The following is a 144,179-nucleotide window of genomic DNA, read 5'->3' on the forward strand; positions in this document are numbered from 1 at the left end:
GGCTGTATGTCCGCAATTATCAGCCTGGTGACAGATACATGACATCATCTCAATGATGTAATAATTCTCTCAGCATGCTGATGAAAATAAGCTTCTAGTAAGGGTGTGTCATGAATATGCAGATGTATTTCCAGAAAGGGGGATTATTTATATTTGCTGGGATTTGTTATTGGGTCTGTCTGTAAATCACAGGTGTCGCGAGGGCTGGGCTGACATTTATGGCTGTAGTGGTTACACAAAGGATTAATTCTCAAATCTTGAGGGTTTTTTGGTAACCTGATTGTTAACACAGCCTATATTTGTTCAGAAATGTATTTTAGATTTTTAAAGTTTGCCTTTTCAAATTATAGCTGCATTTTTTAAAGAAAGATGCATTCATGCACAGTGAAAGTTCTTCTTGAAGTACATCATACGCTCACATTACATCTCTCCGCAGGTCACTTCGGCGTCCTGCTGTTCTCCTACTGTGCTGCCGTAATCCTATTAGAACCAACACGCAACCAGGCATACTGGAATGTGCCATGACGGAGTGAGCAGGTGCTTGAGTTCTGCTTTGTTTTAACAAATGATGTTTAAGCAAACAACCTTTACGTAATCCATAAATGTGATGCCTAAGGGAGTCAGCTGGTGTGTTTATATCAGAGACTGAAGACAGACTGACTGTGTGTTTGTGTGTAAACTGACCTTCTGCTGTCCATCATGTGTTAGCTATGCTTTCATATGGCGACTGAAAGCAGATGTGGGTGTGTTTAATTCACTGAGGCCAGATGATGCACATCACCTTTGACACCTGGTCATAACACGAGTCTTCTGTGGCCAGTTGTGTTCAGATGTAGATTTCATTGCTGCATGAATGCAGTACATCAGAACACATTGTTGACATGTTAATAAATCGCAAATCAATTCGATAACTTTAGATATTTCACATGATCTGATGTGTCTGCATGTTGATATCAGACTTGCTGCAAAAGTCCTGTACATAAGGAGGAGGACAATGTTAAAACATCAGACCCCATTACACCTGTGTTAAACAGTGTATGCTTGGGATTGTGCACCTTAGTAGGTGTGAACGGGGACTTCATTTTACATCTCTTCATTTTATCCATTTTATTTTAATGACTAATTTACGTGCTATATTGTGCACCAATAAATCATTAACATTAACACTTGTATGCTGACTGGAATATATTGTAATTCAATTACACATAAACCAATAAATGTCACTTTAATTTTTATAGCACTATTAAAAACAACCACGCGCTGAAAAACGTCATGCACAATAAAAACCTTTCAATAAGAAAACAGTACAAAACTATTTCTTAACTATAAAAAAGGTGCTTCTTACGCTTATGACATTCTATTCAATTGGATATCAGAAAAATCTGCTTCAATAACACGTTGGCATAGAGTTAATCTTAAATATGCTTCTTAAGACTACTTATTTAGGAAGGTATCATTTTGTAACCCATACAAAGATTGTTTGTATCAAAAAATTTCTTTTTCTTTTCTGATTTAATTAAGTGTTTTTTTCTACGTAATTTGAATTTCTTTATTTTATTTGTATTTATTTACTTGTATTTATTTTTCATGTTCGCTTGATGAGTCGTTGCGTTTGAAAAGTTTGAAAATCAATAAACAAATTCTTAGAAAAACACTAAATTATGGTCAGTTTGGATTTCATTTCGCCTTGATGCCCGATGACTCCTGAGATAGGCGCAGGCTCCCCGTGACCCGAGGTTGTTCGGATAAGCGGTAGAAAATGGATGGATGGATGGATGGATTTCATTTCGACTTTGTTTTCTTGTGAATTATTTTCTAACATATCCGCTTGAGCTGACACACATATAACTGGTCTGCTCGGTTGTTGTCTGGATAACCTGCTGTGGTCACATGCGAAATGTGTTGATTAGTGAGGAAAGAAGAACGCCAGAAATACACACGTACTGTGACACACACACACACACTTGCTGGTTTGCACACTTGCACTTTTATCATGAAAACCTCCATTGAGTTCATTTTGATGTAATCAGGGCTGGACTGGGAAGAAAAATCGGCCCAGGCATTTTATGGCCCACAATGTCCCTCCACCATTTCTGTCGACGGGGCGGGGGGTTGTGCGCATGGTTGGGTCTTTCGACCGGAGGGGGTGCATGGTTACATCTGTCGATGGGGGGGGGTTGTGGCACGCACACGTATCTTTTGCATTCGCGTTGCGTGTATGCGCATTTATAATGTGATTGTCTGTGCGGCCACGACCGTTACGGCCCCAAACGAAAGAGGACCATCGGGAAAACGCCTGGAACGCCCAGATGCCCAATCCGCCCCTGGTTGTAATACCTTTTTAGATTTAATTTTGGAATTTAACATATGTGTTTCTTTCTTTTGATTTAGGGGTGAGAACTTTTGAGAGACTCATTCAAATACATTTGCCAGCTGCCTCTGTTTGGTCGAAAACTTCCATAGTCAGTTTAGCACTGAAATAGACTCTCAGTGAAGCGAGCTGTAATCCTCTTACTCTGTCAGGTACTAAATAATGTGTGTCAGTACACATGTTGCTCATTCCGACTTTCAATCTATTTCCATCTTGGAATTTCGTTTATTTCGTCTGTGAACATTATTAATATGACTATCATAATCTCTCTCTCCTCCTATCTGTTGACTGGAACGAAATTCCTAGGAGTAAATTGACCTTTGACCTTCAAAGAAAATCCACATTTCACATGTGAGAAGGTCCTGTGGGAGGAAGACGTCCCCTGCTTGAAAGTGGAAGATTTTTTTCACCTTTGGGTCACATAGAGTACAGATGTACTAGTCAGGTAAGTTGAAGTCTCAGCCTCAAATGACACGCTTGCGGATCAGATGCATATTCAACACAAAAATGGCAAATGGCATGCTCCTGTCCTCCGACATACAGCATAAACACAGTTCCGATGACCTTAGTTCAATTCCCACCTCGAGATCCTTTGCAAATCCCATTCCCCTTTCTCCATCTTGTACTTTTCTCTTCCCTTCATATACAGTATACTCTCCTATCCAATTAAAGCACAAGAACAGCCCCAAAATAACTTAAAATGGCTCTTATATAAATTGCTTTGTGATTTCCGGAAGTCATGTTTTTATCAGCTCACAGGGAAAAAAATGACCCTAAAGTGATGTTGGGGACTGATTTGAGCATAATAATTTTGTTTTCTTAAATAACTTATTTTCTCTCAATCTGATCGGTACAAAACTGGGCTGCTTTAACTAAATTTGCCACTTAAACATACCCAATAAAAGTGGGACTTCATTCAACAATGTTAAATTGGTGAAAATAATTTTTTGCACCCATAGGAAATGAATGGGAAATGACAAAAAAATAAAAATAATAAACATAAAAAAATCCAACACAATGCAGATCATACATACACATAAATTAAGGGGTGAGCCTATACAAAATCTTCGATGTGACCAACATTCACACACATCCACAAACAAAGAACTGAAAGAGCCTATAACAGAGTGCTTTTTTATTACTTTGTCATATAAAAACAGCTACTCATACATACATAAACAATAACTGAGTAATAAAAAAATGCCAATCAGCCACTGTGCAGAACACAAACACACACACTTCAAAGAGAGATCAAAGTCCCACTGCAAGATTTATTGATGATGAAATTAAAAGTTTAAAGTAAAAGATAACATTAAAAATGCTTATTTTGTATTTACATAGATAATTCATGTAATTGCTACTTTAAGTCCATCAAGTTGTCACAAAAACAGAACTGTCATTTATTTTAAAGGGTTTTTAATGAAAATCATGTTTTCGGGTGAATCTCGGGTGAAAAACATAAAAACTGCTTATTTTAGTAATTGAGGTAGAAAAAACATAAAAATCATGAAATAAACTTGAAAGATTTTACGTTTATTAAAAAGAAAATATTATTTTATGACGTTTATGTAAAACACAAATAGAATCACAAAGTGCCCGAATTTTTTTCCACTTGCAGATTAGTGCTTTTTGGTATTAACACCACTTGAGGGTTAAGGAAGACCTCAGTTCTGGATTTGCCAAAATTTGCAATGTTCATAAAGCATCCAGGTTTTTTTCCTTCAGATTTACAAACCAAAGCACCGAACCAATAGCAAACTGGCAGATGTCCTCTTTCTCTCAAGATCCGTGTTTCGGATAATAAACTCACGACAATGTGAACCAGACTTGATGACGACAGGCGAAAGAGTCTGTTTATGAAGAAGTTGAGAAAAGGTTTACAAATTGCTCAGCCTTGTTAGATGTTTTACAAACACATGTCCGCATCACCACATAATCAATATTGTCGAACACAAACAACTGGTTTTCTTCTACAAGTATGTACACAGAAAGTTAAAAAGAGTCGGCAGAGTGATGTAGCCCATCAATTTCCTCTCTAATCCCTTCGTAATTCCCTCAGAGTAATAAAATATCAGTCGAGACAGCTTTTCCTCCTCCATCCCGCCTCTTCTGGAAAAAATTCCCCACTGATTTCCGTGAGAGAGGGATTTTGGAAGATTAAGGAGTAGTATGTAAATGACATGCAAGGGAAGGATTTAGGAAGAAGGACCGTTCGGCTTGTCACATTCCAGAGGCAGACTGAGATAGAGGCGGGAGGAATAGATCCAGGGAATTTCCCTCTGTATTTTTCAGATAAAGTGCATGTTTCTGCCATCAGCACAGTTCTCGTCCCATGGAAATATGGGCTCAAAACAGTTTGAGTAAAGGAAGCGAGAGAGTGTTGATGACTGTGAGATGTGTGTGAGAAGTGTGGATGCAGGGAAGATGTTTAGCACCAAATCTAACAGATTATTGACTCAGTATTACACAAACCAGCTGTTGGTCAAGCAGTTTAGAGGACCGTGATCAATGTTTAATGTATATATGTGTATGTGTGCTTATTATACACAGCGTTCATATATATAAATAGAGACATGACAGTTTGATACACACATGCTTAATCTTAAAAATAAACATAAATCACAGCATTACATTAAAGCCTGGGGTAGGCAGTGTTTTTCATAAATATTTTTTGTTCGACCGATTGAAAGTCTCTTCACATCCTGATGTCAATCAATAAGTAAAGTGGTCTGAATATTAACAAATATTGATGTGGAAGTCTCAGGACTATAGACGGTTTCATCGGACGCACGCACTTGACTCGAAGTTAACTAGGCTAGTGGCTAATAATATATTTAATTTAATGTATATTAATAATAATTTATATTCATGTTTTATTGATTTATAATTGTATTTAATGAACAGTTAGTTGAATAGGTTGTGTAACTTTCTCTCATTTAAGTTAGCATTTTCTTTGAATGTCAGACCGAATGTCCTGCTTGCGTGTCGATCTTTGTATTTGCTTATTACACGTCTAGTTTGAATGCTTGATTCTGATTGGCCAGTCACGACATTCCAAGAGTTGTTATTTTCAAAGAACAACCGCTCAAAACTAATAACGCACTGTAACCCGGATGCTGCAAATCATTTTGAGAAGGGCAGTTTAATATCACACAAAAAATAATTATTAATATGTCTTTTAATAACATGTATATTATATTTACAAATAATTAAACCAATTTGCCTGTTCGTGTTGTTTGAACATCATTTCCTACTTTAAAACCGAAACTAAACAGCTTTTCCTCATGGAAGGTCTGCATTCGGTAAAATGAGCTAATCAAATAATTCAAGTTCACTTTTCATGTCGAGTTTTTTCTCATGTGGCAAGTAGTGTAATAAGAGGGATAATCGTGAAATTTGCCCCTTCAATGTGATACAAGCTGTGCACACTGTCGGGCTTATTTCTGCGATAACAACCGGCTGCCTGTGTATTATCCCTCACATAAAACAGTGTACCCTATTTCATGCATAAAAGTGTATTTACATAGCCACTGTTGGTTTTACACTAACCATAAACACGTTTTTTACATTGACACAAGGAGGTGTGGATTTTGGAGAGAGCCGTGGGATCTTTCGTATTTTTTCAAAGCCATCTTGCTATCGCTAGTCTCCAAAACTGCCTATCCTTTAGCTTTAGGTCCGCACTAAGAATAATTTCAAGTTTTTGCACTTTTGTCATGAAATACTGTCACAGTGCCAATAATGTCAAAATCTTATGGTCGTCACAATAAGCTTCATCGACTTGGCAAAATGTAATTTCAAGTTTTTACTTGTAATTTTTGGAGCGAAATGTGACCTATTGAAGCTCTCTCTCGCCTCTTTCTTCTCCTCATCTCTCTCTCTCTTCTTCTGTCGTCTCCCAATTTCTTTCTTTCTTCACGGTATAGAGTTTTAATCAGGCCCAGCTGTGCGATATTGCACGGCCAATTAACCAACGCCGTTTGGCCGGGTCTCAAATGAGATGTCCACATGTACCCCTCGTTCTCTCTCATGCGCGCACGCAAATCTCGACTGGGGATTTAAGAGGTAACGTGCTTTATCACTTTCTATATGTGATGTACTGTCTAACAAGCATAACTGACATGTTCTCCATTGCAGACACGAAGAAATCGAACTGAGCGGAGAAAGAACACGAGATACAAGCTCATGAAATGTCTATGTCACTCGCACATTATTATCTTCCTCACAGCAGTTGAACGTGTCTGAATAACACCAGCGTGCTCCAGACACGCCAATCCTACGGTTTGATGAAAGGTGCAATTTAGGTGGCAAGACCTTCACGGTTTCCTGTTGATAGTGGATCACAGCTGGAGGTCAAAGGTCATCTGTATGTGTGTCACCTAATGCTCTGACAAAGCGTTTGTCATTTTTCATTCTGTCCTGTGCTCCTGATTATACTCCAAACAGACCTTTTTTTTACAGAAGTGGTGGAGAGAGAACGAGGCTTATCGTTTTACAATTAAACTTGAAGGGAAAATCCAATCAAATGTCATCATTTATTCACCCTCATGCAAAACCTTTGAGTTTTGAGAAATGTTTCGGTGGTCTTGTGTCCATACAATGGAAGTCAATGGGGTTCAATGTTGTTTGGCTTGGATTCTATAAAATATCTTCTTTTGTGTTCTGCAGAAGAATGAAAGTCATACAGGTTTGAGGTGAATAAACGATGAAAGAATTGTTATTTTTGGCCAATCGATTCCTTTAAACTATGTAATATGTTGCATGTCCACTTGACTCACTTGTCAAAGTCGGTTTTTATTCGCGTCTGGAGAGTGCCAAATTTATATCCTGTGTTACCAGTATTTGAGTATCACGGGAACGTCTGTCCAAACCGTTTCCAACTTACTTTCTTTTATTCACTGAAATCCTCACTACATCCAAAGCCTGTAAAATGACTTCAGATACATAGCACATTCTTTTTAAACTTCTGCCAAAAAATCAGCAGGTTCGTACTGTTTGTCTTTTCCAGTGGTCCACCAAACGGAGGTGAGACTGCGTGATTGTTTTATGGCATCGCACAACCTTTGGAGAACCAAAATGCATGATGACAGCTTGAGAGGGTTGTAGATGTTCGACGCGGAGGTGAGTGAGGTCATGAGGAGTTCTCACGTGACTCGAGTCTGCTCGTTTTAATGAAGTTCAGTCCCACGTACGCACATTACAGCCTGGATCGCATTGGACACGCATAACGTAAAGAAAGAAACGTGAATGAGTAAGATCAAAGAGAGAAGGAGGAAGGAATGGAAGAGAGTCTTCTCCTTCATGTTTGTGTTAGATGTACTGGTTCAAAATGATCATTTTGTTTGACGAATCCGTATTAGTTAATGCTCTCTCACCGTTTTCCAGTAAGAGCTTCATGATGTTTAATGAACAGCACGTTATGCAGATCTCTGAAAGGTCCGGTGCGGTTCGATGTGGTTTTCAGTGTTTACTCAAAGCGCCGAGCTGTTTCAGTGCGTCAGCGCCCAAACGCCAAAACCACATGATCTCATTCATCTTTACGACCCAACGACATCAGCGGCAATAACGCTGGAAACTATTAAACCTTCACCACAACAAAATGCTTTATACGTGAAAACATATTAATAACAGGCAATGTTTTTCCAGCAAGCAGGAAGGACGAGTCAAGAGTGTGGTTTCTTTTGGAGGGAGGACATCCTCTGAGAAGTGATGGTTCAAGAGTCTGCGATTCAGGTTTTTTTTATAAACACCATAAACCTTGCCAAGAGAATAAAACAGAAAAAGAGAATATAAAACTAATGACCAATTTGACAGTGCTGATTTTATATCATCTGCAGCCAATTTAGTCAAGGGGGGCCACTGTAAGTCAATGTTTTTCTGGAGACAGTAAAGTGTCATCTGTTGTTTTATTCAGCTTTATGTCTGGCTTATGTTTTCCTGGACGCGGGCTCATCCGAAAACCTTCCAGTTCTTTTAATGCTACATTTGTCATGTTTTGGGAACATCAACGATGAGTTTGTTACGATCACATGTTGTGAATATTTTCAGTCACTATGTCAAAAAACTCAAACACACACACATCAGCAGGAGACAAAGCTGCCGTTGTTTTATCAGGAAGTGAGTTCTGTGGAAATGTAGTTCTGTGGCATGACTTTAAGAAAGGACACAGTTATGCGGGTTTGTGTGCAGCGGCTCCAAATGAACCATAAAACTGAAAAACTGTTGTGCCATGTTGACTCTTGAACCATCAACAGCTCATTACTCAAGAAAACGCACATGTACTGCATGAATTTATACAAATCTATAATAGTAATGTTTAGAAAATGCCAACACCAAGAGAAATCATTGTGTATTTTGACATTTCTAAAATGCATGTCTTACAGCAAAGAAAATTATTTTACGTTGTGACTAGTTTTGGATAATTCGTATGAATTTGTACAATATCATTCGTACATTTTTGTGCAAGTGACATTAGGGGTGGGGCTTTAGTATTGCCATGTTCTATTAATCGTACGTTTTTTGTACGATTCCCAACGTACGAATTCATACGAATAAGCAACCTGGTAAAATAGTTACGAATTTCCATGAAGTTATTTTGTTGCCCCCCCATATACAGAATCAACTGTACTGTATAACCCCCAACTGTGCTGTCTTCAACTAAAATAAAAATGTATTTTAATTTTTGTCTTATTCGTATGAATCTTCACAATATCATCCGTACTTTTTTGTAGGATTTGCTTTCGCGCCAGTGACATAAGGGTTAGAGGCGGGGCTTTAGTATTGTTATTTTTATAGTAAACAGACGTTTTTTAGTACGATTCCCAACATACGAATTCATACGAATAAACAATCTGGTCAAATAGTTATGAATTTCCGTGAGGTTATTTTGTTCCCTCCATACACAGTAAAAAAATGTATTTGGATTTTTGCCTAATTCGTATGAATTCGTATATTATGATTCGTAATTTTTTGTACGATTTGCTTTCGCGTCAGTGACATTAGGGGTGGGGCTTTAGTATTGTTATTTTTTCTAGTAAACAGGCGTTTTTTGTACGATTCCCAACATACGAATTCATACGAATAAGCAATCTGGTCAAATAGTTACGAATTTCCGTGAGGTTATTTTGTTCCCTCCCTCCATACACAGTAAAAAAAATGTATTTGGATTTTTGCCTAATTCGTATGAATTCGTATATTATGATTCGTAATTTTTTGTACGATTTGCTTTCGAGTCAGTGACATTAGGGGTGGGGCTTTAGTATTGTTATTTTTATAGTAAACAGACGTTTTTTAGTACGATTCCCAACATACGAATTCATACGAATAAACAATCTGGTCAAATAGTTACGAATTTCCGTGAGGTTATTTTGTTCCCTCCCTCCATATACGGCATTAACTGTACTGTATAACCCCCAACTGTGTTGTCGTCTTCAACAGAAAAAAAAATGTATTCGGATGCACTAAAGAAACAGAAAATGTTTGGATATTTAGATGTCTGCAGTTCATGCAAATTTAAGTCCAAAGTCTAAAATATGACACAAAAACACTACTCTTTCCACTGGCATTTAGTGATTAGGACAGACATTGTACACGTTTATACTTGTATGCTGGTGTTGGAAACAAAATACAAAAAATCCAATCTTATGGTTGCCACTACATGTACAACACTGTAAATTGCATGATTTGTGAGACACTTTTCTCACATATGTGTGCCGACGATCTCAGCAATAATGATTCAAACAAACACGTTATTCTGTTCAATAAAACACGTAGGAAGATAAATAAGGGTGACACACATTTCTCTGAGAGGCTTTTAAGATTGTGGATGTGTTTTCTGTCACGTTCCCCTGACTTATACAGCTCTAGCAGTGAGATACGGAGGTACTAAAACGACCCACAAATGCACAAAAGTCGGTAATGGTCAAAGATACTTTTCAAAGGCTTTAACCTCTTTTAAACACTGGCAGTGAAATGAACGTCTGCTGAATGTCTTTCAACGTGTCTGAAAAAAGCTTGAATTGCATATTTCCCTGGATGAGGTCTTTAAAATCGAGGCACACAAAGATGACAGCTCATCTAAAGAATTATTGACATCTTTTTCTCATATTACTGTTGGCTAAGTTCTATAGTAAAATGTTTTATATAGGTCGGTGTGTGAACCCCGCACCCTTTCCTAAAATTTAACCCACAACTAAGAATCAATACAGAGCCTTAATGCAATTCCCACGCTTAATTCATCCTTAAAATTACTCCGAGGACACGGAAGTAACATGGCGAATTAATTAGACATTCTTCTCTCAAGGGAACCCAACGGTCGTGTTTTCTTTGAAGACAATTAAGACGCAAGAACTCGTAATTGGAATTAAACTGACAGCTTTTATAATTGCATCCCTGATCCTGAATCGCTCGTTCTCTTGGTTAATTTAGTCGTGAATGTGCGGTTTGTCTGTTAAAATACTCAAACTCCAATATTCTGAAGTATTTTCAGTGTCTGATGTGTGTGTTTTAAAGAAACCACATTGTGTGAGGAATGTGTGCTTTGTGAAGTGGTTGTTTGTGAGACGGCATTCCCAGCGCATGTGACGTGTGTGTTAGTGTCTGAAGAACGTGTTTTACATTATGTGTTTTATTTGTTAAAATGTGTTTAGTTAAATTCATGTTTTATTCTTAATTTGTCTGGAGTCTGAAGTATTGACGCAATTTGAAAATCATATTTTTGACAGATAATGCTCCACATTAAATTGAAATCTGTCACGTTATAAGACTCAGTAGTGCTATAATGTATACTATAATCGTACAAATATATGCAGACACGTAAAAAAAAGAGACAATTCAAAACTTTCGTTTAATCTGCATAATCACAGTCAATTGTCTGTTAAATTTCAACAAATTCAAACTTCAGTGACGTAAAGTCATCCAGCATGAAAACTGCACCGTAAAACCTTGCTGTAGTTTTTGCAGCATGTTTGCCAGTAACTTACCGTAGATTTAATTACTACTTAATATACTTTCCCATTTTGTACTGTTTTTAATTACTTAAATCAAAATTGAAACACATTGACATTTAAGATTCAAAATGAGCAAGAAGAGCCTGCCGTTAGCACAGCAACCCTAAGCGTTTTTCTCTTATTTTCTGTAAAAATATAAAAACGTCTTAAATTACGATACATTTACATAACAAGAAAAGTGACCTTAGATATTAAGTCTTGTTTAGTGAAAGAAAAATATATACAATGTAAGTTTATGCTTAAAACAAAATTGTACATGAAATCTACAGTAAATTACTGGCAACCTGCTGCGATATTACCGCAAAGTTTTACTGTGTTATAAAAATCCAGGTTATCACATAAAAAACTTTTTTGAACTTTTCCTAAATACATGCAGAAATATCTCTGTTGTATTGCATAAAAGTGAATCTGAACTTGTTTTCTTTTCAGTATTTGAGGTATGAAAAACACAGAGCATATTTTCTGTTATTTTCTGTGAATAAATGCAAATAGGGGAGCGTACAACGTAATTATTGTAAACAGTTAAAAGAATAAAACCATAAAAGAATATACATATAATTTTACCTGTATATGACTCTTTCTTTGAAGATATTTCGAGAAACGTCTCAGTGGTTTTGTGTCCGTACAATGGAAGTCAATGGAGGCTGATGTTCTCCAGCGTTCTTTAGTGTTCTGCAGAAGAAAGAAATTCATACTGGTTCGGAAACGAGATGAGGATGAACATATGATAGGCCTATAATAGCTGAAGTATTTTCATTATCCCTTTAACAGCCATCAAATAAAGACATTATTTAAAAATGTATAAGGTTAAACAAAGAAATGCTTTTATGAGCCAGTCCACATTTCTTTTTAAAGCTTTCCCATACCGTTTTAAGTCTGACATGGCAGAGTTTGCCGATCATTCACAGTATTTACACACAGAACGAGAGAGATTTGTCTTTTCACATTATATCACATGTTATATATTTTCTGTATGCAGTTTTAAATACACGTTGAGTGCAACATTTACTGTATACAAGTTATGCACATATACATTTAACTCACTCTGATGTGACTTGACACACAAGCGTTTTCCTAACCTTTTTCCCAGACCTTTTATTAATAGATACAAATGTAAAGAGTCAATCACTCGCACCGTTTGTTTGAGTGTTTGTGGGTCCCGGGTGGTTCTGTTAGTGATTGTGTTATTGTATGTTGTCACGTGTGTGGATTTGATCTGCCCTGGGGGTTCTGTATCAGTTTGGCTCAGACCCGTTCCACCCATCTGGTTCTTGAGGACAAAACTGAGAGAATCACACCAAGCAAGCATTTTTTTATTCACTCACACGATATAGTATCAGTCTGAAGATCAAAATACAAGTCACTTGAATTCACTAAATTGTTTAGAAATGCTTCTTTGTTTTCTTTCTCTCCTCTTCTAATGAACCTATAATAATTGAATTATGAGTTGCCAACCCGAACGATTCTGAACCAACTATTCGAGAGACAAAACGAAATACATGAGGAGTTGATCACTGTTTTCCATCATTTTTATGGTCGTGCGGGAATGTGTTCCTCCGCAGGAGGTGAGCTGGTACGACCTGGAACTCAGTGTGTTATTAAGGAACAGGTGGAGGTGGGAGGAACCAAAGACTGAGACAGGAGTGTTTGGACTCCACCATCTCACACATGTCACTTTGGTCAAAGAAAAGAGACTAAATGGTAAATGCTCTCAATTAAAAGTCGCTTTGGATAAAATAATTTTGCACCTTTTTATATATAAAGATCAGTTTTCCACTAGTCTCTTGTGAAACAGAATGCTTTCTTTATGGAACCACGCAGCCAAAAATAGCTCTTCCATTTGACATTAGTGTATAAACCTAAAAGCGTCACAAATGCACGTGTTTGTTTTCTCATCTTCTCTGTTCTAAATGTTTAATCACTCCGTGCGTTCTGGTCGGTAAAAAGGCGAGGAGGTGTAACACACGTGTGGGTCTAAGCTGATGACCTGACTGTGGCATGTGGAGGTCTGTGTTTCTGAAACACCTCATGATCACTCAGCACCAGGGTTCACTCTCTCCATCACACTTCATTCTTTCCTTCTCTCAATCACTCGCTGACACACACACACACACACACACACACAGAGAGTGATGGAAAATCTCAGAGTAAATGAATGTCCCTTAGCTTTCCGCAGCCGGTAAGTGTGTGTGCGCGCGTGTGCAGACGCATTAGGCTTGTAGGATGTGTTTTTGTGAGAGAAAACATTGTGAGGGAGAAGAATGTTATGGCAGAGCAGTGAGTGAAACATCACAGATGTGACCACACACATACACACAGCGTTAAAAAAGCTTTTTTAACGGGACGGTCCCGTTCAGGGTAAGTGTGCCACTTCAGGGTTGACTTTAGATGTCAGGGTTGGAAAAACGTTAGTACGTACATGTTGACGTAAAGTCAAATCTCAAATTTTGGCACCTAGTATTTTTAATTTACGGGTTTGTTAAGCCAATGAGATGAATTGTTGGGCGGGATTATCCACACTATTAAAAATGAAGGAACCAACAAGGTTCGCTGTGATGTCATAGAAGAAAGATTTTTGCTCGGACCCTTTTATCCATGTTTCGACTTCTTTTTCAAAGCTGCTAGCCTCTGTTTTACATAATAATCCAATGGAGTAAACTGTGTTTTCAAAAAACGTCCCGAGCGCTTTTTTAAACGCCAGCACCGGCGTCTTTTTCTGCAGCTCGGGGCGTCTTTTATGTTAAAAAAAGTTCAACTTTTCCGAAAAAAAATGCTCTACGTCAAGCTCCTTTCCACAGCTAACCAATGACAAGCGAGTAGTGTGTCGTTTCCATAACAACATGGAAGGGAGGTGATCTTTTTTTTTAAAGATAAAATAAAATGGCGGCCGAAACGCCGGTTGGAGTATAGTTTTGTATACGTATAAATTGAACTTTCCCTTTCAATAACTTCTGACAGTATTTCTATCGAGAAATTTCTATTATAGTTTTTAATAGTTTTTGCAAAGACGCTCTCTGTTTGTAATTCAAAAAGACTTCCGTTACGCTGCTTCTGTTTCTCTGGGATGCGTTCGTGCACAGATGATGATGACAAAGTCATGGCGTTCGGCTGCTGTTTGTTACCAAACGCTGCTGGCATTTTAACTAAAAGAACACGCTTTTGTCGACTTTTTCTTGTCAAAAGAGACAAGTGTGTTCATGTGTTGAAGGTACATCGCATTGTACTATACATTTGTTTCTATTTGCAATCCCCTGGAACCGAACCCACGACCTTGGCGTTGCTAGCACCACTGAGCCACAGGAAAGCAAATAATCTTGCAAGCAATTTTTTCTTTCCTTTCATAGCTTGAAGGACAATTATTTCCCTATAAAGAACCTTTAATGCCAACAGAAGTTTCTGTGGACCATACACCCCAACAAAGAACCTTTTAAGAACCTTTTTAAGAGTGCAACATGATGAAATGAAGTGACCGACTAAAGGTTTCTCACGGTTCGAGCTAAAATACATATGATTTGTCTCTTGTTGTTTTATTGCTGTAATTGAACATTAAAGGGACAGATCGCCCAAAAATTAAAAATCTGTCATGAATTACTCAACCTCAAGCTGTTGAACAGTTTAGTATTATGTTGGCAACTTTTCTGGGGCACCATTGACCACCATTAAATGTTTGTTTTCAACAGAACAAAACAAAAAGACAGTGATTCTCGCTACTATGGTAGATAATGGCGCAGAAATGTATACAGGTTTGGAACAACTTTAGGATGATAGTATTGACCGAACTTTATTTTTTGGGTGGACTATCCCTTTAAGTTGTACCATATTCAACACATTGTGAAAGATTTCTCAAAAGGGTCTTTCTTTGCATTTGTCAGCAAAGAAAATCTTCACATTCACACAGACACACAACACCATCGAAAGACGCATACAGTTGAGTTGAGATCTATTTCTCTGTCCAGCTCACTTAATGAAGGATCTTTTCTTTGGCAAGAAAGACAACAGCTTATTTAAATCATCTCATGAAGTCACAAGGTCTCAGGTGCCTTTACCTTCATCCCTCTATACACTCATGGGGAAATATTGGAGATTACCTTGTGGCAGATTTTTGGCTATTATGATGAATTTATTTGACAGGCTAAGCTAGAAAACCCAGCCAAACTCAGCAGTGTGATTTGTGATCTCACACTTCACAGAAATGACTCAACCAATGAGGCACTCTACAACTCTTTATATACTGCTGACCAATGAGCTGATTTATACTGTGCCGACTGAACTCAAGTCTTACCATTGAGGTCTTGAGTGATACCACAAATGCAACTCTTCTGCCACCTTGTGGCCATCATGTGAAATACAATATCAGAGTAAGAGCCTCACATCCAACAGCAAACCTGAAAATCTCATTTAAGCAATTTCTGGAGGTCAGAGTGAACATGTTTTTTTAACAGATCACATCATGTCAACGTGAGCAGTTTGGGTGCAGAATAATAGCTGGAATTCAAAATTATTTCATCTGTTTGTATTGTATAATCTGTTGTTATTATATTATTTTTATTTAATTTACTTTCTTTCTTTCTTTGTTTATGTTATGTTTTGCTTTATGTTTATTTGTAATAGTTATTTTGTCTGGGAATAATATGGATCTACTGTGTTGAGCCTTCCATACCAGATTAGTTTCCTTTGTACAGTGTTGCCTTTTTGTTGTATTAAAAATGTTTACTCAATAAAAATGAAGAATAATAGCTGTCATTCAGACAAAACTATACCATTTACTGGTCCAGAAGCACTTCCTTTTCAAACCAGTAGTGCCACAGAGATGACGTCTATTTGCATGCGAGTTAGCATTTTAAGAAAACAAAGGGAATTTTGCAGACAAAACAAGTGATGTTTTATTGAAAAACTGGCTTTGAAGTTTGTAATGTGGCAGAAAATAAAATTATTATTACATAATTCCTCTTTACAGAAACAGACATGCTGTCACTGCTTTCCCTAAAGATAAAAGGGAAAGCCAAAACGAAACGCTCTAACTAGATGATTGAGTGAACACAAATGTCAAAGAAAACATATCAACTTAATTCTTCCAAATACTTTTCAAGTGAGAACTTAACACAGTCATCGGGAGATCCACGAAATAAATCTTATTCCGATCGTACAGGAATTCTGCTATAAAGTGGCTGAGTGCCCTACAGTTCTTCCTATCATTAAGGAAATCTGGTCTAAACGTGCCAAACACAACACAAACAGATTGTTCTCTCTTTAGTGAAAGCACTAGGATTGTCTTCATGACTGACTCACAATAAAGGCAACAGGTGCTTGAGCATGCAAATGTGTCGGTCTGAGTGCCGGATTTATGCAGTTTTGTGTCCTCATTTTAAATAATACAAATATATCCAGATGTACAATCAATCGACGGATAAATCTCATCTACACACAATGACTGTTATAAACAAAATCTGACTTTGTCAGTTGATTGTAGGTTTAACAAACTATTTGTGCAAGTACAATTGTTTGGTCCACTGATTTTAAACACAAAGAAACCGTTCGACCTGAAGAAATGATTATTTGTTGTCACCGAATGTCAATCCTATAGAAAAGTTGTTTTACAATCCTTTATGAAAGCACCTGGTCACTGTATACAGCTGTGCAAACAGCAAAAGTTCTTGTGTTTTACAAAATACACTTTATGGTTTGAATTTGTGAGGATGTGTGAACGACAGAGTCTTGATTTTTAGGTGAACCCTTCGTTCTTGTGTCTTTTTTTTCTCTTTCAGTCTCTAAAGTACAGTTTGATGGCATGCCCGCTGGTAACTTGTAGCATTGACAATATTAAACATATCCCTTCGAACGAAAGACAGGAATTTCCCTAAAGGGCACAGAGGCTGAGCGCTGCTGCGACTGTGATCCCGGCAGAAGGCTGTGTCAAAGGTCAAGTCTTCGCCGTTATAGAGAACACGAATGAACATATTGTCCGACCCATTTCCTCTTTTCTTTCTCTCATTCGCCCCATTGTCCTTCACGTCTGGGCTGTTCCACAGCTCAAACACCAGCCGGGCGGCGAACCTCGGAAATCCCGCTCCTTCCAGGCCCAGTGCGCTTAGCAACGGCGCCATGGTTACATCATGAGCGGATGCTAAAGCAAAGACCGCCTCCTCTCTTCCTCTGTCCGTCTGGCTGCCTTTCGCAATCCTCTCCATGCGTGCCGCGGTGCGGTTGAGGTACGGATGCGCGGCCAGCACTGCGTAGCGACGGTAAATCCCCGCCTTCCGACGCTCCAGTTCGTCTTCCTTCTGTTGCCGACGAATCACGGCGAAGTGCTGTAGCGTAAGACACGCCCCCTCAGGATGAGTGTTGGTTGTGTTGGGTGTGCTGGAGCAGGGGAAGGGAAGACGGTGACAGAAGTGACATAAGAGAGCATCCACCGGATTGGCTGCCCTGAGAGTTTTCGTCGCCACAACCAAAGTCTTTGCCATGGCAACGTATGTGCGCTCGAGTTCTGCGTCTGCAATCCTTTGCCGGTACTGCCTGCGTTGCTCCTGGTCCAAATATCGGTTTCGTGCGGGACAGTCGCACGAGGAACCACAGAACAAAGTACTCCACTGCTGTCTCACCGTCAGCCGTGACCAATCAAAACGCGGCAGGAAGCCGAAGAGGAAAGCCAATCCGCTCTGCAGGGTCCGGCTTTTACCGGTGGTCTCCACCCACAGCTGCCTTGGAGACCAATCATCCGTGAGCAGATTGTGACGCTTGATGTAGGCCTGACGAAGGTGATCGCCGTTTTTCAAGTGCTGTACAACACCTTAAGGAGACACGTTGTACGTTATATTTGGAAACACAAATTGTGTTGGAACGCAGAAATTTGTTACACTGATTGGCTACCTGTCTGTGTGAGCTCGCCCATCTCACAGCTGCTGTGATTGGGTAATCGGGGCAGAGATCCCAATGATGCGTCCCAGTGACCACGCCCTCCCACAGCCATGTGATTAACAAAGGAGGCCAGGAGGGGATGAGAGGGCTTTCTGCAAAAATACAACCACAAAAACAGAAAGAAAGACATATTTAAGACGGACATTTTTGTGATTTATAAAACTCGAACACCATTAAAGAAACAGTTCACCCACGAATGAAAATGCTGTCATCATTTACTCACTCTTGAGTTGTTCCAAATCTGTTTACATTTCTTTTTTTCTGTTGAACACAGAGAAAGATATTTGGAAGAATGCTTATAACCATAATGTTGACGTTGACTCCCATAGTAGGGAAAATTATTTTATAAATGTCTTTTTCTGATGAACACAAAAATAAGATATTTTGAAGAATGTTGGAAAGCAAACAGTTCTGTATGTGTGTCAATGGTGGCCAAGAACTGTTTGGTTACAAGCTTTCTTCCAAATATCTTTCTTTGTGTTCATCAGAAAAAAACATTTATAGAGATTTGCAACAACTCAAGGGTGTATAAATGATCACAGAATTTTAATTTTTGGGTTAACACGTTTCTTTAATAGCCATGTGGAATGTGCAACTGCAAAATTCATCCACAAGAGGGCGATATGGAAACACTTAAGTTAGCTAGCTCTATCAAATAAAAAGTTACTGCTGTCCTGACAAAAGCATTACTTTTATAATTCTTCTTTTAGTACCAGGGTAATAAACGACATACGTCCGTGGGCGTTAACACAAACAGTAACTTCATTTCTTTAAGTCAAAGACTGGCTACATTGAAAATCCTGTCATCATTTACTCATCCTCTTGTCCTTTTAAACCTGCATGACCTATTCGGTTACTTTCTTCAAAATATGTTCTTAATTTCGAGTGAACTCTCCTTTTAAGGTAGACCGACAAGACACAAACGTTAAGGTTTTGTGGACAATTTTCATGCAAAATGTTTGGTTTGCATGGACTCTAGGATTTGTCTGGTCATGAAACTTAGGAATAGTTAACACAAATATGACAATTCTCTCATACTTTGCCTATCCTCATCCTATTACAGATGTAGTCATAGATCTTTTTTTCTGCACATGTTCAAACAAGCCATTTGATATCATGATGCCATCATGTCCTCTTCTCAAATGGGAGTGAACATGGCAATGCTTTAAAAAGCATGAGTCGGAATACTATGATGAAACCATGGAAACCTTTAATGTTATATTAGGTAACGATACATTGACTATTAACTGCACAGAAACGCAGCTCAGGGAGGACAAAACATGATAAGAGGAATGAAATATTAATCTGATATTGATACAGATATCATACAATACCAAACACACACACACACACTGACACACACACACATGTATGTTGGCAGTCGGTTCTAAGTCCAAAAACAATCTTCTGAAGTAAGTCAGATTTGATTGCTTTTAGATAAAGACATAAAGTACAAATTAAAATGACAGCTGTCTGACATTTAGAATAATGCGCTGTATGATTTGTTTTGATGTTAGACGGATGCTAATGCGTGACGTGTGTACCTCTTGTCTGACAGCGTGCAGTCTATAGCAGGTCTCTTAGTTTTGGGGATGGAGTACAGAGGATACCGGTCTCCATGACGAATCATCATCTGGACCGACAGCAGTCTGTAGTCAGCCAGACTGTGACCTACACACACAAATACGTTCACACGAGTCTGTGAGAATCTTTTAACAAGTGTGAAGGGGTGTGTTTCTCACCCTCCCAGCCATGTTCAGAGATGTTGGGGTAGTTGCAGTACTGATGGGTGTCTCTGATGGGGTCTGGGCTGGGCGGCTCCGTGTGTAGAACCGGATTCACTCGCTTCCTGTTTTTACCATGTGACCTCTGCTCTGCCACCGGATTGGTTGGAATCAGGTGCACTGTGCAGAGAAAGATTAAAAGATGGCTTTGAGAGCCAGTCGCAAGCACACTCACACGCTTTTTCCAGCTTCCTCAGAAGTGACCTCACTGAGTAAACACTGAGGTAGCACAGTGCTGTCGCTTGTTACATTTGGGACATAACCAAGGTGATGTGGGCATAGGGAGGAATGTGAGGAGTCGCCGTAGTGACGAATGTTGAGCTTTCGACCCAGAAAAACCAATCATAGACAGTCAGTAGGACGCCACATTCCCTGTGCAGAAACACCCTAACATCTGTTTACTTAACTTAATATTTAAGCATATTTAAAAACGAAATAAGTACGCAAACTCAAATTAAAATCACTAAAGAGGTTAATTCTGAGAGTCTAAAAAATTCTTACGAAAAAACTAACAATGTATTTATATTGCATGGCCCCTTTAATACTACGAAATATTTTATGCGGTTCAGATGAAATGTATTTTTCTCAATTTTGCATAGTTACAAAGCAGTTTTACATATGATGAGATATTAGAAACAAAACTCTATTTAGCAACAGAAACCAGCATCATACTCCTCTCAAAGAATTTTGTCGGACAAAAAATCTCTCGCGTTAAATCTCTATTTATGTTACATCTCATTTTCAAGAAGGTCCTATAAATATTAAAACAAAAGTTTCAACATGGGCACAAAATACATACAAACATGTACGACACGATATACAACACAAAAACACGCTCAAACACAGCTTACTTAAAGAATCGATCAACAATAACATAAACTTAAAAAACTAAAAAGAATAAATAAATAAAAAACATATACAAGTTATTTTAAGAAAAGAAAATAAGGCTAGCCTAAACCAATAAAGAGTTATTTCAACAAAACTGTTCAACTTAAGCACCCCAAATAACATATTCCTATGCAGAGCAATTTGATCAGTTCATACCAGAAATGTTTACAGGATAAAAACATTAAAATATAACCATTACCTATATTGTTCCAATCTATTAATAAACGAAAACAGACTAAAAACTAAATCTTTATTAGAAATGATTCACACATTTCTAACCACTGATGTAACAAACTAAGAGTTGAACTCACCAGACAGAAGAATAACAGTTAGCTGATTCATACGAGTAGCAGCAGACATTCTGTAGGATGTGTGAGAGAGATCATGTGTGCACTGCAGGTGTGTGTGTGTGTTCACATTATGTATGTCTCTATACAGCATTGAACCCCCTCTCCTTCTCGTCAAATCTGCATGACCAATAGAATGTAAGGAATGAGTTCCTAGCCAATCACAGCACAGCTTTGTGAAGGGACTGACCACACAAAGAGCTCTTTGAGAGTGTCCCATAAGTGAACATGAGTGAACAAGAAATATCACACATGCACACACTTTCTCTCTCAAATATAATAGATGCATTACATTAAACAGAATTGAACAGAAGAGGGTTCATACCGCTCATTACGCTGACACTGTGTGTGTGTGTCTACAGTTTTGACGGTATTAGCGAGAGCCAAACATGCAAAAATCCACTCAAAATATGATAAATGGTCTCAAAGCTTCACCCAAAAATGATTATTCTTTCATCACTTATTCACCCTCATGTCCTTCAAAACAATCATTCAAATCCAATTCATTCTAACATCATTCATTTACGCTTGTTGTTGAAAACCTGTATATGACTCTTAATTCTTTGTAACAGAAAAAAGATATTTTGAGAAATGTCTTCTTGTGTGTTCTGCAGAAGAAAGAAAGCAATGCAGGTCCAATCTAACTTTAATCTTTCTCTCGCTCTCTCTCTCGATGTATGGGCCTCACTCTCTGTCTCTACAGACTTAAAGACTCCTTCTTTAAAATCAAGAAGTCACGGTTGAGTGAACCTGTCCTACATTTAGGCCGCTTTCAACAAACCACAAAAGCACTGAATGAATTAGTAATGATATCACACAGGGTGTAGCAAGAGGCATCATCGCGAGGATGGACGATGAAAAGACAGACCTGAGTAAGATCATCAGAAAACTGTTTATAATAAACAAAGGCTTTATATAAGTCTCCAAAATGTATTTAAAGGAGTATTTCACTTTCAAAATACATTTTCATGATGATTTACTCACCCCCATGTCATCCAAGATGTTTATGTTTGAGAGTTAAATGAAGGTTTTTAATGAAAACATTCCAGGATTTTTCTTCATATAGTGGACATCAATGAAGGTTAAAATAAAAGGACTTTAAACAATACCAGACGATTGGTCATTTTCTAATTGTTTTTTTTTTTAAATATGCTTTATAAACAAAAATGCTCGGCCTGCTCTGTTCATGACTACGGCTACGTCAAAATACTTCCACCTACATGACTTTATCTACGTAATTACTAGTGGTGGGCATAGATTATTTTTTTTTAATCTAGATTAATCTAGATTAATCTTGGAATTAATCTAGATTAATCTAGATTAAAATGGCTCATTTGAAGGCATTCAGAATATGTGTGCTACCCAAATAATGACTAAAAGTAAGTCTTTTAGACCAGGGTTAGACCAGGGGCTCATCTCCTGTTTCCAAAATGCATCACAAACTGCTTGAGAAAGCTGTTCTACTATGATAATTGGTGATGAAAATTAAATGATGTTCAATAAAATGAACTTGTGTTTACTTCCGCATTAGCTAAGGGATGATTTGCGTTTAGGTGGTACTTGAGACTGGAAGATCTCCTAAAGTACATTTACATTTAGTCATTTATCAGACGCTTTTATCCAAAGCGACTTACAAAGAGTTAGGGAGCAACAAGCGATATGTCATACAGGAGCCATAATACATTAGATCTCAATACAAAGTTACTGGTTTCAACTAAAGCTAGACCACTACCTGTTGAGAGAAAGTGTTTTTTTAAACCAATTCCGCATTGCACAAGGTGCTAACAACGTTAGTCTTGTTGATGTTTCTATTGGGAAGCTTCTTAAAAATTAATATTCCCTGAAGCAAACCCGGTGGCTTCATAGCTGCATCCATGTTAGCACGTCACGTTTGATGCGGTAATTTCACAGTAACGTTATGTTGTGTTCAGACCAAACGCGAATGGCGCGTCAAGTGCGAGTGATTTATATGTTAATGCAAAGAGCCAATAGACCTACTTGCGGCGCGAATCGCGTGAATGAAGCCCTGGTTATGAGATGATGAGGCGGCGCTAAGGACGCGAATGAAGCCCTGGTTATGAGATGATGAGGCGGCTTCTGCTTCCGCGAATGACGCGAATCACGCGAGTTAAAAAATCTTGTTCTCGCCCCGTACAGTGCAGTTAAGCTGGTATACATCTGCGCTAAAATATCAAGGTGAAAGTCATCATAGCTTGCGTAGTATAGACCCAGCTCCCAACCCAACTTTGAGAATAGATTAACGGCGACATTTTTTTTATCGCGCGATAAGAGTCTCACTGCGTTAACGGCGGCCCACCACTAGTAATTACGTATTAGGTGAAGTCATGAACGTGCATCACAGAACAGAGTAAGGCAAGCATTTCTGAATATAAAGCATACACACCCTTTTTTTTTTAATGACCGATAATTTAGCTGAATAAGACCTTTATTCATCGTCTGGTATGGTTTAAAGCCCTTTGAAGCTGCACTGAAACTGTCATTTTGATCTTCAACCATTTGGAGTCCATTGAAGTTCACTATATAGAGCCAATTCCTGGAATGTTTTCATCAAAAACCTTCATTTCTTTTCGACAAAAGAAACAATACATAAACATCTTGGATGACATGGGGGTGAGTAAATCATCATGAAAATGTATTTTGAAAGTGAACAACTCCTGAAAGTACAAAATTATAGCTTTGCTATGTCTATTAGATACTTAAAGAAGACATGTTTTTAAAGAAAAATTAGTAAATAAAGATGCATTTAAAAGACAATGATGTTAAGTATTATGAAGCAGTGCAGCAGTATGAATAGTGCAAGTGTAAAAAAATATCATTATCTTGGTATCTTAGTATATGAACCAGAAAGTGTCCACAAAAATATGTTCGGTCTTAATTTTAATGTATGATTAGTAAACTTACTTTTTTTATTGAAATTTGCTTACAGTTTTATTGTATTATCTTTAAACATGTCACTTGTTATTATGCAATCTAATGTAATACATGTTTAAGACCAGACTAGGCCTAAAACATATAAAGATGAATAGAGTGCATTTTGAGACAAAATCATGACACTGGTATATTTTAAGATATGTCAGTACAGTTTAGACAAGTCTAACATTTATTTTGTCTATTTATATGTGAATTATGTGCCCAAATATATTTAAGGAATAGTACTTACTTGATAAAACTCAACATGGTTTAGCTACAAATAAAAAAGATAAACCATAGTTCATCCTGCCAAGAAAACATGGTCACTAGACTTTTACTATAATTAAACCAAGCTTTATTTAAATTGCAAAAGGTCAATGTTTTACTAAGCAAACACGCTTACAGGTCGCACAACACACACAAAAAGGCAAAGCTGTGCCCACTTATTCCCTGGGATATACACACAACATCAGTCTATATTAACATGTCTTACAAACACTTACAGGAAATGTGTTCTTGATCATTCATTTTAGCGACTACTTCCTGTCATCAACACGGTGTCTACCATATCTGAAGTATTTTGTTTGACAGCTGTTTTTTGTTTCATTTGGTTTGATTTAGATTTGATTCGCTGGCCAGAGGTACCCTTTTGCTCAAACTGAACTGTGATTGGCTGTGTGATGCACAGGGCGGGCGTTAAAGGGACCTGTCAAAAAACATGCCCATGTTTGGCTACATCTGAGGTGTTTTTCCACACTCTCACATCCGTGTGTAATATTATTCAATCTGCTGATATTTCTGAGTGTATTTTTAGCAGATGCAGAATGACTGCGGTTCTCAGATGAAGAGGATTCTCAATCTGGTACAGAGTCTAATCTGAGAATAATCTGTCCTAGCAGCCAATCGAATAAACCCTTTCAATAATGAATAAATAAAACATCTCTCTTTCCAATGTTTTGATTGTTTGATTTGCACGATATAAGCACAATCGAAATGTAGTTTTTTTGATCTCAGACTCTCTAAAGCGCCAGGTATTCTTGACTTTCTGCATCCATCTCGTGCAAAAACTAGTCCGGACAGCTTTTTGAACATAGTCAATCACAGATATAAAGCTTATGTTATAGTCGTGCGTCATAGGTTACGTGTCGGTTTTCATTTACACTTCGGCCTCGTTGTCCGGCGTCAGTCCCCACACATGTGTTGCTTGTGTAACCAACGCAAGAGCCGAAGAAGAAGCTCGCTTGAGAAGCATTAGCAGTGATAGCGGCAAGTAAACAGTCACTTTTGTTGCAGATTTAAGATGTTGAATACAGAAGCACAAATATTGTACATAGATAATAATTTAGTCTAGTCATGAGTTTTTTTACCTGAGGGAGGGCCGACCAATCCCAGCGCTTGCGGTCCGCATAGTGTACGGGGTAGGGTATGCATAGGGTGCGCTGCTCTGCGTAAGCGTCCTACACACGATTATAATTTACGTCAAGAATTGTCCATGTGTTGGCTTAGTTGTCTACTCAGAGTTAGCAAGGCAGTGTAAGTGTTTACATTTAGAGAGTTTGTACTTTTCACCGTATTATGACATATTTCTGAGCTGTTCATCAAATAGAAAGTATCAGACTGTCTGCTGAGGTTATTTCATTGCCCTGTCAGCAGAAGCCACTGTAACAATATACAAGAAAAATCTAAATGATTTAATCAAAATATAACCATAATAATCATTAAATCACTCGCTGAACTGTATAAAGGCCATACACAGTATGTCAAGATACTATCACTCAGTACTGTTTTGTAGGGATACAGAGACTGCAACACCATCATTTTATTTTGCACTGTTTATACTTTATAAATCTGTGATCTGCTGAGGCAGTCTGTTATATATAGCACGTCTGCCAGGGAAATGCCTTTGTTTGAATGGTGAATGTTTTCTTATTGAGACCGTATTCCCACTGGAACTCCAAAACACACACCAAGAAAATACAATCCCGCCGCGGTTGTATTCACACCTGACATGCTAAACCTATACATTAACAAACAAAGCACCCCACGGGAATTCCCCACATGAATAGCCGTGATTTAATACGGAGTAAAAAGAGAGGAAGAGCAAGTATACATTGTGCTGTATACAAAAACACACACTTACAATACTGCAGACTGAAACTCAGCACTGCCAGCAGCACCCCCACCACCAGCACTATGATGAAACGGTTCCTTGCCAGCATTGTCCTGTGATTGCTCGACGCGCCTCTCCGTCAGCCATCCATGCAAAGCCCTTATGATGTCACCTAGACATTCAAGAGAGAAGCGTAATGTTATTACACATCAAACTTTATTTTACATCTCTTTTGCATCAAGTCAAGTTATAAGCCGTAACAAAACTAACACACACACAGAGAGACTAATAAAACCCCCACAGTGTTGACTTCCTTTATGCATGTTCTAAAGGGGCCATATGGTGCGAACACGTGTTTTTCGGTGTATTGGTGTGTTATAAGTTGCCCATGCATGTATAAGAAATGTAAAATTGCACATATAAAAGTGTCGGAACAAAAGATGCATTCTATCTAAAACCGAACCAAAAATCTACGTCAGTTTAAAGGTGGGTGTACCTGTCAGTACAATTGCATTGGAACCTGATGTTACAAATATGGTAAGAGGCGATACATTTCCGTCACACGCTTACAGAATCCCACCAATCACTACGCACTGGTTAACTGGCCAATCATAGAACACCTGAAAAAATGAGGAGATATAAACATGCACGGTATGTGGAAAATACAGTGATTTTACAGCTAAAAACAAACCTTACGTACTTTGATTATATATAAAACAAACGATTATATTTGTTTTCGCCGTGTCATATGACTCCTTTAATGCAAAAAACATTAAGGGCAGACACACAAACACCACAACATCACACACAGCACTCACATGCATCATGTCATTAAACTCACTCACACACCAGCGGAAACTATTATTATCTTGAAATAGCTGTGCTTTTGAACTCATTCCTACCCAAGGACTTTCTGACCTAATGTAAACACACACACACACAGGTTTGCATGTTCTGTGGGATCTTTCTCATAACTCTCACCCCTAACTCTCATTTCATTAATCTCCCTCATATGTCATGTGCTAGACAAACAGGAGCACACAGAAACACACTAAAAGCAAGCAGATGTTTAAACGAGCAGTCTGGAGCCACATCGTGAGCGCAATAAACCACAATCTGGCAACACCCATCAGTTCCTTTGCTACAAAACTCACACATTTGTGTTTGCATTTCTTCTTGTCCTATGATAAGTCACGCTGCAACTTCTGCCTAAAACCACAAACTATTATCGAGCAGATAAAGTTTTGTATCGTTATTGTAGATGACACGACATAATTTTACAACAAAATACACAATGTATTTATTCTTTATAAACTGCAGGTAGAGCAGTTGACTGTCTAGATGGCTAGTAGCTGCTAGTTGGCATATGGAAAGCCTGCAAATGACACTCCGGCCATTAAGAGCTAAATATCTTTGCTCAATCATTAACAGCTTAATATGCAAAATAAATGTCGGCTAATCCGAAAGTCAAAAACTCCAACTAAACTGGAGCTATTATCATACATTTACAACAGCCTCTGTCGTGTCATGAGAATAAATATGATCGTGATCTTAGAAGCGCAACATGAATGCCTTGTAACGACAACCTATAAAGAAGATCATCAAAAACGCGCATGGCGTGAGGAGAGCGCAACAATGTAACAGATCAGACAATCAGACACACGAGAGAGAGAGAGAGAGAGAGAGAGAGAGAGAGCTGTCTTTACCTCCCGGTGGTAACCGAGCTCAGATATTTCGCTCACAGATCTCGAGCCCGCGCTGATCTCCATCGCGAGGAAGCATAATCCATCTGACCGCGAGGAATGCAGGACAGATCAGATACTGCCTGCCCACAGTGAACCTCTCTACCCTCCTCCTCTCTGCCCTCCTCCTCTCTGCCCTCCTCCTACACAACACTGACTGAACGCGTTTGAGTGTGTGTGTGTGTTTGATAGAGATTCATTACTCCTCCTGCTGGTCAAAATGCGCAATTACCACTTGTTATAGCAAACGAAAAACGGTACATGTTTGTCTATAAATTAACTCTATCTTCTTTACTCTGTTTAAATTATACATACATATACAATATCACAATTACAATATATATATATATATATATATAATATATCCATCTATCCATCCATCCATCATCATCTATCCATCCATCCATCCATCATCCATCATCCATCCATCCATCCATCCATCCATCCATCTATCTATCTATCTATCTATCTATCTATCTATCTATCTATCTATCTATCTATCTATCTATCTATCTATCTATCTATCTATCTATCTATCTATCCATGCATCCATCAATCGATCTTTCTATCCATCTATCCATCCATCAATCATCTATCCATCTATGTATATTTGTCTGTCTGTCTGTCCGTCCATCCGTCTGTCCATCCGTCCATCATCCATCCATCCATCCATCCATCTATCATCTATCCATGCATCCATCAATCGATCTTTCTATCCATCTATCCATCCATCAATCATCTATCCATCCATCCATCCATCTATGTATCTATCTATTTGTCTGTCTGTCTGTCCGTCCATCCGTCTGTCCATCCGTCCATCATCCATCCATCCATCCATCCATCTATCATCTATCCATGCATCCATCAATCGATCTTTCTATCCATCTATCCATCCATCAATCATCCATCCATCCATCCATCCATCCATCCATCTATGTATCTATCTATTTGTCTGTCTGTCTGTCCGTCCATCCGTCTGTCCATCCGTCCATCCTCCATCCATCCATCCATCCATCCATCATCTATCCATCCATCCATCCAACCATCCATCCATCCATCCATCCATCATCAATGAAATCTATCTATCTATCTATCCATCCATCCATCCATCCATCAAGGGGCGCCGTATAGGGGGGAAAGTAAGGACAGTTCCAACGCCCACAACTGACAGGGGCCCCAAAAAGGTAAAAACTAGTATAAAAGTATTAAACCATCATCATTCAGTATATATATTTATATTATAATAAAATTAAAGATCTCTTTGTTCTTTCTTTTGTTCTAAAAAAATCTACGGTTTTCATTGTTATGAGAGGATGATGTTAATTTATTTTTATTAAAAAGTTAACATATATTTAAGTTTGTTCGTTTTTCATTCTTTAAATATTTCATGAATAATTATAATAATTAATAATCATTTTCTTAAGAGAATTTTCTATTTTGTCAAATTTTACAATAAAAATACATTGAGACTGTAAAAGACAGCCTTCATTACATTTTTTATGGTTGCTTTTAATCTTGCATCAAATAGTGAACTTCATACTAGACTTGCATGCATGTACAAATCACCAGCAGTAAATATTGTGCTAGTAATAGTATTGAACTACAAGAAGCAAGACATTTGCAAGCCTTTCATTAGAGTTATGTAAAGCATTTGATGGGACAGTTAGGTCCTAGATATGTGGTGAAACCCACTGCGCAGAGGGGGCCCAATTAGTTTTTTTTGTCATGGGGCCCAAACTTCCTGGCGGCTCCTATCTATCTATCTATCTATCCATCCATCCATACATCCATCCATCCATCCACCCATCTATCTATCTAGAGTATATATCTTGAAATTCTATCTGCAGTTTTGAGATAAAAAAGTCCCAAAATGTACATAATATAAACACGTTGTCACATAATGGCTAGGTTTCAAAGACAAGGCTTAGCTTAAGCCAAGACTAGGCCTTAGATAAATTAGTATATTTAAGTCGCTTTTACAAAAAAAGCATTCGAAAAAACATTACTGGTGTTCATAGAGACGAAACAATGGCACTGACATATCTTAAGATATTTCAGTGCATGTTATTTTCATTTCAGACAGCTCAAACATTCATTTTAGTCAGTGACTACCCTTAAGCCTTTTCTGTGAAACCAGGCCACTATGTGAAGAACCTTATTTTGACAAAAATGTCAGATAAAAACGTATAGTTGCAAGGTTACGATATCTGTGAAGAAAGAAATGAAATCATAAGCATCCGGCCTGTTCTGTGATGTTCTTACAGACATTAGACTACAGCTGCATCTTCTAGTGTTATAAGTGTATGTGTGATATTACACAATGATCAGTCATATGTTTCAAACACATCCATTTTCAACCTGTCCTCTGTTCTAGGATTGTAGGATTTTGTGTGTGTGTGTGTGCATTTGTTCCATGAGAGCGTGGCAGCACTAAAAAGGATAATAAAAGCATTTTAATCACACCATACACGTGCACTTCATTATCTGCTTTCTCAAAATAACCGATCTGTTGTCATTTTCAATATATCTTTATACTGTTCAACACAGATTTCTATCTGCTTTTCAATATTTTAGAAAATAGGACGATCTATAATTGCTGACACAGTTCAACATTAACCCTGAAATGAGTTCAAAAGAGAAATATCCAGAGCATGGACACAAATAAACACACAGAGATATTATTAGCTACAGTCTGGCAGATCGAAATGCTTAACTGAAGAGGACAGCGCTTGTGAAAGGTTAATAATTAGACTTTCCAAATAGCAGTTCAAGGTTATTTTACAATTCAGTCTTAGAAGGAGATTTTTGGCTGCTTTCTGTAGCAAGCAAACACGACAGATCATTGATAGTCTGCAGGTCAAAGTACACAAACTCAGAGGAGATTAAATCACTTTAAACATGGATCTCTCTATTTACACACACACTCACACAGATAGAAACACACAGTTGAATTAAAGTGTCAATGTGACTAAAAGTACCTATTATAGGGACATACAAAATGCTCAGTTTTTTACAGTTTTTTTGATGATTTAATCCTTACAAAATGTAAACCGCCAAAGTTATGCCACAATTTTTTTTAAATAATGTCAGTGTCTGTTGATATAGCATGCAATTATTTACATATTAAATATGAGGATGCCTATATGCATATTCTTTGAAATAGTTGTGGAAATGTTTATTGTTGGTATTTGTACTTCAACTAAATGTAATATTTTTTTAATACATTTATTTTTTAATTAAGCATGGAAAAATGCTTCTAGACAGTGAAAAACATTAACTCAGTGAGAAAGAAAATAAGTCGACAATAGGTGGCGACACTATACAACCAACGATAATTTAGAGAACTAAAGAAATGTGTCTCTGCTATTAACTAAAGACTCATGCAAGGAATTTAAACTTTACTATCGATGAAAACTTCTGGTGAACTAATGTTTTTTTACTGTGCATTCCGATTAATATCAATCAAACTGCAGTTGGTCTGTTTTTATTTTAGCCATATTAACTAACAATTACAGCTAACTAAGACAATAAAAACATGATAACATAATATAAAACATGATATTTGAATGATCTCATTTTGGAACCAAACTCTTCACACACACACAAAAAAAAATATATATATATATATATATATATATATATATACAAATGAAGAGTTTAGTTCCAAAAATAGAGATTTTTTCTTAAATTAACATGTTTTTTTTATTGTGCATTCCCATTAATATCAATCAAACTGCAGTTGGTTTGTTTTTATTTAAGCCATAATAACTAACACAATAAAAACATGATAACATAATATAAAACATGATATTTGAATGATCTCATTTGGAACCAAACTCTTCACACACACACACACAAATATATATATATATATATACATAAATGAAGAGTTTATTTTCAAAAATGGGTTTTTTTCTAAAATGAACATGTTTTTTTATTGTGCATTCCCATGAATATCAATCAAACTGCAGTTGGTTTGTTTTTATTTAAGCCATAATAACTAACACTATAAATACATGATAACATAATAAAACATGATTTTTGAATGATCTCATTCTGGAACCAAACTCTTCACACGCATACACACACACACACACACACACACACACAAACAGCCGCACACATGTTTGCACAGCTATCTTTATAATGACATACATTGACCCAATGCAATCTCTAGCCCCTTACCCTAACCATCAGAACTGAGTCCCTGACCATAACCCTCACCCTAAACCTAACCTAAACCTAACTATAACCTAAACCCTAAAACAAGGTCTTGACCCTCAAACAGCCCTTTAAAGGGGTCTCAGAAAGTGAGGACCGGCCAAAATGTCCTCACTTTACTCTCTTACTCCTCACACGGCTGGTCGGAATCTCATACTGGTCCTCATGTACAAGTACACACACACACACACACATATATATTTATAAATTATAATCCACCAAAAGTAAATAATAATCTACGCATTTAGATTATTTAAAAGACATGTCAATAAAAAATGTATTTGTGTGTTGTATTTATTTTATGTTCTCAGAATTGCAACCTCAAAACAAGACTTTTGAAGTCTCACAGAAAACCTTGCCAAGACAATTCTTTATCTTACACTTTATAACTTGCAATTGTCAAAGAAATGAAATAACTACTTATTTTGTGAAACAATATATATATTAAATCTGATTTGAATGCGACAAAACATTCACGGGTAACAAAATACGTGATATAACGCGTTTGCATTTAAAAAAATAAAACGAACAAGTTCTTGAAAAACGGATTACTCTTCTCTCCCCAGTCTCCAGTAAAAAAGTTAAAAAATAAATTAAAATTAAAAACACAATATTTACAACGATTGCAAATGCCACACGCGCTCACCCCCTGTATTCAAGCGCTGATCATGTGAAAGAGACGTGAAGAGTATTCGGCTTCTGATTGGTCCGCAGACTGAGTGAACTTTGCTCGCGTTCACGTCGCACAACTGCGTGCCTGTGTGTACATGAAGGTGAACTGTTGCGCTCGTGTTTCGTGTTTTCTTTTCCATTTTTAACCCTCCGATAATCTCCTATCTGGATATCGACCCGCATCCGTGATATTTGAGGAGATTTTGACCCCAGAATCACTTCAGCTCAACGGTCGAGGAAGAAACTATACGCGGGGGACAGTCGGAAGTGGAGCGGCGCTAAAACGCGCTGAGGTCGAATAGACTACCCAGGAGAGATCGCGAAACTTACACCCACCCGCATGAGATCCACACGGGCACGTACATTGACACATCAGCCCAGTCCGGTGGATCCCGGAGAGCATGAGCCGAGATGAGCCAGAGAGACACACTGGTGCATCTGTTTGCTGGAGGGTAAGGAGGTCATTTTACATATACATGCGTTACAGTTTACACAATCAGCTCAAGTACTTGAGTGAAAAGTTGTTTTGAGGTCAATTTTCATGGATTTTAGAGGAATTGAGATATTTTCTTTAATGACGTCACTATACAATTATCATCACAATGACATTGTATCTTTACACAACTTACTGTACACGCACAAAGAATATAGTCATGTAACGAGCGCGCGTGCACGCACGCACGCACTCAGACATGTCTGGTTTATTATCTCCGTGGGCACAGTCCATAGGCATGATGAGTTGTATACTGTACAAACTGTATATTTTATCCCCTAACTCAACCCCTAAACCTAAAGATCGTAGAAAACTTTTTGCTTTTTTAATCTATGCAATTTATAAGCTTTTTTTGCCCATGGGGTCCTCATTTTTGGTCCCCACCGTGACACGTGAGTTAGTGTGTATATTCGGGGTTTAGGTCCCCACTGGGATATAAAAACATGTCCACACAGACTCAAAAAACACACAGTTATACACAATAACCATAATACAAAGAAAATACGTTCCTTTTACACACATACAAAATACAGCTATACTACATACTATAGCAATAACACACACAAGACACCCACCCAAAACATAGCCGTAAAACAATACACACAAAAAGTTATACCCACAACATTGACATTCACAGACCACATTTACATCACAAACTTTTTTCCAAAGCAACTGACTTTACATTTCAACCATACTTAACATTTCATCAATATGTTTTTTTCTGAAAATCGAACCCGTGACACAATTCTTTGCCAATTGAGTAACAGGAACACGCTGTTAATCACAGGACATGACAACAATTTAACACAATCTTCGATTCACTATGTAATTCATCATTTGTATGACACCAGACACGGGCTGCTCATTTCTTATTCACTTGCATATACGGTAATTTGGTTTCCTCTTTGAGTAAATATACACCAGCGTTCTCAAAGATGTCACAATCGGCCACACGGAATATATGTTTAACAAAGAATATTCACGTATACATGGGTTTTAGGATAACATTAAGGGTGTCGGGTGTTCGTCGCGTCGAGCTGGTGCCGTGTCTAGCACTGGGTCAGCTCCAGTGATTGTTGTCTATGCTTGAAATATCTGCCCTCCGTGCAGTGGTCATAGAGATTAAAATAGAAACATATGCTTTCATACTCAACAGCTCTAGATTTTTATGAAGGGGAAACTACACATGTAAGCGAAAATAGGTGTTTACAATATGTATTTTCATGGTTAATATTATTAAAATATTTAAATTAGTAGCACTCGTTTAAAAGTCACATTATTGTGTTTTTTTTTTTATTTTGTTACTTAACGTCAAATTATTGTTGCATTAAACTTACATGTGTTACTACTTTGTTGTTGTTTAAGATGTCGTGTTTTATTCAGAAATATGTTTTTATTCTGTGCCTTGTAGTTTTAGGTCAGGTTTTTTCCTTCAGATCCATGACATCGGGTCATTCTCGGCACGTGAGGGATGGATTGAGTTCACCGTGTTCGTTAACACAGAACTGCAATCCTAACAACAATTCACCTTTCACATTAGACTTGAAACCCTGTCGACCTCATTTACTCTGAATCGGTGTTTGCTCTGAATCTGTGTTTGCTGTGCGAGTCTCGTGGCGTTCAGATAAGCGTACCTGATATAAATCAGGGGTCATGATGTGAGTGAATCAAAAGCTCTAAGAAAAACATGATTGGAAAGGTCCATGAACTTACATGTACTGTAATACACATCTAATAATCATATTTACAAACAAACCAATAATAAAATTCTCTGTTTTTTTTCAGATGTGGCGGCACGGTGGGTGCGATCCTGACGTGTCCGTTAGAGGTGGTGAAGACGAGGCTTCAATCTTCGTCCGTGACCTTCTGTATCTCTCAGGTTCATTTGAGTACAGTTAATGGAGCCAGCGTGGCCCGTGTGGCCCCCCCGGGACCCGTCCATTGCCTCAGGTACTTACAACATCATGTGTGTTATGCCCGTCACGTACGAATTTGATCTGTCTCTAATTTGGCGAACGCAAACCACCGCCTTTGAGTAAACAGACACTGGGCTCCTGTTCTGTACGTGTTTATGAATTTCAGTGAAGACCGTAATATTTACTCGGGCGTCTTAGTTTGACCGTGTTGCTTTTAAATATTTTAAGTCCAAAACCCAGAATTGGAGTCGGGCAGCTAGATTTAGTGAATGTTATGTCTGTGTTGTGTGAGTGTTGGCTGTGTGTTAGTTTTAGCTCGGTGTTTTGTAAACATTTGATGGTTTGTGGTCCTGTAACGTAGGGCTCGTCTTCGCTGCTCTTACGTTTGTTTTTCAGAACATTATGTGCTGTCTTCACCACACCAGTAAAACGAGATGTAGTTAGAGGGCAAATGATGACTGTTGGTTTGTTCCATAACAGCCTGTTCGTATTATAGATGGCTTATGTAAAAGAATACCAGTAGGTATTGCACAATATCTGTGCTTTCTCTCTTTCTTTCCTCTCTTTCGTTGAGTTTTCTTTGTAAAGAATCTCGTCTCTATCGTTTCGACTCCCACTCGCCCGACCAATCGCTACCTTCACGCTGAAACGTTGAGTTCTGGAGCTTGGCATCAAACTGAAATCTGTGTTTAGCTGGTTTGTCTGACTCGGTGGTTTTAGTATCTCGGGTTATACCGTATATTTCAAGCATTGTTTGTGTTCGACATAAGACAAATGTGTCTTACTTTACAATGAGGTATTTGTTAACCTTTACTATATTTGGTAACTTAATCGACCAATCACAACAGCGTTTCCATGCATCTCCCATAGACATGGGTCAATTACCGGTAAACATTCAGCGTTGTCAAAACCACAAAAATTTCCTGTTATACCGTAGCTGCGGTAGTCACAGTTTTTTACTCGTCCTCAAATACGGAAGTGCAGGAATCCAGCAGGTTGTGTCCAGCGAAGAGCGTAACGAGCCACGTGGCCCCTCCCTCTCCGGTTGGTGCAAGCAGTTGGTATGTAAGAGTCACCTGTGTGGAGGATTTCCCAGTCGAAAAAGACGCAGGTGAAAAAACGCCATGACTGTAGAGACTGTGTCTGTGCACGAAGAAAGAGATAGGCAGCTTAACGGAATTCTGTTTGAATTATAAACAGAGAGCGTCTTTGTATAACTAAGCTCAACTAATTAAATCTACACTACTAATTTTGCGCTAGAAATGCATTTAAAAGTTGTTGAAAGTGAAAATTAAACTTATGTATAGAAAACTATGCTCCAACAGGCATTTCGACCACCATTTTTTTTTTCTCGAGCTTGGGCCTTCTCGACCAATCACGTTCCTCGCATGTTGTTATGGAAACGACAGGTCTCTGTCATTGGTTAGCTGTGAAAAGGGGCATTTTTATTCCCAGAAAAGTTTAACTTTTTTTCAACTTCAACTGACGTTTCAAACTGCAGAAAAGATGTCGACAGTGACGTTTAAAAAAGTGCTCTGAACGTTTACTCCATAGGATTATAATGTTAAACAGATGCTAGCAGCTTCAAAAATGAAGTCAAGTCGGAATAAATAATATTGGCATAATAGCTAGGCAAAATATAAGGCTAATCAACTAGCCCAACATGATCCAGTTTGAATTAGGTACACATGCTTACATTTGAAAAATGTGTAGAAAGTAAACATGTCTCCTAAAACATTGTTCAGCTGCAGGTTCGATGACTGCTTTTTTACAGGAATTGTTTTAATTGTTGAGCTACAGGTTAAGGCTCACCTGAGTGACTGTATTTATTTAAATTTAATCAAGAAGAACTAACATATTTATTTGAATGATTTAACCTGACGTGTTTACTGTTCCAGAATGTTGTATATGTTTTTTTAATATAACATATTGTTTTCATTGAAAAAACTTTTTTATTTATAAATAACACATTGTAGATATGTGATAGTAAAACCGTGACACCGTGGTAGGTTTGCGCAAGGTTATCACACCGTCAGAATCTCATACCGGCCCATCCCTACTCTCCCAGTCTATCAATAGAAATCAGTGTACGTCGCAAATATTGACATCATGTTATGTGACCAATCAGGAGTTTCCTGGGGTGTTCAAACTACAGCGTAATTCCGGAATTTGTGAAACGTGGATCTGTGCTCATAACCACTCCCAAAAATACGTAAATATCATCGAAACATTATATGGTCGAATAGTTCAATGTTGAAAAAGATGTTATTTGCGTAGGATTTCTAGAAACAGGTGAACATTGTTGCTGAAAAATGTTGTATTATATTTTTAAATATTAAAATGTTTTGGGGACAAAATGACCATAGACCGGCGAGGATCCATTTAAAGTAACTTAATTTACTTTATTTTCAACATATAAATGATTTTTTTTCTTTTAACAAAAGTTCAAAAGTCTTTGGATTACCTCCAATAAAACTCCAGGGTTGAAATTTTGCATTTCTTAGCATTTCAATGAGGTGCCTATAAAGGGTTGACAAACATTTTTAAATGTATTAGTTAACGTGAACGAACAATGCTCAACAGTAGTTTTTCACCATTTATTAATCTTTACAGTTGTTCATGTGTTGTGTATTAACTGATGTTAACAGATACAACTTCCAATTATGAAAAGGTATTATTCTAAACGGTGAAATTAACATGAACTACGATGAATGAATGTTGTAGATGTATCATTTATTGTTTATGTAGCTGATTCGTTACTGTAAGGATGTATTTGTTAACATGTTACTTTTACGGAAAAATTAGACACAACGAAACCTGGTCCTGGTTTCGGTAAAAAAAAAAAAAAAAGCTTTTTTCATTTGATCAAGTCAACATTTCTCTCTTTTAGCAACTTTAATATCTGTATCTGTCTTTGATTGACAGTTAAATCGCACACCTTTAAAAATCACAAGGTGTTCTTAAGCTTTACCCTCTTTTAAGAATGTCTCAGAGGAATTTGGACGTCCTTCTTCGAACAAGTCTTTCTGAGGTGTGTCCTGTGAGGTGGGAAACAGGGGAAAGAGTTTTAAATTATATACACGTAACATATATTTATCACCTCTCCGACCTTAAACACACAGGACGCCTAAAGTTTGTGTTTACCGCATTCATGAGTCAACGCACAGTATACAACACACGAAAAGTATTTGGAAGTTGAGTTGAACGTTAAACATTTTTTAACGACAAACATACTACTCAGGCAAAATGTTTGATGAGAAAAGTACATCATGTCATAAAGCTGTACAAACTTGTCGTAATGAAGGCAGAAAGCATTGACACGTTTTGTCTGTGATTCATTCACATCGGCTGATTCACACTGACTGGTGTTGATGTGTTCATCTCTTTTTGTCTCAGGTTCATTCTGGAGAAGGAGGGAGCCCGCTCTTTGTTCAGAGGTCTGGGGCCCAATCTAATCGGAGTGGCTCCATCACGGTGAGTGTGCACATACTGACACAACATCTGACTGTATCTAAACAAGTGTGGAGTGAAACCGATTCAGAGAATAGTGTGACTGATGAAATCCCTGCTTAACTGGAAAAGCTACAAATGTAGAGGGTTTGCCATAAACACACACAGACTGTGCTGTGCTGATACTTTTATTTGTTTACTTTCTGTATCGACTGTATTGAACGTACGGTTTACGCCCGATTTACATTACATTTACATTTATTAATTTGCCATACGCTTTTATCCAAGTAGGAGAGCATATAAACATTTTGTCAACATGCTAAACACTACCATTAGTTCACAAGGCTATGCTACAAGGAGGATTAAAGGTAGAGCAATTGAACGACAATTTTTTTTTAACAGACAAACATTCTGTTATTGGTTAGTCTAATATATGCAATTCACACATCCGTGTCTGCTGTGTGATTCAGTCAACAATGGGTAACAATGGGTATTTGCGATATATGATTTATCGAAACCTACGTTTTTAAAAAGAAAAATAACACTGAAATAAAATTATAAAGGACTAAACGCAATAGCTGAAAAGAACGTACAATTTAAATGATATTTTATCTATAGTTTTTATGTAAGGATGGTACTTCAAATTACTTGATGCTTACATAATAAAAGATGCCTTGGAATGGATAAAGGCGTCTGCTAAGTGACTCAATGTAAGTTTGTATTGACATCATGAAGAAATACAAACAGTAACGTGTCCCAGAGCTCTTATATTACTGTACATTAGCACTTTTTAGAACATCTCTTGTCCAATGTGACCAGAGGAACAATATTAACTATTTATAAATCATGAATATTTTCTAAATATATGTGTGCTTTTTAGTTAATATTGGCAATCAATCATCAATAGATTACAAAACCCTTATACAGTAAATGCATCCCACATTCTGAAAGACGACCTGGTGTAATTCAGTGTGAAAGATCACTGTGTAATGTGTGGATTTGTTTTCCAGGCCATTAAAGATGTTCAGATTATTTAACGCCCGTGATTAAACCAGGCCCTGCAATTTTACGCCACACCAGCATATTTGAGGTTTTCCGCAACAATAAACTCAAAACAAATTAGACACAAACTCTCCGAAGAATATTACATCCTGTACAATGAAATAAAAACAATTGTTTACTCCTTGTTAGAGAAGTTTAAACATAAGCGTCTATGTAAACGGATGTTTAACGCAGACGTTTATACGATAAAGTGTTTCATGAGGCGTGAATGATAAATCAGTGCTTGTTGAACTCCACGCTGGGATTGAAAGGACGGTTTATGTAAACTTGTGTGGTAACAAGATGAGACGTGGAAACCGTAATCAGTTGCTGAGAGTATCTAGGGTGTTTTTCTCATGGTCACCATCTGTGGTTACCAATGCTTTTAGTTCAAGTGATGGTTCAGTAAGACATAATGTACAGGCAGCCGGTTGTTATTGCAGAAATAAGCCCCGACAGGCGGAGGGTCTTGTATCACACTGAAGGTGTTTATTTCGCGATAACAGCTAGCTGCTTGTACAGTACACTATCCCGTTTATTACACGGCTGCTTGCCACATGAGAAAGAACTCATTTTTACCGAATGCAGACCTTCCGCAAAGAAAAGACTTTAACGTTCGATTTTAAGGTAGGAAAGGATGTTCAAATAGCACGAAAAGGCAATTTGGTTTAAATATATTGAAATTGCAACATTTATTCGTATTAGACGATCTTTAGGTGGCCTAGATTAGTTTAATGTCACGTGTGGACCTTTTCATGTGTTCAAGTGTGTTACTAACTAGGCACGTAATACACAATAGTTGTTCATTTAGTTTCACCAATGTTCTGTATGCCTTTCATTTACTCATTGAATTGCATTTGTGTTATATCGGCAGTCAATCGGCCACAAGATTTTCTTAATATCGGTATCAGCATAAAGAAACCCATTTCGGTCGACCACTAATAATGTCATATATGTGATTAAAAAAAATTATTTACTTCGTCCAAAAAACTGTCAAAATGATTTGCAGCATCCGGGTCACCCTGTCTTATTAGTTTTGAGAGGTTGTTATCTGGGAATACTGAACCTGCAAATGTCCCGAATGGCCAATCAGAATTTAGCATTCCAACGAGCCGTGTAGTAACGCAAAATAACAACTATGTTGTACTCATCAGCGTTATTTATTTTTTGTCTCCTGTTATGTTTACAGAGCTATTTACTTCGCTGCATATTCCACCTCAAAGGAGAGACTGAATGGTGTGTTTAAGGCTGACTCCACACAGCTGCACATGGCATCAGCTGGGATCGCAGGTAATTCTTCAAATATTTAATCCAGCTAACTACATCATGCTTTCTGGGTTCAAATGGGCTCGAATAGATGATGCATAATATGGGAACCCCTACAACTCATATGATTTGCATATTTAAAGAGAAGGTCCTCCTGTATATTTACAGCACACTTACTGTGTACTTGCCAAACAAAAACCTGACCGGCTATATGTAATTACAGAGATACACAGTGAATACAATGTATGTAAATGTGGAACAGTAAAATAAAGTACTACACCTCTTTCACTTTGTGTACAATTCTCTGCCAGTAAATGTCACAGAGTTCAGAAACCAGGAAGAATTGTGTGCGTATGTGTGTTCTGTTAATAATGGTTGGGTGTTACCTATCATCTGATCTTTTGCCTGAAGAGAGGATTAATTGTAATGCGCTATAGTAACACGCGTGTGTGTGCCTGTGATAAGTTTCCATAACACGCACACAAGCACCTCTTAGTAATTCTTAAGAATTATGGAATTCTACAAGGGCGAATTCTCACAATCTCTGTGGACAGACACTTGTCAGATGTTTATTGTTCAGCTTTTTATTTACATCTCCTTCCTTTTAATGGATAATTCAACCCCAAAAATGAAAGTCTTTCATCATTTACTGATCTTCTTGTCATATCAATCCTGTATGGCTTTCTTTCTTTTGCAAAACACAAAATAAGATATTTTGAAGAATGTTGGTAAACAAAAATAACATTGGTCCCCATTCACTTCTACTGCATGGACACAAAACCAATGCAAGTTAAAAGGGAGCAATGTTTTTTTCTTTCCGACATTCTTCAAATCTTCAAATCTTTTGTGTTTTGCAGAAGAAAGAAAGTCAAACAGGTTTGAAATGACAAGCAGGTGAGTAAATGATGAAGGAATGTTCATTTTGGGTGAACTATCCCTTTAAAGTCCCAATGTGAGCACTGCCATCTAGTGGACATTTTTCTCTCATAATGTTATTTCTCTGTCTTCTTCTCCTCCAATCAGGATTTACAGCCATCACAGCAACCAATCCAATTTGGGTGATTAAGACACGGCTACAACTGGATGCCAGGTAAATGCCAACACGCATTCAAAGAAACATTGTTTAGCTGTGTCCCGTAAATGCCCCCATGTGCTGTATGTGGTTTAAGCAAAGACCTAGTTCTACAAATTGTCTTCTGCATCTGTTTTAAAAGTTATACTGATTAACGTTTAGCCCTGAGTGTTTTCTTTGTTTTGGGTACTGTGGTTTGAAGAACAGGTTTAATTTAGTCACTTTTGTGAATGTACTTAATGCGTGTTGTTTTTCGCAGGAAACGCGGGGAGCGTCGCATGAGCACATTTGAATGCATACGACGCGTGTATCAAACCGATGGCCTGCGCGGCTTTTACCGTGGTATGTCGGCGTCCTACGCAGGAATCTCAGAGACGGTGATACACTTTGTGGTGTATGAAGCTCTCAAACGACGTTTGGTAAAGACCAAAACAGCAACACACATGGACGGAGAGCAGGACTCAAAAGATGCGTCAGACTTTCTGGGAATGATGCTGGCAGCTGCCACGTCTAAGACGTGCGCCACCTCTATAGCCTATCCCCACGGTGAGACGTCATGACAATAATATATACAGTACAATCGATTGAATTTTGATTTAAAAGATGTGTTTGAGCATTTTACGTGTTTTTCTGCAGAAGTAATCCGTACCCGGCTAAGAGAAGAGGGCAACAAGTACCGCTCGTTTTTCCAGAGTGTCAGTCTGGTGTTTCGAGAGGAAGGTTATCGCGCCCTTTACAGAGGACTCACAACGCACCTGATCAGACAGATCCCAAACACAGCCATCATGATGAGCACATATGAACTTGTCGTGTACTTGCTCGATGGCTGAACTTCCCTCACCCGTGACCTGGGAACCCGTGACCTGGGAAGTCAGGTGCTGTGTGAAAGACAAAACAAGACTGCAGACAGAGAGCGATGCCAAAACCTGGTGTGGTCTGAGGTTTCTCATGAGAAAACACACCGATATTAAATGTTTATTCATTTTCTTGCTTTCTCCCTCCCTCCCTTACTCTCTCTCTGTCTCTTCTCCATTTATTGTTTAATATTATGCTGCTTCTAAAATGCAATGCCTTAATGTGTACCGTTTAAACCCAGATAGCTCAAGCTGTTCATATGTTGACTAAGCGTTGAGAGTTTTTACGGTGATCAAGGCTTCAAGTTCTGAGCTGGAATGGAATTGGTGGGGTCCAAATGGAGGCTCACTTCCTGTTTTGGCAACCAGCCTATCAGAATGCACTTGCCAGGTCATGCAATATCCTGAATCCTACATATATCTGCTTCTGTAGATGTTGTACAGTATGTTTTAAAGGTATTTGAACACTGTGTGCAGACACGTACTTGAAGAAAAGATGTTTGTAAAACACTGTAAAAGTGAGGTGGAGTTCCTATCGGTGTGTCATAATTGTACGTTTATATATTCTCGGCCTCGATATGTGTGTGTGTCTACTGGACAGCCAAACACATTTGTTAGCATAAAAAATGTAATTGTTTTTTCCAGGAGCAGAATTCTACTGAGAAAATGGTAATAATTAAAATATTCAAAAAAATTGTACAGATGCATTATGCTGGAAAGTTGTTGCACATAGTAAATTTGGATTTTGGAGGACATGTTGTGTTCCCTTCACAAGCACACGCGGCACATGTGTTTTATTCAGTTCACACAGTGACAGGGTCTTATCTAAGTCTGATGAATCATGTTGTTTGTTTGTTTGGTTGGTTTTGGGTGCATTTAGTGTTACGCTCTCACTCTTTAAGGCATTTATGATTTTTCAACAACCCAGTGTTTTTTTGTTTACAGTCAGTTTGTCACTTTCCATATCATGTTATCAATTGTTTATCAATTGTGTGTCTGGAAAGAATAAACTAATATAAAAGCAAAAAGGACAATTAAGCTTTTTTTATGTTACACATCTTTGCCCGGTTTTAGTGCAGAGTTGAAATGCTGCAATTGTTTTAATATGACCAAATAACCCGTGTAACGAGTTATCCCAATATATTATTAAATACAACAATGAAGATATAAAGCTAATAAATGTACTTGTCCAATACTGATAGCATTTGGCTATTTTTAGGGCTGTGTTTGTTATCATTAATTAATGCTGTGAACTGCTTAAATTGCATATATATCCTATGTTAATTTTAACATTTATTCAAACATTTTCAAAATCCAAAAATGTGGTTGTTTCATCTTAAGCTAATCTATTTACTGATGTTAACAAATACAACTTTATGAAAGAGAGAATGTACAGACAGCCGGTCGTCGGGTCCTGATCACACTCTCAGGGCTTATTTCACAATAACAGCCGCCTGCTTGTGCATTATCCCGCTTAATACACGGCTACTTGCCATATGAGAAAAAAACTGGACGTGAAATGTGAATTTGAAATATTTTATTAGCCCATTTTTACTGAATGCAGAACTCCTGTGACCTTTCGGTTTAAGGTAAGAAACAACGCTCAAATGTCATGAACATTCAATTTGGTTTAATCATTTGTAAAAAATAATGTCATATGTTATTAAAAGACATATTTAACTTGTCAAAAAACCTGTCAAAATTATTTGGTGCATCAGGGTTACTGTGTGTTATTAGTTTTGAGAAGTTGTTATCTGGGTATAACGAACCTGCATACTCGCGACAGGCCAATCAGAATCAAGCATTCCAATGAGCCGAGTAATAAGTAAGGGATAATGTACAGGCACCCGTTTGTTATCGCAGAAATAAGAAACGATCAGTGTAATCAGACTGAAGGGGCTTATTTCGCGATAACAGCTGGATGATTGTGCATTATACCTCCTTACACGGCTACCTGCCACATGAGGAAAAAACTGGATATGAAATGTGAATTTGAAATATTTTATGAGCTCATTTTTACCGAATGCAGACCTTCCTTCCGCGTTTAGTTTCGGTTCTAAAATAAGAAACGACATTCAAACGTCACGCACAGGCAAATGTGTTTAATCATTTGTAAATAAAATGTCATATATATTATTAAAAGACATATTTATATTGATTTTCTTCTTCACTTAAAAATAAAAATTAACATATTTATATGAAACAGTATTGATGTTCGGTAGACATTTTTTTTATCTTTATATTTCTCTAAAGTTTTCTCTTAGAACATTCTGGAGGGCCCCGGATCACAATTTGAAAATCCCTGTATTAAATAACAGTAATAGAAAAAAAGGTAGGATAATAATTTAATTTTAATAATGATAAAAATATTAAATAAAAACAAGTAAAGGACGGTAAATAAATCCATAGACAACGACATACTTTGAAACACTTCCCCTGAAGTAACTTTCATTGTATTAAGTTTGTATTCATACAATTTATATTAATAAATAAATATAGAGTTTATATTACAATCGGTTTGAACGCACCGAATTAAGAACAACAATGTTTTTAACCTCAGTTCCTGGTTTCAACGTCATTTCCTTGTAACCAATGGGATGTGTTGAGGGCGGAGCAGCTCCTCCCCCATGTGCACATCAGCCAGGTATACTTGAGAGGAAGTGAATGAAAAAGAAACTTTTCTCTACTAACACAAACTCTTGCTGACGTGATTTCCGACGAAACGTCGTTAGAGGTAAGACATTTTTACAAACCGTAAACGAAAAAGTTTCAGAATACTGAAATAAAATAGATGCTTGGAAATGGGTACATTTACATTACATTTAGTCATTTAGCAGACGCTTTTATCCAAAGTGACTTACAGAGAGTTCAGTGAGCAATAAGCGATAGTTCATACAGGAGCAATAATACAAAAGGTGCGAATACCAAGATACTAGTTTCAGCAAAAGCCAGAACAATACCTGTTGAGAGAAAGAGAGATAGTTAGTTTTTTTAAATAATTTGTCTGTCAAATGTTCACAGAAGAGAGGTATTTTGAATGTTGTGAGAGGTGTGGTTGGGACTGAGTTAGGAAGAATGTTCCACCAGGATGAAGTTGTGAATGAGAAAAGCATAAGCGTTGTACTTTTATATAATCACACACAAAAAGTATACAAACTACTTTTAAATATAACAATGTAAATATAGCCAAAACTGATAAGAGGCATCTGTAACAGTAATGTTTTTAACATTATTATAACAGAAATGTCAGACAGTGAACATCACGAGCAGTTCTTGTGTTCGATCTGTTTGGATCCTCTGAAGGAGCCCGTGACTATTCCATGTGGACACAGTTATTGTCTGATGTGTATTAATGACTGCTGGGATCAGAAGGATCAGAGACCGCCGTACAGCTGTCCTCAATGCAGAGAGAGCTTCAATGAGAGACCTCTGCTGAAGAAAAACACTCTTTTATCTGAGATGATGGAGAAGCTGGAGAAGACGTCTGTGCACACGGCTTCATGCTCTCAGGAGAACTCCGGTGTGGAGTGTGACGTTTGCACGACGGAGAAGAACAGCGCTGTCATGTCCTGTCTGACGTGTTTGGCCTCTTTCTGTGAATCTCACCTGCAGCCTCACTATCAGTCTCCTGTCTTCATGAAGCACAAACTGGTCAAAGCCACCACGCAAGTTCAAGAGAACGTGTGTGAACGTCACGGAAAACTAATGGAGATTTACTGTCAGGATGACAATCAATGCATTTGCTGCTCGTGTGTTGATAATCATAAAGGCCACAGTGTGGTATCTGTGGAATCTGAATGGACGAAGAAAAAGGTAAAACCCAGGAGCACGGTTTGTCCAAACCGGTTGAGAATCACAGTGTCGCCTACTAATATCAAACTCGTATTCACTTTATTTGTAATTTTCATTATTTTTATATTGTCTTTGTATGTTTACGTTCTCAAGGAAGTATTACAACAGACAAAAGTGACATGCACAAAGATGATCGATGATCGAGAGAGAGGTCAGCAGGAACTCTGCAAGGCTGTGAAGTCTTCTAAAGTGAGTGTTAGAATGTAAACTTCTTATGTCCCCTTGTCTAAACAATATTCTACGGTTGAAGAATCTAGTCCACGGAACACAGAGTTTCAGGATCCTGGGAACCAAGCATGACACAGACACATATAAGTGCAGTTCAATCAGAGTCCAAAGTTTATTTTATTAAGGACCAATATTTATAAGCTTGAAACAGGAGGTAGCATTTGTCATGGAAAATCACCAGAGTGGAAAATCACCAGACATTCTTATTCCTCCTGCGAAAAATCAGATATGATATCACAAAGCACGTATTCAATATACATACTTAATATTACAGTATCAAAACAATTGTCCCTTGACATCATTAGGAACCTTGAGATGGAGTCCAACAGATACTCATATCAGCATAAGAAAGCATAAGATACGATTACAACTCTCAACGAAGTTAAACAACAGTACATTAAGGCACATATTATAAGAATAGAAGCTAATACTAATATGAATGAATCATATGATATATGAATTTTGTATTGAACACAGATGCAATATTTGTAGAGGACAGGACGAAAAATCCAGATTCTCACAATGGCCACTTTCAGACCAACGGTCTTACAACCAGTCCTGTGTCCATTTAAGGGAACAAGGTGTTAATACAAAATCTTTAATAAAAGGATAGTTGCATTCGCGTATTTTGTGTGGTTTTTCCTTCTTGAATATTCAGTGAAAACAGATGGAATCCGCAATACTGTAAATTAAGCTGTTTTGAGACCAACATCGGTTATCATAGAATAATATCTGTTTAGGTTTTGATATGGTTTATGTTGCTCTGATCGTGGTTCTCTTTCTCTAACAGATTTCAGCTCAAGAAGCTGTAGAAGACTGTAAGAAGGTCTTCACTGAGCTCATCTGCTCTCTTGAGGAAAAATGCTCAGAGATAAACGATCTGATCGTCGCTCAGGAGAAAGCAGAGACCGATCGAGCAGAAGATCTTCACAGACAGATGGATCAGGAGCTGACAGATCTCAGACAAAAAAAGACGGAGATTGAGGAACTTCTAATGACAGAAAACCAAGTCCATTTTCTTGAGGTAATAAAACTTCATTTGTTTATTTGAGGAGAACGTCTCTTGTACTTGACAGATAATGTGTTAATAATTCATCTTATTGCAGGGTTTTCAGTCTGTGTGTGTTTTACCCACTTGTGAAGACATTCCCAGCATCACTCAGCGCTCTCATGTGTCATGTAAAAGCGTTTCAATTTCAGGATTCAAAGAGGCTTTGGAAAAGATCTGTCAGAAGGAAACAGACAAAATATCTCATAAGGGTTTGTTGTGCTGTGTTTTCATTCATGTAGAATTACACTTACAAATCAACAATAGAGGCTCATTTCTGATTGTCTTTTAGTGTCACATGTCCATTTAGCAGAACCTCCAGAACCAAAGACTCGACTGGATTTTTTGCAGTGTAAGTTGATCTGTTGATTCTTTAACACAAACATCTCAATTGAGAAATATTAGTGCATGTGATCTACAATCTTGTGGAAAAAAAACACTACAGCAGTTCATTCAATATTAGTTTGAGTTCATTTTCCTCCGCAGATTTTTGTCAACTTCAAGTGGATCCAAACACTGCACACAAACGTCTCTTCCTGTCAGATTTGAATAGAAGGATATCATGCACAGGTGAAGACCAACTCCGTAGTTATCACTCCTTTAGTTATCTCTCAGAGCGATTCGATTCCTTGAGTTCCATCATGTGTAAAGAGGCATTGTGTGGTCGCTGTTACTGGGAAGTTGAGTGCAGTGGTAGTAAGTGGGCTGTTGGACTTTGCTATAAGGGAATTGATCGTAAAGGACTGATAGCTCCAGACTCGGCTTTAACAAAATATCCTGGAGATTTGGCTATTATCAGAAGCAGTTTGGTTTTATTCATGATAAAGTAAGAACACCTCTCACTGCGGCCTCTAAAATCGGAGTGTATCTGGATCATAATGCAGGAACTCTGTCATTCTATAACATCACTACAACAATGACCCTCATGTTCAAATTCGAGACGTCATTTACTGAGGCGCTGTACCCTGTGTTTCATATTCTTCAAGGTTCATCTGTTACAATCATAGAGTGGGAGAGAGTGCAGAGAGAATACTTGAATTAAATAATAAAAAATGAGTTTGTCATGCCATTTTGCTCTGTACTGTGCTTTAATGCCAAATCGCTATATTTTCTTGTTTTTAAATGTACTAGTAGATGCAGTTCCTTTCCAAAAGCTCTGACCCTGTTTTTAGCCTAAATGCGATATGTCCTCTCGACCAATCAGAATTCGCTCGTTAGTGGTATTTGTATGTGTTATTTTTTAATTATATGTTTTATGTGGTGGACAATATTGAAACATGAAATTGAAAATATTTATTTAATTTACCATTTATTTGTTACTATTTATTTTATTTGGCTTTTATTTATTTCATGCATTTGCATTTATTTGATTATATTCCCTGATGTCATATGTTGCATGTTCTCTTGTTTGTTTCGAAAACAACTTTTAATTTATAATCAACAATATTGTTGTTTCATTTAACAATCATTCTTCAATATGTTCAGACTGAGCCAATAGACCATTTTAACAGGATCAATTTAATATTAACAAAATTTATGGGTCTATGTAAACAAAAAAATTCATGAAAACTATTTAAATGGATTTGTAGCGTTTTGGAAAAGAGCTCTTCACTTGTAAACACATAATGTATCACAAAATTATCATGCACAAATTGTTTTATGTATTTATAAACCAGTGATTTATTTTGATCATTTTCATGATGACACAAGATGTATGGTGTATCTTGGGTGCGTACTGTCTGTAAGGCTTTTCTTTGTAATTATGATATAATAAATAAGAATACGAATTTATGTTCAATTCAAGTCTGTGGTTGTGTAGTACAGAGCTGCAATTGCTGAACGTAAACAACAGCTCAACTACAGAAAACATTACTAACATTCTTTCAAAAACAAACAATTCATAGTGATTGGAACTTTTTTGCTTTTTCAGTCGTTAAAACATCCAACATTTATTAATAAGGAAAATAGCAGCAAGGTGATTTAAAGTAAATGTAAAAAATTAATCACGTCTAGTCTGTCATTTAATCTCTTATCTTGGCTGTGATAAAACTAAGGTTTGGGGTTTGGAGAGGGGTTAGACCTGTTTTATATGGAGGTAGCAAAAAGGGTCACTTTAATCACTGTTGTTAGAATCTGGTCACAGATATCACACAAACATCTTTCAAACATCTATTAGATGTCTGCATTTACATCTGCAAGACATAGTTTACTCATCTGCAATCTCAGAGACGTCAAATAGACATCTAGATGATGTTTATTATTTTGAGAATAGGTTTAAATTGCTCTTTCTCATCTGTTTAGTAGATGTTTTAACTCAGCAGATCTTTAGCAGACATATAACAGACGCACGTGTGCTAGCTTTTACTTTTTTATTATCGTTGTCTGTGTATGAATTACACAAGTTTAATTGCAATACCAAGTCCATTAAAAGATTACCAGTCATATGAAAGTCCATCACTGTGATTACAGGAGTCACACAGGAACAGAATACAGACAGTTTTCAGCTGTGAGCTGCTGTGTGAACAGAACGTTCGAAGACTCACATCTGTAAAGACAATCTTAATGTGCAATCCTAGTGGCATTGTGTAAGTCTTGCTTATGAGCGCTCCTCTGTGTGAATTCTCATGTGGACATTAAGATACCTTTGGGTTGTGAAACTCTTTTCACACTGCGGACATGCGTGCCGCACTCCAGTATGAGTTGTCAAGTGGTTTTCAAGACTTTGTTTTCTCGTGAAGCTCTTGTCACACCGAAGACAGGCGTGTGGTTTTTCTCCAGAGTGTATCTTCGCGTGGTCATTCAGATGACTTTTGGTTGTGTAACTCTTTCCACACTGAGGACATACGTACGGCCGCTCTCCAGAATGAGCCGTCATGTGGTTTTTAAAATTATTTTTCCTCACGAAACTCTTTCCACACTGAGGACAGGTGTATGGAAGCTCTCTAGTGTGAATTCTTATGTGTTCCTCAAGATCACTTTTACGTCTGAAACTCTTTTCACACTGAGGACAAACGTACAGACGTTCTCCAATGTGCATTTCAATGTGTAAAGTAAGTCTTCCTTTACTTGGAAAACCCTTTTCACACTGAGGACATGTGTATGGCATTTGTCCAGTGTGAGATATCATGTGATTTTTAAGACTGTGTTTGTGTGTGAAACTCTTTCCACACTGAGGACATGTGTATGGCCGCTCTCCGGTGTGATGTCTCATGTGGACATCACGATTACTTTTGGTGGTGAAACGCTTTCCACACTGTGGACACGTGTGTGGCGGATCTCTGTTGTGATTTCTCCTGTGGATGTAAAAAGAATTTTTGTTGGTGAAACTCTTTCCACATTGAAGACATGTGTATGGGCGTTCTCCAGTGTGAATTCTCATGTGATCAGTATTTTTTGCAGGCAAGCTACCAGAAGACATTTCTGATATTGATATTTCTTCCACTTCCATTACATCTAAAATGAAACAAAAGTACATGTTTAGAACACAAAACTTTAACAAAACTGTTGTGATTGTTTCTTGCGATCATTAATAATGAATCTAGTATGAACACAAACCTCTTTGTTCTGCAGTATCTTCATATTTTATTCTGCATGGATCTGTGTTACTCATGTCTGCACTCTTCTCCTGTGTAAATCTTGTGGTTCAGAGAAACAGACCTGTCAAAATCAAAAGGTTAATCTGTCTTTCTGAATCACACACACATCACAAAAACAGCATTTCATTTCGTCAAACAAATAAATCTATTTAATAAACATTATAGCTTACGGTTTAATTTAGAGATTTTTAATGGGGCCTCACAACATTCCCAGTTTATTTACCAACAAAAATGCCAACACATGTAAGAAATGACAGCAATAATTTATATATACATGTTATTTATATAACATGTATACATTATATAAACATATATATATATATATATATATATATATATATATATATATATATATATATAAGCTTTGCAATGTAAATCAACACTGTATCAGTGTTTAAATAGCTATAATATAAAAAAAGAAAATATACAAATGTATTGATGTGTATTTAGTGAAGTGCGTTCGTGTGCATTAAAAAGTAAACTCACATGTTTACTCACTCGTTGAATAAACGCGGTTGTTGGAGTAGTCTGAAACCCCTGTTGTCGTTTATTGAATCGGTATGAATTAACGTTAGATTTTAAACAGGAAATAAACAAAACTAATCGCGCACGCGGACAGAATGGAAAGTAGAAATACGGGTCGTACTAATAAAATGCCATTTACATGTTTACAATGCACTAACCTTCTTTAAGAAAGCATTGATGTCCAGTAGTATCCCTGGTTTCAGTCTCTTCTTCTTCTTCTTCTTCTTTTGATTTTTATGGCGTTTGGCAAACAAACGTTTAGTGGATTTCCACCATAGATATGTGCTGTGTCCGAAATAGTCCTCTAAACCCTAATGTAGTGCACTATTTGAGGGGACATCCGTTTTTAGAGGTGTCCGAATTCATAGTGGACATTATTGAGTGCACTCATTCAATCCCATGATGCATCATATTATCATAATAACGACGGTACAACCGATGCACACTCACGGTTAGCCATCTATCGTGAAGCCGCGAGCTGAATGAATTCCCGCGTCTCGGCACAAGATGGCGCCCGCGGCGTTTCCAGTGCACCGAGTGTCCGAATTTACTGACTCGTTTTCAGACGCTCCTAAAAGTAGGTATGATGACATGGCAACCACTCGCGGCGAACATTCTGTCTCAAAAATATCTTCTCCTGGCCGCCTGGTGGGAGTATGTGTTTCCTGAATACGATGGTAACTACATCGAGTGCAAGCCCCTGAAGCGTTGGACACTTTCATGTTTTCACCGCGGCTCTCAGAAAGTTTGCGTTGCGTTCAACCGGTCGGTGGGCTTCATTTAAGCTTTGAACACTACTGAAAGGTAGATGGACCTAAATACATAGGTCTTATCTTGTAACTGACGAAATTCCATCGAAATCCATGGTGGAGAAGAATTTAACTAAATCGCGGAAATTGTGTAGTCACATTTGTGGCGGGTAGATTAGCGAATGTACTGCAGGCGTCGTTCTAAGGAAAAAAACATCGTCTGTATTCATCTCACTCTGACGGTGTTTTTCTTGAAATTATTACTGATGCTATGTAGTTTGATACGTATATCATGGTTTTTCTGACATGCTTGTCAAAATTGTGACATAGTTTACATCACTTCGAGTTAGATTACTGAGGACTAGCCTATAACTCTGTCTAAATGAATAGGCTAAGAACACTTGATATGACAGTAGGCCTGGGCAAGTGCAATGTGGATATGACAAAGTGAACAAGCATAATATTATTTAGTTCTTTTGTGCACTTTTTCATGTAACCTCTGGCTGAATCTGTGCACAAAATTTAAAAGTGGCATTGGATCTCTGATTGTGATCATAAAGTTATGCTTGCTTGTTGTCTGCTAATTTAGTTTTTCTCTTTTATCCAAAGTATCCTGCAACACATAATCCATGTTGATTAGAACATTTTATGCCAATTTTCTTTAATCATGTAGATTATATAGATTTACAAACATTTAAGATGATTCTCCATGTTTATTGGGCTTCTGGTGGTGCTGCTTATGTTAAAAAAATCCAGTGTTAATAAATGTATGTACAGTTGAGGGGCTTTGGTAGCCTTATAATTTATGTTATGTCTTAACAGCTAATTATGAAAAGGAGAAAGATGCCCAACACACAGCCAGGTCTAGCCAGACAGCACCTCCTGGAGAAGTACTGCGATGTACCATCTCCTCATTTTATACAAATTGGACATATTCTCTATCTTTACATCACAGCTGGAAATTCCAGCAGAACTGCAACTGCAAGAGAAATTATTAGATACATACCGGAAATGACAGAAGATCAGGCGAAAACTAAAGTGAAGTTGCTTTTTGAAAAAACTTTGACAAAATACAGAAAGCTAACTAATGAGCGAGAATTTCATCAATTTGAAGAAGTATGTAGCCGAAAATTTTGTGGAATCTTTACTACCATCACAGTTCCCCGTGCAAAGTCTCCTTCTGCTGAACAAGTTCCGAAACATAGTCCTTTGAAGACAAGGCAGGTTTCTAGGACCAATTGTCCTTCTTGTACCAGATATAAGGAGTCTCTAAAAAACATGAGGCAGAAACATCTGCTGATGCAGAGAACCAAGTACCTGACAATTAAGACACTCATAGCACGGCAGAAAAATAAGGGAACAATAAGGATACTTAATCAGAAAGTGAAAAGAAGAGAAAAGCAAATATCCGACTTGAAAAATCTGTTGAAATCACATGAAGCTGAAACCATTGCTAAATAAAAAAGCAATACAAAGTGAAAGCAAGAACTCATATGCGCCTGAAGAAATCCCTTACACACATGAGGCGAGAGGACAAATCAAAAGCTGGTGATGATGTGGAAGAAAAATGCTGCGAATTAGAAGAAAGAATTAATTCAAAGGACAGTGAGATTCATGATCTTCAGGTCGAAAACCTTCTTTTGGGAGAACAATTCCAGGATTTGGAAAGTGAAAAATGCTAACAAAAGCAGATGCAAAGTCATACTCAAATGAAATGCGATTGATTGTGTTTGATGCGATATCCAATCAGGTGCCCACTGCCAACATCCACAATTTGATTAAAAAGTTTGGGGTGCGCTTCAAAATTAGTTTAAGTGATGTGCCAAAAAGGGCTACTGTGGAAGCCATGACCAGAGAACTAGGGGCAATAAGTGACCTACAGACTGCCGAAGCACTTTTAGTGAACTCGCACTGTACCCTGGGTTTTGATGCATCCACACAGGAGGGAATCCACTTAAACAGCATACATTTCACCACCAAAGAGAACTGTTATGTTGTTGCTGTAGATGAACTTCCAGGAGGCACTGCTGAGGATTACCAGATCATATTTGTGACTCCATCATTAACCTTGCAAATGTTTACTGTCATTTTTTTGAGGCAGACTACGAAATCATTCTTCAAAAAATTATAGAGAATATATCAAACACGCTCACTGACCGCTGTGCTGCCAATCATGCGGCCATTCGTTTAGTCTGTGCATCTTGGAACAAGGCCTTGAAAGAGCTGGATTGCAACCTTCATCCTCTAAAAACAATCGTTTCAAAAACAAAGAGTGCTCTGAAGGAGATCGAGAAATCCATGGGGATTACTGGGAAAATCTAGGGGAAAGACTGCATTTGGGCCAACATTGTGGTTCAGAAGAATAAAATGAGGTACATAGATGGCAAGGGTGACCCTCGTGGCTTTAAGACCTCTCGGGCTCATACCATGCTACAAAGGTAATCGACTGCACATTGTTTTCCATATATGTGGGATATTCTCAAGTCATCATACTGCACCAAAGTCATATCTCAGTGGAGGAAAATCCTGTGGAAGCCTGCGTAAGAGCATACTGTATATGTGTAATGACAATAAAGTTGAATCTAATCTAATCTAATACTGGAAGACTTCAACTCTACAGCTGGACAGGTTGAAATGCAAGTTCTGGGTTTGCTTGGGAAGTTTCTGACTGGGCCCTGGATGACCAAATTCTATACTGGTGCAGATGACCAAACTGACTACATTGAGAGTATTGAAATTATCAAAGAGACCGTGCAGAAACTTAAAATAACATTACACTCGCCTGCTGAATTCCTCACTCGCACAACAGACCTCTTTGGAAATCAGCTGAATGCTTCAGACAAAATCCTTGAGTAGTTGCAACAACCATCAAAAGACACAGTCATTTTCACTCAAATGATGGAAAGCTGTCTGAGAGCGGTCATTTTAGTCCTTAAAAGGCAGTATCAACAATACTTTGCTGTGACGGAGAAACTAAAACAAGAGACAACCTCAGCGAGATCACACAACATGGATGCTGAAGAGCTGATGGGGATGTTTAGTGCGTTGAAGAAGAACGCTCCAAAGTCCACCATCTGCTACTTGTCCTGTAAAATGCAAGCACTGAAAAACTACACTGTGGACTACTTGGACAGTTTAGACAAGGAAGAACAAGAGCTGGTAATCTGGAAGGGAGTGAGGCTGGGTGTAATACAAAGAAGAAAGAGGCGGAAGAACCAAGGAGAGCTGCAGGAGGAATTGCACAAACGTCAAGCCACAAAAGAAAGAAAAAGAGAAGCAAACAAAAACGGAAAGTGATAGGGAAAAAGATTGAAGAATTAGGTGCAGACATGATCAAGGAAGCATTTCCAGAACTTTCAGAAGAAAAAATGAGCTTGATCAAGGAGTTGTTGGGTGGCAGAGGGGTGGAGGCATTTGTATGTCATGCATGGGACTTGGGTGGCACAGGGTCATTTTCAATGGGAAAATTGAAAGTTTCCATGCTAAAAATAAGAAATTCACTCTTGGCTACTGGGCCATGAGTGGGGAGGGGTATGAATTTGATGCCCATGACAATGATGTGTCCATCTATGCGATGGCAGCAGATGTCATCTTGGATGACTTGGTTGTACAGTAGCCGCAGTGTACAAGATCCTTTTGTGAATGACAATGAATGTGTGTTGTATTAATATGAATTAACAATTAATTTTCATGTGTATTGTTTTTTTCTCTTGTATTCTCAAAATAAATGTTTATGAATATGAATGAACGCTTATTAATTTTATTTGTTTTCAGTGAGGTACCATGGGTCTGATGCCCATTCCAGCTAAAACAGTATATTTTCATGATTTCATTTGAAAGAACTAACAAAATTCTACCTTCTATTCAAATTTCATGCAAATATCTGATAAAATAAGGAAGTTACAACCATAAATTTGACTATATTCCTCGGTATTATAAATATCATAACTTTCGCAATCCTCAACTGATTTTCACAATGCAGGTTTGGTCGTAAAGGGAATCTTCAGCTCTGTCTAGTCATGTGATCCATTTTGAGCTTAGGGGTGTTTGGAAATGTTGTCATCATACCTACTTAAAGTTTGACGGCGGCTCCCATTCATAACTCGAGCATTAGCGCCATGTACCGTAGGTTGTGGATCAGAGATAAATGATTGTTCAAGAGTCAGAGCTCTGTTAATCTGAGAAGGGTCACTCTCAACATTATTTAATATGACGTTGAAGTCTATAAAATATAGGGATGTAACGATTAACTCAGCTCACGATCCGATTTATTTACGATTTTTTTATTATTATTTCTTAAATGCTTCACGTTTCTTTGTGTAATAAATTATGTTTTATTTCAAACAAAAACTTTGTTCTCAAAGATTATAAGTGTCCAGAGTATCTGACCCCAATTTGAGACACGTTGTAGATATTGATGTGGAAAGGTTGTTCTTAAGCCAAAACTTGGGTATATGTATGTTTTTATATGTTTGTATGTAAATAATGATATGAATATAAATACATTTAGAGATAGATATGGAGAGAGTAAATATTCAGATTATTTATATATTCAATAACCTTGTGCATACAGTACATAAGCTTGTACAGCCTTATATTTCTACACAGCAATTATTATTTTCGTATTTGTTTTTTTGCATTTGTTGACAGGGGCATTGCACAAAAGATAACACCCGTAAAATTGACTGAAAAAAACGGCCTTGATTTGCAGGTTGGCTATCTATCCATCCATATATCCGTCTGTCTATTCAAATCTATCTATCTAAATCGTATCGTATTGTCCATTTATCTATCCCAATCATCCATCTCTTTTAGTCATATGTATCTATCTTTCTATTAAATTTTGCTTATTCCCTCCTTTCATTATATTTATGGGTCCTCAGTACAATCATATGGCAACGACTGTGGTGTGTTTATGTTGATGATAAGATGTACATTATGTTTGTAATTAATATTATATTATTTTGCCATAATACTGACCTCTCTTTCATTTATAGTCTGCGTTGTACATTGTGCTGGATGCCCCATTTGACTATATAATTGTAAGTATTAGTACAGTTTTCAATAACTTTGAGACTTTTTTTGAGACAAAGGGCATTGACTTTTATGTTTTGAGCAGCAGGACATGGTAGAGCTGAGGAAATGGTGGTGCATAATGTTAATGGTGAACTTTAGTCTGGACCGGTATGGAATTATTTTTATTTTGAATATTTAAAACTTTTATGAGAAAGGAATTATCTAACATTCAATATTCAATCACTTTTGTCCAGGCATGGAAAAATGTTTGCCCACTATACAGAGGAGTCTAAAGTCTTCATAAGAGGTGATCAGCAGCCTGTATTTAGGTTGCAAAAAAGGAAGTTGGACGAAATCTCTCAGGTAAAAGCATATACTAATCATAAGGTTAAAATGGCATGTTGTCATGACTAACTTGGTAAACTTGTGCTGTATTTTCTCAACTAACAGGAAGAGCCTTTTTGACGGACAGGTAACTTCTCAGGTAACTCCTCAGGAAAAGTACCAGTAACCCTTAAAAAGTTAGTCCTAAAGGTAACTAAAATTTATATTTGCTTTTTAGGGTAGATGAAACCAATCTTTTCATCTGTGAGTTTGCATCGGAGAAGCAGGTGGTTCAGTCTCCATCATCTTGGTTCATCATCTTCTGCATTGTTGTTTCTTAAGAGCGTGTCATGACGGATCTTACAAACTGCCAGTCAGTGGTGCTTGGAGAACTCTGGGGATCTTCTTGGCTCAGTTCAGCTTCCACTTATAATGTGCATGGAGGATGGAGCATTGTTTGACAATGCCATGATATGTAATGCCACATATGCATTGAAAACTATACGGAAGCAATTTCGCAAAAACAGACGCGACTGTCCTGCTCTTATATATTTATATATATATATATATATAATGTATGTCTACATAATAAAACTTTATCATTAAACCATTGATTATCAAGGACCTGTTTATTGTAGAATGAGTCATTTATGTATATATGTATGTTTGTTTATATTTTTAATCCGGAAGAATATGTGTACAAGAAAAGGTTTTATTTAGTAATGTATTTTCCCAATATTTCCCAAAATAATCGGACATTATTAGTGTAGATGTTCATTAATGTATTTCAGCTATAATTATAATAAATACCTGGCCTTGACCCACCAGTCTTCATGGTACTCTTAAAAAGAAGTAACCTTCACGTTTTATTAATAGAATCTTACAGTTCACCTCGTGAAATACGTTTTTATTTTTATACGGTTGTAACAGGAAGTTCTTTTTAAGTCGTTTACACAGAATTTTTGACCTACATGTGCGCGGCTGGGAGTGCATGTGACGAGTGCGCATGCGCGGCTGAGAGTGCATGTGACGAGAGAGCATGCGGAGCTGAGAGTGCATGTGTCGGACAGTGCATCTCGTCTGCAAAGTGCAAACAGATGCTATTGAGTATCGGCATTCTCCATTGTGAATTATCATGTGAGTAGCAAGTTTTCCTTTGTTTCTAAAACTTTTTTTCACACTGAGGGCAGGTGAAAGCCTTTTCTTCAGTGTGAGTTCTTTTGTGCCTCACAAGCTGCTTTTTACTTCTTTTTGGACATGAAGTATTTTTAGTCTGCAAGCAACCAGAAGATATTTCTGATACTGATGTTTCTTCCACTTCCATTACATCTACAGTGAAAGAAAATAAGTATATTTTATGTGAAATATAAATCTGTCTGACATTTTCATGTTAAGACCACAAAATCATAACAAGATTGTCGTCATTTTTCGTTCTAACATTTTTCTATGTAGAAATAAGATAATATAGATGCTAATAAAAATACCAGCAAGGTAATTTAAAGTAAATGTATGAAATTATGTAACCACAACACGTGGTTTTCAATGTATCTGTTATTTAATCAGGTAAAGTCTCTTAATCTTTATCGTGGCTGTGATAAAACTAAGGTTTAGGGTTAGGAGAGGGGTTATTTTGTACTGTTTTTTATGGAGGTAGCAAAAAGGTTCACTTCAAGCACTGTTGTTAGAATCTGGTCACTGATATCACACAAACGTCTATTTGATGTCTTCATTTACATCTGCAAGACATAGTTTACTCATCTGCATGTATGATTTCTGTAAGTGTAGAAGTAAGATGTTTATGATGTAGAGAATAGGTGTAAAACTGCTGATGTTTGTACACAGCAGATCTTTACCAGAACTTTAGCAGACACATGTGCTGAATTACACAAGTGTATATGCAAAAAAAATGCAAAAAAAGTCAATAAAGGAAGAATATCAGCCGTCTTCAAGTAGACCCAAACACTGCACACCAACGTCTCTTCCTATCAGATTAGAATTGATGGATAAACGCAGATAAGAACCAACATTATCACACGAGGCTGAATCCAGCTTCTTATTGACGCTATCCGTTCCACCTTAAAAACGTGAAGCATCCGCTTTTCCAGTTTCTTATTCACGCTTAGCTTAGGGACCATCTCGCGTTTCTCTTCTTTTACGTTTAAAAAAAACGTTTTGTGTGTGAGTGTCTGTGTGTTTGTTTGTGCGTGCACGCGTGTGTTTGTGTGTGTGTGCGTGCGTGCACGCGTGTGTGTGTGTGTGTCTGTTTGTGCGTGCGTGCACGCGAGTGTGTGTGTGTGTAGGTGTGTGTGTGTGTGTGTGTAGAGAGGATGGGCTGCTGCTTGCTGTCTAAGTCATGACATGCTGAATGCCCCTTGAGATGACCGTGAACTTCACGTGGAACCTTTTTACTGTAGCATTTTTAAGTTATGGACCCCTGAAATTGGCATATCTCATAGTATCTACTTCATGGCTAGGTGATAGTCAAGCATACTGGGAATAACCCCTATGTGTAAATTTCAACGCACCCTTAAAAGTTTTCGAGATGTAGCACCTCAAAATGTCCCATTAGTGCAAGGGTCCATTGAAGAGTATTGTGAGATATGCCAACTTCAGGGGTCCATAACTTCAAAATGCTACAGTAAAAATGTCTGCTTTTGGCAAGATGATAGTCAGGAATACTGGGTATAACTCCAAAGAAAGTTGAGATATGGCACCCCAAAATGTCCCAAAAGTTTATTGGCCATCGTACTGTTTTGTGACATATGCCGATTCAAAAAATGTTACAGTAAATCTGTCTGTTTTCGTGCAAGACGGTAGACATCAAGACAAGGTATAACCTAGCTGTGGAACTTTTAACGCACCATCAAAGACATACTTGTACAAAACACAGTTCTGACATTATACATTTTCTGTACATAAAACAAGTGACAAAGTTTACATAAATATATATACATGTAATAGATATAGTAATATAATGTGTGTATAACGCACTGGCTAAGACCAAAAAGAGTATAATCAATTGTATAAGAGCAATTGATCAGAAGAAAATTCGAATAAGCTTTATTTTCCAATTGTGCACACAAAGACAAGCAACGTGTTGTGGTTTCACGAGCTCAGAATGAAAAAATACAGTATAGACAAACACAGGAAATGGAAAAAATAAATATATAGAATAAAAATAAAATGCATCAATGAAAAAAATAATTAATTTACATAAGAGGTAAGAGGGACAGTTAAATATATATATGCAAAGTATAACAAAACTGTGTATACTACGCTTTTTACAAATATACACGTAATTTACTTAGTTATGCATAAACCGTATTGCATGCTCTGCACTAGAATATTGCACATTCAAACATGTAGGTACTTTTGGATGTGATTAATATTCATGGTGGAGATAGGCTGCCTTAAAACGGTTCTATCAAAGTAATATTGAGAATGGTAGGGGGAGTGGGTGATGGAGGTCTCACGTGAAGTCAACAGTCATCTCAAGGGGCATTCAGCATGTCATGACTCAGCAAGCAGCAGCCCATCCTCTGTACACACACACACACACATGTGCACGCACGCACAAACAGACACACACACGCATGCACGCACAAACACGCACGCACATACAGACACACACACACACGCGCGCACGCACAAACAGACACGCATGCACGCACAAACACACACACACACGCACGCACAAACAGACACACACACGCGTGCACGCACAAACACACACACACACCAACACACACAGCCCCTAACACACAAAAGTTTTTTTTTAAACGTAAAAGAAGAGAAACGCGAGATGGTCCCTAAGCTACGCGTCAATAAAAAAAAACTGCGAATAAGAAGCTGGATTCAGCCTCGTCATTATCAACCATGTGTGCATTGTGGTTGCCATGCTTAACATAGGTTTATGTTGTAAATAAGTGTTATGTTATATTATTATTAATAAAGTTAAAGACGGTATGAAGTGCCTTGAAAAGTCTATTTCACTTAAAGTAAGAAAAAATATTTATTCTGTGCCACTTTCCACCCAGAAATATTTTAATTTGTAATGAAATGGTCTTGTTGATACAATTTATTTTGTTGATTTTGACGTAGGCCTATATGTATAAAAAGTATATATATATATATAAAGTGCCGCAAAGTGCGACGTCTTCTTTAAGGGGTTGTGACTAGAAGGGATGACGCTACCTCCACTGGGCGTGAGCACTTCAATAACGCGTCATTTTGGTTACGCTAACAGTTTATCAATTTTTTTATTATTGTAAGGTAAGCTTTAGAGTTGGTGTGGTTTAAGGCGTTAGCTAAAGTAATTGTAATTGTAAGGCGATATTTTTCGGCATAACACCTGTCGCAGCTGTCTCGCTTTACAACGACACGTTGGCTTCGAAAGTGAAAGTAAATGTTTGACTTTGTTTACCTTCCGCTATTTTTAACGTTCATAATCGTATTATCTGCGCGAAATAGCAACGTCATTAGACGCACGTGTCATAACATAAATAGTTGTTTACATGTATTTAGGTGATGTAAGAGCTGGAGTATTTTGAGAATGTGAATCTAACGTTAGTCAGATTGTGATGATGTTCAGACAAAGACTGTGTTAAATCCTCATTCGTTTTTTCGTTTTAATATTTGTGGTTACGTTTAAATGATGTTAATAATCATACAACACTTCATGATTCATTAATCGGAATTATAGGGGGAATGCATTTGCCTCACCTTCCCGTCTCTGCGTATTTACTTTGGTTTTCAAGGGGGTTTTTGTCTGTGAATTTCATTTTCATTTCAGATTGATCAGATTCATCTCTGTAGCTCCATCATGAACGAATCAGAAACCTCCACAGATGAAGATTTCTCTCCAGGATACAGGTACTTTCTGCAAACATATAACGGATTAGATTAAATGGAACAGATATGTTTGGTTTATTTGCTAATATAAGGTTAATTACTTTTATTAAGTATATTAGAATGGTCCTCGTCCATAATTATCAGTTCTGTAAGTTTAAGTTGTGTGTTCTAGTTCAGTTGATCAGAAGAGATCAGATCCAGAGTTCAGCTGTGTGTCTATGAAGAGTAACATGTCTAAGGAACTGCCTCTCAACTTTAAGAGTGGAAAGACACCGCCTGATCTCAGGTATTCAATATCGATAAAAATATGATTATATTTTAATATTTTATTTGTTGATGCAGTAATGCACAGTGATCTGTTGTGTGTTATAGTTCAGTTGATCAGAAGAGATCAGATCCAGAGTTCAGCTGTGTGTCTATGAAGAGTGACATGTCTAAGGAACTGCCTCTCAACTTTAAGAGTGGAGTGAAAAGGCCCAATCTTAGGTATAAAAATGTCTAAACATGTAATTAATTATGTTGTTTATATGGTGGTGTGTTTGTAATAGAGATGAAAAATTCCTGTGATTGTTGGTACAACACTTTATTGTCATTATTAAAAATGCACAGTTGCTTATATCAAAAGACATTATAAAATATAATGGATTCACTGGTAGAGAGACATCTGTGCTCACACTCAGTCAATCATAAATTGGTCATAAGTAGGTTTTGTTTTATAAATACATTCACAACTTTGTAAATATTTTAAGAGGTGATGACAAAAATCCATTGATTCTTGATTCTCAATTGTGTCCCTCAGATCAGCTTTAACAGTCCGTAAGAAGAGAAAGTTTGAGCAGTCTGAGAATGAGCCACAAGACATGAGTCCTGGTTTCAGGTAAATCATTGAATATCAGGCTTACCGTAAATACCAAAACACATTTTAAATAAAAAACACGTCCTTTCTTATGATATATAAAATGAAAGCCATTTTGATCTATACTCATTTTCTGATATGTTATCCGATATTTCAATTTTACAGCCATAAGTCTAATCTTGACACATTAAGATCAAATCTGAGAGAGAAGTGTCAGTGTTGGTATGAGGGAACATCACAGCAGAGAAACCAAACACTGCTGAATGAGATCTACACAGAGCTCTACATCACAGAGAGTGAAAGTGGAGAGATCAGTAATGAACATGAGGTGAGACAGATTGAGACACAATCCAGGAGAACAGCAACAGAGGACACACCAATCAAATGCAACGACATCTTTAAAGCTTTACCTGCACAAGACAAACCCATCAGAAGTGTGCTGACAAAGGGACTCGCTGGCATTGGAAAAACAGTCTCTGTGCAGAAGTTCATTCTGGACTGGGCTGAAGGGAAAGAGAATCAGGACGTCCACCTCATATTTCCACTTCCTTTCAGAGAGATCAATCTGATGAAGAACCAAACACTCAGTCTTTTAGATCTTCTTCATCTTTTCTTCCCAGAGACAAAAGAACTTGAAATCTCCAGCGGTGAATATAAAGTGTTGTTCATCTTTGATGGTTTGGATGAGTGTCGTGTGTCTCTGGATTTTCACAGCAGTGTGAGGTTGTGTGATGTCAGTGAATCAGCCTCAGTGGACGTGATCCTGACAAACCTCATGAAGGGAAATCTGCTTCCCTCTGCTCTCATCTGGATCACCTCCAGACCAGCAGCAGCTGATCTCATCCCCTCTGAGTGTGTTGATCGAGTCACAGAGGTACGAGGCTTCACTGACAAACAGAAGGAGGAATACTTCAGCAAGAGAATCAGTGATGAGAGTCTGAACAACAGAATCATCTCACACCTGAAGTCATCCAGGAGCCTCTACATCATGTGTCACATCCCAGTGTTCTGCTGGATTTCAGCCACTGTTCTAGAGAGAATGTTGAGTGAAGCAGAGAGTGAAGGAGAGATCCCCAAGACTCTCACTCAAATGTACACACACTTCCTGATCATTCAGACAAACATCACACATCAGAAGGACTATGAGAGAAAGTGAAGAATGATGAAGACATGATCTTCAAACTGGCCAAACTGGCTTTTGAGCAGCTTGTGAAAGGGAACCTGATCTTCTATGATGAGGACCTGAGAGAGTGTGGCATTGATGTAGCAGAAGCATCAGTGTACTCAGGATTGTGCACTCAGATCTTCAGAGAGGAGCTTGGCTTGTATCAGGGGAAAGTTTACAGCTTTGTTCATCTGAGCATTCAGGAACATCTCGCAGCTCTTTATGCTCACATCTCCTTCATTACCAACAACACAAATGTGTTTAATTCAATAACTACATTATCTCGAGGAGAGAAGGTTTCAGTCCCTGACCTGCATCAGAGAGCTGTAGACGAGTCTCTACAGAGTAAAAATGGACATCTGGATCTTTTTCTTCGTTTTCTTCTGGGTTTGTCTCTGGAGTCTAATCAGAATCTTCTACGAGGTTTGATGACACAGACAGTAAGAAGCTCTCACCGCAATGAGAAAACAGTCGAGTATATCAAGAAGAAGATCAGAGCATTCGATCTCCAAGGAAATCCATCAATCTGTTTCACTGTCTGAATGAACTGGGTGATGATTCACTAGTGGAGGAAATCCAACATCATCTGAAATCTGGAACATTAAGTCAAACCAAACTCTCTTCATCTCAGTGGTCAGCTGTTGCTTTTGTGTTGTTGACATCAGAACAGGAGCTGAATGAGTTTCATCTGAAAGAGTTTGTTCACAAAGAAAACCAAGCTGAAACATTGAAGGTTTTTAGGAGGCTGCTGCCTGTGATTCGTGGTTCCAGATCAGTTCAGTAAGTGTGAACAGTCACTTCACTTTTAAAACTTTTAAGTACAGATGTCATGCAGATTTCACTGTTCTGTGTTTTCTGTGTCTTTAATTGCATACTATCAATGTACACCAATCCGGCATTACATTATGACCACCTTCCTAATATTGTGTTGGTGAAACATTTGCAGTATTCCGACACATTTCTATCAAAACCAGCATTAACTTCTTCACCACTTTGAGCTACTGTAACTCATCGATTGGATTGGACCATACAGACCAACATTTGCTCCCCGCGTGCATCAGTGAGCCTTTGCCGCCCATGACCCTGTCGCCGGTTCACTACTGTTCCTTCCTCTGACCACTCTTGGTAGACACTGACCACTGGTGACTGAGAACATCCCAAAGAGCTGCAGTTTCTGAGATGCTCTGACCCAGTTGTCAAGCCATCACAATTTGGCCCTTGTCAAACTCGCTCCAATCCTTACTCTTGACCATTTTTCATGCTTTTAGCACATCAACTTTTCAGAATAAAATGTTCACTTGCTACCTATCATATCCCACCCACTAATAGGTGACGTGTTGAAGAGAGTTATTCGCTTCACCTTTAAGTGGTCATAATGTTATCTGATATGTTATAATTCTTACTTTACTTTAAATTGAATGAACACTGAAAATTCTGTCATTTTTACTTTCGTTCAAGTCTTTCCAAACTCACACATTTTTCCTAATTTCTCCACAGGTTACAAGATTGTTATATCAAAGAAGAAGGTTGTGTTGCTCTGACTTCAGCTCTGAGATCAAACCCCTCACACCTGAGACATCTGAGTCTGTCTGATAATAGTGTAGGAGATTCAGGAGTGAAGCTGATCTCTACTGTACTGGAGAATCCTCTCTGTAAACTGGAGACACTGAAGTAAGATCTTTTCTACTAATCAAATAATTTCATTAAACATATAAGCATGAGAATTCAACACATGATAGAAACATTTATGACAAGTAATGATTATTCTGAGACTCTTTCTAGATCAAACATTCAGATCAGCAGGTTCAAGGACTATCCTGAAAGGAAACTAAAATACTGCTAAACTAATGCTACTAATACGTATAATGTGCATCCAGTCGGTTCTTATCACAAGAAACAAGAAAAACCCATTCAGTGAGATGACTTGCATCAGGGGTTTTCAAACTTTCATCTGCCGAATCCCTTAGAACTGAATCATTTACTTGAAGTAGAGTGGTACTCCCCCTGAGGAAAGTAAATTTTCTAAATTTTAAAAGCACATTTGCATGTCTTGCTTATCTGTTTCAAGGTTTATATTAATAGTATTTTACATTACTATTGTTTTTTCTAAAAAAAAAATTGGTGACCCAGTTGTCTAGCCATCACAATTTGGCCCTTGTCAAACTCGCTCTATTCTTTACTCATGACCATTTTCATGCTTTAGCTCATCATCTTTTCAGATGAAACTGTTCACTTGCAGCCTAATATATCCCACCCACTAATAGGTGCCGTGATGAAGAGATAATCAGTGTTATTCGCTTGACCTTTCAGTGGTCGTAATGTTATCTGATATGTTATAATACTTACTTAAAATTGAATGAACATTTTTACTCATGGTCATGTCGTTCCAAACTCACACATTTTATCTCATTTCTCCACAGGTTGAGTCAGTGTAATATCACAGAAGAAGGTTGTGTTGCTCTGACTTCAGCTCTGATATCAAACCCCTCACACCTGAGACATCTGGATCTGTCTGATAATGATGTAGGAGATTCAGGAGTGAAGCTGATCTCTACTGTACTGGAGAATCCTCACTGTAAACTGGAGAAACTGGAGTAAGATCTTTTCTAGTAATCAAATAATTTCATTAAACATATATGCATGAAAATTCAACACCACCAGGCGGTTCGCAACCCACAGTTTGGGAAAACCCTGCCTTACATATACTGTAAATCTAGAGGAATATATTCACTCTAAAGTAAAAGTTCTGCCATCATTTACTCATGCTTTTGTTGTAAACTCACTTAACTGTTTTCGTTTCATGCAGGTTGAGTGGCTGTAATATCACAGATGAAGGTTGTGTTGCTCTGACGTCAGCTCTGAGATCAAACCCCTCACATCTTACAGAACTGGATTTCAAGAGAAATAATCCAGGTGATTCAGGAGTGAAGCTGATCTCTGCGCTCAAAGATCATCTTTGTAATCTAAAAAAACTATTGTGAGTAATATCAATTAAAACAAATCATAATATGTTGGTGATATTTTACATTCAAGTTCACATATATACTTGTTAAAAATAATTGTAAGCTTGTCTGGTTGAGTTTCAGTAGCATTTGTTGTTAAACTATAAAACCATATCTCCGCCTGAATATGTGACTGTCTGTGTTTTATTTGTTTGTCACAGCTGGTAATATATGTCAAGATGATTGTTATATCTGATGGAGAAGAATGAGTAAAAGAGACTCCCAATAGGAAAAGTAAACAGACTGAAGATGAAGTGGCAACACAGTGTGTATGTGACTGCTTGTAAATGTGGTTTATGAGGACACACCAACAGACAAAACATGCCAACAGATGACATATAAAGCTTCTCGCTTGTTTTTTACCATAAAAGACGATCTTTCGAGGTAGAGCTACATGTTCATTAAATATGTACAATCAGCGTTCTATATCTGTATATAACTATATCTATGTATCTATTGTTACAATGCATGTAAATCCAGCCTATTTACACAACGACAGGATGACACAAATGAAAAAATTCACAAAAACAGATGTTTAATTTTGACGGTTATACAGCTACAAAGACCACTCCAAATTTGCTTTTACTAAGCATTTCTATATGTGTTGTGGTTGTTCCATTATAATGCCTGTTGAACTCCAATAAAACCTGAATACTCAAGAGTGAGGCAATGTCAACCCCAAAAAACCCATTAGTGACTTGAGAGTATGCCCAGAAAAAGTAGGGCGTATTCCAACACATGTTAATTGTTCTCATCCGTTTGTAAATGCAGGTTAGACCTTGCAAATAAGTGAGAACTCCTGTCAGTTTAAGAGGTCTTGTGCTCGAGGTCTGAAAGCATTGCAAACTATAAATAAAGTGCCATAAATAAAAGTGTTGCCATTATGCACAAGTAACATCTCAGCAGGGACAATCTAGCAGAAAAGTCCCGCCTTCAGTAGAGAAGAACCAATCATCAATCATTAAAGACTCAAAGTAACAAAGTGTAATCTAATATAAATATGTATAAAATAAATCTGATCCTTCTGTTACCAAAATTTCATATACACAAATTTTCCTGGTTTATTTTCTTTAAAAAAGAAATGTGTATTCAATTAGATTTTCTTTGACTCAAAAGGCACTGAAAATTTGTAATTTATTAAAAAATATTTTGTCGTAAACTCACCCTGGTGTTTATGTCTCATAATGCTTTTATTGTCAAAAATATTACATAAAATGTACTAAAATATTTATGAGGAATTTACTTTAATCACAAGATTAAGAATGTGTCACAGTAATCTCAACACGAATTTCCCCATTTTTCGTGCCAGCAGCACAACTTTCAATCTTAAATATTCAATTCAATTTATTTATATAGCGCTTTTCATAATGTGCATTGTTCTAAAGCAGCTTTACAGGAGCAAATAAGAAAAACTGAAAAGCACAGAAGGTAAAACACAGGACAGTGTATGGTGTTTATAGAACAAGCAAGATCATTCCAATAAAAAATATCTAATAAATAAACAAATGCAATCTCCAAGTGAGCAAGCCAACATTGCCATGCTGTGGTGAGAAACCCATCTCCAATGATGACTATTTATGACTTCTTTTGATATCAGGTTATATAAACGTACATACACAAGCGGTCTGTGTATTGAAATGCGTGCTGGTGACACAAACAAATGTGGAAATACGTGTCCTTGACACAAATGAGTCGATTCCAAATTTCCTTGAGACTGATTTAGACTTGCTTATGAGCGCTTCTCAGTGTGAATTCTCATGTGGACATTAAGAGATTTTTTGGTCTTGCAATTCTCTCCACACTGAGGACATGCGTATGGGCGCTCTCCAGTATGAGATTTAATGTGATGTTCAAGATTGTTTTTTCTTGTGAAACTCTTTCCACACTGAGAACATATGAACGGCCGCTCTCCAGTATGAGTCGTCATGTGGTTTTCAAGAGAATCTTTTCTTGAGAAACTCTTTCCACACTGAGGACAGGCGTATGGGTTTTCTCCAGTGTGAATTCTCATGTGGACATTAAGAGAATGTTTGATCGTGAAACTCTTTCCACACTGAGGACATGCGTACGGCCGCTCTCCAGTATGAGTTGTCATGTGGTAGTCAAGATGAACTTTTCTTGTAAAACTTGTTTCACAATGCGGACATTTGTGCGGTTTTACTCCATTGTGAATTCTCATGTGGACATTAAGATTACTTTTGGTTGTGAAACTCTTTCCACACTGAGGACATGCGTACGGCCGTTCTGCAGTATGAGTTCTCATGTGGTATTCAAGATAATCTTTTCTCGTGAAGCTCTTTTCACACTGAAGACAGGCGTATGATTTTTCTCCAGTGTGAATTCTCATGTGAGATTTAAGTCCTCCTGCTAAACTCTTTCCACACTGAGGACAGGTGTATGGAAGCTCTTTGGTGTGAATTCTTATGTGTTCCTTAAGATGAATTTTTCGTCTGAAACTCTTTTCACACTGAGGACAAACGTACAGACGTTCTCCAATGTGCATTTCAATGTGTAAAGTAAGTCTTCCTTTGCTTGGGAAACCCTTTTCACACTGAGGACATGTGTATGGCAATTGTCCAGAGTGAGATATCATGTGATTTTTAAGACTGTGTTTGTGTGTGAAACCCTTTTCACACTGAGGACATGTGTATGGTTTTTCTCCGGAGTGAAGTCTCACGTGGACAGTCAGATAACCTTTGGTTGTGAAACTCTTTCCACAGTGAGGACAGGCGTATGGTTTTTCTCCAGTGTGAATCCTCATCTTATCAGTAGGTTCCTTTTTTAATAAAGTATTTTTTGCAGGCAAGCTACCAGAAGATATTTCTGATGTTGATATGTCTTCCATTACATCTAAAATGAAACAAAAGTACATGTTAAGACCACAAAACCTTAGAAACACTAGGGATGCACAATAAAGTCTCGGTCATATCGGTATTGGCCGATAATAAAATTCAGGCCGATGTTTTATAGCCGATAAATTATGAATAATTTGCTCAAATTGCACGCTAATCACAGTTAAAATCCAGTACAGTACTGTCTTTCTGTCATGATCATTTACTCACTGTTATTAGCAGAACTTTGTTGATGAACTGTAGTATGTAGATGTTTATGAACATATATACACTCACCTAAAGGATTATTAGGAACACCATACTAATACTGTGTTTAACCCCCTTTCGCCTTCAGAACTGCCTTAATTCTACGTGGCATTGATTCAACAAGGTGCTGAAAGCATTCTGTAGAAATGTTGGCCCATATTGATAGGATAGCATCTTGCAGTTGATGGAGATTTGTGGGATGCACGAAGCTCCCGTTCCTCCACATCCCAAAGATGCTCTATTGGGTTGAGATCTGGTGACTGTGGGGGCCATTTTAGTAAAGTGAACTCATTGTCATGTTCAAGAAACCAATTTGAAATGATTGGAGCTTTGTGACATGGTGCATTATCCTGGTGGAAGTAGCCATCAGAGGATGAGTACATGGTGGTCATAAAGGGATGGACATGGTCAGAAACAATGCTCAGGTAGGCCGTGGCATTTAAACGTGGTTTCTTAAACGTGGCATTTAAACGTGGTTCATCCAGAATTTCTCTGGAAGAACATCTTTAATTTGTTTATTAAATAGACAAAAATAATTTTCAGTCTCAGAAGATGTTATATTAATTTTTAGGTACTGTATATCAGCCAATATATCAGTTATCAACGTCCAATGTACAATAATGATCGGTTATCGGCCAAAATTTACATATTGATGCATCCCTAAACAGAACTGTTGTGATTTTACTTTAATGTTCCGTACGATCATTAATAATGAATCTAGTATGAACACTTACCTCTTTGTTCTGCAGTATCTTCATATTTTATTCTGCATGGATCTGTGTTACTCATGTCTGCACTCTTCTCTTGTGTAAATCTTGTGGTTCAGAGGAACAGACCTGTCAAAATCAAAAGGTTTGTAAACGAATCTGTCTTTCTGAATGAATAATTGATTATAATGCATCACTAAAGCTCTTTTCATTTCACTATGTCAAACAAAGAGATCTATTAAATAAACATTATATACACACACATTACATATATATATACACACACATTTATATTTATACCGACAGTTTCAGCAATGCCACTATGGAAAGCCTTGCAACCTTTAGCCAAAAGAGGGTAAAGCTTTGACTGGGTGTGCTAATAAAATCACATGAACATATCTATAGTATACTTACCTGTTTAAAGAAAGTTTGAATGAGTTCTATTCACCTCATTCACCGTATTTTGTACTCAGATTTTATATTTGTCAATATAGTTTCAGTGGGTTGCCTGCTCTCGGACTGCGAGATAACCCGGAAGTAGGCGCCGCGCTGGTTCCAAGCTAGTAGGGCTCTGCAGGTTGGAGAAATGGGCGTGTCAAAATGTGGGGGCGTGTCGAAAGGCTTTTAATTGGTCAACGGTGCGCTTTCTTCCGAGTTTACTTGACCAATCAGCGTGAACCACACACATACGTAGTTTCTTTAAAACAGGTTTCAAATTGTGAATTTGCGATCAAAAGCCTTTAAAAACTAAATGACATTTAATCAGACAAGTCTGTGTTTTTGCATAATAATAGATTACAGAAGGTACCCAAGTAGCTCTTACTCATCTAGAAGCAGCTGTTTTATGAGTATTTCAGTCTTTTCTCGCATGTTTTTGTTTATATATACTAAATCATAGTTGAACTAAAACGGTAGAAATGTCTTTTCCGTTATGACATGTTGTTATTCTATCATTACAGCAAGGAAAGTAAATTATTATGAATTTATAAAACGCTATGCAGTTGTAGGTGTTATTATTTTAGAGACCTTGTACCACCCTTTAAATAATAATTGTAATTCACATGTGACACTTATCAGCTGTTCCTTAAATATCAGTTATTTCTAAATGGTTTAAATCAAACATGTGCATCCCAGTTCCTTCATTTTACATTTACAATAAAACGCAATATGACATTAATACCTGCTTTTCGTTTTCATTTTAAATATGGTGAAGGTATGTGTTTATTTAATCTCCTTTAATCAAATACAAAGCACATTTTATTGAAAGGGCATACAAATTTGTAGCGGAACGCACCCCTTGAAGGGATACAGCTACGGCCGGTGTTGTGTCGAATTTGGACTCCCCGTCAAATTACGACTCCCCTCATTGATTTTAATGTGGGATTAGTTAATCCTAACCCATCTCCCAGGCCTAATCCTAACACCTAATGTCAGTGGGGAATGGGGGAGTCATAATTTGGCAGGACTCATTTTTCGGCACAACACCGGAAGTGTTGCAAAATCTCGCCCTAAATATATAATAAATGACATTAGGTCACCCCTACACCTACACCAACCCCAAACCTAACCTTACAATAATAAAACATATGAATCAACTGTTTTAATCGTCACAAAAATGAAGCGCTATTAAAGTGCGCATGCCCAGTGGAGGTTGCCGCATCACTTCCCGCATCACTGAAAGCTTCCGCTATTTCTCGACACATGCTGCGAGTCCGAAGCCTCAGCACAGGACGTTACATCACCAGGTAAAACAATAACTTTCACTTTTAAGACTTTTTATGCAGTCTTTGTAAGAAAATTACACATTCTAACATATAAATACTATTTTTTTTGTCATGGTGTGTGAAGATTTATATGAATATGATCAAACCAATAAGAGGCAACTGTAACATTAATGCTTTTAGATGTCTATTTGAACAGTTTCTATAAGGGGTATCCATTAGGACACAGAAATGTCAGAGAGTGAACATCACGAGCAGTTCTTGTGTTCGATCTGTTTGGATCCTCTGAAGGAGCCCGTGACTATTCCATGTGGACACAGTTATTGTCTGATGTGTATTAATGACTGCTGGGATCAGAAGGATCAGAGACCGCCGTACAGCTGTCCTCAATGCAGAGAGAGCTTCACTCAGAGACCTCTGCTGAAGAAAAACACTCTTTTATCTGAGATGATGGAGAAGCTGGAGAAGACGTCTGTGCACACGGCTTCATGCTCTCAGGAGAACTCCGGTGTGGAGTGTGACGTTTGCACGACGGAGAAGAACAGCGCTGTCATGTCCTGTCTGACGTGTTTGGCCTCTTTCTGTGAATCTCACCTGCAGCCTCACTATCAGTCTCCTGTCTTCATGAAGCACAAACTGGTCAAAGCCACCTCGCAAGTTCAAGAGAACGTGTGTGAACGTCACGGAAAACTAATGGAGATTTACTGTCAGGATGACAACCGGTGCATTTGTTACTTGTGCATGATTGACAATCACAATGGCCACAGTGTGGTATCTGTGGAATCTGAATGGACGAAGAAAAAGGTAATGAATAATATGCAGGCATTCATAAAAACCAGGAATATGGTTTGTGCTAACCCTGTGAAGTATAATATTGGCTGATGACTGCATACTGCCTTATATGTTCTGAATCAAAACCAGTTGAGACCTACAATGGTCGTCTGTTTATTATATCAAACTTGTACTTACTGTAGGTTGATTTTTCATTATTGTATTATTGTCTGTGTTTGTTAAAATTCTCAGGCTGTTTTACAACTAACAAAGGTGACATGCACAAAGATGATTGATGATCGAGAGAGAGGTCAGCAGGAACTCAGTCAGGCTGTGAAGTCTTTTAAAGTGAGTATCAGTGAAAACCAGATGGAACTGCTATGGATAGACCTAAATCAACACTTACTCAAAATGTCTGTGCCCATCCACGGATTAATAGTAAGACAGTTGGGGTATAACTATACGCTCAGTTCATGATTACGATTGTATCACAATATTTGTAAATATATATAAAAAAACTGACACTGACATGAAAGATCATACTAAATGATTATGGGTAATATTTTTTGTTCAAGAATTGACAACATATATAAATGTTTTTTTTAAGGATTTCAACAAAAACAGGACTTCATTTTATAAAAAACACAAAGCCACAGCTGTGCAATATATATCTTTATTTTTTTTGTATTGTAATATATTGTTACACCCCTATAAAATATGCTCAATAGAATTGAGTCTTCAACAATCTTCTCAGCATTTATGACCAAAATTGAGTCTGTTATATGAATTAAATAACAACATAATTTATTTGCTGTCTTATCCAGAAAAGAAAAGAAATCTTGCTCGTCATGAAAGTTATACAAAGTTTGAGAAAGTTTGTAGCAGTAAGACAAAGGTTAGAGATGCCATATTAGTTTATGGGATTATATTTGGATGTGACAGATTTTATTTAACCACAAGCATAATCTCTGTTTAGGTTTTGATACGATATAGGAGAGTCTAAATACAAGTGTATTTACTAGTGCTCTGACCATGCGTTTGCTTTCTCTAACAGAGCTTTACTCAAGACGCTGTAGAAGACTGTAAGAAGGTCTTCACTGAGCTCATCTGCTCTCTTGAGGAAAAATGCTCAGAGATAAACGATCTGATCGTCGCTCAGGAGAAAGCAGAGACCGATCGAGCAGAAGATCTTCACAGACAGATGGATCAAGAGCTGACAGATCTCAGACAAAAAAAGACGGAGATTGAGGAACTTCTAATGTCAGAAAATCAAGTCCATTTTCTAAAGGTAAACAAACTCTGTTGTGCACTGCTTGATTTGTTCATTTGGGGTGACAAATAATGTGTTAATAATTCATCTAATTGCAGGGTTTTCAGTCTGTGTGTGTTTTACCCACATGTGAAGACATTCCCAGCATCACTCAGCGCCCTCATGTGTCATGTAAAGGCGTTTCCGTTTCAGGATTCAAAGAGGCTTTGGAAAAGATCTGTCAGAAGGAAACAGACAAAATATCTCATAAGGGTTTGTTGTGCTGTGTTTTCATTCATGTAGAATTACACTTACAAATCAACAATAGAGGCTCATTTCTGATTGTCTTTTAGTGTCACAAGTCCATTTAGCAGAACCTCCAGAACCAAAGACTCGTCTGGATTTTTTGCAGTGTAAGTCGATCTGTTGATTCTTTGACACAAACATATTAGTGCATGTGATCTACAATGATGTGGAATAAAAACAGTATAGCAGTTCATTCAATATCAGTTTGTGTTCATTTTCCTCCGCAGATTTTTGTCAACTTCAAGTGGATCCAAACACTGCAAACCAATATCTGATCCTGTCAGATTTGAATAGAAAGATATTATACTCATATCAGGTCCAACAACACTACCCTTATCACTCAGAGCGATTTGAATCCTTGAGTTACATCATGTGTAAAGAGGCATTGTTTGGTCGCTGTTACTGGGAAGTTGAGTGCAGTGGTAGTAAGTGGGCTGTTGGACTTTGCTATAAGGGAATTGATCGTAAAGGAACCAGTGATAGCTGCAGACTCGGCTTTAACAAAATATCCTGGAGATTTGGCTATTATCAGAAGCAGTTTGGTTTTATTCATGATAAAGTAAGAACACCTCTCACTGCGGCCTCTAGAATCGGAGTGTATCTGGATCATAATGCAGGAACTCTGTCATTCTATAACATCACTAAAACAATGACCCTCATGTTCAGATTCAAGACGTCATTTACTGAACCGCTGTATCCTGCATTTCAGATTCTTCCAGATTCATCGGTTCGAATCATAGAGTGGGAGAGAGTGCAGAGAGAATACTTGTAAACACAGAATGTATCACAAAATGATTATGCACAAATTGTTTTAATTGGTTTATGTTATTTATGAATCAGTGATGTATTGTGTATTTTCTAATGACACGAGAAGTATCGTGTCTCTTGATACACAGCTTTAGACTTAAGTAATGACTCCTCAATTACAGAAAATAACAAACAACCTTTTAGTAAAAAAAAAACTTTAAGAAAAATGTTTGTTGTAAACCAACGGTTTATTTTTGTAAAGAGATGCAGGTTTTTGAGAAAGAAACAGAAACATTCTTTAAAAAAAACAATTTATAGCAACTTTTCTTACTTTTTCAAATACAGTCGGTGCAACATTGTTTAAGGTGTATGTGAAAACTAAAATAATATAATTATTAAAAATAACAGCAAGTTAATTTAAAGTAAATGTATCCAAATATTTAACCACAACAAGTGGTTTAAAAATGATCTGTTAATTTATCACGTCTAGTCTCTAAACCTTTTATCGTATAAAATGTTGCCCGAGTTGACCTCTTTGTTTTACTTCCTGTCTCATGAGATACCTTCATCTGATCCGATTTTTGAATGCAGCACAGATGTATGCTGACCACCATGGAGATGGTGGTCTATTGGGTTAAACCACTGAACTGGTAAATCAAAGGTTGCTGGTTCGATCCCAGCATCCACCACCAGTGTGTCCTTGAGCAAGACACTTTACTCCTGTCGCTCCAGGGGGATTGTCCCTGTAATACATGCACTGTAAGTCGCTTTGGATAAAGCGTCTGCCAAATGACTAAATGTAAATGTACCTTCGTTGCCTTTAATGTCCAACAGTGCTATGAGTGTGCGACGAAGGTGATTGGTGATTGGAAATATGGTGTAATGTATTTATTATTGTTGTCAGAGTATGGAATAAACAACTTTAATTGGAATACCAAGTCAATAAAAAATAATACCAGTCAAATGAAAGTCCATCACTGTGATTACAGGAGTCACACAGGAATAGAATACAGACAGTCATTCAGCTGTGAGCTGCTGTGTGAACAGAACGTTTGAAGACTCACATCTGTAAAGACAATCCTAAAGACTGACGTGTGAACGGAGACGCTGTGACACACTTTCTACACTCATGAGACATGACAACAGTCTTGTTGAAATCCTTCACACTGTAACAAACTGTAATCTATTCATTCGTGGTCCCTTTTTTTGTGCCAGTCAGCACGACTTTCAATCTCAAATATTTATTATTTCTTTTCAAATCACATTGTATAAACGTACATACACACGTGGTCTGTATATTGAAATGCGTGCTGGTGACACGAAAAAAAGTTGTGAAGAGTGACACGTATGAGACCGGGTTGGACTTGTTTATGAGCGCTTCTCAGTGTGAATTCTCATGTGGACATTAAGAGATTTTTTGGTCTTGCAATTCTCTCCACACTGAGGACATGCGTATGGGCGCTCTCCAGTATGAGATGTAATGTGACGTTCAAGGTTATGTTTTCTTGCGCAACTCTTTCCACACTGAGAACATATGAACGGCCGGTCTCCAGTATGAGTCGTCATGTGGTTTTCAAGAGAATCTTTTCTTGAGAAACTCTTTCCACACTGAGGACAGGCGTATGGGTTTTCTCCAGTGTGAATTCTCATGTGGACATTAAGAGAATGTTTGATCGTGAAACTCTTTCCACACTGAGGACATAAGTACGGCCGCTCTCCATTATGAGTTCTCATGTGGTAGTCAAGTTGAACTTTTCTTGTATAACTCTTTTCACACTGAAGACAGGCGTATCTTATTTCTCCGGTGTGAATTCTCATGTGGACCTTAAGAGAATGTTTGGTTGTGAAACTCTTTCCACACTGAGGACATGCGTATGGCCGCTCTCCAGTATGAGTTCTCATGTGGTAGTCAAGATGAACTTTTCTTGTATAACACTTCTCACACTGAGGACAGGCGTATCGTTTTTCTCCAGTGTGAATTCTCATGTGGACCTTAAGAGAATCTTTGGTTGTGAAACTCTTTCCACACTGAGGACATGCGTACGGCCGCTCTCCAGTATGAGTTCTCATGTGGTATTCAAGATGAACTTTTTTTGTATAACTCTTTTCACACTGAAGACATGCGTATGATTTTTCTCCAGTGTGAATTCTCATGTGAGATTTAAGTCCTCCTGCTAAACTCTTTCCACACTGAGGACAGGTGTATGGAAGCTCTTTGGTGTGAGTTCTTATGTGTTCCTCAAGATGACTTTTTCGTCTGAAACTCTTTTCACACTGAGGACAAACGTACAGACGTTCTCCAATGTGCATTTTAATGTGTAAAGTAAGTCTTCCTTTGCTTGGAAAACCCTTCTCACACTGAGGACATGTGTATGGCAATTGTCCAGAGTGAGATATCATGTGTTTTTTAAGACTCTGTTTGTGTGTGAAACCCTTTCCACACTGAGGACATGTGTATGGTTTTTCTCTGGTGTGATGTTTCGTGTGATCATTAGGGTCCTTTTTTATCAAGGTATTTTTTGTCAGGATTTCTTCCACTTTCATTGCATCTAAAATGAAAAAAAGGTACATGTTAAGACCACAAAATCTGTACAAAACTGTTGTGATTTTACTTTAAAGTTTTAACTTTTTTGGGCCCATACCGATTTTAACAAACAACTGTTGCCCGATTCCGATATTGGTCAATTGCATACAGTACTACACAATATTAGCTAGATTTTCTGGATTCAATTTATTTTACTGAACATGAATTGGATCCATTTAAAATTTTAAGAGAGGCACAACTGTAAATGTGCCTAAATATAAGTTAAGGTAAAAATACAATAAGGCAACTTCACAATCTTCAAAGGTTATTTTTGCTTTCCAATTTTTTCTTTTATTAAAAACATTCACTCAAATTTGACTTAAAATTGAACATGTCTTTAATATATTTAAATAAAGTCTGTGATGTTTCTATTTACAGTAAATATTTTGCTCAGAGAAAAAAATAGGATATTCAGACATCCAACTCATTGCCTCCATGTAATTAGTTAATAAACCAGGGACGCATGAAATCCTTTTAATTTTTTCCCTAAATTCCGTTTAATATTTTCACAAATTCCATTTTTTCTGTTTTTATTTTTCTGGATTCTACCTTTCTTTTTTTCTTGTGGAGTACAACTATGTTAATATAACAAAGTATCTTACATCTTATGTTTTCTTTTTTTGCTGTTTTAAGTCTACTTACATTTAAATACTAGTTTTGTAAATTTTTAGTAGCAGGTTTGTAATGAGGTTAACTAGACTTTTATTTTGACGACAGATTAAATTTTGATCGACCACCCAATGATTAAAAATCAACTACAGTAAATTACACAAAAGCACTTATTTACATGTAGAACAAGCAGATTGCATATTTAAACAGCAGCTGAATAATTATTAGCGCTATTCATAGCACAATTTGAATTTCATAAGCAGTTCAGCGGTACTTTCTGGCGTCTTTGCTACTTTCCATCCGTGTTTTCCACTTCACGGAAATCAAAGGGCCCTAATAAACCATCGATATTAATCGGTCGATATTGGATTAATTTAAGACCATCTGCATATCGGCAATAGCATAAAAAAGACTAAATGCCGATGGTGTTAAATTAATCCAATATCGGCTGATTAATATTGCCGGCCGATATATCGGTGCATCCCTAGCTCCCTACAATCATTAATAATGAATCTAGTATGAACACTTACCTCTTTGTTCTCCAGTATCTTCATTTATTATTCTGCATGGCTCTGTGTTACTCATGTCTGCACTCTTCTCTTTTGTAAATCTTGATCTCTGTGTGGGTCAGAGAAACAGACCTGTCAAAAGCGTTTTTTGGGGATTTGATTGGATTGGATTCAATCTATTGTCATTACACATATTCAAATACAGTGTAACGAAATGGATTTAAATTCAACATAACATGAGGAAAGTGGTGAGAAAAACAGATACACATAATACACCATAGACAAGACTTGCAACAGGGGAAGATAATCCAGCTCTGGCAAGCAGCCATCCGATCCAGTGCCATTACGACACCGCTCACAGACCCGCTTATCAGGCTGGTGGTTCAAAGCTACGGAGAAGTGGGATCGGGTCAGGGCAATGTCTGTATGTGTGTGTGTGATAGTTCTGAGTCTGTAGAGTGGGGGAGGAACGCAAGGGCGTCTCACTGCAGTGCTCTCACAGAGTTGATTTTCCAGCTGCGGTCTTGTCCAAGGCCAATTGCTGGATAAAGATAAGATTGTGATTGTTTAGTCGGGAAACCGTATACCAAATGTCACGGCAACCCTCATTGTCAATTGATCTCCGATATCCATAATTTTCCAAGTTTGGAGAGCAGTGCAGAGAGAGTCTCTCAATAGATGAGACGAGAAAAGAGACAAAAGCAGGGAAAATAAGGGCAAGGACGGGGATTGCAAAAAATTACGAAGGACAACCACATGACAATGCTTGTCACGTCTTGCCGATTCGAAGCCAATCGTATGTTGCCAGAGACGTGGGTGATAACGTCAAGACTGGTGTCTTTCACGGCTCATTTAGGCTCGTGACTGCCTGGTTGGAAAAAAATCCAAACTATATAAATGTATCATTCAACCAACATTTATGATCTATATCTGATTGAGTTCTTTACAAAAAAAGGGCAAATACATATACATATTAATAGTAGAGTTCACTCATAAGATTTTTATCTTTTTATTGAAGTGGCAGCTAAAAGCTTCTTTTAGTACTACAAATCCAAGATAAAGACAAGTTCTTTTACATTTCAGAAAAAAAAAAATAAAGCAATGATAGTTTCATAAACAGAAACAGACAAGAATAAAGATTAAGTATTTTATTGTTACCTTAGACTTTTGTGAGAGTACAAAAATGAAAAAGGTCGATTAAGTAAAGTTATATTGTATTATTTATACTTATTTTCAGTCACAGAGTTCTTCAATTTAAGAGTTATTTGGGCAAGAGAAGATTCTGTAATTTAATGCAGGTTGTAGAACTGTATATGGGGAAATTGTTATGTTCAATAATTTATGTAATGATAATAAAAAAAATATGAAAAAATGTGTATTGAAGAAAAGTTAATGTTTTTTATATACTGTCAATTATAGTTTGTGGATAAAAAATCGGAATCGGCACTTATAATAAAATCGGAATCGGCACTTATAATAAAATCGGAATCGGCACTTATAATAAAATCGGAATCGGCACTTATAATAAAATCGGAATCGGCACTTATAATAAAATCGGAATCGGCAAAGAAAATTTAAATCGGTGCATCTCTTGTTATTCAGAATATGCTGACCGGAAGAAATGGGACAGCGATGAACAACAGACATGAAACATGTGAAATATAAAGCGTTTTTTAAATTACAAACATGAACATCCATTGTTTAACACCCCAAAAACATAATCAGAGCCTCTAAAACAGTCAAAGACTGGGTCCTTTAATGTCCATCGGTTCTCTTCACCTCCCTCGGAGTTGCTGACACTCATATTTATATTTGTGCGACAGTTTCAGCAAAGCCACTATGACAAGCATCCTTTTGCCAAAAAAGCATATCGGCTAATGCTAACCCAGACGCTTGTTTTTAACCGATTTCAATGGGTTTGTTGCCGTTTTGGTTTCTCCGATAGGAAGTATTGCAGACCCTCTCATCTCCCTGCAGTGACATTTACTCATCCGTCAGTTTCTTTAATCCAAAGAGTATAATAAGAGTACCTCTGCCTCCTCATGATCATCGTCAGTAACTTAGTTAAAGAGGGCGCATACATGTTCCTTATTCATAATAACATTACTGAGTGTCCTGTTAAAATCTAGTCATCGAGCATCTCTATTTATTTACTTTATAGTGAAGCTTTTACTGGGTGTGCTAATAAAATCACATGAACATCTCTATAGTATACTTACCTGTTTAAAGAATGTCTGGATGAGTTCTATTAACCTCCTTCACCGCATTTTGTACTCAGATTTTATATTTGTCCGACAGTTTCAGTGGTGAACTCTTCTTGGACTACAAAAATGGAGTGTCATAAAGTGAGATGACGTATTTTTGTAGGCTAACCCGGAAGTTAGCGTCGCGCTGGTTCTCTGTTTGTTAGAAGGGATACACAATCTCGCCATATAATTACAATGAATTATATAAGATAACGACTACACATACCACAACCCTAAACCTAACCTTACAATAATAGAAATAAAAAAATATTTTTTCAGCGAGTTAAAAATTATGCGGAATTGTATTTCAAGATAATCTTTACAGTTTAACACATTTTTTCTGTTTTTTTAAGCCTTAATAAAATCGTTAGAAGTATTAGCTAACTTTAAACTACTACCAGAGAAAACAAGTTCAAGTTCATTTTCAAACATGTTTTAATGAAAAATTCGGACATGATTGGTACAGTTTTCATGTGTCTTGTCATTCTGTCAGACTGTGTTTCACATGTTGCAGATTTGATTTAGTTGAAATACAACAGTGGACTGGAATGTGCACAACAACAACAACACAACATTAGGAAGGTAGTCACTGTTATGTCAGATCGGTGTTTATATACATGTATCCTATACAGTAACAAATGTGTGAAAAATGTGAGATCTTTCAAAAACGTATTCACATACTCAAACTCAAAAATAGATGCTGGATGTACAAATAAGAGGAAGAGAATGAGCATTGTGACGAGATGTAAACATTATATTTGGAAAGAAAATAGTTACAAGAATAGTAATAATGTTATTTTAATTTATCGAACGTGTTGCTTACTGTATCAACAAAACAGGATGTTCCCTTTCAGGTAGGTATGGTTTAATCTTTTTTTTACAAAAAATCATGTCAAGACCTAAACCGCATTTAATACATTAAAACATAAATTATTCTGACTGATGACACTTCGAACTATAGGCTACTTATAAAACTTAAAACACATCAACTCACAAATATTTAAGAGTATGTATTGGTTTATAATAATAAAAAAAAAATACAAAGCATGTAGAATTTTGTAAAATTGTCGTTGCTGATACAGCATTTTTACCAGCAGGGGTCGCTAGCACGCGCTTTTACGTCGGCTGCGAAACAGTTTGAGGTAGAACTTAAACGATTAATTTAAAGTTCTATCTCTAGTAAAAGTTCAGATCAAAATCCACATAACGTGATGTGCTGAAGAGAGCAAATCTGCATACTTCATAAAAAAATGAGAAACATAATGCAGAGAGTCCAGTGGCGTTGCTTAGGGGAGCTAAAACCCCCCTAAAGTTCTAGCTTAGTGCCCCTAAATTATTGTGAGTAATAACATGATATGTACTAGAATTCGAGATCGCTTTATAGTCCCCTTTAAAAACTTTCTTATTAAAATAATGCATACAGTATGTGGTGCTCAGAGTGTGGCTATATATAAATATATAGGCATCCAAACAGGATGTGTGACCCTGGACAATTCGTATGGGTCAATTTTTCGAAATTTAGATGTTTACTTAATCTGAAAGTTGAATAAATAAGCTTTTTGTTTATATATGAGTTGTTAAAAAAAGGACAATATCTTCTGTATCTAGACACAGCCGTTTAAAACTCAGTAATCTGAGAGTGCAAAAAAATCTAAATATTGAGAAAATTGCCTTTGAAGTTGTTAATCAGGGGCACTGTAGTAGAACATCTAGTCATTTTATACATTTAAGGTAGGAAATGTCAAAATATCTTCATGGAACACGATCTTTACTTAATATCCAAATGATTTTTGGCCTTATATTAAAAACCGATAATTTCGATCCATTCAATGTATTTTTGTCTTTTACAAAAAAAATCCCCGTGCCACTTAAAACCGGTTTTTGTGATTCAGGGTCACACACACACATATATACATATATCCTCATTGGAGGCTGAACCCCCTAATATTGAAAACCTAGAATCGCCCCTTTGGTGAATGGAGGTGAATAAAAATCACCTTTCATAAACGAATAATTACAAAACACAAAAAAGCCCATAACCAATTAATACTCAAATTAAATGACTTATTTATCCAAACGAAAAATGAAGAGACCTGTTGAAATGGTGTAGTTTTATATACTTTTATTAAAAAGCATGTAGCACTACAAGGTAAAAAAGGAAAATACATGAAATTGTATGTACTGCACTTGAAGAAAATTGAAAGCTTGGCTTCGTTTGTTGTTTACTTGTACAAAACCCATGTTAATACAGTGTTAATGCAACCTGTCTCTCATAATTTAAATTGTTGCGCTTGTCATTACATCACATGGCTAATCTCTGGCCCATCCTCCAGTACAGTAGGTGGCGGACATGCGCCTCAAACGTAAATTGCCACCCGCCATCGAAAATGAACGGAATAATATTTACGTCACATGATCACGTCAATATGGCGTACGACGGTCGATCGCATTCATACAACACCCATTCCCGCAAAACACTACCCATTTAACACTCTTTTTTTTAATGCTTACCAACTCATCCAGTCGTTTCGGATTCAGTCTTTTACATATTAATTATAGATGATCGAGAAATTCTCACTCTGATCGTTGTTGCTCTCTGGCGACATCTACTGGAGGCAAGTGCGCTCTGACGAACAGGAAGTGAATGAAAATTGAACGAAACTTTCTTTAGCTGCAGATTCCGGAAGAAACATCGGAGTAGTTTAACCTGTCGATACAGGTAAGAACTTTATACAAACCGTATCTAATGATTTGCCTTTGAAATGAAATAAGAATCAAATATATACCTGCTGGTGTCAGTTAAGCATTTGCTTTAATTCAAAGGGAGCCTTTTTATGCAGTCTTTGTAAGAAACTACACATTCTTGCATATAAATACACAATTTTTTGTCATGCTTGGAATGACAGACTTGGAATATTGTCCAATCCAACAAGAGGCAACTGTAACATTAATGCTTTTAAATGTCTATTTGAACAGTTTCTATAAGGGGTATCCATTAGGACACAGAAATGTCAGAGAGTGAACATCACGAGCAGTTCTTGTGTTCGATCTGTTTGGATCCTCTGAAGGAGCCCGTGACTATTCCATGTGGACACAGTTATTGTCTGATGTGTATTAATGACTGCTGGGATCAGAAGGATCAGAGACCGCCGTACAGCTGTCCTCAATGCAGAGAGAGCTTCACTCAGAGACCTCTGCTGAAGAAAAACACTCTTTTATCTGAGATGATGGAGAAGCTGGAGAAGACGTCTGTGCACACGGCTTCATGCTCTCAGGAGAACTCCGGTGTGGAGTGTGACGTTTGCACGACGGAGAAGAACAGCGCTGTCATGTCCTGTCAGCAGTGTTTGGCCTCTTTCTGTGAATCTCACCTGCAGCCTCACTATCAGTCTCCTGTCTTCATGAAGCACAAACTGGTTAAAGCCACCTCGCAAGTTCAAGAGAACGTGTGTGAACGTCACGGAAAACTAATGGAGATTTACTGTCAGGATGACAACCGGTGCATTTGTTACTTGTGCATGATTGACAATCACAAAGAGCACAGTGTGGTATCTGTGGAATCTGAATGGACGAAGAAAAAGGTAACAAATGCAAATTCGTTAATTTGTAAGGTGAGTTTTTTAGCCTTGAATCTTTGTTTGCATTTTTAGAAAGCGTTGCAAAACACAAAGGTGACATGCACAGAGATGATCCATGATCGAGAGAGAGGTCAACAGGAACTCGGTGAGGTTGTGAAGACTTTTAAAGTGAGTATCAGTATGGAAGGACTAAATGGCATCTTCATCTATATCTGTTAGGCACCAACTTATTTGTGTTGTTTTGATTTTTGTCATCAATAGAGCTCAGCTCAAAACGCCATGGAAAACAGCGAAAAGGTCTTTACTGATCTCATCCGCTTTCTTGAGATGAAACGCTCCGAGGTTAAAGAGCAGATCAGCACTCAGGAGAAAGCCGAGATGGATCGAGCAGAAGTTCTTAACAGACAGTTGGATCAAGAGCTGGCAGACCTCAGACAAAGAGATACAGAGATCAACAAGCTTCTTAATACAGATGATCAGGTCCATTTTCTGAAGGTAATTTAACTTCTTTTGTGACGATATTTGTGAAATGTCAACACTGTGATATTTTCAGTTATAGTTTCCTGTTAAGAATAGAAAGTAGTGCTGAATTATCTGTTTTATTGCAGAGTTTTCAGTCCATGTGTGCTGTACCCATAGTTCAAGATCTTGCCGGCATCACCCAGAACACTCATCTGTCATTTAATGACATTTCAATATCAACAATCAAAAAGGCGTTGGAAGATGTCTTTCTGCAGGAAACAGACAAAATATCTCGAGAAGGTCTGAAAATATTTTGCATGAAAAAAGTATAATTTTACTGTTTGATATTAAGGGTAATATTTTGGTAAATATGTCATTTTGTTTGTCTCCTCAGTCTCAAATGTTCACATCATGCACCTATCACAACCTAACATCCGGAGTGAATTTTTAAAATGTGAGTTGAGCTGTGCTTGCTATTATTACTTCAGCACGAACATACAATTCATTAACATCCATTTTTTTAATAGAATAACTACAGTACTACAGTGTGCCAGTATTTTTATGTTTGTATTTGTTCATCATCATCATCAGATTTTTGTGAGCTGCACCTGGACCCAAACACTGTAAACAGCGATCTCATATTGTCAGACAGAAATATGACGGTGTCTAATGTTAAAAGGACTGTGGTGTATCCTGACCACCCTGAGCGGTTTGATCATTATTGCCATGTCATGTGCAGAGAGGGTTTGCAAGGCCGTTGTTACTGGGAAGTCAAGTGCCATGGGGACAATTGGTCTGTGGCTGTTTCCTATAAAGGCATTGGTCGTAAAGGAGCCGGTCATGACTGCAGACTAGGCTACAACAAGAAATCCTGGAGACTTGGCTATGATGGGCAGAATTTCTGTTTTGTACATAATAAAGCACAGGTGCATGTCCCTGCTTCTTCTAGAATAGGTGTGTATCTGGATCACAGGGCAGGAATTTTGGACTTCTACAACATCTCTGATAGAATGACCCTATTACACAGAGTCCGTACCACTTTCACTGAACCACTATATCCTGCATTCGGGGTCGCATTAGGTTCAACTGTCAATATCTCAGACAAGGAAACAATTCAGATGGATCTGTAATGAAGCTACAGTGTAAAATCAACGTATTATTATGAATGCACTTTTTTACTTACCATAAAAGTAAACACATTTCTGTCATGTCGAGAAGACCTAATTACTGTCTGTTAGGCATTGGTTTGTCATTATGATACAGTAAATAAAAACATCTGCTTGCTTATTAAATTTAGTCTGTGGTTGTGTCGTAGCCTAGAGAGCTGCCATTGCTCAAAATATGACTTCTCAATTACAGATGATAATAATAATAAATACAAAACGCTTTTAATATATCTACACTATAACTACCCTTACAAAAACTAACCTTTTTAGTTCAAGAGTAGAAAGTAATGGACATGACCATTTTGGGGGATTTTTTATACAATGGTTAAATTACGGTTACTGTGGCAAACCACATGGTTTACTTGGTTTTCAAAGCCATAGTTTATTTTTGCAGGGGAATGCACGCTTTGTGTATAGAAACAGAAACTGTTTCAAAAACATATATCTATACATACCTGCAGCGATTTACATTTTTTGCTTTTTCAAATAAAGTCGATCTTAGGGCTTTTTTGTTAGAGCTTTAAAGTGTATGTAAAAACTAAATTAATAAAAATAGCAACAAGGAAATTTAAAGTAAAAAAAAATGATGAAATTGTTATTTAACTACAAGTCTTTTGTAAAATCAAAAATAATATAGATACTAATAAAAATAACAGCAAGATAATTTCAAGTAAAAAAATGATTATTTTTTTATTTAACTACAAGTGTTTTGTGAAAACAAAAATAATAGATACTAATAAAAATAACAGCAAGGTAATTTAAAGTAAAAAAATATTAAAATGTTATTTAACTACAAGTGTTTTGTAAAAACTACAATAATATAGATACTAATAAAAATAAAACCAAGGTAATTTAAAGTTAAACAGTGATTCAATTGTTATTTAACTACAAGTGTTTTGTAAAAACTAAAATAATATAGATACTAATAAAATAACAGCAAGGTAATTTAAAGTAAAAAAATATTAAAATGTTATTTAACTACAAGTGTTTTGTAAAAAAATATATATAGATACTAATAAAATAGCATCAATGTAATTTAAAGTAAAAAATTATTAAATTGTTATTTAACTACAAGTGTTTTGTAAAAAATATATATATATAGATACTAATAAAATAGCATCAAGGTAATTTAAAGTAAAACAATGATTAAATTGTTATTTAACTACAAGTGTTTGTAAAAACTACAATAATATAGATACTAATAAAAATAACTGCAGGGTAATTTAAAGTAAAAAATGATTAAAATGTTATTTAACTACAAGTGTTTTGTAAAAACAAAAATAATATAGATACTAATAAAAATAGTAGCAAGGTCATTTAAAGTAAAATATAATATTAAATTGTTATTTAACTACAATTGTTTTTTTAAAAACAAAAAATAGTATAGATACTAATAAAAAATAACATCAAGGCAATTTAAAGTAAAAAAAATGATTAAATTAATAAATAACTACAAGTGTTTTGCAAAATATCTGTTTATTTATTCACGTCTGGTATAATCGTGAGTCTTGCGACTCCTCACCGCCCACGTGCCGACGTGACCAATCAGCGCTCGCCGACGTCGCGTGACGTCGCCCACATAATATCTCGCGGAACAAAAGCCGTACGCGCGTTGAGCTCCTCCCCGCTGGAAGTGAACGACAGCAAGCAGACGAGATCGTTTCTCGCTAAAGTTGGTTTTAATACAAGATATCATTTATATATTTACGCTCGCAGTACGGCGGCTAAACCCACAGGAACTCGAGAAGCGCGTCTTTGTGCGAACCGAAGCTGCGTGGGATTCTCGCGAGAGTAAGTAGATCCAGCGCGTGGCTGGTTTGTTTGTGTTGTGTTACGTTGATACAATGTTGCGATTTTTAATATATCGTTTCCGAGCGTTGTTTTAAAAATCACGCCTCGTTTTTAAAGCCGTCTGACAGAAACGGTGTCATAGTAATGCGCACACGCACAAGGGCTTCAGTGTTTTGACGGTGTTAATGGGCTTGTGTGCCGTCTTTCATCATCCTGAAAGGGGTTCTGAGATAAACTAATCATGTTCTGACCCACCGGTGTGTTTATCTGGAACAGATGCACAATATTGTGACATATATCAACTAATCATCAAAACAATGACGTACTGAATGACTCTTGTCAGCAAAAGTTTCTTTCACTCTCTTTGTCTAATGTGTCAAAAGTCTTTTGAAATCATGGCCACTTCCCTCATAGAATTTGCATATGTTCGTTATTCATTATAAAAACTTTGGTCTAACCCTTATGCAAACAAGCACTCACAAACACAGACAGACAGACAAACGTGTGTTTGCACATACATGTCTTTGATGTCTTTACATGAGGTTTGTAAGAGGCACGTGTCACATTTGTATTATTATTTAAGTTAATTTGAAACATACTAAATCTGTATGTGTACAGTGGCTCTCAGACACATGAGTCATGAACGGTCACAGAAAAATAACCATGGGGACATTATGACTGGCCGCTCAACAGAATCGCCCCGTGATCCAGACCGTCTCTGGCCACAAATATCTGTGTCGTTTTATTTCTTCACTGTCATTTCCCCCTTCAGCTGAGGTCACAGACGGACGGCCATTGTGAGCATGCTCAGAACGAGAGAGAGAAGCAGGAAGTGTCCAGAGCCGTTTCCTCTTTTTTTCATCTCGGCCAATTTTGTTGTGCATGGAGTTCAAACCGAGGACGCGGTCGTCACGGTAACGCAAACATCAGACTGTTGCTGCGGGGGTCTTTCATTTATCACTGACCTTATGTTGAACTCCTGTTGACCTTTTGAACTTCACTGGCTGCTCACTGCTTTTTGTTTGCTTATTTATGGCTGACAACAGTGAATAATCGCTGATAAACGTTATGCTTATTTAAGGGTGTGCGAAATTACTATTTTCTATTGCGTCCTTTCAACGGAATCGGTGTGAACTACAACCGAAAAATGAAAACGACAACCTTGTTCGCCCATGAACCGTGGAAAATAAAATCTAAAGTCTCTTTCTGCACACATAGAGGTAATAAACGTATGTAATAAAACGTATAGCTTTGTCAGATCTTCCTGCAGTGCTGGTGTGATCTAGAAGGTGAGTGTTTGCTCAGTTATTCACACTTACACTGAAGTTTCCTTCAGGGATTCATCATCTTATGAGCGCGAGTGAGAAATGCTCCACATGAAGGAGTGTTGGAGAGGGACGACAAGAGAAACGTGTCTTTTTTATTCTTTGGTCTGTTTCATTCCACTTTTTATGTTTTTCTTGCTCTTTGCTGAAGGAGACGATGCGTGGAGAATAAGATCAGACTCTGCTCGTGTATCATCTTGTGTAGTCTTGATAACTGTTCCTGTTTATTGTTAGTTGAATCTAGTCTGAACACTATGGTGCGGTTTCCCGGACAGGGGTTAGTTTAAAAACCAGGACTAGGCCTTAGTTAAATGAGGATATTTTAGTCGTTTTAAAAAGCACACCTTACTAAAACATTACTGGTGTGCATCTCAAGACAAAACAAACACACTGTTATGTTTTAAGATATGTCAGTGTGAGTTGTTTTCGATCAAGACACCTCTAAAATTTAAGTTAGTCTTAAACCCTGTCCCGGAAACTGCCCCTTTATATTTGTATCTGGTCTTTTTTTAGTTTTGTTTTCTGTAAGTGAGGATCACATGTTTATAACAGAAGTGCTTAGTTTGACAAGTCCGGCTTTTCATCCGAGGCCTTTATGGGAAATGTGTCTTTTGATATTAGTGAGTTCCTGGACTGACTTCAGCACAGTCTGGGTTTGCTCTTGTTGGTATTTATTGCGTGTTCCCGTCATTTGAGGATGACCGTTGTATAGCTTCTTTCTTTGTAGCTCATGAGAGAATATTTACCTCCGGTCTTCACATTCCTGTGAATCTCTTCTCAGGTTCACTGTGATTTCTCTTGATGTCCCAGTGGAGTGTGAGAGTCAGATGCTGTGAAAACTCATTTCAGGCTAGAGAACCTCCTCTGAAGCCTCTTTCTCAGTTCATTTTTGTAGTGCGTGTTATTTTAATATGCTTGTTTTTGTTTTGATGCTTTGAAACCCGTCCAGTAGTAAACACTTCTCCTTTCTCTCTCTCTCTCAGTCTGGACCGCTCCTCTGACATGGAGCCCTATTGCCTCATCTGATTGGCCGACGCACTTTCTTCCATCCAGCTCATGAGGTAACCCCGGCTGTTGTTGTTGATGCCCGTGTCCGGGCCGTGATGGGGCAGAGGGTGTCGGGTTTGAAGTCTGCTGATGAGCCGGAGACAGGTGAGCTGGCTTACCGACCGGCATGTGCGTCGCTCCGTACCCGTGGGGTCCCACTACCTCCCCGTCTGGAGCTGCTTTTGGATATGCCACCGGCGGGACCGGACGTTCAGCTTCACCACGCCTGGAACCCAGACGACCGCTCACTCAACCTGTTCATCAAGGATGACGATCGCCTGACGTTCCACCGCCACCCGGTGGCCCAGAGCACTGACTGCGTACGGGGAAAAGTGGGCTTCACCCGCGGGCTTCACGCTTGGACCCTCCGCTGGCCCGTGCGGCAGCGCGGCACGCACGCCATGGTGGGCGTCGCCACCTCTCTGGCTTCTTTAAGGGCTGTGGGGTATTGTGCCATGGTTGGCAGCGACGCGGAGTCGTGGGGTTGGGATTTGGGGCGCGGCAGACTGTACCACGATAGGAAGAGTCAGAGAGGGCCGTTGCCATCTTACCCCAAATTTATCGAGGATGAGGATGAGGAAGGGACGTTCTCCGTACCGGAGGAGATTCTGGTGGTGCTGGACATGGACGAGGGAACGCTCGGGTTCTGCGCCGACGGGAATTACTTGGGGGTAGCGTTTCGTGGGCTGAAAGGAAAGCGAGTGTATCCCATCGTCAGTGCCGTGTGGGGTCACTGCGAGGTCACCATGACCTACATCAATGGACTGGACCGTACGTATATCGCACATGATTATTATAATCTCACCCTGTTGTTGTTCAGTTTTGTGTTGCTTCTCCCATTTTTCTTTCACAAAATATATTCTTCTGATGAATGTTAGTCTCGTTATTGACGTTCATTTTATGACCACAAAACACATTTCTCAAAATGTCTTCTTTTGTGTTCTACTGAAATAAGTCCTATACAAGTTTTCCTTTAAGATTTGAGAATGTGTCTGGATGCTAATCTGACTAGCTGCACTTTGACCCTAACTTGACCTTTGATCTGCCCTGCAGCCGAACCCCTGCCCCTGATGGAGCTCTGCAGACGGGCCGCCCGGCAGGCTCTTGGTCGACAGCGGATTCATCACATCCAGACTTTGCCGCTGCCACAGACGCTCAAAAACTACCTGCAGTACCAATGAGAGACACCAAAGCACACAGATAAATATCACCTGCGCTCTGAAGACTAAACACAGCGTCAGTGATGTCACGAGAAGCTTTGTGCTGTGCACAGACGATGCACGCTACAGAAATGACTCGGCAGAGGAAAGTATCAGGTTTTTAACCAATGATTTTATTGAAGATTTATCAGAGAAGGTTAGGAAAGTGCGAGACAAGTTCATGTCTTCCATGGAAATAACTTTCATAAACTGACCTCTTCACATTTTTTTAATCTTAACACTAAGAGCCTGTTTTCTTCAATGTGGATGCAGTGTAACTTTAGACTGAATATGATTTTGTGGCCGTTTGTACTAATGCTTTTTGTTGCTGGGTGTGTAACCAGAACAGAGCCCCTTAATATATGTCTTTCAGTGCCTGAGATCTTTAAAAAGCGCTTGTTTAGTTTGAGATGATGACGCTTGATTAAATTGGTTCTCAAATGGTTTTAGCATCTGAACTTGAGTGTTGCTACTTTCTGTAAACTGCTGAAGCATGAGTGAGGCTGATTTTTACAAGTTTGATTTTTATATGATGTTGTTCTTTTATGACCTTCGAATTATGAATAAACTAAACAAAAAGATCCGTCTCTTTCTGATATCTTAAGAATACCCACTTTTAACATTGTTTGAATGTTTCTGCTTACAAAATTCCGAACACATTTCTAAGGACACTTTAACAAATGTAATATATGTTTCGCCATTTGGCAAATGTTGTGAAGCTGTTTTCATATTGTATTTTAATATTAAATATTCCTTAAATGGGTTTTCAGATAGATTTAAAATGTAATGTATAATGAACATTCTTCCCAACTCAGTCCGGTCAACCACATCTCTCACAACTTACCAAAAACTACTTCTAACCCATCTCTTCTGTGAATACTTGAAAAATAAAATAAAAACCACTAACTCTTGCTCTCTACAGCTATTGTTTTGGCTTTTGCTGAAACTAGGTGTTAATACCAAGTAACTATTGTATTATTGCTCCTGTATGACGTATAATTTAAGTAGCTTTGGATAAAAGCGTCTGCTAATGACTAAATGTAATTTGTCCTAGCTAGCACTTTGTTATACACCGCTAGAGGTCGCTGTTCTTTTAATAACTTGGTAAAAATCAAAACACAAAACCATGTGAAGAGTAAAATATTTAATAATCTCTTCAAACCATTTTTCCTGGCCCTAATTTTATTACAAAAACAAAAAACAATTAATAAATGTCAAAAGTGACAGCTTAGAAAATTGTATTGCATTAAAAATGTGTAATAAAAAATAAGTAAAACGGAATTGAGAAGGAATCGAAAACAGCAGCTAGGAATTGATTCTTTCGATTCCCAAACCAGTTATTGGTAAACTCCAAAAAAATTCAGAATCGAACAGCCCAAGATTTTGTTTCACTTTTTTACAAGTTAAATCAAATCATGCTAAATGAACAATAACAATGTCAAAACAAGGCCATAACTTTAATGATTATTTCTTCCACCACACAATGTCATGTCATGACAGATTCATTTATTTGTTGATTAAAGTGAGTCACCCACATAATATACTGTACATGTCTGCTCATGTCTCAGTATAATCACACACTATATATGCTTTATTCTAGATTATACTGTCGTAGATACACTTCAGACCCAAGACTACAGTATCACAGGATTATTAAACGAAATGTGTGGATTATCAGTGTTATCAGTATGAAGTGTTATTGTGTCTTCCATCTGTGTTGATTGTGTGTCACACAGACACCTTTAATCACACACCTCACTCATCTGTCAGGCCTAAAAGCGAAACACAAAGATGGTCACTCAATGAATATCACCACTGTCAAATCAAGAGATAAAAAACACTTCAAAACAAACATTAGCTCTATTTGAATCAGAAATGTGTCCTCATGTGTGACACAATAATAAAGTCAACCCTGCGATAAAGAAGTGAACGGTCCCTAAGTGAACAGATTGGTATTGTGCTGCACTTTCAAAACATCAAGTGTGTTCATCAGTATACTTGTATATATCAATTGTTGTGTCAATGTATGAACACTAGGGGGAGATGTGACACAAGGGAATGAGAGTAAAACAAGTGTTTGTACAGAATGGAAGAGAGTTCAGATTTAAGTAAGAGTTGCCAAAGGAATTATTTTAGTGTTTTTTTAGAGTAATTGTCATCACAACACATGTCACATATACTGTTGTACTTTATTATTGTTAACTCATATGTGCTCTTATTTTTGCAAAATATCATTTTTTTCAGTTGAGCATAAATGTATAAAACCTAATGACACATGAGCTTTGCTAATGCCAAGTAACATTTTTGTTATTTTTAGTTTTCAAAAAACAGAAGGGTAAAGATGGGTAGAAATATTTTCTAAGCAAATCAAGAAAATAAAAATAATTTCCATTTCCATTACTAAGTTATTATAGAAGTTGAACTGTTGAAACATTTATTTAAATGCGTTCTACTCACCACACTGTCTCTAGTTTATAACGCGGATCATCTTTAAGATCAAAGAGAAGTTTCAGTCCTGAATCTCCTACATCATTCCCAGACAGATTCAGATGTCTCAGGTGTGAGGGGTTTGATCTCAGAGCTGAAGTCAGAGCAACACAACCATCATCTGTGATCTTACACTTCCACAACCTGTAGAGAACAATAACACACACTTCAGTCTCTCACTTCAGCAGGAATACATATTACACCGAATCACATTCATCATCCTCATCTCATTAATTAATGCTAACACATCACCTTTATAATGATTCATTTCATGCGACTGCTTTGAAAATCGCAGGACGGGCATCAGACATGTTTATAATGTTTTATTACGACATGTCAAAAACCTCATAAAACTTCATATTTTTATCTTAAGCTTTGATTTCTGTCTTCACAATGGTCCTGTACAGTGCCCACTTCCCCGCGGTGCAGTATCACATAATGATCCAACCATTTTCCTACACAGGACGATACCCATTATTTTTTTCCATAGTTTATGTTAAGAAATAATTCCCTAAAGTCTACAGTAACTGTCTTGTGATGATGCAAACATTTGATAACGTCTCAGTGGTCTAACAGCGTTCCTCAATGCCAAAATAAGTGAGGTGGCCAATCAAATGAAAGAAGACGAGAATTAGTGTTTACAGAGCCAACCGGTTCTGTAAATAAAGTTTTCCATGTACAGATGATCTGATCAGCCCAGAATATAAACACAGCATGCAAAATTTCACATCAAGCATTTAAGAAAGTCCTAAACTGTGTGGATTTTAAAGTTTGTTTATTGGTTATGGTTAACCTATTACAATAAGAATCGTATTTATGAAAAGTTAAATGCATTTAAAAACAAATTCTAATAGAGAAACTCTTTTTCTTTCTTTCTTTCTTTCTTTCTTTCTTTAGTTTTATCTCATTGATAAGATCTCTCAACCATTGTATGAAACGACCATGTATTTAACAGGATAGTTCAGCTCAGTAATGAAATTATGTTGATTTTTGTTATCAAATGTTTACAAGTTGAGAATACAATTATATTGCTGTTTGTTTGTCATGACATTCCTTAATCCCATTCCTAAATACCAAGCCCAACACACCCCTGAACATGAATATAGAACATCTTTTAAGATCAAGTGCATGTGTGACTATCAGAGAGATGATCTTACTTCAGTGTCTCCAGTTTACAGAGAGGATCCTTCAGTACAGTAGAGATCAGCTTCACTCCTGAATCTCCTACATCATTCCCAGACAGATCCAGATCTCTCAGGTGTGAGGGGTTTGATCTCAGAGCTGAAGTCAGAGCAACACAACCTTCAGCTGTGATCCTACACATCCACAACCTGTAGAGAATGATAAATAAGATATAAAATGTAGTGAAATTGAGGGTTGAAATCAAACTTCGATAATTCTTATCTCATCATTTGATTCTGGGACTTTAGCCGGATTTCATAGGCAGGGTCATAAATATTGAGAATCCAAATAACACATGTGGCTTTACATCCATTGTACTTCCAGGCTCTAAACTAGCTGGCTCATTTTTTCATAGACATTTAAAATAGAGAACAATTAAAAAAAATTAAAAAAACTTGTTTGCTGTATTTCAACATGAATTAGTTATTGCAATAGTTATTCTGCATCTCCTTTCATTTTATTTCCAAGCAGCAATCCACATTTCTAAAGACGGCAGCTGGGGCACCAGAAATAATTTGGTTTAAAAAAAAAATCCCTGTTTTTCCTATCACAGTCTTGTTCAGTAATTTTAAGTTTTTGACCAAATTTAACAAAATACATGAAAATCTGTTAAACATTCATAAAAATTTTAGTCAGTTTTGAGAGGACTTCCATTTCATGGTAACTTTAAATAAAGCGGCAGCAATCCGTGAAATTTAAAAGAGCAAATCAATTTTTCCACATTCTACGATACACATTCTTAGAAAATTATGCCATAAAGCCAATACTACCAAGTATCCTTGTAAAAAGTAATAAATTATGTCTTACAGGAGCAAAACGCATGTAGAGACCAAACTTGTGTGTTACAATATATTAGATCAGTGCATCTCTTAAAAGGGCAGCAGCCTAATAAACGTCACAGTTTTGTTCATCGAAGACAAAAACACTCACTGCTCTTCGCTGATTAAATTATATCTTTAGTAAGCTTAAATCAGTATTATATTTAATACAGTGAAAATTATAAAGTATTTACATTATTTAATTTCTGTGCCTGAAAACTACTATTATTAGATACACCTAAAACAGCTGAAATGCACATTTGTATGTTTGCTTTATAACGTCTATCTGTACTATTGCACATACTTTGATTATTTGATCTTATTTTATTACTTAATGATTAGTTGTTTTCAACAAGATTTCAAATTTTTTGTTATAATCTAAGTTTTTATGGTATCATACCCTTTTTTATTAAGATTTATTAATGAACTATTAATAATATTATTCATTAATTTATGTATTAAGATTACGGGGGTAAAAAACAAATAAATAGATAATATTTATTAGATTTTTGTGGTGGGCCAGTTAAAATTGGAATCACTTGTCCGACCCAGCCAGTAGAAAAAAATCCTTTGCGTTTAGCCCTGTCTTGTGATCCCATCTTTAAAAATTCAATATATTTAGCTGTGTTTGTTTTAAAAACAGTTTACGTTTCCACTACTGTAAACCTCAGTACATGTGTGACTATGAGAGAGATGATCTTACCCTAGTTTCTCCAGTTTACAGTGTGGATTCTCCAGTACAGTACAGATCAGCTTTAATCCTGAATCTCCTAATTTATTCTCAGACAGGTTCAGTTCTCTCAGGTGTGAGGGGTTTGATCTCAGAGCTGAAGTCAGAGCAACACAACCTTCATCTGTGATCTTACAATAACTCAATCTGTAGAGAACAAAAACACACACTTCAGTCACTCAGTTCATAACACAGAAGACGATATAACACAGCTTTATCCAAAACTACATAAGTATACTGTTTAAGACAGATGAAATACAACAACACAAAAATATATAAACAATATAAATCTCTCTCTCTTACTTATTAAACCTTTTTGGAGCCGTGCCAGCGCAAAAAGATGCAGGACATGAACTGCATGCAGTGATTGAAACTGATGTCTGGGTTTTGTTGACAATGTGCTTTAGTTCGGCCTACCCCTCCCCCCTGCACGCGCCGTATGATTTAGAAAGTAATCGTACAGCTGTATCTATCTTTTATAAATGTGATCAAACTAAATACTCTTCGAAGATACAACGTATGCAATACTACTCTATAGGTATTCAAGATTAATATGAAATAGAAACCACGTGTGTTACGAATAAACTGTTCTGCAGCGAGAATGGCAGCAACATATGAATTATTCTGGTTGAGTACCATCTGTAATTAAACCCCCTTAGAAACACATCTAAACACTAAACTGAAGAACATCTGCACTACTGAAGATTTATGAGGCTTTTCTTCATGAATAATGTTTTAAGAGTGAAGTGACTGTTCACACTTACTGAACTGATCTGGATTCACAAATCACAGGCAGCAGCTTCTTCAGAACTCTGAGATTTTCAGATTTGTTTTGTTGAACAAATGTCTTCAGTTTAAACTCATGCAGCTCCTGTTGTGATGTCAACAACACAAAAGCTACAGCTGACCACTGAGATGAAGAGAGTTTGGTTTGACTTAATGCTCCAGATTTCAGATGCAGTTGAATTTCCCTTACAACTGAACGATCTCCCAGTTCATTCAGACAGTGAAACAGATTGATGGATTTCTCTGGAGATCGAGTGCTCTTGATATTCTTTTTGATATACTCAACTGTTTTCTCATTGCTGTAAGTGCTTCTTACTGTAATCGTCATCAAACCTCGTAGAAGATTCTGATTAGACTCCAGAGACAAACCCAGAAGAAAACGAAGAAAAAGATCCAGATGTCCATTTTTACTCCCTAGAGACTCGTCTACAGCTCTCTGATACAGGTCAGATATTAAAAGCTTTTCTTTAGCTCTCTGTAACATGACAGATACTGAAAGCTTCTCTCCTAGAGTTAGTTGGGAAGTTGTATTGAACACATCAGTGTTGTTGTTTGTTATGGAGATGTGAGCATATAGAGCTGCGAGATGTTCTTGTATGGTCAGATGAAGAAAGCTGTAAACTTTCCCCTGATACAAGCCAAACTCCTCTCTGAAGATCTGAGTGCACAATCCTGAGTACACTGATGCTTCTGCTACATCAATGCCACACTCTCTCAGGTCCTCATCATAGAAGATCAGGTTCCCTTTCACAAGCTGCTCAAAAGCCAGTTTGGCCAGTTTGAAGATCATGTCTTCATCATTCTTCACTTTCTTCTCATAGTCCTTCTGATGTGTGATGTTTGTCTGAATGATCAGGAAGTGTGTGTACATTTGAGTGAGAGTCTTGGGGATCTCTCCTTCACTCTCTGCTTCACTCAACATTCTCTCTAGAACAGTGGCTGAAATCCAGCAGAACACTGGGATGTGACACATGATGTAGAGGCTCCTGGATGACTTCAGGTGTGAGATGATTCTGTTGTTCAGACTCTCATCACTGATTCTCTTGCTGAAGTATTCCTCCTTCTGTTTGTCAGTGAAGCCTCGTACCTCTGTGACTCGATCAACACACTCAGAGGGGATGAGATCAGCTGCTGCTGGTCTGGAGGTGATCCAGATGAGAGCAGAGGGAAGCAGATTCCCCTTCATGAGGTTTGTCAGGATCACGTCCACTGAGGCTGATTCACTGACATCACACAACCTCACACTGCTGTGAAAATCCAGAGACAGACGACACTCATCCAAACCATCAAAGATGAACAACACTTTATATTCACCGCTGGAGATTTCCATTTCTTTTGTCTCTGGGAAGAAAAGATGAGAAGATCTAAAAGACTGAGTGTTTGGTTCTTCATCAGATTGATCTCTCTGAAAGGAAGTGGAAATATGAGGTGGACGTCCTGATTCTCTTTCCCTTCAGCCCAGTCCAGAATGAACTTCTGCACAGAGACTGTTTTTCCAATGCCAGCGAGTCCCTTTGTCAGCACACTTCTGATGGGTTTGTCTTGTGCAGGTAAAGCTTTAAAGATGTCATTGCATTTGATTGGTGTGTCCTCTGTTGCTGTTCTCCTGGATTGTGTCTCAATCTGTCTCACCTCATGTTCATTACTGATCTCTCCACTTTCACTCTCTGTGATGTAGAGCTCTGTGTAGATCTCATTCAGCAGTGTTTGGTTTCTCTCATCTGATGTTCGCTCACAAAAACACTCAAACTTCTTCCTCAGATTTGATTTATAGACATCAGTCATGTTTGGTTTCTGTTGGGTTTTCACATCTTCACCTCCAGCCGCTGTTTGGTGTGATCTGTAAATATCAATAATAAAGATCAATAATAATAATTTAATGTTAAAAAAGTATTTGGTTTTAATGACTATCATTACACTGTCAAAAAATGTGACTAGCATTACACAGTCAAAAAAAGTTTTAAAAATGACTACCTGTTGTGTTCAGAGTTGGAGGAAAATCTTCCCTCCACCTGATGTGCATCAGAACTCATGTTTCACATTTATTGCAGCTGAAAACAAAACATTCACATCACAATCAAACAACATCATCACACACATAATGAAGGAATGGAGTTTATCTGAATATCTCACACAATTCACTGACTGGCGACAAACAGAAGACACCACCAAAATCAGCTCATGAAAATATGAATAGTCATGTGTGTTCAAGGATAAAAACCAATAGCAGGAATTAAAAAAAAATCAAAATATACAATCATAGCTGCTGAAAAACAACAACATTTAAAAACTTGTGTATTCATTGAAATACTAAACCGATTGATTTTAAATGAAAGACTTGTTCAAAAGAGATGGGATGATACTCTCTCTTAATACGGTACACTCAAGAGATCTATTGATTTAGATTTCTAGAGAAATCAAAACATCGCAGAGAAACTATTTCAAACGCTTTGATCAGATTCAAACTAATACACATGAAATCAGAAATAAATTCATTCTTTATGTTTACAGGTAAAACTGTTAATAATCCAGTGAACTCAAATATTATACTTACAGTTTCTCTCTTTGTGTTAATGGATTATGTTTTCTACTTCAAAGGAGATTATAAAATGCATTCAAATTAACTTTACGTATAAACACTCTATATCTCGCTCAACTGGTTTCTCTGAATTAGTCACATGACTTAATCTAATTGGCTAATGTGAAGAATGAAATGACAGATGAAGAGAGAAACACACATAGCATTGCCATATTGTGAGAGTTCTGATAGACTTGTTGTAACAATACAGACAGTCGGTTATGATCTAGATTAGAGATCTCACACCGAAACTGAACCAATCAGCTGCGAGTTCATTTACATACAAGTTACGCAACTTAATCACAGCGCGTGTTACAATGGCAAGTTATTTTTAATAATGTGTAATAAAATAAAATACTAATATAAAAATATAAATGTATATTACAAATATAAAATCAAATACAATAGTTACTATAGTTAAAATCAGATTTTGGTGATAAAATCTACTGGCTTACCCTTACACTTTATTTTCCATTCTTTTACTATACTACACACAATATGTATTTCTTTGCACTGTATTTTTTCCCTTCTTGTCTGCGATGCAGAACATCTAAGAACACTTTCAGTTTCACTGTGTTAGGACATTTATCTTCTTTGTCCACTAAATAACTTCTATTAACTTCTATTAAACAGCAGCAGTAAGATACAGACAAAACCATTGACAGGTGACATCACATATCTTTTAAGACAGTTTTTTTCTGAAATCAAGTTATACTTAGTGAGACCATAGGGGCTAAACGTATTTTCCTCTGGGGGTTCGGGGGCATCCTCCCCTTGAAGAAAATGTTGCAAATTTTAAAGGTAAAAAAGTCAGTCAAAAAATGTTTAATTCATTTATAACCATATATTAAAATGCGGGCTGCGCATCAGGCCTTTTTCTAAAGGAGTAAATAAAGCAGACTCATGCCCATCATGCATTCAAATCATTCAAATTAATTGCCTGAGCAACAAACTAATTACCCAAACATGTTTCTAAAGAGACCTAATAAACAATTTGAATACTTTTTAATAGGTTTGCAGCGATACCAGCATAGGTCCGATACCAAGCTCATGTACTCATGCACTTAATGACACTCCGATACCAAAGCCCGATACCTCACATGACATACATAGAGCCCTATGATTTCGGCAATGCGGAAAACGCGGACGGAATGGAGGAATTTGTTGCACAACACAGAATGGCACATAATCTGTTAAATGTATTATTTCCTATCAAGAAATTAGCGCTGAACAGCTGAATATGGCTTAAACTTGAAGCCTACGAAGGGCTCTTGCTTGAAGCAAGATCTGAGCGACGCGGACAGGAGTGCTTTTGTCGCTAAACAAGGCCCATCTGCCGTCGGTGAACTGTTTCTCTCCATTCCCAGAAGCGCATCAGGGCCGCATATGATGTAACATTATGTGAGTCATGTTGTGCTTTTTATTCTGTTGTGCACACCCTGTTGTGATGACGGCAGTTGAGATGGCCATGCTTTGAGTTCTTTTAGGAGCCTGATGAAATTGGTGTGAATACTGCAAAATAAATCTCTTCTAATATCTGCAATTGTTGTGTATACCGAGCAGCAGTATACACATTTGAACGACTTTACATGCACCCATTCTGCGAGCTGTCTCTTTAATTAATGCCACGTTGGTCATGTACATGTTGCTGGTAATTGGGCTGTCATTCTTGACGCACCCACCAAACAAGAGAAAACCTCTCAAAACCTGTTTTGCACCTTTGCAAACATGTCGTTAAACTCTGTTATCGTAGCAAAACGTGGCGCACCGGTCGAACATTCCCCTGTTCTGTGCAGTGAATGGAGCTAGAGCATTGACCGGACAAGCGTTTACCCTATTTCCGGTTTCTACACGTCACGCTGTGAAATGGGTCTTTATGGAATGATATTCCGGACATTATTAAAATGGAATTGCAAATTGTATTTGCAATTGCGTTTTCAATTTGTGGGAAGTGACGTCACTACATATGGTTCGCTAAGATACTCCAAGCAGGCACGCAAGCTGGACACATGAGTAACCACATATCACGTGGTACTCGATCAGCTCTTCTGTGATGTCCAGTAAAGGACGTCCTGGTCCTTTAGTTGTCCTGTCCTTCACAAAAAGCCTGATAACTACTTCACTGAGGTTGGTGAAGACAACATAACTGATGTTGCTGATTGCTTATCCAAAACTAAATGGCTTCTCATTAATAGGAAATCTGTTGAGGATGTACTGTCCTCAACTTGCTACGCGAGCATCATAAGTTCCTCCACAATTTCACCAACTACCTCCATTGTTGTTGTTTAAACGAATTCGGCGTCTCTGTACTTCAGGGCATCACCTCTTGACCGTCGACTGTGAGTGACGTCACTTCCCAACACAAACACGCCCCATAGCATAATCCCAAAATAATAATTAGTCATTTTAATAATGTCCGGAATATCATTCCATAGGTCTTATTAACAGTTCATCGCATATTTAACAAGACATCCATTAATCCCTTGACAACAGTTACAAAGCTTTTAAAAGCCTATCGTCTACAGATAAAGACGTTATTAAAGCCCGAACTTTCATAAACGAGCGTTCAAGCTACAGTTATCATTAGCCTGTTACTTCACCGAACGGTTGAGATGCTAACAGACTTTTTCTTGAAGACATAAAACCATTTCTAAGTAAGTAAATAAATAAATAGTCAACAGAAACGTGTCAAGTACAAGTAAGAAAAGCGTCAACGACAGTTGTGTGTATTATTTGTGTGATTTGAGTGATTAAACTTACCGTAAAACCCGTGAGAAACAAAGCTTGCTGCTAGTCAGTTGCTGGCGCCGCCCCGTTTCCACGGAAACTCCCTCCGCTCAGTGTTGCCAACTCTTGCAAGACAAGCAACTGCAGCTCCAAAAACAAGCACAAAACCATCCCAACATTATTATTACATATCATCAATGTCATTTATTATCTATTATTTATTATTTATGAACGAGCCTGGGTCCTTTTAAACTGAATGTTTGAAAAACAAGTTATTTTACTCAAATTAATTCCAACAAAGCATCCTAATCGTGACCAGTGTTGGGTGCAACTAGTTACTAAGTAATTAGTTACTGTAATCTAATTACTTTTCCCTTGAAAAAGTAAAGTAAGGGATTACTCATATGTTTTCTGTAATTTTATTACAGTTACTTTTGATGTAATTAAACTAAATACTTTGTGAAATATATGCGTGTGCAATAGTGTAATTGACATCAAAATTCAAAGTCTAACTTTAAAATCTGTGATTTAATGTATAATTCTCACATTTGTAATACTTTGGTCAGTTAATAATATTATTTGAATGAATTAAATTAGCCCTTTCATGTCTATCCTTGAATCACTTAACTAATCAAGGTTGATGTAGGATATAGAAAGTAATTAGTAATGAGTAACTAAATACTTTTCGAACAGAGTAATTTGTACAGTAATCTAATTACACTATTGAATATGTAATGAGTAACTAGTAATTAATTACTTTTTCAGAGTAACTTACCCAACACTGATCGTGACAGATGTAATACGTTTAGTTGGTAGTGTAAAGGAGGCGTTTGTTTGAGGACAAATTACGTTTAGGCTTGTGGCTTTGTACCATAAACGCGCAGATTTTTAAACATCACTTTAAACATTTTTATGATGTAGCCCGGTTATAAAATGCTTTTTATCATTAAGTGAGTATTACATCTTTTTAGTGTGATATTTACCTCCAATTACCCGAAGAGCACGTGATTTTTTAACACGACTTGACAGAAAAAGAATATGTGTAAATAAATAAGTATTTATAAAAAATGTTCTGTAAGAGAATAGTTTTCCACAGGTCAAAGGTCATTGTTTGCTGGCCGAACATTTCTTGCCTACTCTTTTATGACTACTAACGATTGGGACATACTACTCTGTTCTAGTACTGTTTTCTACTACTACATAGTATTTTAGTAGGTGTATTCGGACGTGACATTAATAAACTCACGTCCAAATCTCGCTAGATAAAGTCGATCAACCGGGTAATTCTTGCATACTCTTTTATGAATAGAGGGCATGTACGCCACGTGAGCATGCCAGGGAATGCACCGGTGGGTGGCAAAACCTTCAGCTAAATGACTGCTTACAATACGAAACGCAATCCAGTGCAACATTTCAGTGTCCAGGAACACCTGATTCCTTTGTAGGTCATAGCTGGAAGTCGTAAGGATCTCCCTCGAGTCCAGTTGCTTGTAATTTCAGCAAATAATGGCGTGTTTTAGTTTCGGTTTCTTTGTTTCTCCGATTCATTTTGCAGGGTGTTTTGCCACTCAGGGGAGCGTGTCCAAGGGCGTATCCCTGACATGTGCACGTGGGAAAGTGACCTCAACGCACACCCTCTATACTGACGATTCAGACATACTATTCGTTCTCCTGCTGCGTTTTACCTACTGTATAGTAAGGAAGTATGCCATTTCGTGTGTCCCTTGTTCAGTAGTCAGGGCACTGACCATGAAGTCAGGCATTTTAAAGGAACACTTCACTTTTTTTGGAAATAGGCTCCTTCTCCAACTCGCCCAGAGTAAATAAGTAGAGTTTTACCATTTTGGAATCTATTCAGCCGATCTCCGGGTCTGGCGATAGCACTTTTAGCATAGCTTAGCATAGATCATCTAACCCAATTAGACCAGTTGCATCACATTCAATAATAAAAAAAGAGTTTAGATATGTTTCCTATTTAAAACTTGACTCTTCTATCCTTATATCGAGTGCTTAAACCGGCGGAAAATGAAAAGTTGCGATTTTCTAGGCCGATATGAACAGGAACTATACGCCCATTCTGGCGCAATAATCATGGAAGTTTGCTGTCGTAACATGGCCTCAGCAGGCGCAGTGATATCACAGCGCATGTGGAAATGCGTTATGCTGCTACGCCCCGACGGCCTGCATCCCAGCAGCATTGGAGCGGATCTTCTGTCATCTCAAGGTAGGCAGAGATTAGGCCAGGCCCAGAGGAACGTCATATGATCACCCCTAACTAGAGACTACGCCAGCTACAAATGAAAATCCTCCTGCGAGAGTTTACGGACTAACTGACCATCCCAAATCAGGCAATTCCATCACCACCCAAAAACAAAGTACATAACCATCCCAGCTCAAAAAATTTCATACCCAACAAAGAGCAAAGACGGACTACTTGTCACTTTGGATAAAAGCGTCTGCTAAATGCCTAAATGTCTACATCCAGAGCATCCCGTTTGTGTAAGGAGGTAGAGCTTATACAGAATTTGTGGTCTTGGCATTCTGTAGGATTTTTTTTTTGATGGATGCTTCTGGCATTTTTTTGTTGTGATGACTTGTACTTCCTCACTTTGTCACGTGTGGTCCCAGTCTAAGAGGGTCTACGGTCGGTGTTTTACAACTTGTGGGTCATTAAATCATGATAGAATTTTCATTCTATGGTGGAGTATCCCTTTAACTCTGGATGGCAACCGGCGTTAATTAAAAGAAGAGGAGTACCGATCGACTTCTAGGACTGCTTACGCATTAGTAGGATTGGTAAACTAAAGTTGACCTTTATGAAACCTTTTCAAACATGACTGATTGGTTTGGTTCAAGTCTGGTTTTGGATTTAAATTGCCGCTTTTCTTAGCGACCTTAACGAAACAGGCCCCAGGCCCGGAGCTTCTGTTTTCAATATATCTAAATATTTATTTCAACTTTATCACCACTAGTCATTTTATGAAACTAAGCACTCCACTTAACTTTATTATTGTGTTTTTAACAAATTTTATTGTTACAAAGCAGCTGTACATGAAAAATATTGACTGTAAGCAAAAAGTTTTACAAAAACACGCAGAACACAGACATTCCCACATGCACAGAACACAAAATACACACGCACTGACACACACAGCTTGGATCACAGAGAAGCACAGATTTAAGATAAAGTAGAGAGAAACACAGGTCAAATATGAAAAATACCTATATGTAATAATGAATAATAAATAAATTGAGCAGAAAGTTACATTTAAAGCGATATAAATAAATACAAGCTGATGTCAGCAAAATAGCGCAATTTCAGAAAAAGCGCAGATGGGAGTGATAACACAGGCGCAATATCTCTTTCCCATAATGACCAACACAATCTCCTAAGAGCAGCGCAAACTAGCACAAGGTTTAAGACATGCTTTATTGGGGCATTAAATAAAGCCGCAAATACCAGTACATTGACCTACTGCTGGGTTCACACCAAATGCGAATTAAGTGATTTGCGTCAAAAAACTGACCGTCTTTCAGAAAAATAAATTAGAAACTAAATCCTGGCTGCACATAAATAAAAGATAAAAATGCCTTTTTAATATCATATATGAGATTTTTATTAAATCAAATTGTGTGTGTGTCACTGTACGTTACGTGTCTTGCCTAAAACAAAAGTAAACGGATTCCTTGCAAAGGGTTTCTGTTCCAGCTTGGGCTTCACGTCAGGTCCTGGTCACATCACTGTCGGGATTTATTCTGTAGCATAAACGCATCTGACAAATACTGTACAGCTGAGTGAAATGTCAAGTTAATGATGGAAAAAGAATGTTAAAAAAATGATGCAATATTTTTATAAAGATTTCTTTATTATTTACAAAAACAGAGCATTTTCTATAGCTTTACAACATCTGGTTCTACATTTGTATATACTAAGGGATGGCTGTGGTTGAGAAAAGTTTTATCTGTTTCACGTCCGTGTTTATGAAGTGCTCAGAACATTTTTGGTCTGCTCATATGTTTGCACAGCCAGCTCGATGAATCCGGCTCGATGTGACTCATACTCCCCATAAATCTAGAAATTAGGGACAAAGAGAAAGACTGCATCAGAAACTGACAGACGTGCTTGCATGTTGCAATTAAGGTAAGACATCATCGCGCATATAAAACTCACAAGTAATGCAAAATGGGCACAAATCTCTTAAAACGTAGATGCAGATTCATTCACGTAGTAGTTACACACCAGGGAACACATTTTTAATAAAGTTTGAAAGAGTTGTCGGAGGCTTGGTGGTGGTGATGTTGATATCGAGCGACCGTAGTGTAGTCCGTTTATAGCATTGTGTTAGCTTTTTACTTCTGACGATTGTATTTCGGCTCCAGAAGTATCAAATGTTGTGTTGATTTGTAAAGATTATTGTAACACAGTTCTAAGTAGGGAAGGAGGTGGGAACCGGCAAACATTTAAACAAACTTTAATCAAAATAGACATACAATAACACGGAATTAAAGGTCGACAGCCACCTCATGGTCCATAAGGTTTTGTTGAGGAAACCAGTGTGGCGCTTCTAGGTTAGCCTACAAAAATACGTCATCTCCGAGCCACTCCATTGGAAAGCAGAAATATAGCAAAAAGGACATAGCCAAATATAAATTGTCCAAAGAAAATAAAATGAAAACAGACTGGGCATGATTAAAAAACACTGAATCTCCATGCAGTCACACTTAAGTTTCCTAGTTCCATGGGCACACTAAAGAACATAAATGCATCTAAGGGACAGTTTATGATAAAATTCTGTCATCATTTACTCACCCTGTTGTCATTTCCAACCTGTATGACTTTCTTTTTTATATGCAGAACACAAAAGGATATTTTGAAGAATGTTGGTAAGCGAATAACGGTGGTACCCATTCACTTGGGTTCCGCCGTTGTTCAGTTGCCAACCTTATTCAAATTATCTTCTTTTGTATTCTGCGGAAGACAGTGAGTCATACAGTTTTGAAATGACAAGAGAACGAGTAAATGATGACAGAATTTTCATTTTTGCGTGAACTAGCCCTTAAATATCGCTCCTAAAATTTTAAATAACGATAAATGAAATTGTCCCATCATCATTTTTATGGTCATATTCAAACCGATACCATACAATAACAGAACCACATAACTTGTTAACCTAATTATTGCATGAACTTCATGTCAACTGTTGAAAAGTGTACCCTCATACGTGAACTTTAACTTCCTGTTTCACAGGGTTAAAGGGTCAGTGCGAGGCATGTCAGAAGTGAGCAGAGTATGCGCGAAGCAGAAAGCGTGACTAAACTGCGGCCCCATGCAAAGTCTAACGTGTTCTCAAACTTCCTTTTACACACATTTAATCCGGTCACTCGCATCTCTGCCAGATTACTGACGGCAGCCCACAACTCAAGAATTCACTTCACCCCATTCGTTCTGAACGACGACCTCGCGGGGGTCAGAGGTCCATTCACAGGCTAATGGGAAGTGATGTATCCCTTGCCTGACCTCTTCTTCCCGGTTTCTAGAGTTGTCAAAAGCACGCCTGACTGAAGTTCTCTGTGAAGCCATGTGTTTTTCTGTGAGGGTTTCTAAACGTAGATTAAAAGCGTGATGAGAGCTGGGCACAGTGCACACCCAGAGCTACCGGAGTGTTTGTGAATGAACAGACAACCCTTTTAGCCTTCCAGGAAAGATAACGGCCTGGGGTTTGTGTGTGTTTATTCTGTGCGTGTGCCCGGAGTGAAGGTTTTAGGGAAGATAGACAACTATTTAATATAACACTACGCAAGTCAACACTTTGTTAAATTAAGGTCATTCTGTGTCAACTCAACCAAGGGGCGGTTGCATAAACTGCTTAAATGTTACTCATCTCATTTTTTCTTCAAGACTGGTCATAACTTCTTTAAATCAGTTACATAAAAAGGTAGATTGTGCTAATAGAAATATGAAAAATAATACTGATCATTCTTTGAGAATAGCAATGATTTCATGCCTGACGTGTATGGGTTTACCTTGAGAAGGTCCAGGTCAGTAGCCTGTTGAGTTTGGGCGTGACGTGCAGATTCGCTCTGAGGATGAACCAGATTAAACAAACACACCAGCCCCACTGCATCTTGCATTCTGTAACAATAACATCACATGTCAATAGCTTCAACATTCACAATTGAATATGAAATCCAACAAATTTTCATCTCTACCAGTTTCACATATTGTAATGTCTCTGTCAAGGAATGTTCTGGGTTTAATTACAATGAACTTGACTTTCTTTCTAGGAACGCAAAAGACAATTTAAGGAATGTAGACCACGCTCTTTATTTAGCCTCCGCGATCCTTTAGAGTTCAATGTAAAAAGTCAAACAGGTTTGCGATAGGAAAAGGATTTATTGGTCGACACTGATTTCAACAAACGTCCATTGGCCTACTTGTGCATCTCTAATAAACACAAATTCGTAAAAACGATTTTTATTTATTATCAGAATGCGACAAAATGGTGTTTTTGCCATAATCGAAAACTGTGCGTTTGTAGCATGCTCATGTTGTATTGAATACAATACGAATGTATTTGGCCTCAATGTATTCTCCAAACGCGCTCACAGGTCTCTCTGCAGCATGTCCACAAGAAGGCCATCGATTCGCTGGCCGTTGACCAGATGCCAGGTCAAACCTCCGAAGAACCGGGTGGACCTTAGGATATCGTATTTCCCGTGCTTCTCAATGTCCTCATAGGTCAACGTGTGAACCTAATCGCAGAAGACATGAAACAACACCATCACAAGTCAATGAAAATACAATTTCTCGCCAGAGAGCATTGCTAACCTGCTTCTAAATGACAAGTTTACATGGTGTTCAAAGCGTGGTTGAGAATGTGGACAACCTGGACTTTGCGTAATGTGAAAAGCCCTCAGTGACAAACTCACCCGTATAAATTCTGCAGAGTCTGGCTCAAACTGGACAATGCAATAGTTAAGGACGTCCTCGTGTCGATCCTGTTCAAAGAGCATCTGCGCGAAAACACACTAGTCACGCTCTGCACGTTTGCAAACTGCCAAAACCTCTTGATTTTCAGACTTACCTTGAGATTCTCTTCTTTAAAGATGGGTAGAGGCGTAAGCTTGCGACCCTCTTTGGGGAAATAAACTTGTACGATGCGGTCTCGTTCTTCCCACGATGCTTTTCTCAGTGTTCCTCCGGGCTCTCTTACGACAATGAAGCGTTCCTTCAAAGCGATGCAAGAGAAAAAGTGAGATGACGAGAACAAGACATAACCTCTGGAAACACATGACAAGTTCTCAAATCGCAGATGTCCTTCTGTAACCCAGTATGTCCAAAACAGGAAAATGAAAAACCGCTGTACTTTTGAAATGATAACGTACAGTGTTGACAACGTTGACAAGGACTTTTTAATGCTTTTTATAGGTTAGATCAGTGGTTCTCAAACCTTATTTGTTGTAAGCCCCCATTTGGGTAGAGTGCATTGTTTTGCCTTCCCCAAAATAAAGACAATCTTAAACTGAACATTTTAATTAAACCAAGAATATTTTCAGTTAAACAATGCTAAACATCAATTGTTTTGGTTTGTGGCGTTGTTTTTCAGATGTTTGATTGCACAAAATTTATGATAAATATCCATATTTCTAAAATGTCACAAAATCTGTGGACCCCCTGGAACCATCTTGGGGTCCCCCGGAGGCCACAGCACCCAGTTTGAGAACCGCAGGCTTAGATCATTAAAAACACATGTCAAATGATTCAGACACAGTCGCCTGTCTTTCTTACTCGATGTGGGATGTTAAAGTTGATGTCGGTGAAAACATATTTGGCAGTATCCATGCCCTCCAGTATCTGATCTTCGGAAATCACATCGCTTATGGGCTTTCGCTCAGGCAGGACCGGGGGCATCTTGAGCAACAGTTTTGCCTCCCCTTGTGCTTTTTGCACTGCCTACACACCCACAATAACAAAACACCCATTAAACACAAGCATTGTCAAAGCCGAGATCGCATGCTGGATAAATATACAACACCAATATAAATCTCAGAATAAACCCCCAACACATCCATCACATTATGAATAATTCCCGTTCGGTATCCTGTACCACATTCGATAGAGTAAAACTCACCTCATCTAATTCAGCATCTGTCATAAGTTTGTATTTAGGTGGCTTTCGCTGCTGTTTCAAGGGCCGGAAGACTTTCTGCAGATCCAAACCTGTGATTTTGGTCAGAATATCTTGAACCTCTGGATCTGTAAATTGACTTTTAGGGACATTTGTTGAACCTGGAGAGGAAAATAAAAAGTTGACCAATAAAGCAAGACATCGGTCATGTCAGTACTGACACAAAAAGATGGCAAAGTGATGGTGTCAGATGCTGAATAGCATAATACTTTGGTATATGTAATGCACAGACACTCACATTCGAAAGCATGTCATGATGAATGTCAGTCAATAAGAGGTTTGATCTTTCTTGTCAAACTCTTTAACACGACAGCATTGTTTATACTGTATCGGGTAGTTTTCCACCAATGTTGCATTGGAAACCAAGCTTTAGGGTCTTACTTCTTCAATTTGTTTCATGGTAATAATCACGTTTAATATTAAGGGTACAAGGTCAACTCAACAGTGTTATAATGCAACAGCAGATTGCGCAGTGTTAGTGTGTATGTCTGTGTACTCACTGTTGTCTGGTGCGGACACACACAACAATCTTCTCGTAACCCGCAGAAGCGTGTGCGCATTTTGATCCCCGACTTTAACACAACAGTAAGACCTCCATAAACCCCGTGTTACACCGAAAGCTGCCATGTTGAAATGACGTCACCATACGTAGTTGAACTTTCACCTGAACCGCAAAGCATAACTAGATGCCGCATTAGCATCTGTTTCTATGGGCGCTATATGTAGGACGTCCGCCATCTTGGAACGGTCCGACCCGTTCCGTTAACACTCCACATCAAGCTGACTGTTTATGATTATGAAAACATATTTATTATTGTGTATACTCAAACATCACACCCGCTACATTAACACATGACAACAACGAACTGTTATCACCTTTTTTTAGTAAATTTAAATCCCCGTGGTTTTCATGTTGGGACATTCTACTCGACTGTGAGTGACGTCAGTGGACCGTTGCAAGATGGCGGAGAAATCTACGTGCCTGGTGCGTTGATGCGGCATCTAGTTGTATATATCTAGGCATGCTTACGTAGCATAATCGCCGCCATATTTGTAAGGGCAAAGTGCGCTCCACGAGTAGGCGTAAACTGGAAAGCTTCGTTTATTCTTCTTGCACAAAGAAAAACAGAAATGGTGACAGAAAGAAAAATGCAGATTAATAAACGCTTAATGCATATTTCATGTACACTGAATAAGCTATACACCGAATAACTTGCCTGAATGTGCTTGAAGTTTATGTAAGACATATAAAAGTAGAATAAAACGCTTACTTACTAACAATAAGGTAAATATTACCTTAAATATTAACATATATCTCTGTTATTTTTTCATAATGCTGTTAACACTTATCCAGACAATAGCGGACGTAAGAAGACCTGTTTTCTGGTTTGGTCATGATGTGACATTTAAATAAAACTAATAACCAAAAATAGCCCAAATCAATGCTTGGCAAGCTTGAGTTTACTTTTAAAGTAACTAGTGACAGATTTTTTGTTCTACACTCAGACTCCAAATCATTGATCAGTTGTTTTATCCTCTCCCGCATTCATTTGTAAGTGTTTATAGGGAGATCTTTCCCTCCTCAATATGGCGGCGCAGAGACTGCAAAGTGTAGGCTGAAGATTCTGCGATTCTGTAAGACCGTAATGTCGAAAGTAAACATTTTAACCTGTAGATGGCGCAAGAGGTTTACACTGTCTGATCTCGGATGGTAAAACCCAAACCCAAACACACTTCTCTAAGTCACATCAGTTGACCCTGGACTTTATCAGTCAGATAGCCTACATTACATTTTTAAAGCCATGGAAAGGCTTAAATCAGCTCTGTGCAGTACACAGGAACACAATGTGATGATTCGTCCGTTTTTTCCAGCATCCTTGTATTGCAAGTTTTATATTTGTGCACCACGTTTGAACACTTTCCAAACAGGTTTGTAAAAAATGTAAGTGTGTGTGTGTCTTAATAGTCCTAGTCACCAGAGGCAAGACTGGTTTAGCCTTTCAACAAGCAACAGCTGTCTCCATACCAAACACACACACACACACACACACGCAGAAATGATCTCATATTTGTGTTTTTTTTTTACATTTAATTCTTAAAGAATCTAGATTAGTGAGAACCTATTATAGATGCAAAGTTTTTCCTAAAAGTATCATATTTACTACAACAAACCCACAAACCTAACTTTCACAAAAGTATGTTTACATCAAAAGTGAATTTCTTCCAGTTTATGAGCATTCCTAGTTCCCAGGTTAACAGGTTTGTTTTTCGGGGGCTTTAGTAAATATCATTATCTCAGTATAAAAACCACTTCGAGTCTTTGAGAGGTCCTCACTCATATAGCTTCTATGCGTGTATTGTGTGTCCAGGAAGGTGAGAGCTTGACCCAGGATTGCTTACTGCACGGGGAGTGTGAGATTACACGTGTATGCACACTTATTGTATATGAAGACTAATTCAATGTATGTTTATTTTGGTTCCTACACACCAGCCAGAAAATGGAGGGTTCACAGAAGGGTAAAACGGAAAGGTCTGTGTGTGTGTGTGCTATCAGGGGCAGTAATAAGGCTTCAAGGACTGAAGTTTTGGTATTTCTCAGTTCAGTGGGAGGGGAATGAGGGAGAGGTTGGGAAAGGGCACAGTGACACTAAACCTGACTGCTCTCTTACGGAATAGCTCTCCCATGTTCTTTCTTGTTTTTCGTCCTCATCTCCATCACTCAGCTGTTCTTTTGTTTTTTATATTTCTGATTTCCATTTCATCCTTCATATTATCGACTCTAACTCACCTTGAGTGTGTGGTGTCGTCCATTGATATTATTGATTATTACAGAAAATTATTTAGAAAATTGAAAGAATGAATGGAAAATAATGGAAATACACTGTGAAGAATTCAGCTGCAAAACTTTAGTTAAAAAGTTGCCTTAATGTTTAAAGTTATATCAATCTAAAGTTGAATTAACTTAAAATAATGTTAAAATCAAATCAAATCAAATAATTTTTTTAATAATAATTGAAATTGAAATTATTAAATTATAAATTTAGTTTTTAAGTTTGATATAGGTAAAATTATTTTTTGTAGTATACATTTAAAAGGCCTGTGCCGCCTGTTTCAAAAAGAGTGGTCTTCTAACAATTTTATATTAGATTTTAACGTACTAAAACAAAACAGGGCTGTCACGATATCAGATTTTTACTTCTGATATGGATTTGAGATCAAGGATGTGTTTTTGAGAGACAACATTTTATGCTTTGTAGGATTGATGTCAATTAAATTCACAAATCAAAAGCAATAATCCCCTTAAAATGATGGAAGCTTTTCATATTTCATCAAATAATAATTATATTTTCATTTCCATGTGCTCATTAATGAGGAATATGAACCATTTATGGACATGATAAATCTGAAAGCATAATTTATCTAGCAATAACAGTCTTAGCAGCAGGTTTTTACATTTATGTAATGGAATGGCAATAGTTTGTTCTAAGATAAATTAACATTAAACATTAACAAGTCTTTATCTTTACAGAAAAAAAAACTTTAAAAGAACAGACTTGCGCAGAGCATTCTATGAACCATAGAATATATGCATTCCCTTTTCTGTTTTTCTTCTGATTTTGGTTCCCAGAATACTTTGGCTGTTATTCTATAGTTTTTTTTTCTGTGAAAATGAAGACTTATTTATGTTTAATGTTCATTTATATTTGACCAAACTACTGCCAGTAAATTACTACTAACATGTCACATTAATAGATTTGAATCACTAAACATCCACATCTTATCTGACGGAGAAAATCTTATCAAAACTCTCAATCTTTTGCATAGTTAGCTTGCATATATGCAGTAGTCCGCCCCCAAAATAAAAATGCTCACACTTAAGTTGTTCCAAACCTGTGTAAAAGTCTTTGTTCTGAAGAACACAGAAGCTATTTGGAAAAATGTCAGCAACTGACATGTCTGGGACAACATTGACTACAGTAGGAAAAATATTGTATCATTTTTGTTGCCGTTGTTGAACACAAAATGAAATATCTTAAAGAATTTATTAAGGCAAACCATTAAAATGTTTCCTACTATGCTAGTGAATGATGCCCCAGAAATGTCAGTTGCTAACATTCTTCCAAATATCTTTCTTTGTGTTCAGCAGAAACAAATAAATGTATAGGATTGGAACAACTTGGGGTTGAGTAATTTTTGGGTGGAGTATCTCTTTAAAAGAGGAAATTCAGCTGGGACCCCCCTTGACAGTTTTTTAGATATTGTAATTTTAGCCCACTTTGGGAAAGATGTCTCCAAAATGTATGGTCATTGTTATTCAGACATTCCCTCTCTCACACACTCAGACAGTAGGAAGACTGTAATCAGCATGAACACAATACAGGAAAGCACTTTAAAGGAGTACATTTGGGTGATGAATTAGAAAGACTCTATATATAGACTGTGTTTTAATGCTTTCTAATTCTCTCAGACCAGTTAGAGGCTGCGGAAAGAGCATGTTTATTATTGTCATCCGTTCTGGAAATGAACTAACACGCAAGGACACATCATAAATGGAGGTGGAATACTGTTGTTGATGATCACTGATTATCATTAATATCCAAATCTACAAAGGTGTTAAATAATTTCATTTATTTGATTAAACCTCAATGGACCCTATACGTACGATAGGCTGCCAACACATTTCAGCTTAAAACTGGTTCCTGACATACGCCCGGTTTCACAGGCTAGTCCCAGACTAAAATGAATGTGTGACCTGTCTTAACTCAATATAACTTGCACAGAAATATCTTAAAATGCCATTGTTTTGTCTCAAGATGCACACCAATGTACTTTTATAAAAGCGGCATAAATATCTTAATTCAACAAAGGCATAGTCCTGGTTTAAGCTAAGTATTCAACCGGGCCATAATCATTTATTTTCTAAGTGGTATATAGATTGTTATTGTGAAAGCCTTCAACCAATAAGATATTTGGGATAAGTTCACTGTTAATGTGAAGTTTAAAGGTCGGAGGTCATGCATCCTCACTTCTTTACACAGTTAAACGTGCTGGCTTCTCAAGCTTAATATGGTCAACTAGTTAAAATACGAATTGGCCGTATGACCTAGTATTTCTGTGCTCGATACACTCCCCAGCACTCCAACTGTTTCGGAAAGTCTTTATAAGTCCGGATCCTTGTGTCGTCAAAGGGATCCGATTCCTTTTATTGGCCATTCTCCCGGAAAAGCACAGCAAAAGAAAGAACACGACCGCGAGTGCCACCATCAGGAATATCTGCGTTGCGTCAAGATGGGCTGCGCCGCTGCTCGTTACTCTTGCGATATTGAAGTTTAGGTGTGTCTGTTTGTTCACACCATTTCAGTGACGGATGTTATGGATATAACGCTGGTTTTCGAGATCGTTTGAAACTGATAAATGGGGCCGTCCCAGTGCTAAAAGATGCAAAACATGAACAGAGCCTTTGACTCTGTGTTAATTCCCCGAATCACTGTTCAGAATATCAGCGATCAGGTGTAATTGGTACCAGACCACCTTGGCCCAAATGTTGTTCATCGACTTCGCTGTCGTCGTATCGGTGCAGGAGGCTTTTACATTAAGCGCTTGCTAAACTAGTATGTGTATGAGGCTAAAGGTAGTGGAATCAAACAAACAAACAAATCAGAAGTTCTTACTGTTTTAGTTACTTGGTTAGATAGCGCTTCGCGAAAAAAGGCTAGCCCTAACACTCACCGAACATTCACAAAAATGTTACATTTTGTACCAGTCGGGGTCCGAAAGGGGACCGAATTCGAGGGGGACTTGATATCTCATGACACCGGCCGTCGCCATCTTAGCAGCGCGTCACTCCGGAATAATCATAAATGGACAAAGAGGGGGGATTCTGCTCTCTTTTGGGGCCAGTTGATGAATTACGTGTTGGCTTTACGAGAGAGATCGGAAGGTTGCCGCTTGGTAATGAACCTAAGAGCCAGATCGAGACATATTGAAAAAGGCCAGATGAGGTGGATCGGCCATCTGGTTAGGATGCATCCAGGGCTCCCTCCAATGGAGGTGATTAGAGAAGAGAGCCCCCTTCATTACATTCATACCTTACATTACTTTCTAATGCAGATGAATCTGTGGAGAGTACCTGCTCCTCAGGTGACGTATAATTGTGTAATTGTTTCTGAACACTCCTAAGCATAGAGATTGTTCTCACACAACAGCTGGATCTCAGCAGTGCACAGTGACCCTGAAGATAAGCTCAGACTGTACTTCTACAAAGACACACACACTGATAATAAGACAGCTGTGTGGAGGAGACCTTCTTCGGTTTCTTTTCCTTCTCATGTCTTTCTTTTCTACTCTATTTTGTAAAAAGTGTGTTTGCTCCTCTGTTTTCCTGACCACCATTTCTTTTTCTTCTTTAGCAGAGGTAACCATGTGGGGAGCAATACATCCTCATGCCCAACTTTATAGCAGTAAAAAACATGTTTACAGCCTGATACAAAAAAAATGTTTTGGTCTTTATTGCTAATTTTGCATTTCATGACAACTGTGAGGGGGGTACATTTTTTTTTTAATTCAACCGTTTAAATTATATTAAGCCTTTAAATTCTGCATAATTAAGGGCGTAGTCACTTGAGTGACAGGTGGTTTCACCAATCAGGCTCCTCAGCTCCACCCACGCCCCGCCTTTTTGCCCATTTTCGGTAAACCCAGGCTCCGGCCCCACCCACTTTAGGCTTCAGTATTGCTCATCGCAAACCTACGGGTGACATCATGGACACCACGTCCATTTCAGTAGGTATGTATCCACCGATATCCATCTGTGCCTTTTTGGGGGGTTTTGATTTCGTTCTTACTTAATTCATCACAACCAGGAATCATAGAATTAAAGGAGTAGTTCACCTTCACAATGAAAATTCTGTCATCATTACTCACTTTTGTCATTCAAACCGGTTTGTCTTTCTTTTTCCTGCAGAAAACAAGTGAAGATATAAAAAAAAGTATTGGAATCAGCACAACCCCCATTTCACTTATATTTTAACCAATGCAAGTGAATGGGGGGGCTGTTAAAACATTCTTCAAAATATCTTCTTTTGTGCTCTGCAGAAGAAAGAAAGTACAATCACAGGTATTGATTTCATGAATTGACCAAAAAACTGTATATGACAATTAAAACTTGCGTTGCAAACCTTCTGAACAGAAGCCATGAGATAACTTTATGCAAAGATATCTGTGTGAATGCAACGCACACAGTCAGATCTTGCTCAGACATCATGATGCATCTGTCACGAAAACACCAATGACACATCACATTAAAAGTTGACATAATAACTCAATCGCCCATGAGATACAATGGCTGTCATGTGATCCTCACCAGAAACAAGATTTGGACTGCGCATGTGTGGAATTGCTGCCACTTCCTGTCATCACCAACATTTTGCGACAGTCTGCTCAACTGGGACGATGTGATTACACGATCTGTACCTGAAACGCAATGTGAACATACAGTATGTAATTGTTTTTGGTTTGCAACTTGCATCCTTACTTCTCCCGGTGCATCAGCCAAACATTCATAAGTGTGGAGCATGTTGTCATATTGTTTTGATGAACAAGGGCTGAAAGTCAGTGCCATTTTCTTCAATCAACGAATGACTGAGCGAGTGAAAGATGGAAGGAACAAAATAATTTATGGATAAAATACTGATTTAGTAAATTACTCTGTCTTGTGTATTTCTTAAAGGGATAGTTCACCCAAAAATGATTTACTCACCCTCAAGTTATTGCACACCTGTATAGATGAACACAGAGTAAGATATTTGGAAGAATGTTAGCAATGTTTGACACATCATTGATTACCATAGTAGGTCAAATTAAAACGGTTAGTTAAAGGTGCACCAGAAATGTTTGCTTTCCCAAATTCTTAAAAATATCAAATTTTCTGTTCAACAAAACAAAAAAAGCATACAGTCATTTTTCCTACTATGGTAGTAGATGATGTCCCAGAAGTGAAAATTGCTCATACTCTTCTAAATATCAATATTCATAAACACTATAAAAGTGTATTTATATAAAAATAATTATAAGTAAAAATGGGACGGATCGTGTAGTGTCAAACAACAACAGAACACCCAAAACTGCCGTGAATTGTTTCGACAGGAAGTTCATGTATGTGTACTGCAAATCGTACGGATAGTGACAATGACATTTCACAATCACAGCTGATGTATCACTCCTTCTGGTGGTAGTTTAAAAAAAGCGTGTTTCAACCGGAAGTTCACCAGATCTGAAGATTTACTGCGGATGGTGCTCACATTAAAATTGATCGTTTGACCACAGTACACTTGGGGAGCACAGATGGACCCCTGTTATTTTAATACTAATACTAACTTTTTGTCTGTTCTTGTCGTTCTTCCTGTAAAGCTGCTTTGAAACAATGCAACATTGTAAAAAGCGCTATATAAATAAAATATTTCATTTTTTCTATTATGTTATCATGTTTTTATTGTGTTAATTAGCTTTTTTTATTATGGCTTAAATCAGAAAGAAAAAACGGCAATTGGATTGATATTAATTGGAATGCACAATAAAAACATGATTTTTTTTTAAATAATGTTTTAAATAATGGAACCAAACTCTTCAATATAAATAAATAAATACTCAGATTTTTTCTTATATTTGAATGCACTTGAGTACGTTTATGTTTATCATTATTTTGAAAATCACGTTTTATATTATGTTAACATGTTTTGATGTGTTAGTTAGCTGTATGTTTTGTTATTACGGCTTAAATCAAAACAAACCTACTGCAATTTGAAAATATTAATTGGAATGCAAAATAAAAAAAATGATTTTTTAAATGATTTTTTTAATTAATGGAACCATACTCTTCAATATAAATACATTTTTATATTTACATTTGAATGCACTTGAGTACGTTTAAGTTTATCATTATTTTGAAAATCATGTTTTTTATTATGTTATCATGTTTTTGTTGTGTTAGTTAGCTGTATTTCTTTGTTATTATGGCTTAAATTAGAAACAAAACTGCAATTTGATTGATATTAATTGGAATGCACAATAAAAAAAACATGCTTTTAGATCTCATTTTGGAACCAAACTCTTCATATATATATTAAAAACAAATTATTAATAATAATATTAAATTCGTTCATTATAGTAATAAATTATACACAATTGTTCCTGTGGTGTGGGAATGGGAGTGGAAAGTAGCCTAGCTTTAGACATGTTGTCAATCTGAAAAATGTCTGAAATATAAATCATCAAGTGTTTATGTACTAAATTCCTATGGCACATGAAGAGATCAAAGTTATATTCTGGGTATTGTACAACTCTCACTGTTTCTGCAGTGTAAAATACTGTGCGCAAAGTAGGGCCACTGCTTCACACGCGTTGGAGACTGAAGAGAAAGAAAGGAAGTATGTAATTTTTACAGTGCACAAACTGTACATAAATTGAGGGTTGAGCCTTTGTAGTCTCTGTGGGCAAACAGTTTCTGCAGTTTTTGCACAATTGCATTGCATTTTTATAACATTAATGGTCCCAAAGTATTATTTTTGGTCAATTTGTTTACGAATATTACTCGCACATATAAAAAGTACTTGCACAGATGCAAACACACAGACACACATTTAGAGACGCACTTTAACACACAATACGTGCAGTACATTATCTAAGAGGTCAGTCATTTGGCCTTTAGAAAAAAAGAGAAAACCAGACATAGGAAGATGGTCATCTGATTATTTTTCTTGGTTACTTGTTAAGTAAAATCAACTGTTACACACTCTCTCTCTCTCTCTCTCTCTCTCTCTCTCTCTCTCTCTCTCTGTGTGTGTGTGTAATTAATAGTTAGTTGTGTGCTAATGATTCTCATAGATCGACATGTGTGATAAAACACCACTTTACTTGACTTTATTTCACTTTTGCAGCATCCACAACAGATTATGTGTAGTCCAGCAACAAACGAGTTTCTGAGACAGGGGACGTTATCTACATCTCAGTAGTCTAATTTCTAACTGCAAATTTTCTTTGTTTACTTCAGTCATAACTCTAAACCAGATGAAATGACACATCTAATTAAATCTAATTAAATTACAATAATTGTTGTCAATGTTGTGCTCTAAATAATGCTCAGTTGCTTTTGCAGTTAAGAATTTAAGGAATGCTATGCAGAAATTGACTTTTGAAATCAAACCTATTGAGAGAAGTGTGACAACTTTTTTTTCCAAATACCATAAACTGTTTGTATTACGTAGTTCTTGGTCAGTGATGTGTGTGTGTGTGCGGGCGTAGCAGCAGTTCAGGGTGATGAGGCTTTCAGTAGTCTGGATGTGAAACTAAAATAAACAAATCCTTGCTAGTTAAGACTGCACATTTACTTTCACTTATCAGAGGGGATACACGTGTGTTTATATCGGCTTCACTCTTTGTTATGATAAAATTTACGTTCATTACGACTTTAAACATTTTTCTTGGACTCATGAGGGCCTGAAATGACTCATTAGAGGTGGAAAAATATTTCAAGTACCGTCAGCCTAATCTACACAGACTGCATGAACTCTGTCTTCTCATTCTCTCATCAGAGCTTGAATCTCAGTTCTTGGTCAGAGAGTCTGACTTGACAGAGAACTTGTGTTATACTCATTTATACAAATATATTAACAATAAAGGAAGAGTTTGGTTCCAAAATGAGATAACAATATTTGTTTGTAATTTTCACGTTATCTTGTTTTTGTTGAATTTTATTGTGTTAGTTAGTTGAATTTATTTATTTATTATGGCTTAAATCAAAACAAACCAACTGCAGTTTGATTGATATTAATTGGAATGCACAATAAAAAACAATAATTCATTTATTATTTATTAATAATTATATATTTTTCAAAAAATTAATGTAACCAAACTCTTCAAAGTAAATAAATAATCAATTTTTTCCTAAATTTGAAAGCAATCGAGAACATTTATATTTATCATCATATTGAAATCCTTTGATATGAATGCACATATTGCTTTTCTATTTTTTTTAATGTGAACTTTTTAATGTTTTCAACAGTTCCTAAATGCATCCTTAGACATGTCTACAGATCATTCACAAAAATTCTGAAGCTAAATCTAACTGTGATAAAGGACGGTGGGATAATTTCCCAGACATCTGTGAAAACTGTAACCTCGCCGTCCTTCTCATGATGTCATGGTGCGAAGACTCTCCGAGGGGGATCGAGCCGAAAGGATCGGCATGCCGAGCCAAGGTAAACGGGGCGCCTTGGAGCCACGGTGTAGCGTTGAGAACGCGGACACCAGTTACGAACGCACTCAGATATGGATCGTTTGGTCTGAGCGCGACTGCAGCTTGAGTCAATTATTGGTGTCATCTTGATCCAATTTCACTGATCTAAAGGGGAACAGGGGGAATGAGGAGGTGGGGGTGCAGAGGAGGGCAAATTCTGGTCAAATATCCTGAGTGCACAGCGGCCCTACCCCAAAAAACCTTTCCCCACCTCAACCAACCGCGGTCACTCCGACCCCCCAATGGGGCCAGGAGGTCATTGGCAAAAAGTGTGACACGCTATGAAATTTAATGAGTGGTGATCGCAGGGCGGCAACATCACATTACACCTGCATCTGATTCCAGCTCGTGTTCACGTGATGATTTAATTTCCATAATCTTTACTGATATCCTGATGGTGAAACACATCACGTTAGGTGAGTTCATACAACTCTTGTGACGTTTTGGCCTGATCTAACAGGAATTTGTAAGTCATTTATGTGACGGATAATTTGGATTAATTTGCGCAATGTGAAACTTACAAAAATGTACAATTATTAGAAAAAGCAATCACGAAGCCCCACTCCTAAACCCACGGCACCAAATCAAATCATATTAAAAATGAAATCGTGGGAATTAGCCAGCCCGTAAAAATCTTGTGTTGGCCACTTAATACATCAGCAGGGTCATAATTCTCAAATGAAGGGAAGATGTGTTTGGTTGTAGCAGTTGAAAAGAAAATAACCATTGTTATAAAGCAATGCTCAGTTTCAATCATCTCCTGGCAATTCCAGCATTATGGACGTGACATGGACGTGACATTTTGCGATATGGACGTGACATAAAAATGCTCAGAGAATGAATTAGATAAGATTATTTTGATGTAAGTCACTTTGGATAAAAGCGTCTGCCAAATGCCTAAATGTAAATGTACTATGGTTACAGCACAGATTTTTACATTTGATGTAAAAATCCTATACATTTTACATAGGTATTTGCAATCCCCTGGGATCGAACCCACAACCTTGGTCTTACCACTGAGCACTGTATATAGTAATAAACGCTGGTAAAAATGTATTTTTTTCGTGGTAAGGTTGACATTTTCACGGACTAATAAAATGTTTGAAATTACACATAACTAGAAATGCCTCTAAATACCAACTTGCTTTGAGACACAAAACACACAGACATGGTTTGGACAGCCCTACAAAACCTGAAAGCACCATAAGCCCTGTCGAGATCCGAGCAAATCTGCCTCTGGTCTTTATCCACACGGCCTGCACAATATAACACAACCTCCTACCAAAACATAACACGGTGGTTCTTTGGTTCTGTCGTCTGCCATATCGCCTTTACAATTATTTTAAATCCTTACGAAGACATTTAGTCTGTTTACACTGACAATATTGATGTTATTGTAGCTAATGGTTTTTGGTGTGGCCATGAAGTGATCTACATGCATCTGTGCTGCCTGATTTCCTTGAGATAGTTAATGCCGTCGGAGTATTGGGTTACCTGTGCGAAGCGTGCGCTTGAAGCCAGGTGCTGCTGAGTCTGGTTACCTGAGCATCACTCAGCAATGGATGTAAAATACTGGGTTAAATAGACAGAAATGGTAAATGTCTGTGTTTCGACATTACAGACCAGCTAGCAAGATGTAAACCCTGCCAACTGATTTAAAAATGTTATTTTTGCAAGACATAAACTTTCTTAAATGTTTTGTTCTTATTCATAGTTTTTGTGGTATTTCGTGATCAGTTTTTCTACATGTTCACATAAGAATCAACAGCCAGTATTTTACGAGGTGCCTAATTCATAAGAATTAACATACAGTGTTTTTCATAGAAATCCGTTTGATTCTTAGAGAAAACAATAATGCAGCCCCTCACGCAGTGTTGAGTGTAAATAGTTACTGTAATTGAATTACTTTTCCTTAAAAAAAGTAAAGTAAAGGATAACTCTTATTTTTTTGTAAATTAAGAGTCGTTTCATGAATCACTTTACTAATCAAGGTTGATAGGATAAAGAACTGCACACATGTGAACTAAATGTCACGAAGTAGTGAAGGTAAACAATCGCTTGTTTTACACTGGCAAGCCTGATCTTACATTTTTCTTAAAAAATGTTAAATGTTTTTGAGAGCTTACACAAAGGTTTACCGTAGAGATGTTCCGATACCCTTTTCCCTCCCCGATACCGATTCCGATACCTCAACTCAAGTATTTTTTCTTTGTTGGTCTAAACAGTGGCTGCTTGTGGTGACATCATAGTTATTATAGTTTTTATTATAGTTTTATTTAGTTTTAATAATATTTAATATTATTTTTTATTTTCAGACATTTAGTTGTTATGTTAATTGCAGTAATTGGCCGATACTGATGCCAGAAGAGGTTTGTATCGGTATCGGAACGACCCCAATTTACAGCAGACTAGCTACAAGCTATAAAGCTACCTCAAATTGTGAAAGAATATAAGAGTAGGATTTTATTTTGCCATGTCCAGAATTAATCCATTTAAGCATCGCTGACTTTTTTGTTTTTATTAGGTTATTAACACAAACTCACTTACGTCATTTTAAACACTGAAACGTATTGCGCCATTGCAGTTTGCGCTAAGTATGTTTCTGATAATCCCTGACATTAATACACACGTACGAACACACACCTGATACAATTACAGTCACACACTCGGATACAATTGCAAAGACGCTCAACGCACAAACAGAGAGCAGTTCTCTGTGTTTGAGGCACACACACACAGGAATGGTGAAAGTCTATCCGAGTCCATGTCTGACAGAGGGGCTAAGAGGTTGGCGGCACATTGCAGGTTTATTGAATTAATTACGATAAGGATCAGAGCTTTAAACGGGGGTGAGACACTGGCTGGAAAGACACTGGAGCCCTTCAAGCAATCCCTCTCTTTCTCTCTTTCTCCCGGCGCATGATTGGATTGGTCGTGTCAGAGTTGAACTGTGTGTGACGGTAACTAACTCCATAAGGTAAGCCGAGGGTTGAGCTCGGTCAGCCGCACAACTTGTCCACTCGCTACACGCGAAAAATTAGTCCTGCATACTGAACAAATAAGGGGCTGGGCTCGACCCGGCGGTGTGTGCGTGATGGCAGGGGGTGAGGTTTGGGAAGGTCGAAGGGGTCACTGCAGATACAGTTACCAGATCAGAAATAAAGAGGGTCATGCATGACACATTTGTGTGTGTGTGTGTGCACTGTTGTTTTCAAATAAAACGTTATTAAAGCTTGAATGTTTGAGTGATGTATGAATGAATAACCGAAATACAGGTGTGTTAGATTCCTGTCGAGTTTGCTTTGTAGATTGACACCCCAAAGGCAGGAATGGTTTTCATGAAGAGCTCCTGGGTTTGTGTGTGTGTGTGTGTGTGTGTGTGTGTGTGTGTGAGCAATTACAGTGATTATAATCAGTAAATGTGTGCTTGTGTGTGTTACAAGTGCTCTTTAAAATGTTTTGACGAGTAATCTGTGTTTCGAAATGAAATTAAGCATTTATTTTGCCAAACGCATTATATTTTCTCTCGCGTAATATTTAATACTTTGAATTACCTTGAATGAATTATCAACACAAGTGACATTAAGGCTCAAATCCTTACGATATCAAATGAACGCTTTTTATAGCGCAGTGTGTTTATTTGGCTGTATTTACATTTGGTGATGTTTATGTTTATTAGGATCATCATTTCTAAGCTCCAAAAGATAAAACACTACGGTATTTCAAAGATTCTCATCTGATCTCTAATCTCTCCCTGTGTGTGTGTGTGTGTGTGTGGCAAGGCTAAGTGTGAACAGATGTACCACAATATTTTCTCAGTAAGGGAGAATCACAGTGCGACAATAACCTACAGCTGAATCAGCGTACTGTCCTGCCACACAAACACACGCATACACACATGAACATTGTCTCAAACCCACACCCACGTGTTTAAACATACTGAACATTCCCAAATGCAGAATGCACACACAAACATATATCAAGTTCACCGTCTCATTAAAATAGACACTGAATGTCTGGGTGTCTTAGTGATATGACATTACACGACACATTAATCTGATGTTGCTACTGGAAATACAGCTCATCCTCAAGCCCACGGCGTTGCACATTTATTTAAATTATTTTACAAAATGATTATGCTTTGTTTCAAAGTCAATTGGGTAATATAAGCTGAAATAACATACTGTATAAAACTTAATAAAGGGAAAAGTATGGGTGAAGGTAACTTTTGCATGTTGTCAAAACAGTCAAATTGGTCGACGTTACAATTTATAACTTGTATGTGATTGTTACTGACATAATATAAGCTCACAAATATTAAAGGGGTAGATCACCCAAAAATAAATGTATTTGTGCTGATAAACACAAAGGAAAGTATTTGGAAGAATGTCAGTTACCAAACAGATCTCATCCCCATATTTACTGCCATAGTAGGGAAAATAAATACTATGGGAAGCAACGGGGGATGAGATCTGTTTGGTTACTGACATTCTTCCAAATATTTTCCTTGGTAAAAAAGACATTCATACAGGTTTGGAATAATCTGAGGGGGAGGAAATTATCCCAGAATTTTCGTTTTTGGGTGAACTATCTCTTTAATTAACATTTACTATTACTTTTACTGTTAACAATAATTAAACTGCACTATGTCTCTGTAATAGTGCAGAATAAATTATAATTTATAATTATTATTTATTTTGTGAAATTACTTGCCATTATACATGCAGGATTTGTAAAAAAATTGAACTTATTTTAACTATTAAACACATCTTCACAAAAGTTGTGGTTCTCAGCATTTATTCATTACATGATACATGTTTCATTACATGTACAGTATTTAACTTTGCAAATCTCTTTCTCTTTTCACGTCAGTCATTTTTTTCTTCTTAAAGGCTTGACGCTCATCCACAGGCTTAATACTTGTTCGAGTTTAAAGTTCTGAGTTGTTTTCTGTTCTTTATCAGGTAGGCTGGTTAACACGGCTGACTCATAGATGAGGGTGTTATACAAACATTGACTTCTGATAATGTAAACAGAAGTGTAATAATTTGGTCTTGATTCATGGCATGGTGGAAGATTATCTCCGACACTAATTACAGATCATGTGTCAGATGGTCTGTGCTAATAATGAAAAATGGATATCAGTCAGCACCTAGGGCTGATGCTGTGGAAGCTATTTGTATAATGACACCTTAACGCTGCCTTTTAGAACGACACAGTACTGTGGTATCACATTTACAAACACTGCACACACACACACGCGCATGCCAAATGGCAGTTTTCACTCTACACCAAGACTGGTAGACATTCCATTGCGTCAGGGCTCTCACACCTGGCATGTAAAGACATTGTTCTGTTTCTGAACAAGAAAACATGAACATCCACTTCTTCTGTTAAACAGTGCATAAAATATGTTGCAGTTAAAAACATTTTTTCCTTGTATTACAGATATCTATTAATTATTTCTGACTTCCTTAACTCCCCTGACTCCAACTTTTTCCACTGAAATCTGATTCTCTCACGAATACCAGCATGAAAGTTTCTGTCCTCTTCCTGAACCAACACTTTTGTCTTCCTCACCTTTTAAGCTCTTACTCTCCCGGTCTGTAATTCTTTTCATCACTTTAAGAAACAAAATACAAAAAATACTTAAAAATACACTGTCAAATAAGATGGTGTGCCCCAAGGACCAGTGTTAGGTTCATAAGAGTTAATTGATAAATAGGACTGCAATTATCTAAATTATCTCTAATATATTAAATATACCTCTCATATCTCTCAACCCCCCCCCCATCTCTCTCTCTCTCTCCACTTTTGGATTAGAGTAAGACACACCAAAAGCTTTTCTCAGATCTCTGCCAGCTGTGATATCCCACTGCCACACTGTCCTACATACACACAGCTCAAGGAGAGCATGCAGTCATGCACACATCTGAATAAGCACTGTAGATAGGCATGTCATCTGTGTCTCTAATCTGTTGTTGTTTTAATTGGTGCTTAAAGGTATAGTTCATAAAAAACTGTCAATTAAAACCTGTATACAAGTATGTTTAGTAGACCACAAAATAAGATATTTTGAGGAATGTCTCAGTGTATTTTTGTCCATACAACATTCTGTTAAACACAAATGAGATATTTTGAAGAATAGAGGGTATGCATTGACGTCACTTTCCCACTTGAACATGTCAGGGATACGCCCTGGGACACCCTCCCCTGGGTGGCCAATCTGGCGTACTCATGTGGTATTCAGGTGGTAAAGTGACTACACGACCATACCCTCGGAAAACAGTTCTAGGGCACTTTTGACTAAGATTTTCAACCATAGTGGTCATTGATGTCAGTTGAACATTCTTCCAAATATCTTTCTTTTTTCAGTAGAAAAATTTATTTATAAAGGTTCGGAACAACTTGAGGGTGAGCATGATGACAAAATTTTCATTTTTGGGTGAACCCTCCATTTAATGACTGATAAAAGCTTTGGGCTAGACTCTTGATTGACAGCTGTAGGTAAACTGCAAATTCTCTCTCTCTTCTCTCTCTCTCTCTCTCTCTCTTCTCTCTCTCTCTCTCTCTCTGTCTCTCTCACTCTCTCTCTCACACATAATCCCCCACCTCCGCCCCCTCGAGTTGCTGCACTGTTGAGTTGTATATTCCAGCTGGGCTCTTCTCTCCAGTTTCTTATGTTTGATGTTTCTACTGAGCCCAAAGCTTCCCTCATGAGCTAATAGTGTATGTGTGTGTGTGTATGTGTGAAGTCCAGGTGTTTGCTATTTGGGGGTTGTCTGTCAGTGTTGGTTTGGTTGGGGTGTGGACAGTGTTTTTGAGTATGTCTTAGTGTGTTCAGCCCATTTATGCGTGGTTGAATTGGGGCGGGTGGAAAAATTCCTCCCATACCAATAAATTTCACATAGACACCTGTATCAAAAACATAAGTTTATTAAACAGATTTATTATATATACAGCTGAAGGTATGTGTTTAGGTAAATGGTCATTTTGGTTTCATTTTCTGAGCTATGCCAAATAAAAATATTGTTTTATTTGCATTAATTTGCAGAAAATGAAAACTGGAGAAACTATAAATAACAGAAGAGATGCTCTGTATTTTTTCAGACTTAAAACACTGCAAAAAATATTCACTTTTTAACACTACAAGATAAATATTTCTACATTTATTTTCTGAAAAGTTCAAAGCGATTTCTTTATGTGATAACCTCGATTTTAAAAACAGTCTTTCGCATTGCTGTTGGATGACTTTATGTCAGTTTGTTGAAATTCATCAGACACTTGACCGGAATCCCCACAACACATCTAGAAGTGCTGATTTGATATTACATTTGAAATGGTCCCTTCATTTTTTCTGTGGTACATCATTGAAGATCCCTTTTTAACTCATAAGCACACCATAGTATATTCAAGTTGTCTTTAAATGGAATATGTGTTTTATTGTATTTGTACGTATAATTATTGTTTTATGAATAACTGTATATTGTTCAATGCCTTTACATCATTATATAACTAAGCTTTCCTGTGACTTGCAACGCCAAGTTCATGGGTTCGATCCCTTGCACATACAAAAAACAAATGCATAGTATAATGCAATGTAAGCCTATTCGGATAAAAGCATTTGCCAAATGCATAAATGTAATAAAATGTCAAATGTACATCCCATACTTTGACCTACATGTGCGTCTTTTTTGGTCATGTGACCTAATGGAAACATACAAATACATATTGACAAAAAAAATTGTCAGTAAAGATTTTTGCGCTGTGCCACTTCAAAATAATTTCTCTGTTAATGTATTTGAATATATTTGTTTATCGTGTTAAAAAACCAAGAACGAAACCCCGCCCCAAACCTAACATCACCCAGGCAAAAGCAGATCGTACTGAACATCCTGTTAATAGTTAAGAGTTGCCATGCGATTGTGTTGAATCTTTCTATTAGAGTTACAATGTTTTGTTGACGAATACTTGAAAATAACCTGTTGCACAAGCCACACATGGACAAAAACACGCAGTCAAAAAGAGCTTCTATTTATATCTAGTTGATATTACAATTCCAGCAAAATGGCAGGAGGATGTTCGAAGGAAAAGGCGTGTCACGTGCATGCATGCGAGCGGGATGTCCAATCAGAAAGCTGCGTCATTCGTTCTCTTCCTTTCCCATCGCATAGACACGATACAGTTAATCAGTGTTGTGCATACATGCATAACAACATCTCTGTCTCGCTGTCTTTTTCACATTTTTCAGACTTTCCGCCGTTCCCGCGTCATCTGCTGCGTTTCCCGTCTGAAAAAGCTCTAATCATTCTCCATTTCTTGTTTCGAGCAGAGAACATCCCTCGTCTTCCCTTCATGTCTCGTCGTTCATTCAGCTCTAATTGGGATCTGTCATCGCCGGGATCTGAGGGTTTATTATTAGAGGGGTGCTTCCTGTTGCAGATAAAAATAATCAAAGGGCTCTGCGAACACATGTAATAGGGTGTCCTCTGGGGCGGGTATCGTGTGTGTGTGTTAGGACGAGGGCCTGCTTGGATACGGTCTCGCCGAAGTCTGTCTGTTGCTTCTTTGTCAGGGGTGAATTCAGGGGTCGGATGTAGATATCTTTAGTCACGTGTTACCACCACCATACCACTTACACCCCTCCTGTCCAACCACAGAGAAGTTCAGTCTGCCGTTTGTCAATTAACACCTAGTCACTCCGAATCCCCCACCCCTTCAAACAAGTAAGAAATAAAAAACCTGTGAACCAGACATGGCCCTCCATTCACTTAGTCTTTCATTACCACCCACCTCAAATCACACACACAATCTCTTTCAGCATCCACCACGACAAGAGAGTGAAAGGGAAGACAAATGTCAGCGGCCATTTTGCGCACCTGTCAGCTGTGCGGTGACAATATGGCAGCTGCTGATTTGTGAACATAATAATCATTTTCTAATTGTAACAGAATGTAAAGTGCTGCAGCAAATCCTGGGTAGCTCTAAACACCTGAACAGACTGTAAAGGTTTCACTTTAATGATAGACATCATACTGTGAGAAGTAAATTTGCAGCTACTGTACATGTCAACTCTCATTATTATCTCACAGTATTAGTACAGTGTTAGGTCAAGGTTAGGATTCGGGTTGGGAATTGGGTTCGGAGAACATGTTATAGTGAGTAAAATGTATTTCTTTTATAATAAATTGTTCGTAGATATTAGAGAGAAAATTTACCAATAATTCTACTGACTGGTAGTTCACAAATCCCAAAGTTACTTTTATATTGTAAAATATCAAAATAAAATGTAATCCACTAACATTAGATCTACAGCTTTTAAAGGTTAAAATTTGTGGGATGCTTTATTTTATAGTGATATTTTTCCAGTATGGAGATACATAATGTGTAATGGTTACAATTTAAATAATGTAAATAAAACATGCAATTCACTACATATCGAGTACTCTCTTTAAAAAAAGGTGCTTCACAAGGTCCTTCGATGCCTAGAAGAACCTTTAAAGTGGCCCTGTAACGGTGTTTCATGCATTCTGACTTCTTTACAATGTTAAACGTGCTGTCTTCACATGGACAGATTTCAGTCCATGCTTTACATGGACAACTTGTCAAAAAATTAGTTGGTCGTATTACGTAGTATATCTGTGCTCGATACACCCCTCAGGGATTGACAGGTTTCGGAAAGTTTTTTTTGCGAACATATAAAACTGTTTCATATCAACTTTTCTTAGTCCCATATTGGACAATTCTCTCGGAAAAGCAACCGGCACGGCCACACGGCCACAGGAGAGCAGGAGAAGGAGCATGCACATATATCACTTTCACTTGTAAGCAGGAGAGAGAGAGAGAGCATATGTTCACGAAATTCAGATCTTCGCAAGGCCGCGAGGATGGGTTCGCAGGATGATTTCCAGAAATCTTTTTTTTAAAAGGAATATTTAATCAATAATTGACCAAATTATAAAAATCTTAGTTAAGTAAAAAATAAAACCATGCTAATAAATTGGCCTCAGCATATCGAAATTTTCTTCCTCTAGATCGTGACTCCTGAGGTGATTATGTCACATTTACGACATGATCCTAGATTATTTTTCCACGCTTGAAGTATAGAATATTTTTATTTGTCGAAATGAAACGGTTGTTTCTATCGACCAAAGTCAATGCAGGGAGGCAAGCGGAGGAGAGCGGAGATGCACCGCAGTCAGACCTCCAAAAATAGTCGTGGGCTACAAAGTTTGGGAACCCTTCCTTTAGATTATAAGAAAGTAAGAAAGAGATGGTTCTTTAAAGAACCTTTGACTGAATGGTTCTATGTGGAACCAAAAATGGTTCTTCTATGGCATCGCTGTGAAAACATATGGCACAAAGCAGAATTGTACATCATATCAGTTAAAGGGACAGTACACTCCAAAAATAACTTTCTTTCTTCTGCAGAACACTGAAGAAGATATTTTGAAGAACATTTAAGACCTTTATTCATCGTCTGGTATCGTTTTAAGCCCTTTGAAGCTGCACTGAAACTGTCATTTTGACCTTTAACTATTTTGAGTCCATCGAAGTCCATTATATGGAGAAAAATCCTGGAATGTTTTCATCAAAAACCTTCTTTTCTTTTCGACTAAAGAAAAAAGAACATAAACATTTTGGATGACATGGGGGTGAGTAAATTATCATGAACATTTATTTTGAAAGTGAAATACTCCTTTAAAAGTTTTTTATCGAACCTTTAAGACAAAATGGTTCATCTATGGCAACGTGATGCACCTTTATTTTTAAGAGTGAACATAACTTCTATTGTATGCACACAAAACATCACAGCCTGTTTTTTCATCACAGGGTTAATGCTAAGGAAATGAATAAAACGTGTGCTGCTGTACTCCATGGCAAGTTTACGAGTTGGTTAACAGGAAGTGTTATCGCTCTTTAAAACATCTTGCTGGACTGGTTACCAACACACTCTCTCCAGTACAGAATGGCGCATTTTAGTTGAATGCATTGAAAGGATAAAGTTCACCAAAGAATGAAAAAAATTTGTTATCATTTCCTCGACAAACTGCAAACTTTAATACAAACCTTTTTTCTTTGGTGGATTCCAAAAAGAGATGTTTTGTAAAATGTGCATGTTCCTCAATGCGAAGATGAGCATGACTTTTTATTACTTTCCGCCAGTGTTACATCTAATGCTTAAAAAAAAGATTAATTGTGTCATTGAACTCAATTATTAAGCAGCTGAAGTTTCATTTGTTACATTTTTCCAAAATCACGATAAGTGTTCGTGCAATACAGACAGACTTCAAAGATGAAAATGTAAATGTTGGCTTTCTAGACTTTCCGATGTGTATTAGTTGTTAAAATGTAGTCCAGTAGTCTCGTAGGAGGCATAAAATAAAAACAGGCAAAAGTCTTACCTCCTCTTCAAAGTTGAAAACGGGGTGGAAACCATATGCATAGGTTATTTTGGAATAAAAGGTCTTCCTGCATTGAGGCATAGGAAGGTGAACAGGAAAATGTTTGTCAGGACTGGAAGTGTAGGCACCTGCATGTGATTTGAGGCAGTCAGGGTCGGACTCCATCTTCTAAATCTATATCTAATATTGAAAAAAAAACACAAGTGAAATTCTGCTTGAGCAGTGTGTGCGGTCAAAACATGACAGACAGCTGTGTCGTGTCACTATCCATTCCCCCATCACTTCCTGTCTCTGTAAACCGGCTGTGTTCACAATGGAAACGCTACTGTACAGTATAAACCATTGCTATACTAGCACGTCAAGATTTTTTTGCGACCTTTATGATGTTGTCATCACTGACAAAAGGAATAATAAATGTGCGTGAACTGTGAAGACTGAGTGTTTACAATGATACTGTGACACTTTTGTTGGTCTTTAAAAATAATAATAGGAATATGCCAAAAACAATAAATACGAAGTGCACAAAAATAGAAAGTAGTACCATCGTTTTCTTGCATGTTGGTCCAGTCCTGTGGGGTAAGGGGTTTGTGTGCCTCCTTCTGTGGATCAACTGGGAACTCTCCTGTGGGGCAAGGTACCACAACACCACTGTACTGGGAAAACCACCTGCTCCAAACATGTAGACATTCAGTTGTTGTTATGTTTTATGCATCATTACGCAATATAAGCACTACAACATTATCAATATTTTCTTCATACATCTCTACACATCAAGCATATAGCGTCAGGCCATGTTAGTCAAGCTTGCTCAGCGAATCAGTGTTGGGTAAGTTACTCTGAAAAAAGTAACCAATTACTAGTTACTAATAACATATTCAATAGTGTAATTAGATTACAGTACAAATGACTCTCTCCAAAAAGTATTTAATTACTTATAACTAATTACTTTAAATATCCTATCAACCTTGATTTGTTAAGCGATTTAAGGATAGACATGAAACGGCTGAGAAGTATGTCCGAAACCTCAGTGTGCCAAAAACTGTAGGTGAGATATAATTTGGTCAAACAGTCAAATTTTTAAAAGGAAATCAAATAAATATAGCTGAAAACTTTAAGGCGGACGTCCCTTTTTAATGAAAGTGCCAATTAATTCCTCGTGACTAAATTATGTTTTTATCAACGTTCACGTGTAGGTTGTTGTTAAAGGTCATAGGTCAAAGACCATACAGTTCACATGACCATAAAACATGGCGGTCGTATGTCTGAGATGATACTACACCCACTCATACTCTAATACCACCATCTTAGATGTGATCTTTGTGTTTCATTAAGACTTGTGTCAAGCATATATTTTGTTTTTTCGATTCACCCGAGGCCATTGTGAAGAGACCACAAGAGACCGAGAGTCACAGTTGTTTTTATTCTCGGTATTGTTATCGGTGTATTTCCGATTGAAACCACAGTTCAAAAGAGAAAAATAAAGGTTGCTGCTTGTTTTAATCTACTTTGAATTTACTGAATGTGTAAAACCCTGGCCGCAGACTGACAGCCGGAGGAGAGGGGTTATCAGACACGCCCATACTGTCAAACTGACATCATCAGAGGAGGGTTGAAGATTACGAAAACAAAAAGTTCCTTTTTGGGTTGACTTGCATTGCTTACCACAAAATCAGTAAAGTGATCGAACAAGGTAAATAGACTCGATTTTGAGGTCATGAGGACTTTAAATAAGTTTCTTCATTGTATTACATTTATTAATGAAAAACAGGTCCGTGCATCAGTGAGCTGGTGTGTTAAAGGTGCAATGTGTCATTTTAGGGAGGATCTATTGACAAAAATGCAATATCATATAGATAACTAGAGGTGTGACCTAACATGATACAGCATATGTTTTTATCTTAGAATGAGATATTTCTATCTACATACACCACGGGCTCTCTTGCATGAATTGGCCGTGTTGTTTTTCTAAAATAAGTCGTCTCCTTCGGTAAAGAAGCGAAAACTTGATGACATCTTTGTCCTACGAGAGCCGGCGATAAAACACAAAACTATTGTAAAATGAAAGGAAAAGCAATACACCCTGTTCCAGGCTCTTTTCTCTCTTTTCGTATCTTATCAACATATCGTAGCACATTGACATAGTGAGTGATGTAAACCGTCAACGTGATGAGAATATAACATCAGTTCTCGCATGATGATGAGAACGACACTGCTGATTTACCGTAATTGCTTGTTGTGCTATTTGGAGTGAGATGGCCTTTCGTGCCACAGTTTCAGATCCACCCCGAGCCTCTGATGGGGCTTTTCCTGCTGGGCAGAAGTGCTGATGGACGGCCGTTGGCTTGACAGACCCCCGCCTGCTTTAATCAGCTTTGGTTCGGCAAACTAAAAGGATTTTTTCAAAAAAGCTCCTGAGCTTTGTCCCAAAAACAAACACACACAGCACTTCCTTCAGGAAAAACGGTCACAGCTCGTGCGTGTGCGCGACTTTGAAGTGAACGTCCAAACGCACACGACTTCTCAGGCGCTGATCGAGGGAGCTACACGCTAATAAAGCAGAAAGAAAACATAGGCCGTGCGCATGGTTTATGCATTGCGTGTGTGTTTTAAAGAGAGTGAAAGAGAAAGAACGGAGTTGACCGAGAGGACACAGTCTCGTTGCATATTACACTGATGACCCCGTGTGTCTGTAGTATGAGGAAATAAACTAAAGCAAACGAATTCCCGCTTTTTAAATCTTTCGATGACTATGGTGTACATAAACAAGCGCTTTCTTATTGAAGTCATTTGTGTTGTTGTGTAAATATTGTATGAGATTTTTAAGGCTTTGTGTACAGAAGACTGAGAAGTAGGGACCAGTTTAGGGGGTAAAGATTAGGAGTAGGGTCTTATAATTACACGCAGGCCTGCAGGAGTTTTTAACCGCATCCGTGACCCTGGATCACAAAACCAGTCTTAAGTACCACGGGAACATTTTTAGTAAAAGAAGAAAAACATTGTATGGGCCAAAAATTATTAGGATATTAAGTAAAGATCATGTTCCATGAAGATATATTGTACATTTCTAACCTTAAATATATAAAAACTTTATTTTTGTGAGTGGATGGTCTGCCACGGTGCACTCTGATTAACAACTTCAAAGGTCATTTTTTCAACACTTGCTCCTAATCTAACAACTACATCAATAGAAACCTTATTTATTCAGTTTTCAGATTATGTCCAATCTCAAATTGACCCTTAAGACCCATAAAAATTGTCAAAGGTACACAGCATACACTGTAAAAAGCCTGGATGAAAATCACCAGTACATTTTCTTTTATTTTACAGACATATACGTTAATGCTAAAATGTAATTGGATGCAGTGCAAAATGTAAAATACAGGTAAAACAACTGTAAAAATGTAAATGGAAAATTCCTTTATATTAATACAGTATATTGTTTTTTTACAGATTTTTTTCAGAGTTTATTTCGACATGATCTGGTCTGGGAATTGACATGTTGGTTCCATATATTGTGCCATATAAACGCTCCAAAATGCTTGCAGTAAAAAATGCTCAAGGATTTTACTTTTATTTATGACAAAGGAATAAAAAAATGGCATAAAACAATTCCAGAAAACTGTCCTTTTAAATATAACAGGCTAATAAATCTGTTAAAATAAATGTAAATGTGAAACATCAAAACTTTTGATCTGAAGGCATATGCTTATAATTTGAAATTACTTTAGTAACACATTCATATAAGCAGCATTAACCTTTCATTTCAAAATAAAATAATGTGAACACTTTTCTTGAAGCATGTATGTATAATGCATTAAAGAGTTATATAAGGGTAAAATGCATTATAATTCTTCATAATGAGGGTTGTAATGCATTATATGTAGTTGTAAAGAATTATAACCAATTTAAAATGTGTAGTGTAAAAGTAATCACAATTATTTATAAGACATTACAATGCATTAAAACTACTTTTATACTGCATTATACATACATGCTTCAAGGAAAGTGTTACCAAAATAATTTCTTATTTTGTTTATTTATTACTTATTTATTGATAAATTGATGAAAACAGCTACTGTAATAAGAGCTCAGAATAGCTCTTTTCATACTGGGTTTAATTGTAGATATAAAAATGAACAAGATTGTGGGTTTTAAATAGTACATTTTGAATTAAACAATTGTTATGTTAATGTAAATTGCTGGTGAATTAATTAAATGTATCAATTATTTAAACAATGTACTGATAACTCAATATTGAGTGAGAGAGGTGACTATGAAGAAAGGTAATTAGAATAATTTATACATTATTCATTATGAGCGTTAATGTGTTAAGCAAACTATTGAATAGAAATTGAAAATACAAAATGTAATCTAAGACTTGAATATATTGTTTCCATAAAGCTTCATTATTGCCTCTCGCTGTCCTTTAGTTTACACAGAAACCATTTGTGTGTTTTTCATTGTTGTGCAACGATGACAATGAACTGATGAGCAAAATTCACTATGTAATGTTCAGTAAATAAATATTTTGGTCTGTTGCTTTATGGTTTATTTGATGTTTTGTTCGCGTCTACAGCCAAAACGATTTTAAATGAGTTACATGTTGAAGTTTAACCCCTATGGTTATACAACTTTTTTTACCCCTAACTCTAAGTACTGCATGCTTGCTTTAGCAAATACCACACATTAAAAACCACAAATTTAAAATTTAAAGCCACAGTATTTCCAGAAAGATGTGTATGAAAATGTATATCAAGCAGTAACTTGGATATTTAGTACTTGGAACTGTAGTTGTGCTCAGTTGTTGCGTTATCCTGCAAATTCTCCAGACTTGGTGGTTAGAGTTTGGCATCTTTCTCACTTTTAAGGCCCCTGTGGCCGAACATTTCAAGAACTTTCTCTTTCATGATTTGTGGTATGTGGACTGTCATCATACTGAAGAGATGCGGATCCTGATCCCCAAGCCTCTGCGCTCGAGAGTTTAACACCAGGCAGGATTATCCACACCAGATGAAACTTTAGACCCATTTCAAAGAGATTGACAAGGATTAGACAATTACCTGTTAATGCCCTCATCTGCTGAAATTCTACAGTAAACAGACCTCATCTGGGCTCGATTATGTACACAAACACACGCACAGGCCAAAAACATAAAGATCGGTAACATGCAGCTTCACTATAAAGGAAACACACCAAAACACTGACAGAGATGTCTTTGGATGTGACGTCAGTGTGAAACTATATGGCCGATGTATATTTTAACTATACCTTGGGTACAAAACTGCCCTCAAACTGACTAAATCTGAGAAAAGTCTAAGTCTGACTCGGGTTGCTTTCCTATTCTTTGCCATGCTCACATTGAGTTTTATTTGAACTTTGGTTATCATCTGCTCTGACCTGTGTCTTGAAGACACTTCACCCCAAAATAGTAAAATTCTGTCATAATTTACTCACCCTGTTGTCATTTTAGACGTGTGTGATTTTCTTTCTTCTGCAAAACACGAAAGAAGATAGTTTGAAAATGATGATAACTGAAAGACGTCGGTCCCCATTGACCTTAATTGTATGGACACAAAACCAAAGCAAGTCAATGGTGACCAACAGTTTTCTGTTGCCAACATTTTCAATGAAAGTCATATAGGTTTGAAATGACAAGACGACATGTAAACAATGAAGATGAAATATTCCTTTAACGATTCCTTCTTCTCATGAACACGGAGAAAGATAATTGGAAGAAAGCTTATAACCAGATAGATCGTGTCTGACTCCCATAGCAGGTACTCTATCATTTTTTGGTTCTGTTGAACACAAAAGAAGATATTTTGAAGAATAGAGTTCTGGGGCATGAAAATGAAAATGTTGATACCAGAAAAACGTAGGTCGGCATTGACTTCAATTGTATGGACACAAAGCCAATGCAAGGCAATGGTAACCAACGGTTTTCTGTTGCCAACATTTTTCAAACCATCTTGAAAAGGAAAGTCAAACAGGTTTGAAATGATATAATGACGTGCAAACAATGAAGGCCAACTATTCCTTTAACTACAAGGTACCAATGCTCATGCCATGTATTTCATTATTTCCTTTTTCATGATTCCTTTATCTGTTTCTCTTTTATATTTGCCTTATGTTTGATCTTCAATGTGTTTTCTGTAAAGGACGTGTTAAAAGAAAATGTAAAAATAATTTATCCTTTAAAACAGTACAAATAAACCATTTGTTCATAATGTTTTACCTTATCCTGCGTACATCCCCAAATGAAAAAAAAAAATGGGAATAAACGATCCAACGTTTACTTCACCCCAAAATGCATATTCGAGTTGTTACAAATCTGTATACATTTATAAAAATATCTTTGTAAGAATGCTTACTACCAGACAGATCTAGCCCCCCATTGCCCCCCCCTAATAGGAACAAATACTTTATCAGCTTTTGGTTCTGTTGAACAAAAAAGAAGACATTTTTAAGAATAGAGTTCTGGGGCACTTTTGGGGCAGTTTTGACTACCGTTGTAATTTTTCCTACTATGGGACTCAATGGGGGGGGGGGGATTTGTATGGTTATAAGCATTCTTTCGAATATCTTTCTCTGTGTTCATCAGAACAAAGAAATATACTTTTGGAAGATATGGAAGTATGATGACAGAATTTTCAGTTTTGAGGGAATATCCCTTTCAGGGAATTGAGAAAGGGCGGAAAATTGAATTGAACTAGTCAAGGATGTGAGAGCTTAAATGAACGATGGATGTAGTAAATGAAAGAAGAGAAAGCAACAGATTATTGAGGTCCGAGGCAGGTTCAGAAAACTCCTCTCCCTGTGGATTTGAAGACGTCCTGTTTTACTTTTCCTTTCCTGCAGGAAACTACTCCTCACTGTGTGCAGAGACCTCTTTCTCTCTCTCCCTCTCTTTCTCTCTCTCTCGCTCACATACACAAATACACAAACTATTTCAATTACGTGTGCAAATAAACACTTGCAGACTTCGAGCTAAATGAACATACGTACAACACAGACAACTGATACAGATCTTTTCACGCCTTTTGACCGCCCCTTGGGTGTTTTATTACTGTAAACATTTTTTATTATACTTTTGTCCATATTTTCACACCTTTACTGTACCACAGTCATTCTAGGCACCCATCTGCCTTTCACACGTCAAAAACCCAAACCGGAGGACATAAGAACAACATCAATTATTAAGAGGGACAAAACTGAGCATAAGAGACGAGGAAGAGCTGAAGTTAAACAGCTGGCTGACACAGCGGCAGCAGTGTCACGGCTGCATTAACGTCTCTTGTTGTCGTGGAGACGTGACGCGATAAGATCTTCCACGATTCATAGCCGCTCACATGTAGTTTATGCCTTTTGTGCTGTGCTCCAATGCCGTGCCAAGAATGATCTCTGGTCGCTTAGCAACGGCAGGGCATGGGGGTGTCAGGTGGAGACCCGCCCCATCGCACAAACACTTCGTACTGAACCTAAACTCGTTCACCTGAATTAACTTGGCTTGTGTTTTTGCTCCATTAACTTTGAGGATTTAAACATGTCAACTGTCAAAGCTGCGACTTCCTCTTCCTGGTGTCTTGTGTGTGTCTGAGGGACGGCTACGGCTCAAGGAAGTGTGCTGTTAAGGCCTTGTATTGAATGAAGTTGATAAAATAATTCATGACATAAACAAACATCATAACAAAGTGCTATTTTCTAAGTCTCCTAAAGCTCTTTAAAAAATTTGTGTGATCCGGTTAAAGTGAGAGTTCACCCAAAAATAATATCTTATCATAATTTACTCACCGTCAAACCTGTATGACTTTCTGTCTTCCGCCAACACGAAAGAAGATATTTAAAAAATGTTGTTAACTGGACCCCATTCACTTGTCCGTACAATAGAAGCCAATGGGGTCCAGTGTAGCACTTTCTTCGAAATATCTTCTTTTGTGTTCCGCGGATGAAAGAAAGTCATAAAGGTTTGAAATGACAAGAGGGTGAGTAAATGATGACAGAATTTTCATTTTTGGATGAACTATCCCTTTAACAAGTGTGGTTTAAGAAAAAAATTGATGTTATTGATACATCCTTGTCAATCAAAAGAGCGCAGGAAAGTGCACTGAATTTGTGCTCATTATGTAGAAAATGTCAAGAAACATCACCACTTTGATGTTCAATATTAATCGTCATTATATGAATTAATAACATTCAGAAAGTAAAGAAATATTAATTTAATTGGTATCGGCAGATATCACTCTGAATAATTGTCAAGCGGTGTCAGTGAAATGTAGGCAATCCATGCATCTTTAAAGTAAACCCACGGAATTAGGCCCAATTAAAATAAAAACCTAGTGTAATTTAAAACAACTATATGAAAGAGGAATATACCAACAACACATCAAGACTTTCACAAGATATTCACAAAGCTAGAAAATAGGACAAGAACCTTGAAGGCTGAAATTTAAAGTCAATGTCCAAAATGTCATATTAGAAAGATCATTTAAATACGAGTCTGGATTTGTGTGATCAAAGTGACACGTATTGATTGACAAACACGCACCAAGGTAGAATACATGTGCGTGTGTGTG

At 37.4% G+C, this 144,179-nt stretch overlaps 10 protein-coding genes, 1 long non-coding RNA gene and 1 pseudogene across 15 annotated transcripts; 6 read left to right on the forward strand and 6 right to left on the reverse strand.

Annotated features, from left to right (window-relative positions):
- Positions 1-16,703: 16,703 nt before the first annotated feature.
- pxylp1 (2-phosphoxylose phosphatase 1) lies at positions 16,704-28,227 on the reverse strand. Of its 3 annotated transcripts, XM_056756780.1 has the most exons (7): positions 28,064-28,227; positions 26,854-26,977; positions 26,388-26,529; positions 20,040-20,201; positions 19,842-19,968; positions 18,250-18,389; positions 16,704-18,169 (listed from the first exon to the last, which is right to left on the reverse strand). In XM_056756780.1, the coding sequence occupies exons 3-7, from the start codon at positions 26,464-26,466 to the stop codon at positions 17,148-17,150; spliced, it is 1,530 nt and encodes a 509-aa protein (XP_056612758.1). In that variant the 5' UTR covers positions 26,467-26,529; positions 26,854-26,977; positions 28,064-28,227; the 3' UTR covers positions 16,704-17,147. The 3 variants fall into 3 exon arrangements, with proteins under 3 accessions (XP_056612758.1, XP_056612757.1, XP_056612759.1); XM_056756779.1 differs by lacking the exon at positions 26,854-26,977; XM_056756781.1 differs by lacking the exons at positions 26,854-26,977; positions 28,064-28,227 and adding an exon at positions 25,615-25,704 and having other exon boundaries at positions 26,388-26,513.
- Positions 28,228-33,047: 4,820 nt separating this feature from the next.
- Positions 33,048-44,131, forward strand: slc25a36b (solute carrier family 25 member 36b). The gene is made up of 7 exons (XM_056756789.1): positions 33,048-33,444; positions 35,271-35,435; positions 38,798-38,875; positions 41,082-41,182; positions 42,182-42,248; positions 42,490-42,776; positions 42,867-44,131. The coding sequence occupies exons 1-7, from the start codon at positions 33,404-33,406 to the stop codon at positions 43,058-43,060; spliced, it is 933 nt and encodes a 310-aa protein (XP_056612767.1). The 5' UTR covers positions 33,048-33,403; the 3' UTR covers positions 43,061-44,131.
- A 1,570-nt stretch (positions 44,132-45,701) lies between these two features.
- LOC130428605 (E3 ubiquitin/ISG15 ligase TRIM25-like) lies at positions 45,702-50,010 on the forward strand. Its single transcript, XM_056756777.1, is given in 8 exon segments — positions 45,702-45,818; positions 46,326-46,897; positions 47,030-47,125; positions 47,955-48,188; positions 48,271-48,424; positions 48,505-48,564; positions 48,699-48,953; positions 48,956-50,010. Coding segments are annotated over 7 exon segments (1,668 nt in total). The 5' UTR covers positions 45,702-45,818; positions 46,326-46,327; the 3' UTR covers positions 49,255-50,010.
- A 142-nt stretch (positions 50,011-50,152) lies between these two features.
- On the reverse strand, positions 50,153-52,629 carry LOC130428614 (gastrula zinc finger protein XlCGF8.2DB-like). Its single transcript, XM_056756790.1, has 3 exons — positions 52,492-52,629; positions 51,768-51,869; positions 50,153-51,665 (listed from the first exon to the last, which is right to left on the reverse strand). Exons 2-3 carry the CDS (start codon positions 51,820-51,822, stop codon positions 50,809-50,811), a joined length of 912 nt encoding a protein of 303 aa, XP_056612768.1. The 5' UTR covers positions 51,823-51,869; positions 52,492-52,629; the 3' UTR covers positions 50,153-50,808.
- Positions 52,630-52,998: 369 nt separating this feature from the next.
- Positions 52,999-58,896, forward strand: LOC130428620 (uncharacterized). Its single transcript, XR_008907490.1, has 7 exons — positions 52,999-53,137; positions 57,733-57,793; positions 58,080-58,124; positions 58,202-58,266; positions 58,353-58,461; positions 58,549-58,582; positions 58,661-58,896. It is a non-coding gene; the product is annotated as an uncharacterized LOC130428620 (long non-coding RNA).
- Positions 58,897-62,635: 3,739 nt separating this feature from the next.
- Positions 62,636-78,236, forward strand: LOC130428219 (NACHT, LRR and PYD domains-containing protein 3-like; annotated as a pseudogene).
- On the reverse strand, positions 68,460-72,655 carry LOC130428612 (gastrula zinc finger protein XlCGF8.2DB-like). The gene is made up of 3 exons (XM_056756788.1): positions 72,516-72,655; positions 72,129-72,230; positions 68,460-71,146 (listed from the first exon to the last, which is right to left on the reverse strand). The coding sequence occupies exons 2-3, from the start codon at positions 72,181-72,183 to the stop codon at positions 70,026-70,028; spliced, it is 1,176 nt and encodes a 391-aa protein (XP_056612766.1). The 5' UTR covers positions 72,184-72,230; positions 72,516-72,655; the 3' UTR covers positions 68,460-70,025.
- Positions 77,768-82,938, reverse strand: LOC130428611 (gastrula zinc finger protein XlCGF57.1-like). 3 transcript variants are annotated; one of them, XM_056756785.1, is made up of 3 exons: positions 82,817-82,938; positions 80,619-80,706; positions 77,768-79,444 (listed from the first exon to the last, which is right to left on the reverse strand). In XM_056756785.1, exons 2-3 carry the CDS (start codon positions 80,671-80,673, stop codon positions 78,264-78,266), a joined length of 1,236 nt encoding a protein of 411 aa, XP_056612763.1. In that variant the 5' UTR covers positions 80,674-80,706; positions 82,817-82,938; the 3' UTR covers positions 77,768-78,263. The 3 variants fall into 3 exon arrangements, with proteins under 3 accessions (XP_056612763.1, XP_056612764.1, XP_056612762.1); XM_056756786.1 differs by having other exon boundaries at positions 80,619-81,138; positions 82,817-82,874; XM_056756784.1 differs by lacking the exon at positions 82,817-82,938 and having other exon boundaries at positions 80,619-82,797.
- A 2,331-nt stretch (positions 82,939-85,269) lies between these two features.
- LOC130428606 (E3 ubiquitin/ISG15 ligase TRIM25-like) lies at positions 85,270-88,175 on the forward strand. Its single transcript, XM_056756778.1, has 7 exons — positions 85,270-85,562; positions 85,820-86,424; positions 86,494-86,589; positions 86,683-86,916; positions 87,030-87,183; positions 87,278-87,337; positions 87,475-88,175. Exons 2-7 carry the CDS (start codon positions 85,852-85,854, stop codon positions 88,011-88,013), a joined length of 1,656 nt encoding a protein of 551 aa, XP_056612756.1. The 5' UTR covers positions 85,270-85,562; positions 85,820-85,851; the 3' UTR covers positions 88,014-88,175.
- Positions 88,176-89,625: 1,450 nt separating this feature from the next.
- spsb4b (splA/ryanodine receptor domain and SOCS box containing 4b) lies at positions 89,626-93,992 on the forward strand. The gene is made up of 3 exons (XM_056756791.1): positions 89,626-89,840; positions 92,149-92,983; positions 93,266-93,992. Exons 2-3 carry the CDS (start codon positions 92,269-92,271, stop codon positions 93,391-93,393), a joined length of 843 nt encoding a protein of 280 aa, XP_056612769.1. The 5' UTR covers positions 89,626-89,840; positions 92,149-92,268; the 3' UTR covers positions 93,394-93,992.
- Positions 93,993-94,849: 857 nt separating this feature from the next.
- On the reverse strand, positions 94,850-104,839 carry LOC130428600 (NACHT, LRR and PYD domains-containing protein 3-like). Its single transcript, XM_056756765.1, is given in 8 exon segments — positions 94,850-95,183; positions 95,869-96,042; positions 97,056-97,229; positions 98,602-98,775; positions 99,393-100,770; positions 100,773-101,254; positions 101,389-101,465; positions 104,753-104,839. Coding segments are annotated over 7 exon segments (2,454 nt in total). The 5' UTR covers positions 101,448-101,465; positions 104,753-104,839; the 3' UTR covers positions 94,850-95,170.
- Positions 104,840-107,833: 2,994 nt separating this feature from the next.
- mrps22 (mitochondrial ribosomal protein S22) lies at positions 107,834-113,565 on the reverse strand. The gene is made up of 8 exons (XM_056756114.1): positions 113,409-113,565; positions 112,852-113,009; positions 112,509-112,673; positions 111,805-111,948; positions 111,650-111,733; positions 111,327-111,472; positions 110,744-110,852; positions 107,834-108,791 (listed from the first exon to the last, which is right to left on the reverse strand). Exons 1-8 carry the CDS (start codon positions 113,533-113,535, stop codon positions 108,699-108,701), a joined length of 1,026 nt encoding a protein of 341 aa, XP_056612092.1. The 5' UTR covers positions 113,536-113,565; the 3' UTR covers positions 107,834-108,698.
- Positions 113,566-144,179: the final 30,614 nt, after the last annotated feature.

The sequence above is a fragment of the Triplophysa dalaica genome, chromosome 9 (genome assembly GCF_015846415.1).
Source record: "Triplophysa dalaica isolate WHDGS20190420 chromosome 9, ASM1584641v1, whole genome shotgun sequence".
Classification (NCBI taxonomy): domain Eukaryota; kingdom Metazoa; phylum Chordata; class Actinopteri; order Cypriniformes; family Nemacheilidae; genus Triplophysa; species Triplophysa dalaica.

Excerpts from the sequence above, each read along its gene's own strand:
- pxylp1 (XM_056756779.1), bottom strand. The coding sequence starts at position 26,466 with ATGCTGGCAAGGAACCGTTTCATCATAGTGCTGGTGGTGGGGGTGCTG. Across the intron at positions 19,969-20,039 it reads CTCTGAACATGGCTGGGAGG|GTCACAGTCTGGCTGACTAC; the intron begins GTGAGAAACACA and ends TTGTGTGTGTAG. Across the intron at positions 18,390-19,841 it reads TGCACGCTGTCAGACAAGAG|AAAGCCCTCTCATCCCCTCC; the intron begins GTACACACGTCA and ends GTATTTTTGCAG.
- LOC130428612 (XM_056756788.1), bottom strand. The coding sequence starts at position 72,183 with ATGAGTAACACAGATCCATGCAGAATAAAATATGAAGATACTGCAGAA. Across the intron at positions 71,147-72,128 it reads AGATACTGCAGAACAAAGAG|ATGTAATGGAAGACATATCA; the intron begins GTAAGTGTTCAT and ends GTTTCATTTTAG.
- LOC130428611 (XM_056756785.1), bottom strand. The coding sequence starts at position 80,673 with ATGAGTAACACAGAGCCATGCAGAATAATAAATGAAGATACTGGAGAA. Across the intron at positions 79,445-80,618 it reads AGATACTGGAGAACAAAGAG|ATGCAATGAAAGTGGAAGAA; the intron begins GTAAGTGTTCAT and ends TTTTCATTTTAG.
- slc25a36b (XM_056756789.1), top strand. The coding sequence starts at position 33,404 with ATGAGCCAGAGAGACACACTGGTGCATCTGTTTGCTGGAGG. Across the intron at positions 33,445-35,270 it reads GTGCATCTGTTTGCTGGAGG|ATGTGGCGGCACGGTGGGTG; the intron begins GTAAGGAGGTCA and ends GTTTTTTTTCAG. Across the intron at positions 41,183-42,181 it reads GGCATCAGCTGGGATCGCAG|GATTTACAGCCATCACAGCA; the intron begins GTAATTCTTCAA and ends TCCTCCAATCAG.
- LOC130428606 (XM_056756778.1), top strand. The coding sequence starts at position 85,852 with ATGTCAGAGAGTGAACATCACGAGCAGTTCTTGTGTTCGATCTGTTTG. Across the intron at positions 86,590-86,682 it reads AGGTTGTGAAGACTTTTAAA|AGCTCAGCTCAAAACGCCAT; the intron begins GTGAGTATCAGT and ends TGTCATCAATAG. Across the intron at positions 87,338-87,474 it reads CCGGAGTGAATTTTTAAAAT|ATTTTTGTGAGCTGCACCTG; the intron begins GTGAGTTGAGCT and ends CATCATCATCAG.
- spsb4b (XM_056756791.1), top strand. The coding sequence starts at position 92,269 with ATGGGGCAGAGGGTGTCGGGTTTGAAGTCTGCTGATGAGCCGGAGACA. Across the intron at positions 92,984-93,265 it reads CTACATCAATGGACTGGACC|CCGAACCCCTGCCCCTGATG; the intron begins GTACGTATATCG and ends TCTGCCCTGCAG.
- LOC130428614 (XM_056756790.1), bottom strand. The coding sequence starts at position 51,822 with ATGAGTAACACAGATCCATGCAGAATAAAATATGAAGATACTGCAGAA. Across the intron at positions 51,666-51,767 it reads AGATACTGCAGAACAAAGAG|ATGTAATGGAAGTGGAAGAA; the intron begins GTTTGTGTTCAT and ends GTTTCATTTTAG.
- mrps22 (XM_056756114.1), bottom strand. The coding sequence starts at position 113,535 with ATGGCAGCTTTCGGTGTAACACGGGGTTTATGGAGGTCTTACTGTTGT. Across the intron at positions 112,674-112,851 it reads CAGATGCTGAATTAGATGAG|GCAGTGCAAAAAGCACAAGG; the intron begins GTGAGTTTTACT and ends GTGGGTGTGTAG. Across the intron at positions 111,473-111,649 it reads ACTCTGCAGAATTTATACGG|GTTCACACGTTGACCTATGA; the intron begins GTGAGTTTGTCA and ends TTCTGCGATTAG.